Below are 144,179 nucleotides of genomic sequence, written 5' to 3'. Positions count from 1 at the left end.
AAGCAATCCCAAACATGGCCTTGATTTTTGGTGTTTATTTTGTTTCTATCTCTTTTGTATTTCTGGTAGATAAATTGAATGGGCCTTAATTTTTATCAAATGTTAAATGCTGGTGATGTTTGGTATTGGGAAAGTAATGAGGAAACAAAATAAATTCTAATTAGTGGGTCCAGATCAGTGAGAGCTGATAAGCATCTAGAATAACTACTTGATATTAAAAAAAAAAAAAAAACTTTATGGTTGAAGAATCCCAATCAGAGAGAGAGAGAGAGTGATGTGAAACGGGGCACATGGGAACACGAGGGCATGTGGAGAAGATTTAAAGCACTTTATTGAATTAAATTTTGAAGTAGAGGAACCAGGAATAACATGGATCCACCCTATTCCAAATGGGTATCCCTTAAACCTCCAACTAATAAAGCCATGTGAGGAGCTTGTTTTAGGCCAACCTAAAGTAGTGCAGTAAAGGACCCACTACCTTCTCCTACTCCAACCCCAAGTGTGGGAACCTTCCTTTTACATTTTCCAATTTAGAAATATGTCCCCATTTGGATTCATGGGGAACCTTCATTTCTGCAATTCTCAACCCATTCAAGCCTTGAACACAACCAATTTTGAGCCTAGAAACCAGTAATATATACCCTAAATTCAGGCTGGGGGAAAAAAGAAGAAGGTAACATTCAATCAAAGAGATATGGGGGGCTAGATTGATATTTGGTTTATGATCACTAGAGACCATGGCTTGAATTTGTCATGTCCATTGTTTTTACTCTAAGTTTCCTCATTGTGCATGGGACTTGACCTGTGGTCCTGGTCTTCTCTCTGAAACCCTTTCCTAACTTAAACTTAGTCATTTTCATTTTGTTGTTCCTATCTATATTAGTCTTGATACTGTTTCTTTTGTAATAAATTTGAACCATATGTTTAATAGCACATATGTTTTGTCCAAGAAAAAATTATAATTGGTCAGTATCAATTTTTTTGTAGAACATAAATAGAACCTATGATTCTCACAATAGAAAACATGGTAAAGAAACGAATCCACAATAGCATGAAACATAAAAATCAAACAAATGATCATCTATGAGTGTGTAACTGTCATAAAGAATAAAATTAACAATCCGGTTCACGAAAAAGAGGAGAAAATTGAGGGATAATAGACCTTGGATGTTGTTTGGTTTCTGAGAAGAAAAAGCAGAAGAACCCATTACACGAGTTGAGAATTTATGCCTTACGGGTTTTCTTAGAGCTCTAGAGAAAGACACAAATTGAGGTTTGGAGCCAAAAACAAATTGGGTTTTCAAAGAAATGTGTGTTGGGAAGCTCAAATTTCCTAGACTTCAAGAAGCCATTGCTGACACCAAAACTACCTCAAATACGTGTTTGCCTTTACGCCGCATGAGAATATAAGCTTATTTATTTATTTATTTTAATTGTTTTTGGTACTATTAAATTATTTTTTTAGATTCAAACAATCATGGAATTTCTAGCATGTTTCTAGATCCTGGTAAGCCAAGATTCTCCAACTAATGAACAAAAATCTAAATGATAAAGCAGTACTTATATGCAAAATACTCATAAAAATTGGCAAGTTAACATGTTTCTAGATCCTGGTAATATCCCATCTCCTCATGCTCCAATTAAATTGAGGAGTCCACTAGTCTCCAAAGTTTCAACCAAGCTCTAATTCTGCACACTAAGATTATTGATTCCAATAATTTCCTCAAGAGAATCCTTATTCTTGAACACACTCACAAGTTATTAATTGCACCAGAATATGTCAGCCATTTGAAACCTGAGTATTCCAGTTGGCTCTTGCAATATTCCTATTCCATAGGTCCAAAAGTGTATAAAAACAACACATCTTGTATGCTTGTTCTCAAATCACTGATATACTTGCAACCAGAAGTTCATCCATCTCCAACAAGTCATTCATTGATCTTAGGTAATAGAAATTCAGTAGTTAGATACCTTGGGTGCATGCCTTGAATGTAATTAAATAGAATAACTTTTCTTTCATCTTCTTTTTCATTTTTCTCCAATTTTTGAATTTGGGCTTACCCTTTCTTTGCTGAAAAAACTTGTAGCTGCTCCTACCAAGCCCCCTCTTTAAGGGAACCAGTACTAATTTATCCCTCTTTTCAGCAGCTTGATAGAACTTGGAAATCCAATCTCTCATTCACAAAATCTGCAAATTCCTTAGGTTTAAGACTTCCAAGAAACTCTGGAATTTCTACCATGATAGAAGACTCCTATCAAGAACATAATCGATCATCTGTTGATTTCCAAACCTAGCAGCATAGAATTTATTCATTTCATAGTAAGCGCTAGAAGAATCATCTGTATTAACTGAGACACATTCTACTGGCATCAATAGACTCTATGAAGATGTAGAAATGTTATTGTGTTGGTTTAACAACATCTCTAGTGTCCTGACCAAGTCATCCAACTGGGTATGAAATTGTGTATCAAGTGGCACAATCATAACTTGTCATCCTTCCTCCAACTAATGAACATATCTAAGTAAACCCAATCCCCTCTTCTCCCACTCAAACAAATCACAATCCCCACTTCCCATTTGAAAACACAACCATAATCACAACCTAGAGAGTCATAATGATCATAGCCTACCAGTTGATGCTTACTGTATAACTTAAGCTTTGTAACTACTCTCATAATGTAAGCAAATCAAGAAATACAGAGAGTCATTTGGGAATCCCTTGGAATGATATCAATTGAGGTGATTTTTGTGCCAAGTCATATGTGGAATTTGATTCATTTTTAGACAATTGAACCAATTTGGCTATTAAAGAGAAACAAATGAAGAGTAATTTGAAGAAATAAGTATGATGATGAAAGAGGGTCTGGTATGGCTGGTTAGCGATCAACTTACCGTTGCCAGAAGAGCCACCCCTCTTCTCTCGTCAAATATACATTCACATGTCATTGAAAAAACCAAGTAATATGGATCAAATGAAGCATTTCCCGTGTGAACACTATGTCAAATTCCCAATTATAGCATATATGCAATACACATATATGCAATAAACACAAACCCAATTACAACATATATGCAATAAACCTTCCAAAAATTGATGCCGCCAACAATGATACAAAACAATAACCAAGCACTCAAAGGCAGCAACAAGATACATATATGCAATACACAACTGTAGACCCATTCCCCCAACCAAATTATGAAAAAACCATCAGCCAGTAAACAATAGCAGAACATCAAGGGTAAAAATCAGATCAAATCCACAAAGCAACAAGCCAGGAAAGTTTAGAAAAATTCTTGTGAAATTTAAGAAACGGGAAAGGCGAAAGCAACCTAGAAACCCAAACAGAGAACCCAAGAGAGAATGATTACCTTGGGTTCCGGGTTTTCACAGGATGAGGTGGATTGGAGTTCAATTCATACCTGATCTGAAGACATGGATCCGAATACATTCACTAGATTTGAAGAATCCATTTCATCCATGGGAACTTGATTTGAAGAGCGCACTTCATCCATGGGAACTCGGGTGCTTGAAAAGGGTAGGTTTTTGATCTTGGAAGGTGGTCGGAGTGATTGTGGTAGCCATTGAAAGGGTCGACGACGGTGAGAAGCCATAGCCACCGATGAAGAGGAAGTGAGAGGTGAAGTCTCGGTGAACAAGAGCCTGATAAAATTTTCCCCTCCTTTGTCCTTCTCTCTTTCTCTTATTTTTCTCGTTATTTTTTAAGGAAAATAATAGGGAAAATATTACAATATTTTCTTTAATACTTTCCTTTATATTTTTTTTCTATCTTATTTTCCATGTCATCCAAACTAAAGAAAACCATTTTCCTCTACATTTTTTTTCCTTTCCTTAGCATTTTCTGGGAACCAAATAGAGCCGTAATGTCTTTGTAATATATCCTTTGTATTCAATAATAACTTAACATCCATTTGATGGTTTTGAGCCACAAGTGTAATTATCATATAGATGATGTCCAGTTCACTAATTAATGCAAAATTGATCGACTTTATCATTAGTCTTGCCTTAAATGGTTAATTTTACAATTAGGTTTATACTTCATCTAATATCCTATGTAACACCAATTGACTTTTTTATTTTTTATTTTTTCAATTGATAGAGTTAACTTCCTTGTATTATTTTTCTCTACTAATTGAATTTCTTTATTTAATACTTGAATCCACCTTTCATTGTTTGTTACTTTTTTTTTTTTGAGTTACAATATTTGCAGCTTTATGAAACTTATGAATGGTAAAAAATAAAAATAACAATACAAAAAGAGTTACATTGTAACGCCCAAGTTTCTTTTTAGGAAAATAATAATAATAATAATAATAATAATAATAATTAATTATTTTAATAAAATGGAAGATGAGTGAAAATGTAATTTTACGAATAAATACCCTAGGTATAAATTAGAATTTTGTTCTTCATGTTCTTTTCTGAATCGCGTTCCTATTCGCAGAGAGTTCTTGAGAACGTAAGATTGGAGTCAGATTTTAGGGTTTGAAGAACAAATCTCTATACGTAAGATTCTAACCCCTAAATTAATATTTTAAATTCATTAGTTAATTTTAAGCACATTAGATATTTTTTGGAAAACCCAAATCTAGATTAGGGTTAGTTTATTTTTTTTTTTAAATTCGTTTTAATATCAAAATAGTGAAAATTTAAGATTTTGATTTATTGTTGGAAATTGCGAAATCTTAAGTTTTTAGATGAAAAAAAAATGATTCTTTGGAAGATTTCGATTTAGACTAGGGTTAATTTATAAATAAATAAATAAATAAATAAATAAATAAATTTTTAATTGTGGCTTAAAGGATTAGAAAAATATTAAAACAATTTGATTTAACCAAAAAAAAAGAAAAAAAAAAGAACGCGTGTGCACTGGAAAATAGAAGAATGGTGAAGAAAAAAAAAAGCGAGAATGCGTGTGCACTGGAAGATAGAAGAATTGTGGAAAAAAAAATGGTTGTCTGAGTGTGGGAATTGGTTAGTTTTAGATTAATAAATAAGATATAGTAATAATGGTTTAATATAATAAATATAATGAGGTAGTTGCAGGGGGTGCAATCCATGTGTGCTGGAAGCATGACTCAAAAAGTACACCAGCCTAAGAAATAAAAAAAATAAAAAAATAAAGCTTGAAATAGCCAAGACAATGTTACTACTTAAATAACTAATGAACTCCAAAGAAACTTCTCTTACATGTAGAAACATCAACAATAATCCTTTATAGAATTTTATAATGAAATAAAATTGTAATTTAATTAAATTAGTAATGTGTTATTAGAAACAAATTGGGAATTTATTAATTTATTTAAATAAGGAATAAATTAGTTAAATTATAGGTAACTAGTAATAATTATTTCTCTTATGTTATATTAGGTGAAGAGTAGATTTTCCAGAATTATTTTTCTTCCAAGTTTTCAAGGACTTCTTTTGAGGTAAGGGAAATTAATGTGGTTATTATTATTATTTTTTTAGAAACAAATTTTTATATACATCATTTGGAAATATTTTGAATTAATATTCGTTTTATGCATGGATCAAATATGTTTTGTATGAAAAGTATGTTAGAACTTTATATTTTGTTTACAATAGAGAAATGTGGAGATATTATGTTTTGCAAATTCGAATAATTGAAATAAGTGTTTGACTTTGGTTTGTTTGACCCTTGTCAACTGGATATAATAGTTGACTTATGACTTTTTGGCCCTTGTCAACGGGATATAATAGTTGACCTTTACATTTCTTGGTGGGGAATATAATTGATTTGGACCCCAGCCTCTAGGGGTTTGGTTAGAGGTTACTAGTACTAGTAGTGTTTGGTTCCGTCCACCTTAAAGGAACAATTGGAGGCTAACCACCTATTTGAAAAGTCTCACCTAATTGGGCACCATTTGATGTTTGATGATCAAAGTAAATAAATAATTTGAATGCTTTGATCGAATTTGATATGAAAATGTTTGAATCAGAAATGAAAGTGTACAATTAAAAGTATAGTGTATTGGAAAAACTGACTCAAAGGTTTATGAAAATAATTAGTTATAATATCTCTTATTTTGCAAGTGAACTTGAAATATTTGATCCATAGATTGCATTAATGTTCCTTATTGGGCTTTGAGCTCATTCCTATTTGTTGATTACTTTTTAGGCACCCTTAGTTTAGGCGAGGAGTGATGGCTAGGTCGGGGAATGGTCATCATTTGTTTAGGATGTTATTTGGATATTGTTAGCTTATAAGTTTATGTTCATTTGGGTTATTTTGTTTTTGGAAGCTATTTAGATATTGAGCTTTTAATTTTTTTTTTTTTTTTTTTATAAGTTTGAAGTTGAAATTTGGAGATTATGAAAATTTGTTAGCACTTAATTTATTTGAGTTTGCAGTCTATCTGGATAATGGATTTTGGTTTATGGATTCTTAGTTTTAAGTTAAGTTTGAAGATTTTAGAATTTTGTTTCGCTACTCTGATTATGTTTTTGGTAATTGGTTACTTCTAGTTATGATATGATTGTTTGGGTCAGGTTACACTTTAAGCCTTCGGGTTTGAGGTGTGAAATGATCGTCACACCCTTGGAGTGGGTCTTGGGGCGTGACAGAGTGGTATCAGAGCACTAGGTTGTGATCTTGATGGGAATTTGTTTAGTTTACCTTTGGGAATAGATGAGTGACGCATTAGTTTAAGTTTCAACTTCATCTAGTTCGATTCCTTTTATTCCTTACAATTCTGATTTGCTTATTTGACTTCTTAGTGACTAATTTAGTTATACCTATTGCTTTATTTATAGGACACCATGCTACCAAGGAGACCTACATCTTCCCAAAACAGTAAGGCTAATGATGATATACCTCATCCACCTGAGGCTTTGCCCCCTATGAGTACTGAAGGGCTTTATAGATATTTAGGGACTTTGGATGGCTTGGTTGAGCATCAGGCTAGAGCTACTGGAAATAATGGTAAATGACAATCCTCATCTACTAGGGGTAGCTCATTTGACGACTTTAAGAAATTGGGTTCCTCTTACTTTTCTGGTACTTCAGATCCAACAGAGGTAGAGGCTTGGATTATGAAGATAGAGAAATTCTTTTATGTCATTGATTGTTTTGAGGAGCAAAAATCCTCTTATGCAACATTTATGCTAGACAAAGAGGCAGATCATTGGTGGCACATGACTAAGAGGCTTTTGGAGGATCATGGGCCTATTGTTTGAAGTCAGTTTAGGGAGGCTTTTTATAAGAAGTACTTTCCTGACAGTGTTTGAAGACAAAAGGTGGGAGAGTTTGTTCGTTTGGAACAGAGGAATTTGATTGTGGCCCAGTATGAGGCTAAGTTTACCGAACTATCACGTTTTGCCCCACTGTTGATTACTAAAGAGGAGGAAAAAATAGTAAAGTTTCAGGATGGACTGAAGCCTTATCTGAAGAATAAGATATCAATTCTGAAGCTTAGTGTTTATTCAGAGGTGGTAGACAGAGCCCTTATTGTAGAGAAGGATAATGAAGAGCTTCACCAGTATAGGGAACAACAAGGGAAGAGGAATAGAAATGATGGTGCTCATGGTAACCAAGTATAGAAAAAGTATGCTCCAAGTAAAAATCAGAATAAAGGAAAAACAACACAAAATTTATATAGGATTTGTCCTACTTGTGGCTAACGATTTCCCTGTTGCCTTATCAGGTGATAGTCGGAGTCTGCAACCTTATGTGGTAGCGCGCTCAGCTATTCTATTGGTTGGAAGCAATTGAGACCATGAGGACATACATTGCCCATAACATGGACGAGAGTGAGGATCTTCGCACCAGTTTAGAGATGATGAAGAGTGAGGTTGTTGCTGCTTGGAATCTTGTTGAGGAAGGAACCGATCTATTAAGGAAGGCCGATGAGGAGAATAAGGCAGTTCAAACTAACACTCGTCGGTTGGCTGAGGAGAAGGACGCTATGGCAACCAGCAAGGAGAAAACTGAAGAAGAGGCTGCCTAGTTGAAGCAAGAGCTACAAGATCTCCAGGAGGGGTTTACCATGCAGAAGGAAGCTTTGGAGGCAACCTACCAAAACCAAGTAGATGACATGTTCTTCTACGGCTATTGATGTTGTATAAAAAAACATGACATCACCCAAGATACTCCCAGCTTCTCCTCGGATGATGAGGATGAAGTTCTAGATGACCTTGCCCAAAGAGGAGGAGATGTTTCCGGAGCCAGTCTCTCTAGTGAGCAGGCTTGATCTTGTTTTTATTTACTCTGGTTAGATGTGGCCTAGAATGCTAAACTTGTAAAGACAATGGTTGTCTTATTTATTTGAATATATTTGCTTTATCCGTTTCTCATATATTATTTTCTGTACATAACTTTATTGAAAATATTGTTTTAAATTAGATACATTCCACGAGCGGAGTAGGAGTATGTCGTCCAGTGTTTGAAGATGGTATGTCCTTGAGTCTCCAACCTTAGTTACAACCAAGGATGAAAATATCGGTAATCACGGATATATAGGTATTTCGATTTTACGGATATATTGGATATATCAGAGATATATCGGCGGATATTTTGGAAAAAAATATCGGTAAACTTAAAATTGTTAAAAACTCATGAAAATGTAAGGAAAACCTCATAATAATATAATTAGAAGTATAATAGACATTTTAAAGTTATTTTATTGAAAATTTTGATATATGTATAACATGATTTATCATATTTGATAATAATATCGTATGCATCGATAAAAATATGAATTTTATAAGTGTACATTTATTATTAAATTACACCTAATATTATGATATTTGATTATAATATGTCTAATTTTAAAATATATATTAGTATTAAAATATGATCCATTTAATTCAATTGTATTAAACAATATAAAATAAATAATGATATATATATAATTTTTTAATATTTAATTAATTATTAATGATATTAAAAACATTATGAAGAAAATTATATAATTTTTATATTTTTGGTAATTAATTAAAAGACTTTGCATTTAATTATAAAATAATTATAATTAATTTGCTTTTTAAAATATTCTTATATTTTCTTTATATAATGAGTTTAAGTATATATATATTTGTTGCATATTATGTATCAAAGGGCAAGTTAGCCCAGGTGGTAAGCGGGTGAAGGTTTGGGGTTCAAATCCTCTCGGCAGCAAGCAAATGGAGAGGCACTGTAGTGCTTGACGAGCACTGTAGCGCGGTGACGGGCACTGTAGCGCGTTTGACTTTCGTTGACCCGCGTTGACCACGCGATATATTGGAAAAAAATCATCGATTTATCGCCAAATCACCGATATATCACTAGAAATCACCGATTTCTCGCGATAAATACCGAAATATCACCGGACCGATATTTCTCCATGAAATATCGCCAGACCGATATTTCTCCATGAAATATCGCCGGACCGATATTTCTCCATGAAATATCGTGTCAAAACCCTTCGATGCACGATATTTCGGCGATATATCGCCGAAATATCGCGACATTTTCTTCCTTGGTTACAACATACGACCATTTCCAGTTGGCTTGGAGCTTTCTGGCTCTTATTTCGACTGTGTTCTCTAAGACTCTTCTGAGGACTAAAGTTCCTGTCCAAAAAAACTGTGGTCACGCCTTTTTTGTAATGAGTGATCGTCCTCTAATGGTAAGAATCCATCCAGATAGTTGTGTCTCCTCATATTTCATTCGCCCAATCCAACTATCTTATGAGTTCTTCATCATTGCCCATTTGATCTTGTACGGTCTTTCTAGTAGTAGGCATGCCAATTTCAGTTGGAATAATAGCTTCCATCCCATAAGCTAAGGCAAAAGGAGTAGCCCCTGTTGGTCATTTGGATGTTGTTCGGTAAGCCCATAAGACTTCGGGCAGTTCGTCCAACCATTTTCCTTTGGCGTCTTTTAAGATTTTCTTTAGTACACTCAATAGGGTTTTGTTTGTTGCCTTCGCTTGTTTGTTGCTTTGAGGATAGCGAGGCGTTGAATAATAGTTCTTGATGTTTAATTTTGAGCAGAATGTTCGAAAGAGAATATTATCAAACTGTAGCCCATTGTCTACCACAATTGCTTGTGGAACTCCAAATTGACACACGATGTTTTTCCAGACAAACTTAAAGACATCCTTGCCTTTGATGTTGGCATAGGCTTTTGCTTCTACCCATTTTCTGAAATAGTCGGTTGCTAGGAGCAAAAGTTTCTTTTTCACCGCTGCAATGGGCAAGGGGCCGACTATGTCCATCCCCCACTATGCAAACGACCAAGGGTTGGTGATCGGGTTGAGCATTCCTAAAGGTACATGGGGAATGGGGGCTTGTCATTGACACCAATCATACTTTCTAACATAGCTTTTAACATCTTGTTTCATGGTTGGCCAATAGTACCCTTGCGTGTAAGCGGGATGTGCCAAGGTTTGTCCTCCTGGATGATTGTTGTATATGCCTTCATGAAGTTCGGCCATGACATAATTGGCCTTTGGCTCGATTAAACACCTTAGGTATGGACCTCCAAATGATAGTTTATAGAGTTGGTCACTGATCAATGTGAAGTGGGTTGCCTACACGTGGAGTTTGTGCGGCTGCTTCTCGTCTTCTGGTAAATCCCCCGTCTAGAGGTATTTCACGATGTCATGCATCCAGTCAAGGTTCGCTTCATTAGTACTTCACACTGGTTTGGGTGTGATTGAGGTTGCGACTTGGAGGTAGACGAGTAGCATCACTGCCTCTTTTATAGGGAGAGTGATAGTTATTCCGGCCAAGGCATCTGTCTTTACGTTCTCTTTTTAGGTTACTGGTTTAATAATCCACTCGTTTAGTTTTTTCAGATGATCTTCCACCATGGCGAGGTAACGAGTCATGTGGTCATCCTTTGCTTTGTACTCTCAATGAATTTACCCAACAAATAGTTAGGAGTTGCTCTTGATTTCTAATCTTGTTGCAGCCAATGTCAGGGCAAGGTCTGACCCGACTAGGACAACTTCATATTCTGTCTCATTGTTGGAGGTAGAAAAGTTGAGACGGATAGCTTGCTCTAGTTGCTTTCCGATTGGTGATCATAGGATCAAACCTATCTCGTAACCAGATGCTCAAGATGTTTTGTCTACATGTAGTGTCCACCACTGCTCTCCAGGGGGATGAGCTGGATGTGCTTGTTTTTTAAGGAGTTCAGCCATAAAGTCGACCATAAATTATCCATTTTATGATAACCTAGGTTGGTACTTGATTCTGTATTCACTTAACTCGATGACCCATTTCAACATACGTTCGGACAGATTTGACTTGTGTATGATAGCTCTGAGTGGCAGGTTTGTGAGTACGATCACTTGATGAGCCTAGAAGTACAAGCAAAGCTTCTGAGCGGCGTTCCTTAGGGCTAGGGCTGTTTGCTCCATTCTGGAGTACCGAGTCTCTGCGTCTACCATTGCTTTGCTCACATAGTCGACGAACCTTTGTTCTTTGTCTTGTACATGTTGAAACAGGATGACACTAGCTACACATTCAGATACAGTTAAATACATGTAGAGTTGTTCGTCGGACTTGGGGTTGCTCAGAATGGATGGTTCAATGAGATAGCGCTTGACTATTTCAAATGTCTGCCTACATTGGTCCGTCCAGTCGAATGTGCTTGTTCCCTTGAGCATAAGAAAGAGAGGTCTCAACTTGTCTATGAAAGGGGCTATAAAATTCCCCAAAGCTGCTAAACGGCTTGTGAGGTGTTTCAACTCCTTTTTGCTATTTGGGGCAGGTGTTTCAAGGACTGCCTTTATTTTCTGGATTAACTTCAATTCCCATTTGGGTCACCATAAACCCTAGAAACGTTCCTGCATTGACGTCGAAGGCGCACTAAGTTGGGTTGAGCTTCATATTGTATGCTCGCAACAAACAAAATGTTACTTCTAGGTGTTGGACGTGCTCAACTCGGGTTTCACTTTTTACAACAATGTCATTAATGTAGACCTGTATGGTCCGGCCGATCAAGGGCTTGAAGATTTTTGTTATTAGTCTTTGATAAGTAGCGCCAACATTTTTGAGCTCGAACGACATGACTTTGTAGCAATACAACCCATATGGTGTAACAAAGGTTGTCTTCTCCTCATTTGGATGGAACATGGGGATTTGGTGGTATATGGAAAAAGCGTCTAGAAAGAAAAGCATCTCATGCCTGGCGATGGCATCGACTATCTGACCTATTTGAGGTAGGGGAAAACTATTATTTGGACAAACGTCATTTAGGTTGGTGTAATCAACACAAACTAGCCATTTCCTATCCTTCTTTGTAATGACCACCACGTTTGCCAACTAGTCCGGATACTTGACTTCTCAAATAAATCCGGCTGCTAGCAGCTTGTCAATTTCTGTTTAGATGATTCTCTGTCTATTCAGATGGAAACGTCGAACCTGTTGCCAAACAGGACGCGAGGAGAGTGTTACATTAAGCTTGTGAGAGGCCACAAATGGATGGATGATTACTACTCAAAAAGTGCTCTTTTATAGCTTGAAATTAAATGTTTTAAACACTTTTGAGTAGTAGTTAACACTTTTTAACTCAATTGGCACATTAAGGAACCTAGCAAGGGTTACTAATTAGTTTTTGGCTAGTTTTGGTATTTTTAGTAGCTTTTTGATCATTGAAACAAGCAAAGAATGAGGGAGAATTTTGTGCAATCCATGGCAATGCAAGTTGAAGCTCAAATACATGAAGAATCCGAGTTTTGGAGCACTTCATAGCCCTTGCCAAGCTTGGCAATAGGTTGCCAAGCCAATCAGAGATGCAAGGAAGAAAACCAGAGGAAGAACTCCAACATGTAGCAATTTCGCATAGCATGCGAAATCAAAAGAAGGAGCAGCTGCAGGACTAAGTGAAGGACAATTTTGCACACCCTGCGAAACCACACCATGCGAAATTTTGCATGGTCTGTGAAATCTTCCTGTGCACCGACTCCGTTAGATTTTTATCTCCAGATTTTTGTGTAAATTACTATTTTCTCCTTGTAATCAACCAATGGTAGGATTTCTTAGTGAGGAATTATAAATGGGGGTTGAAAAGTCCTCTCTAGAGATAGATAATATATCATTTTGTATAATCTTTGAAAGGGGACGACACTTGTAATTCCGATATGAAGAAATATACAGAGCATTTGCTCTATTTTTCCTTCTCATTTTGTTTTCATTTTTCTTTCTAGCCAAATAACCTCTGAGGATGATTTCTCAGGGGATGAGTGACTAAGTTTTACATTTCTTGGAGTGATGAAAACTAGGTGAAGGACTCGGATGCAAAGGTGGGAGTTTTCCTTGCTTTAAATGAAGGTAGTTGTTAACCATTAATGGTTTTTATTTCAAGGTTTAGCTTTAAATCCCTTAGAATCACCTTGAATGACCAATACTTGGTAAGCTTTCCGGATTCTATGGATGCTTATTGCTAGATCTATGGATGTCCATTAATTATCAAGTAAGAGCCATTGGAAGGTGGTTCAAGGTGAGAATCACCTTGAATGGCCAATACTTGGTAAACTTTCCGGATTCTATGGATGCTTATTGCTAGAATGTTCATTAGTTATCAAGTACAAGCCATTGGAAGGTGGTTCAAGGTGAGGGTCTTTAGTGTTTGAAGCCATTAATGGGAAGCAACTACCATTTTTCATGAACCCTTTGGATCAAATCTTAATTGCTAAATACAAAACCAGTTCGGGAGATAACCATCCTTTATGTTATTATCCTCAATATGAGGCGAAGATATGGAATCTCCCATTTTGCCTAAGGGACCCGATCCTAGTGACCTAAAGCTCCAAGAGACATTCTCTTTGTAGTTTACTTCAATTGCTATTTTTGTTTAACTTAAAATCAACTTTTTCAACCATAATTCCATTTTCTTTAAAAGCTAATTTTCATAAGGAAAAGCACAATTTCATTACCTTCACTACAGTCACTTGTACGAAGAAAACCCATCCCTATGGATGATCCTAGAGCCACTATATTATAGTAGCCATGCTACCCTAGTGTAAAGTGATTTAGGTTTTATAAATTTTGTTGATAACACCCGTTTGGCGCAAAAATCAAATGGTGTCGTTGTTGGGGACGAATAAATGGATTCCCGGCATATCAGAGTGAGTCCAGGCGAAAGTGTCCTTGTTTCATTAAAGCATGCTTTCGAGTAGTTCCAATTCATCCTGCGTGAGCAGGGAGCTAGTGTAGGTAATTTGATCTATGTGATGTGAGAGGCATAGTGGTTGGAGTGGATCAGCTATAGGTGGATCTTTCTCCATCGGGTTCACTAATGCTATTGTTCCCTTGTATTTGATCATTTTGGACGTGCCTCTTCACTGGCTGGTGTTTGTGGAAAGCAGGGACATATGGTTCAGGATTGTCCAAAGAGTAGGAAGTTTGTATTTGGGAAGCCTAAGGAGGAGAATAAAGATGATAGATAGAATCCCAAGGCTCAAAGGCGGGTATTTGCTATGACTCATAGAGATGCTTAAGCTACTTCTGATGTAGTGATAGGTACTCTTCAAATTCACACCTTATTTGCTAGAGCCTTAATTGATCCTGGTTCAAAGCATTCTTTTGTTTTCGTATCTTTTGCTGGTTTGTTTGGTATGACAATTGATAACATGGACTTTGATTTATTTGTTGCTACTCCTTTGGGAGATTTTGTTATGGTTAATAAAATACTTAGAGATTGTTGTGTGATGATTGGGTATAAAGAGATGACAGTTGACTTAGTACTTCTTGACCTCCAAGATTTTGAATTGATTTTGGGGATGGATTGGTTAGCTTCATACCATGCATCTGTTGATTGTTTTGGTAAAAGAGTGACGTTTAGCATTCCTGGTCAGCCTGATTTTAGTTTTGAGGGGAAAAATGTGGACAAACCACTACGTATGATCTCAGCCTTGCGAGCTAGTTCTTTGCTCAAGAAAGGGTGTCAAGGCTTTTTAGCTTATGTTGTGAATGAGGAAAATGATTTAAAGTTGGAATACATACCCATTGTAAGGGACTATCCTGATGTCTTTCCAGAAGATCTACTTGGCTTGCCACTAGAGAATGAAGTGGAGTTCACTATTGATGTGACACCAGGGACAACTCCTATCTCTAAGGCCCCTTACAGGATGACACCTTTAGAGCTTAAGTAGTTGAAGATTCAACTTTAGGAGTTGTTAGATAAGGGCTTCATTAGGCCTAGTGTTTCACCTTGGGGAGCTTCTGTTTTATTTGTAAAGAAGAATGATGGATTTATGAGACTCTGCATTGATTATAGGGAGTTGAATAAGGTGACGGTGAGGAACAAGTATCCCCTTTCTCGGATTGATGATTTGCTTGATCAACTTCAAGGTGCATGTGTGTTCTCTAAAATTGATCTTCGGTCTGGTTATCATCAGTTAAGGGTTATGAGTGAAGATGTACCCAAAACTGCTTTTCGAACTAGATACGGGCATTATGAGTTTTTGGTTATGCCTTTTAGTTTGACTAATGCACCTGCTGTTTTTATGGACTTAATGAATAGGGTATTCAAGCCCTATCTAGATCATTTTGTGGTAGTTTTTATAAATGATATTTTGGTGTACTCAAAGAGTAGTGAGGAGCATGAGCGCCATTTGAGTATTGTATTGTAGACTCTCAGAGATAAACAATTGTATGCTAAACTAAAGAAATGTGAGTTCTAGTTAGACAAAGTCTCTTTCCTTGGGCATGTGGTGACCAAGGATGACGTCTTTGTTGACCTTGGAAATGTAGATGTTGTGTCAAGTTGGAGAAGACCTAATACTGTGACCGAAATTCAGAGTTTCTTAGGATTGATTGGTTATTATAGGCGATTTATTGAGGGGTTCTCTAAGATTGCCCTACCTATGACCAGGTTGACTCAGAAAGGGGTTAAGTTTGAGTGGTCTAATGATAGTGAACGTAGTTTCCAAGAGTTAAGGAACAGATTAGTGACAGTTCCTATTTTGACTATCCTTTTAGGCTCAGGAGGGTTTGGGGTGTATAGTGATGCCTCTCGTCAGGGTTTGGGTTGTGTTCTTATGCAACATGGGAAAGTTGTAGTTTATGCTTCTAGGCAGTTGAAACCTTATGAACGAAATTATCCTACTCATGATTTGGAGTTAACTACAGTGGTTTTTACACTTAAGATCTGGAGACATTTTCTTTTTGGTGAAACTGGTGAGATATTCATAGATCATAAGAGTTTGAAGTATTTATTTTCCCAAAAGGAATTGAACATGAGACAGAGGAGGTGGATTGAACTACTTAAAGACTATGATGCATTATTCAGTACCACCCAGGGAAAGCGAATACTGTGGTTGACGCCTTGAGTAGGAAATCTGTTGGTTCCTTAGCAGCTATCAGAGGTTGTCAGAGGCAATTATTGGAAGATTTGAAGAGTTCACAAGTTCATATGAGAGTTTTGGACTCGGGAGCTCTTGTGGCGAACTTTAGAGTACAACCAGACTTAGTTGGGAGAATTAAGGCCCTAAAAAAGAACGATTTGAATTTAGTGCAACTTATGGAAGAGGTTAAAAAGGGCAATAAGTTTGACTTTGTTTTATTAGATGATGGAATTTTGAGGTTTAGGGCTAGATTTTGTGTCCCAAATGATGGAGACTTAAGGAGGAAGCTTTTAGAGAAAGCTCATTGTTCTAGGCTTGCGATCCACCTAAGAGGGACAAAAATGTACAAAGATTTGAAATATAATTATTGGTGGTCAAGTATGAAACAAGATATTGCACAATTTGTGGCTCAATGTTTGGTGTGTCAACAAGTGAAAGCTGGGCATCAACGACCAGCAGGGTTTTTGCAACCACTTTCTATTCCCGAGTGGAAATGGGAACATATTACTATGGATTTTGTGACAAGGATACCAAAGACCTTAAGAGGCAATAATGCAATTTGGGTGATTGTTGATCGATTGACAAAGTCTGCTCATTTTCTGCCTATGAAAGTCAATTTTTCTATGGATCGTTTGGCTTCTCTTTATATTAAGGAGATTGTGAGAATGCATGGTGTACCTGTTTCTATAATATCTGATAGAGATCCTCGTTTCACTTCTAGATTTTGGCATAGTTTATAGAAAGCATTAGATACTAAGTTGAGTTTTAGTACTGTTTTTCATCCACAGACTAATGGTCAATCAAAGAGGGTAATTCAGGTCTTGGAAGATTTGTTGAGAGCTTGTGCTTTGGACCTAAAAGGTAATTGGGATGATTATTTTCCCCTAGTGGAGTTTGCCTAAAATAATCGCTTTCAAGCTAGCATTGGGATGACACCTTTTGAGGGGTTGTATGGTAGGAGATGTCGATATCCTGTTTGTTGGGATAATGTTGGAGAGAAGAAACTTTTGGGACCTGAACTTGTGCAGTTGACTGCTGAAAAGGTCTATTTAATTAAGAAAAGATTAAAAGCAGCACAAAGTAGACAGAAGAGTTATGTTGATAATCGCAGATGAGATTTGGAGTTTGAGGTGGGTGATCATGTTTTCTTGAAAGTTTATCCTATGAAGTCTATAATGAGATTTGGAAGAAAATGAAAACTCAGTCCTCGTTTTGTGGGACCATTTGAGGTATTAGAAAGAGTAGGCACTTTGGCTTATAAAGTGGCCTTGCCCCCAAGTCTATCTAAGATTCATAATGTATTCCATGTTTCGACTTTGAGGAAATATATTTATGATCCTTCTCATGTTGTGGAGTTGAAGCCTATTCAAATTTCTGAGGACTTGACCTATGAAGAGGTACCCATTTAAATTGTGGATGTGATGGATAAGGTACTACGACATGCTGTTGTCAAGTTGGTAAAGGTCTAGTGGAGCAATCATAGTATCCGAGAGGCCACTTGGGAGTTCGAAGAAGAGATGAGAGAAAAACATCCTCAATTATTTCAAGACTTAGGTATGTCAAGTTTAAAGAACTAAACTTTTGTTAAGGAAATGAGGATGTAACGCCCAAGTTTCTTTTTAGGAAAATATTATTAATAATAATATTAAATTAATTAATTAATTAATTAATTAATTTAATAAAATAGAAGATGGGTGAAAAAGTAATTTTACGAATAAATACCCTAGATATAAATTAGAATTTTGTTCATCATGTTCTTTTCTTAATCGCATTCTTGTTCGTAGAGAGTTCCTGAGAACGTAAGATTGAAGTCGGATTTCAAGGTTTGAAGAAAGATCTCTATAAGATTCTAACCCCTAGATTAATATTTTAGATTCATTAATTAATTTTAAGCACATTAGATATTTTTTGGAAAACCCAAATCTAGATTAGGGTTAATTTATTATTATTTTTTTTAAATTCGTTTTAATATTAAAATAGTGAAAATCTAAGATTTTGATTTATTGTTGGAAATTGGGAATTCTTAAGTTTTTAGATGAAAAAAAAATGATTCTTTAGAAGATTTCGATTTAGACTAGGGTTAATTTATAAAATAAATAAATAAATATATTGTTAATTGTGGCTTAAAGGATTAGAAAAATATTAAAACAATTTGATTTAACAAAAAAAAAAAAAAACGCATGTGCATTGGAAAATAGAAGAATGGTGAAGAAAAAAAAGCGAGTAAGCGTGTGCAGAAGATAGAAGAATTGTGGAAAAACAAATGGTTGCTTGCGTGTGGGAACTGGTTAGTTTTAGGTTAATAAATAAAATATAGTAATAATGGTTTAATATAATAAATAGAATGAGGTAGTTGCAGGGGGTGCAATCCATGTGTGCTGGAAGCATGACTCAAAAAGTACACCAGCCTAAGAAATAAAAAAATAAAGCTTGAAATAGCCAAGACATTGTTACTACTTAAATAACTAATGAACTCCAAAGAAACTTCTCTTACATGTAGAAACGTCAACAGTAAAAAAAATATTTTTATATATATATTATAGAATTTTATAATGAAATAAAATTGTAATTTAATTAAATTAGTAATGTGTTATTAGAAATAAATTGGGAATTTATTCATTTATTTAAATAAGGAATAGATTAGTTAAATTATAGATGAATAGTAATAGTTATTTCTCTTATATTATATTAGGTGAAGAGTAGATTTTCCAGGATTATTTTTCCCCCAAGTTTTCAAGGACTTCTTTTCAGGTAAAGGAAATTAATGCAGTTATTATTTTTTTTTTAAGAAACAAATTTTTATATACATCATTTGGAAATATTTTGAATTAATATTCGTTTTATGCATGAATCAAATATGTTTTGTATGAAAAGTATGTTAGAACTTTATATTTTGTTTACAATAGAGAAATGTAGAGATATTATGTTTTGCAAATTCGAATAATTAAAATAAGTGTTTGACTCTGGTTTGTTTGACCCTTGACAACGAGATATAATAGTTGACCTTTACATTTCTTGGTGGGAAATGTAATTGATTTGAACCCCAACCTCTAGGGGTTTGGTTAGAGGTTACTAGTATTAGTAGTATTTGGTTCCGTCCACCTGAAATGAACAATTGGAGGCTAGCCACCTATTTGAAAAGTCTCACCTAATTGGGCACCATTTGATGTTTGATGACCAAAGTAAATAAATAATTTGAATGTTTTGATCGAATTTCATATGAAAATGCTTGAATAAAAAATAAAAGTGTACAATTAAAAGTTTTGAATGTATTGGCAAAACTGACTCAATGGTTTATGAAAATAATTAGTTATAATATCTCCTATTTTGCAAGTGAACTTGAAATATTTAATCCATGGATTGCATTAATGTTCCTTATTAGGCTTTGAGCTCATTCTTATTTATTGATTACTTTTCAGGCACCCTTAGTTCGGGCGAGGAGTGATGGCTAGGTTGGGGAATGGTCATTATTAGGATTTTGCTTAGGATGTTATTTGGACATTGTTAGCTTATAAGTTTATGTTCATTTGGATTATTTGGTTTTTGGAAGCTATTTAGATATTGAGCTTTTAAGTTTTTTTTTTTTTGATAAGTTTGAAGTTGAGATTTGGAGATTATGAAAATTTGTTAGCACTTGATTTATTTGAGTTTGTAATCTATTTGGATAATGAATTTTGGTTGATGGATGCTTAGTTTTAAAGTTAAGTTTGAAGATTTTAGAATTTTGTTTCGCTACTCTGAATAGGTTTTTGGTAATTGGTTACTTCCAATTACAATATGATTGTTTGGGTCAGGTTACACTTTAAGCCTTTGGGTTTAAGGTGTGAAATGACCGTCACGCCCTTGGAGTGGGTCTTGGGGCGTGACATACACAATCATATTGCTTTTATAATTATAATTAACAATAAATTTGAAACCATTGAGTTGTAATTTTACTTCCTACCATTCAACTAGAGCTTAAATAGTTTGCTTAGTCTTATTCAAGTCCAATCCCAATTATTTTGTTGTTACTTTTTGTCATAATCTTTGTTCGTTGTCTTATTAAACTTCCATATAACACATTGTATCTCATTGCCTTCTTTCCGACACAATGTATCTTGAATCCCATATGACCTTAGTTGCCATATATTGAAGATGAATAGTGGCGGAGTTAGGATTGTGCTATAGGAGGGGCACAAATAAAAGAATTATTTGAGGGGGGCAAAAATATGGAGAGACAATGTATATAGTTCAATGGAAAACATGTTGTTTATGGGGGGTTCAAAATTTTTAGGGGGGGTTCATATCAAGGCTCCGTTAATAGCACACTTACCTAAAATCTCTACCAAAAAAGAAAAAAAAGATTTTATAAATAAATAAATTCAAATAGGTGCACAAAATTCAATGAATGTGAGTCAAATTAACCTTGACACACTTACTTAAAATCCCTACAAAAAAAAAAGATTTTATAAATAAATAAATTCAAATAGGTGCACAAAATTCAATGAATGTGAATCAATTAACCCTAAATTTGAGTTCAAAACCTATTATGATTTTCCTTTTTAAGGCATGTGCCTCTCTTAGGCCTTAGTGAAGATAAATATGAAATCAAATATAAGATAATTAAAATTGGAGACAATCAATAATACCTTTTAAGTATTTAATATGAAGTAATATTACAACATTATTTATAATATAATATAAAAAATATATGAAAGTACCTAATTTTATTGTTTAGATTTCTTGCCCGAGTCCTTCCTAAAATGTGAATATGATTATTGGTTGAATTGCTAATTAACAAATAAAAAACATTTTCTAAATTTAATATTTTGGTTATGATTTTATTACAATTATATATGATCATTACAAGTTGAATTATTAATTAATAAAACTCAAAATTACAAATGTCTCTTTTCAATGATTCAATCATAATTTTATTATAATTGTGTATTACTATTATTGGTTTAATTGGTATAAGTGACAAATCTAAAACATCTTCTAATTTACAATTTTTTTTTAATACTTAAGTCATGATATTTTGTTATGATTTATAATTGTTTTTAGATTTCAAGTCACCACCCCAAAAAACTTAGATGTGCAAATCCCCAATTTTTTTAATGTTCAACAATTATTATGCAGAAAAAATAATTGAATATATATATATATATATATATATATTTATTTATTTATTTTCTTATCTCAAATCATCACGCAAAAGTTAAATAATCATTTATGATAAAAAACAAGCAAGAGTGAAAAAAAAAAATTAAAAATAACTCACCAAAATATAACCATTAGAAGATAAAATGAAGAAATTTTATTTAATATTTATAAAGTAAATAAAACTCATAAAAAAAACAAAAGTTATAGTGGAAAAAAAAAGAGTTTTTTTCTTTTATGTTTTGTGTTTGTCTAATTTAAAGAGGAAAATGAATTCTTGTTTATTAATTGTTCTTAAAAATAGTATTCAATTAATAAAAAAATAGTTTGCCTTAAAAAATTCATTTAATAAAATTTTGATAGAGAACAATTTTTGAAATTATTTTCTAAAATCATAATTTTTATGAATAAATGTTATTTTCATTTGATTTTTTAGAGTATCTTGAACAACAACTAAAAAAATGAATATTTTGAAAATTTTGCCTTACATAAACACACAAAACCTTTATAGAAAATAAGTCAAAAAATTGTTTTTTTATGATCGAGTTTGTAAACAATATTTTGTTCTTAAAGACAACTAAAAACTATCTTTAAACACATTATCGGACAGACCACAAATCTCTCCATATAAAGATGAAATATAGTAAAAAGTTAATGAAAAAAAAAAAAGAGTAGAGGAAACTACTTTCATAAAACAAGTTAAAATGTGACAAAAAAAAAAAAGAAAAGAAAATCAACCCTCTCATTTTGAAAAAGCACGAGTTTTCATGCTTCTTCTAAACATTAATAAATCACTTTTAGAAAAGTGAGACTCACATTTAAGAGCTCTATCACTATCAAAAATTGTATTTGACTTTCAAATTCTACTTTTAGTATTTGAAAAGTTCTAAATAAGGCTTAAAATCTCTAAATGAGGTGAAATAAAAAACTTTTTCTTAAGTTCAAATTCTTTTTTTGCATAAAAAAATCATGCTCTTTTCTCTCCCAACAATCTTGCTAATAACATGCTGCAAAAGAAGATACTATAAAAGGGAGAATTCAAATAAAGAGATTAAAAAAATGATAAACTATGAAATTATCTTATTTCAATAGTAATTGTAATATTATTTATAAGGTTTTAACAATAATTATTATAATAAATATTTTTTACAATAATTGTAAAGGTTGTGTGGATATTTGAATGGTTTAACATGAAAAATGATGACTTCCATGAATTTTTGCACACACATTTATGACACTATTGTTATCTCCAATAGCATCTTGTCTTCATGCCTATATAAAATGTTCATTTGCATCATTTCTTACAATTTTAAGACCAATTTAACAAATGAAGACATCGACATCTTTATTTCATTCACTTTGATGAACCAATATCTAGTTTGTTTAGTTTGTTTTGATGGTAAGTTTTTATGTATTAACAACAAAAAATGTTATTCTTTCTTAAGAACATTGAAACTTACCTATATTTTGAGTAATAACTTATAATATTCACTAAAAGAATTAAATAGTGAATGCAATGAAGTTATGAATGAAAGAAGATGATTTAAATTTTTTTCAATGAACATTATTAAATTCTCTTTACAATAATGATTGAACTACAATATACGCAAAAAATGCTCATATAAGATTGGAGAACAAATACAATTTTTTTTTTATTATTATTATTATTAAAAATCATATTTATTTTTGAATGAAAAATATTGGAACATCAATACTTGCTCATTATATAAACTTCAATTTTTTGTTAATGATTATTTTATTAGTGGTACTAAGACAAAATGGAATTCTAAGTTATAACTATTAGATTCAAATTATCTTTTGTACATAATAACTATGAAAATAAATTAAAGTATTAATATATATATATATATATATATATATATATACTTCTAGAAAGTTCATTAAATTAACTCATATTGCATTTCACTTTGTCAATCAAGTAACTTTGTAAATGAACAAAGTTAAGTTAGCAAATGTAGGTGATTACTACTCAAAAAGTGTATGTTATTAGTATTGATTGATGTATATTTTCCATCTTTTTAGTAATTATGCCTAAAATATCAATGAACATGTTGTTGCTCTTGCAAATGTTACTAACAATTTTTATGATTTGTGGAGTGATCTTAAGAGTTAATTGATGATAAATTGAGTGGCAAGAGAGATGAATCTACTTGAAGAAGGTAAATGATGATGATGATCCAAATTTGTGATGTAAAAGTGGTGGTTGTATTTGTTAAAATTTAGAGACCATGAAAAATGAATGAAGTTGATACACGGACAATGAAAATTGAGGGTATTTGATTCATATTTCCAACAATGCAAATTCTTTTGGATCAAATTTTGGACTTGGTATTGAAGGAAGGAGTTTGAAGGAGTGTTGAAGAGAACCTGAAAATCAAGGATTATAAATTTTGTACAATCAAGCGAAATTTAGCATGACGTGCCAAATGAATCAAAGGATGTTAATTTGCTAGAAGTTGCAGGTGGATTGAAGAATTGATCTCGCATGAACATGAAAATTTTCACACATATATGCCAAATGGTCCATAGAGTGTATTCATTTGCTACCAATTAACTTCAATTTTCGCATGTTCATGTGAAAATGCTAATATCTGTGTGAAATTGTTGCTCTTTGTGCCAAATATCAGATTTTTTAAATTGGAAGATTTTGAAAGTCTAATGAGATGATGTTAAGTGTCCTTCATTTGTTTGAACTATAAATATAGATTGAAATATTGTAAAAAGAATTTTTGGAACTTGGAGAATTTTGGATATTTTTCTCTCTTTTTTAATAGAAATTTCCATTTTGTTACTAGCCAAACACGTCTTGTGAGATCAAATCTCCAAACATGAGTTATAATATCTTATTTTTCTTGGAAGAAAGAGGATTTAAATGCGAGATATATGGTGATTTATGTAAATGAAGATTTGACAAGGTATGTTGATACAATTGATTGACTAATTGAGTTTTATGAATTTTTTTTTTCAAATTGTCTTAAATAATTACTATAATATAAACTAGATGAATTCATTATAGTCCTAAAGCTAGATTTAATGAGCTTGAACAATTGCATAGTTTGAATCTTTGGAAGATGATGTAAGATGAATTGAATATATAGTTTAAATTAATAATTTGGATTAAATTACCTAATTTGAAGAAAAAATTAGATGTAGATTTAAAGCTAAATCAAAAATCGATTTTGATGAAAAATTATGTTTTCAATCTAACTTGATGAAGAGTAGATCTCAACACCTATTCACCATAAAGATTGTTTTCTAGAGAATCCTAACTCCGAGAGATTTTTCATATTAATCTTCCTTCAAAATTTAATTGTTTTGGATTGAATTGTTTTTCCCAATCCAAACTTATCACCAATTTCATTTTATCATGAATTGTTAATCTATTTTCATTTACCAAAAACTTGACACCCTGGTGGACAATACTTAAATTTGCTATATCATAGTAACTTTTGTTAAAAAAACTTTTTTAATTGAGCAAAAATTACTTTAGAATAATTGAATTAGATTATACATTTGATTTTGATGTGACAAGTAAAAACCCATCAATTAGTAGTATAGCTATAGACAAACAAGGAAAACAATATATGGTCAACATGGAGGAATTGAGGTGTCCCCACCACTTTGACTCCTAAATTAGATATGATAGCAAAAAAAAAGTGGATCAGTAGACAATAATTTAAATATATAAGAAGTTGTTCAATGTACATTCCGTTTCACACACTAAGAGCCACTCAAAGCGCATGATAATTATTTTATTAATCAAGCCTGAAGACCCAAAATACAAATAACTTAAATAAGTATCTTGTGACAAGAAAGTTATATATTACCAAATTCTTATTTGGAGCAAGTAAAAAATTACTGCTTTCCTTGAAAACTTTACTTCAAAAATATTATTAAAACTAAAAATATCAAATACTTTGCTATTACTAAAAGAAACTTCAAACTTAAATAATCCAAATAGTCACTATTTTCTAACATTTAAATAATATTTCAACATAAAAATTTAAAGAAAAATCCTAGAAGGGAACAAAAATATCATCTTAACCATCACTTCTAGCCTAAACTAGGAATACATGAAAAAAAAAAGTTAATAAAAGGAAATAATCTTAGAGCTCAATGAGAAAGAATAATTGATAGAATTTCATAGATCAATTTTTTTTTTAAATAGGAATATAAATAAAGAGATATACAATTTATCAATCATTTTTCATAAAACTCTTTGAAGTTAGAGCATGTTAAGTACTCAAAATTTTCAATCAAGATTATTTATGTTAATAAAAAATTCATATCAAATCAAATTATTTCATTTTTTTTTAATTTGACCATCAAATAACAAATGGTACCCAATCAAATAAAATTACAAATGGATGGCTAATCTCAACAATTGTCCATTTTTAAAGTAGACAAACCAAATTATACTAGTAGTAGTAACCTCTAGCCAAATCCTTAGAGGCTAGAGTTTAGTGCAATTACATTCACACTAAAATAGTATAAATGTAGATGGTAATTTCCTTACAGACTTCGGCCAAGCAAATTAGAGTCCAACAATTTGATTCATTCTATTTGATCATACATAAAAAATATAATATCTCCAATTTTTTGTGATATAAAATAAAAAATGATCTAAACATATTTTTCATGCAAAAGTCATTTGATTCATGTAGGGAAACAAAAATAACATATAATTTCAAAATAATATATGAAAATAAATTAATTTTTTGTTTTAAAAAAGTTGTATTAATTTTCCTTACCTCAAAGAATAACTTAAATTCTTGAAGAATTTAATCCTAAAAAACTTAATCCAAACTTGTAAAATTTGTGTTCATTTCAAACTTTAATCCAAATTTTTTTATCTGTTTAAATTAAATTAATTTTTTTATTATTAATATTATTATTCAATTATTGGTAATAATATTATTATTTTCACTTCCAAGCTTTGTTGTATGAGTATTGCTTTATAAGCATTGTATAAATATAATTGTGTTAATCATATTTATTAAACTATTATTATTATTATTATTATTATTATTATTATTATTATTATTATTATTATTATTATTATTATATATTCTATTTCAATTTCAATTTTTTTTTATCTACTCATCCAAAGATTTATAATTTTCCTATTTCCATGAATAAATCGACCTATGTTTATATATTTCTAATTTTTTTATATACATAAATCAAAGTATACCCTATATTTAGATTTTCAAAAGAATATTTAAATTATTTAAAATTAACCAAAGAGTTAGAATCTTATCTAGAAAGTTTTCTACAAACTCTATACTCCCAAATCTTCAACCTCGCATTCTTTAATCTCTCTAGGTCTACACAAAGAATTAAAAATATCGTGTTGTTTATACATAAAGTTTCTAATACCAAAAGATCTTTCTATCCCTTTTAATTATTCATTTGTTTCTAAACTACAATTTTGTCTCACATATTAAGTTTGGGGTGTTACTTTTCTTGTAAAAGTGTTTCCTATGGTATTTGCGGAGAGTGTTAATAAAGCTAATTTGAGGTAATATGTTGGTTAGATGATTGACCATTACACTTTATCATGGTTGCTTAATGTCCTTTAGGAAATAATTAATTTTTGGATATAACTCTTTGCATATTGTAATTATGTCTTGGATCACTTAACATTAAATATGAATCATTTTGCATTTGATGCTTTGAGACATTACAAGAACTCTCATCATGAGCTCATTTTGTTTGGGTCGACCTTTTTAATGATTGTTTTAAGTGGCTTCTTAGGTTGTTCTTTATCGTCTTCTCAATTTTATTTTATTTTGGGGTCAATCACTATATAGGCTTGCAACTTTAAATGATCCATGATTGACATATGTAAAGAGTTTCATTATCCCTTGCAACTCAATAGGAGGTTGAGTTAAGGACTAGAAGATTCTAGCTTCCAATTTTGTAAACAAAAAATTTGAGTAAGGAAAAAGAACAAAGGAATATACTTTGAAAAGATTAATTACAATTTTGTTAATCATCATGCCACATCATTTTTTTATATGAAAAAATATATATAAATGATTATATTTCAATTTTTTTAGGTTTAATCAAGCTAAATGTCATAATTAAAATAATTCATTTCTATTTATATGATTTAATCTTTAGGTTTACTCAATGTTATAATAAAATAGTTTCTTTTACAATATAATTGACTTCATGTTTGTGGCATAATTGGCTTAACACTTGAATTACCAAAATATTTTAAATGTGTCTCATTTAAGTTTAATCTCAAAGTGTAATTGTAATGGTATATCTGATATTGGAGTTTGAGCTAAATAAAAAGTAACTTGAGAACCATTTCACATGGTAAAACATACTTCATGATTGATATACTTCATGATCGATAAATCTGATACACTAAGATGTATATGATCTAGAGATGGTAATCTCTTAACCAGGAAAAAAAGATTTTCTAATTTTTATTAATGACTTCTTAAAACATGCAAGTATTTATTTATTATTTCAAAGATAACATATTTGATAAGTTCAAAATCTTTGATGCAAAAGTTGAGAAATAAAAAATAAGAAATCATTAGGATGATTATTTTATTATGATTTTCAAAATTAGATGAAATTCATGGATTTAGTTATGAAATTATCATTCTTTATTCTTCTTCACAAATTGGTCTTGCTAAAAGGAAGAATATATCTTTGAACAAAATAGTTCTTTCATTTTTTGTAAGTTATAGATTTTGAATAATTTTTAGAATACTGAAATGTTAACAAGACACTACAACTTTAGATTGACTTTTGAAATGTTAAAAACTCTTTCATAAGTTTTAGTTAACTAACTTAGGTATATACCTAAGAAGGAGATGAGGTTTTTAGAATTTCATCGAAAAAAAACAATGAAACAATTTTTTGGTTTTTGATATGTTGTTTATTTATTTTTAGTAAGTGATAAATTGACATTAATAATTAAAGCCTCTCATGTGGCCAATTTTTTTCAGGCGTATTTGGAATGCACCAATTATTAATTTTAAAATTCTTTTTTAATATTATATTATTTATTAAATTTAGTGCTTCTTTATTAGTGATAGGTGATTTTTAAAAAACATCTTGCTATTGTGTGATAAATGAGAATGGAACGACCCATACTGAGGTTTTGTTTCATTATGTTTCACTTGAGATATTTTGGAGCAAAGGAATTTATATACATCATTATTCACATCAAAATATATATTTGCATTCATTTGTTAAATGGTTCTACCTTTTATTATTAGATGAATATTAGTATTTCATTGCATATAATTTTTATATTTATTTGTAGATAATCTTCTTTCAAATGACAAAAAGTCAAAGGGTTACTCAAGGCAGTAGATTAGTGGACATGGAGTCATTGTATCTTATGGCATTGCATCGAGAGTAACGAATAACTATCTTATGGCTAAATTGTGTTGATATAGCATTATTTAGGTTTTCGAGGTGGGTGTTTCATTATGTTTCACTTGAGATATTTTGGAGCAAAGGAATTTACATACATCATTATTCACATCAAAATATATATTTGCATTCATTTGTTAAATGGTTCTACCTTTTATTATTAGATGAATATTAGTATTTCATTGCATATAATTTTTATATTTATTTGTAGATAATCTTCTTTCAAATGACAAAAAGTCAAAGGGTTACTCAAGGCAATAGATTAGTGGACATGGAGTCATTGTATCTTATGGCTAAATTGTGTTGATATAGCATTATTTAGGTTTTCGAGGTGGGTGTTTCACTTTAGGGGGTTTGAAAGAAGAAAATGAATTGCTTTTCTATCATGCACGTTCCCATCTGCATTAACTTTAATCATATTGTATGTTGGTAATGGTTAGAATTGATCCGAGTAAATCAAGTTCTCAGGCGACTTATAACATGTTTCAACACACTTATACACAATTTGTCTCATTGTGTGAATAACAACATATGCATGTGCACATGACAATCTAAACATTTGAAATGCTATACAAGTATAAAAATGTTGTTTCATGTCCATAACTAAATAAGTCTCCCCACTAAATACCTTAAATGTTCCTCCCAAATAGGGTGTAACATCAATCAAATCAAATCTTATAATATTTGACATTATATTCTCCTCTATTTCAGTCCAACTAAGCCTTTTCACTTTTTTATAGCCCTAATATGGTTCTTAAACATGATCATAAGTTTATAATGTGTAACAACAATAATGTACAAATTGTTTGGTGAAGCTCCTCTCTTAACATGGATTGCAGGACTCTACAATTTTGGTGGTCATTCTATCCCAAAGTTTTTTTTTATGGAACTTTGATTGTAAAGAAACTCGAATCTCTCTATTCCCCATATCTGGATCAAATTAGGAGCATGAAAACTTTCCTAGGCGTTTCTAAATCCTACACACAATGAAACAATTGCATTTTAAAATAATAACATGATTTAAAATGTGCAATGAAAAACATTACCTTGGATCTTTCACCTGATGGCTCTAAGTGGTAAAGTTGAAGTTTGAAATATTTGAAGGTCTAATATACCCAAGATCTTTCACCTGGTGGCTCTAACTCGATCTTTGTACTCCAAAGGTGGGTCTTTGGAAAAGAGGAGGTTATGACTCTTTTCTCTCTAGAGATGGAAGATGACTCTTTTAAAAAACCTAGACTAAAAATCTATAAGAATTAAACAATTGCATAAAGTGCCTTTAAAATAAAGTATATTCCACTATACTCCCAAGGTTAATTTCCTATAGCCTTTGGTACAATTAAGGCAATAACATGTGCGAGTCTCGTGGAGCACCATAGATGCACTCCTTTGCCTTCTCTTTAGAGCGCAATGCTTGGTTATATGTTAAAACTATTCCATGTTCATAGATAAAATCCTTGTATCTTTGATGAGAAAGATAATTTAGAGTTGTCCTAAATATTTCTTTAACAACAATGACACTTCTCTTTGAACGAAGCTCTAACTAGGATAAATACTCATTTTGAGTAGAGTGATTATGAATAACTTTGCATATACTAAAAAAATTTATTTTTTGTTACAATGTGAGTTATTATCTTCTAAGGACAACTCTTGATTGAACACTTTATCAACATATGTTTTTTCGAATTCTTAACATGCCTGTATTGAAACCTTTCACCTAATGACATCAAGTATATTGCATAATAAAACTACTCTGTATTTTTAAACGCATGGTCAATAATTAGTATTGTATCATATATTGATTCCATTTCAATGACATGTACTTGGATTTTACATGCCTTGATGCAAAACCTCTCGATTGCATCATAGCATCACATGATGTACTAAAAAAGCTAACCATGGTAGATGTATAGTTACATATTAAACAAATAGAAATAAAATTAATATTCACATAATTATTATATTGGCAATATTATAGGTGGATATTAATGTGTAAATGCCTTACTAAATCATCATCTGTGTATTTAGTATATTTCCTTGAATGTCTTCCACAAGGTGTGATTGCATTTTATATAATCATGTAAAAGACTTCTGTGGACCCCGCATTTTGGCTCAATGCGTTTCCCACTCGAATGGCGAGCTCGATTTTTATTCGAAAAAATGATTTTTATTGATTAAGAAAATGACTTGGAGTCGCCACTTATTTTTGTTTTATTTTTAAAAGGGTAAACAAAATAAGAAAGAAAAACCCTAAGTGTGACTCCTTGTTTTGGAAAAGGTTAGTCTAGGAAAAATCGGATCGGGCTCGGGGGTCAGGTTACTTATCGGGAAGGTATAGTATGAATCGTGACACCCCTCTAAGTCCCTGAAATCGGGTCTCTACTAATAGAATGAAGCTGACGCGGCAATCAATGAGAAAGTCAATGAATACTCACCTTAATCATGCACGACATGGGAAGCAGAGCATGTATAAAGAATGAACAAAATATGAGTGGATGCGTACCTGGTCCTCCAGTCACGAATGCGCTATCATGAAACAGGATTAGCGAATGACGAATAGATAAAATTATGCGCATGTCAAGAAACAAAATAAATCAAACAAGCATGGTAAATAAATCAATTAATCAATCAGTCAGTCATAAAATCACATATGTGGGGCCCCCCACCAAAGCCCGATTGATCTTGCCTGAATTAATCTCACGAATCCCATTATTTCGGAATTATGAAGATTCATCATTCTTGCTTGTGTAAAAATAAAAAGAAATAGAACATTATTTAAAAATCGGAGTGGAATTAAAGCTATTCGAGAGAAAACTGGGTTTTTGAGATTTATTTGGAAATTAGAGTCTCGAAAATTATTTGAAGATTGGAGTCTTGAAAAAATAAATTTAAGAATTGGAATTTTGGATATTCAATTTGAAAGAAATTAGAATTTTGGAAATCGGAAATTAAGTTCAGAAATTGGAATTTTGAAGAATTGTTTAAAATGGAATTTCAAAATAAATAACTAAAATAATAATAATTAAATAGATTAATGTGAATTTTGGAATTAGAAATTAAATCGGGAGTCGGAAATTTTAATGAATTGTTTAAAATGAAATTTTAGAATAAATAAATAAAATAATAATAATTAAATAGATTAATGTGAATGTTGGAATTTTGGAATTAGCAGAAGTGGAAATTTTAATGAATTGTTTAAAAATGGAATTTTAGAATAAATAAATAAAATAATAATAATAAAATAAATTAATGTGAATATTAGAATTTTCAGAAATAGAAATCAAATTTGGAATTCGGAAGTTTTTAAAGAATTGTTTAAAATGGAATTTTAGAATAAATAAATAAAATAAAATAATTAAATAGATTAATGTGAATATTGGAATTTTTGGAATTAGAAATTAAAATTGAAAGTGGAAATTTTAATGAATTGTTTAAAATGGAATTTTAGAATAAATAAATAAAATAATAATAATTAAATAAATTAAGGTGAATATTGGAATTTTCAGAAATAGAAATTTAATTCGAAAACCAAAAGTTTTAAATGAACTATTTAAAATAGAGTTTTAGAATAAATAAATAAAATAATAATAATTAAATAGACTAATGTGAATATTGAAACTTTTGGAATTAGAAATTAAAATCGGAAATCAGAAGTTTTAAATGAATTGTTTAAAATGGAATTATAGAATAAATAAATAAAATAATAAATTAATGGGAAGGTGGGAATTTAGTAAATTGTGTTATTATTATTATTATCATTATTGAGAAAGAAGTTTAAGTAAATTGAATTTTTGAGGATCAAAGTTTTATAGTATGGGTTTAAGATTAAATTTTAGGGGATTATTTCGAAAATGACATTTCTTAAAATTAAATATAGGGATGAAGCTTCGGAAAATTTAAAATTTCGAGACTTAGTAGTTTTGCAAATTAAACTTTGGAAATTTGGGGTTTCGAAAGAGTATTTGAAAATTGGAATACGAAATAATAATTAAATGAAAGAATTTTGAAAGGGTACTTGGGGGATAGAAATTTTATAAAGACCCATGAAATATAAAAGAACAAGGCATCAAATGGCTTGCAGTGGAGCCCATTCACATAAGGCCCAACTTGAATATAAACTAGTTAGGCCTAAACTCAAAAGATAGGGCTTAAGGCCCACATGGATTAACTTAGGCCCACAAACAAAAACCATTGCTCATGATATCCACTTTAAGGATCAAAGATGGTCTCAACCCGTTTTTATTTTTATTTCTGGGTTGAAGACTAGGGGTGGCAGGCTGGTGGTGCAGGACGTTGACGATGCGGCAGAGGTTCTACGCGATGATGCCCTCGAAGGTCAGAAACTGGTAGGTTTTGTTCTTGCGGACCAACGAGAATGGCGCGGCGTGAAGCATGCCTACCACTTCCAGTTAAATCACGAGGCGCACGGGTGGTGTTGCTTACCATGGCGTCACTTTGTTCTTCTTCCTTGAAGTTGCTGGTCTTTAGGGGTTGGGTATAAAGATATATATAAACAAAAAAAAAAAACAAAGGTTGGATGATGGGGGAAATAGGTATGGAACGGGTATGAGCACGGGAGGAAGATAGGTATGAAATAGAGGCCACCTTTGCATGGCTCCCATGTATGCGGGAGCTTCATGCATCAGTTAAAGATGCCCAGAACGTGGGAGGGGGTCAAAACAATTTTCAAAATGGGATTTAAAACAAAAATCAAAGCGTAAATGCTAATATCTCATACGAGATCTCAAAAACAGAGGATATAAAACAAGATAGGAATCGAACATGAGCCCAATGAAAGCAAACTCGAATCCCGCATGGATGAACGGGAGATCCCAATAAACACATCCAAACATCAGAAGTGGAATCAAATGATACCCAAAAAAACTCAAAGAAAAAAAAATAGCAACATATATATATATATATATAAAGATGGCTTCAAGAAATGAGAATACCTGTATCTGCTCCTTTCAAGGAGATTTTTCTGTGCTTCTTCCTCTCTCAGACAGTCAAGCCTCCCCCCGCTCCCGTTGCCGCCCCTCTCTGTTTCTTCTCCTCTTTTTCCTTTGTTTCTCTTTTCTTTCTTCCCGCCTTTCCCCCACAGCCCTCACCTACTCTCTGCCTTCTGTCCCATCTGGCCGCCCCATCCCATCCTATGGCCGCCCAAAGTAGCCCGTTCTTTTGCGGGTGGTCAGAAAATAAAACTATAAAAAGAACAATCAGCTCCTTGTCTCTAAGGGGGGGTCTACAACTTCATCTCACAATTGGAGAACATTGACCTCCTAGATGTTCAATGAAATTAGATTTACATCCTTTTCATTTGATATAGAAATGTTATAATTTTAATCAAATAAATACATTTTGAGTAGAGCTAAAAGTAATAAAGAATTAACTATACATGTAAAATAATTTTGAATTTATCTATGATCTTTTCGCTCTTCGGTTTTCATCTTTCTCACATTATTTATTATGCATTCAATAATTTTTGAAGTAGTATTAACCCTTTTTTTACTAATTTTTATTTTTATTCATTAGGGTTTTAATTTTTATTCAAAGGATGAAGCATTAAGTTTTTTTTTTTTTTTGGAGTGCACTAAATTATTTTTTAAATAAAATTTGAAATAAAAATGTTTATTTTTTTGAAAATTTTAATTAATTTTATCAAATAAACTTTAAAATTAAAAGTAATTTCTTGGTAAAAAATATAAAAAAAACTAATTTCTTATTTTTAAAATTGATTAAAATAAAATAATTTTCAAGATTTATTGGAACCATTTTTTTTAATCTTGATTCAATTTAATGTAAAATAATATCCATTTTTATACTCAAAGTTTTTATTTTTTTAATTATAAATGATAAATAATAATATAATTTGAAAAAAAAAATAATAATAAGAAGCAGGCAGCAAATCGGATAAAATAAAGCGGAAAAACTGCAAACCACCAAGTGGGTCAGACTAGGGGTGACTCGGTGAGTCTAAGAGTCGAAGCCTTGGCAGGCAAGCCTATATAAACCCTCGCTGTTTCTCTGTCATCATCTATATCGCATATTTTCTCTCTCTCATGCGCCATGTTGAGTTGAAACCAAGGATCGTTGTAGGTGGTTTCAGACCTCTAAATTCTTCCTAATTTCTATGGCAAAATCTGAAAATTCCAAGTCCAATTTCATTCACCCCTCTGCTAAGGTCCACCCGTCCAACGACCCTGATTCCGATCCCAACTCCTACTCCCTTGAGAAGTTCAGACTCTATGAAACCAGAGCGGTAAGCAAATTCTTTTCTTGGTTCTGTCAGAATGTAGGAGAAAAATTGAAAGAATATCCATAATCATCGTAAGGGTTCTTTTCGATTATGATCCAAATTCAAAACTTTATTGAGCTTGTATCAGATGAGTTCTTCGTATCTATTAGAAACCATCAATTTTTATGTCAAAGCCAAATTTTGGTTGGGGTCCGGAGGAAATGTAGAAAAAATTTTAAAAAATCCAAAATTATTATAAGGGTTCTTTTTATTTGTGATTTAGAAAGCAAAAATTTTATACGTTAGTAATGGGGGTGAGTTTTCCTGTGTAGTACAAACCTAAATTTTTCTGTCCTTCCTTTCGTTTTGATCAACTGGATCTAGGGATTAATGAAATGATAGGTGAAGTTTTTTTATATTTGGTTCCTGAGAAAGTATAGGAAAATGAAAGAGATTCAAAATTATGAGAAGGTGGCCTTTATTTTTGACCCTGTGGTAAATCCTATAAGGTTGGTATATGATGAATTTTTCAATTTTTTTAGAAACCTAATTTTTTCTGACATTTTTTCCCTTTCTTTGTTCTGTCAATCAAATGAATGGGCTAGTAAAATGTCAGATCAAGTTTGTTTTCTTTTTGTATTTTTAGAAATCAAATTGGTCCTTTTGTATTTGTTTAAGCAGAGGTTTTATCTTATTGGGAGTGATCGCAACAAGAGGTTCTTCCGGGTGTTGAAGATTGATCGCTCTGAACCATCTGATCTCAATATCAGTGAAGACCCTGTGGTTTATTCCCCACATGAAATCAAGAGCTTGCTTCAGAGGATTGCTGAAGGAAATCGTGCCACTGGAGGACTAACCTTTGTTGCTAAGGTTTTTGGAATTGCAGGTTAGTCTAATGCCCTAGTCAAAGCAGTGCTATTTTATTTTATTTATTCATTTATTTTTTAATTTTAATATTTTAATATTTATTTTATTCTTGTAGTGGCTTACAAGTTTCTAATGTTTTGGTTTTGTAGGTTGTATTAAGTTTCTGGAGTCATATTATCTAATTTTAGTCACAAGGCGTCGGCAAATTGGATGTATATGTGGTCATGCAATTTATGGTATAGATGAGAGTCAATTAATCCCGATTCCTCATGTCACAATTCAAAGTGACTTGGCGCATTCTAAAAATGAGCTAAGGTGATTCCTTCCCTTCATTGGCTTTATGATTTCATGGTGTTTGTTTGTTTCTATATAATTTCATTTTTGTTTTCAATTCGAAGTATTGAGGAAATTCTGGTCTTATTGTTTGCCAAAATAGTTAATGATTATTTGTACTGTAAGTATCTTCAACAAGGTAGTGTGGGATAAAACTGAAATTTGGTATTGAAAATCATTAATGTTAAATCTGTAGCACTAAAAGGTTCAAGCCGCTGACAAGGTAAATTTCTCAATGGCCTAATGGAATGAAGGCAAATTATGACTTCAATTTGATATTTTAGATCCTGCTTATAAGGGTATTCAGTGTTCAACAATAAGTTAGCACAATCCACTTGGGTTTTCATCCATATTTTTAGGGATAAACAAAAATATCAGTATTCAACACCTAATTATGTTCTCAACATGTCCAATGGCTTGCCCAATTGGTACTTCTATATGATCTGTGTGCCTGCTCAATGCCCATAAACTTTAGCTGAGTGTGTTATGTTAGAGTTCCTGGCCAGGCTAAGGGGATAACTGCCCCATTCTTTTACCTTTTAATTTTTTTTTTTGTCATATAGCAAGTAATAATGACTTTGCTGGGAACTTGAATTGGCATTTGTGCAAAATCAGTTTAACAAAAATATTACATTTTTCTAGTTATCAATTGCTTTTCTTCCCAAATACGGACCAAATTGTTTCTATTGATTTGCATGCTAACTATTTTGGTCCTTGCTATGGGACGTGAATAATGGTCCTCAAGAGTCTCAGACACATGGACCTTAGCTGTTCTCATAAGCAAAAGTCTCAATTTCAAAATACAATAAGAACATAAATTACAACATCAAATATATTTTGTTGTTTCATATGTAAAAAATCACAGGAGAAATATGGGAGGAGGATACCTCCTGTAGCACACAACTAATCATGACTGACTAAGGTAAGCAACTAACAATGGATAAGCAAAATAAAGAATGAGTTCTTAACTGGTTGCAAAAATAAGGAAATTAAGTACCCTATAGAAATTCTCCTAAGTGGCAGCACTCCTTTGGCTGAGAAATCAACATCATTGTTTGATGTGGGTTGGCATTCTAAGTATTTAGTCTAGTGGCACTCTTGTAAATGAGGGTGGTGAGTTATTTTAAAAACAAGAGGTGTGGATTTAAGAGAGGCAAACAAGAGCTTGAAGAAGAGATATGTGAGGTTAGATATATAAAAAACTTAAAAAATCAAATCTAACTAATATCTGAACATGGCACAAATTTCTCAAAAAAAAGGGGGTTTCTGTATATTCCAAATAGGTAGATTTACAACTAAGGACCTTTTTGATTTGGAGATGGAGAGGGTGGCAGATTTTTTTCAACTTTTAAAATTATGATGATAAGCTGGTGTGGAAGGCATCCAAGAAGGGTGTGTTTTCAGCAAAATCCTACTGGTATTTATATCCAGAAGGAGCCTCGTCTTTTCTGGCCCAAGATATGTGGGCCCCTTTGTTTTAGGTTTAGTATGAAGGTAACTTTTTTGCTTGGGAGACAATTTGGGGTAATTTTCACCCAATGAGAAGAGGCTAGAGGATAATTAGGTATTTTCTATGAAAACTACAGGAAGAGTTAGCTGCCCATATTCTCCTTCACACAGGGTGGGGATGAGGCTTTTTTCCTGTTCTTCTTTTGGCCTTGGTGTGCCTTGTATGTGTCATGTACTAGGGTTGTATAGATGCATTTTAATGAATCTCTCTTTTATTTGTCTGACAAGGAAAAAGAAGAAATAAAAAATGAAATCTATGTGAACAGGATTGAGCAACTGTAACTTGCTATAATGGTGTGAAGCAATATCAGATACCGTAACTTCTTGCTGTATAACTACGGTATCTTGCTAAGCACAATGAGCTAAAGCTTAACTTCTTGCAGTATAACTACAGTATCTTGCCAAGCACAATGTGCTAAAGCTTGCTGGAAACTTCTAATACTGGCTACCTAGTTTATTTATAATCAAACTAAGCAAACCCAGTGTAGAGGTAACTTAATCTCCAATGCTCTTTGGAGCCACTGCTAGCACAAGCAAGCACATTAACACAGTTCCCTCCTTCAACATATATGAGGCATCTGTTTATTTTTTGTAACTTTTAGGAAGAGGGAAACAGCTAGTGCCTTTCTTTCAAGACTCCTGATCTCCAACATCTAAATGGAGGGAATACAAGACTGTCCATATGATCTTTGGAAATGACTGCCAGGCCGATGTGGCCTGAATTTGCCTCGGGGCATCAATTGACATTCAATTTTAACTAAAAGAATGGGCTGCACAGCACCAACTCTAAGTATATGACAGGAAATGTGAACACCTCTAGGATGTTAGATTGATCAAATTTGTTTTACTTGATCAAATAGGCTCCCAAAGAGTAGAGATGTAAACAGAAGTAATTTGATTCTATCTCATATGGAGTTAAATGATCCATGCATCTTGGCAAAGATTCCTTGTTTCCTTTTCTTTCCCTTAGATAATCTAAATGCTTGCCATGATAGCAACATCCTTGGAAACCCTATCTCTAATGCATCTGAAACTTGAAAAGTCTAGAGAGCTCTAAGGGTATGAATATGATATGCCTGGTAAAACATAATTAATATAAAACTATCATGAGAAAGAATGACACTACTATTTGATGTCTCGTTATTGACTTTTCACATAAAGAATAGGTGTTTAGCCATGTTAGGGCTTTTACTTTTGGGTAACCATGGAACATCACACAAGTTTATGTGAGAAGGGAGTCATTTATGGGAGTCTTTTAAAATTTAACAAAAAATTATATACTAAAATGGGATTGATGGTAATAAATTAGGATTAGCACTGAGTTGCTTTCTTTCAAATTCGAAGGTGGTATGCATATATCGTTGATTGAAGGGGAAGGTTGGATAATTTCTTAACCTGACATTATGAATGCATTTGACATTGAAGTCCCAACATAAATTTGATGTGAATTGACCATGGACTTGAGAAAAAACAAAAAACATTTTTCTAAATGAACACAGAAGACAAAGAACACGGCTACACAAAGATCAAGGGGTTAATGAGTATCCTACAAAAAATTAAGAGACATAACTCCCTTTTTAGCCAACAAATCTACCTCCTGGTTTGCCAATCTAAATTTCCTAGAAAGAGGCCATGTTCTGGAAATGTGAATCTCCTCATCCAGTGGACAAAAAAGACCCCTTTCCCACAGAAATCCAATTAATGACCTCCAAGGAATCTCCCTCCATAATTAGGTTTTTGAGTCCCAAAGACAGCCTCATTAGTTCCTTCAAGTATGGCTGTAGTTCCTCTTTTCCTCATTCTTATCCCAGCCTTGTCAAATCCCATTGATAAACATATCAGGGAATATTGAACATGGAGAGGAGAGGTAGTGGTTGGGATTTTGGCTGGAGTTTATTCTATCAGCATCGGTCCTCCTCTTATGCAAACTTTGGATAATTATCATAGCAGAAAGTTGAATGAGAATGCTGAATTTGATTGCTCAAGGTTATATTAGCCTTGAACAAATGTATGGTGATGTACCTCAATGTACTTTGTATAAATATGCCTCATCCTTTAGATCTGCTAGGAGGTTTTTTGATTTACCATTTATAGCATTTTAATAGTGCTTTCTATATATGTGCTTTAATTGCTGGTCAAGAAGCTTTTGTCATGTGTAGATTTGACAATAGATGTTTTTTTAGTCATACATAACACTTATAGCATCCCTACATATTTGCTTCAATTGCAGGTACAAGAAGTTATTATCAAGTGTAGATTTGACAAAAGATTTTTTTTATAGTTACACATATCCTATAATGCAAAGTTTGCAAAAAAATGTGTTGTCAATGGGCGAGGAAGGGATGCCATATGAGAACATATTTGTGTGGAATGCATTTCTAACTCAGGCTATTCGATCGAGATGCAATAACACCATTTGGACAATTGCATTGGTTCATGGCCATTTTAAGCAAGTAAGTGATTCATTCTCTTGTTCTCTTTGTTATGTTTGTTTTTGTCTCATCTTATGTGGATTTGACAGATAATATGTGCAAATTATGCATTGTTTAGCCCCAATCATTTTCTTTTGATTGAGATGCTGATATTTGTACCTTTGCTTCTTGCAAGCTAGTATTTCCTTGCTCACTCCTTTATAGGTATAAATTGGTAGGAAACCAGTTGCTTGCTCCTTTACATCAATACTAAAAAGTAATATGTGCTACTATATTTGGTGGGTCCCATTAAAAAAGGGATTGAGGATGCTTACCCTTTAATGTTAAAAAGTTAACTTTATGGAACAAAATCCAGATATATGGAGTGGCTAAATGCAATACCAAATTAGGCCCAATTTGAACAAACTTTAGGATGGTTAAAATAATCTCAAAAGTGGAGGCTGTAAATTCCTTAATCACCAAATCAGGAATTTAACCAAAGCTGACTCTAAAGAACATGGTAAACTTTGAGGAGGATGTCCCCACTTTACAGTGTCAAAGAACCCATCATCAGACTAGTTAACTAAATGCTTATCATGAATTTTATTTGTCATGCTTCATCCAATCCATCTTATATTGGTTACAATGTAGTTTTGCCTTTGGTCCTAGCTTTGTTTTTTTTTGATAGATAAACACAGAAAAATTGTATTAAAAAGAGGGAAGCAAGAAGGCAACCCGAAGCATACAGGAAGTATACACGAGAGGCCCCAAATAACAAAAATCACAAGGAAGCATACACTCACCAACCCTCAATTAGAGCCCAACCAATCTACAAAATTAATTAAGGAGTGGGGCTCTCCATCTAAACACGACTTAGTCCAAGAGAAAAGATTACAAACGAAAGAGGTTTTCAATCTTTGGATCGACAAAGCCTCATTGTCAAAAGCTATCCTATTTCTAGCTTTCCACATCGTCCAAAATAAACAAAGGGGGGCTGCCCGCCAAATCTTCCCACGCTTCTTATCTACAAAGGAATCAGACCAACCAAGGAGAATGTCTTTAACTGAGAGTTGAAGAACTCAATTAACCCTAAACATCGTAAACATAAGATTCCACAACACCTTCGCCTTGGGGCAATGAATAAGGATGTGGTTAATAGTCTCCTCATCGTCACAACATAAAAAGCATTTGTTTGCTAGTGACCAGCCCCTCCTTTTGAGATGATCTTAGGTTAAGACCTTCCCCCAAGAAGCTTCCCAAGCAAAAAAACCCACCTTAGTGGGCACGCAAGGGCTCCATATGATTCTCCACGGAAACGGGACTGCACCACCAGAATCCAGAGTATTGTACAGGGATTTTACAGAGAAACTCCCATTCTTAGATGCATTCCACACCACTCTATCCTCCATCCCAACATTGAGCCTCTTTCCTTGAAGGACCGAAAGGAGACTCGCCACCGCCTCCAGCTCCCAGTCATTAAAAGACCTAGAGAAGCAAGGATTCCATCCCCCCGCATCCCCCATATAATCCCAACAATCCTCTACCCACGCATCTTGGGAAACAGCAAAGGCAAACAGAGAAGGAAAAGCCTCACAAAGGGGAGTGTTTCCACACCAAATGTCCTTCCAAAATTTCACCCTTCTACCATCCCCTACAGTGAAGGAAACGTTTTGAAACAACAGAACGCCTTCCTTTCTAATTTCCTTCCACAACCCCACCCCATAGCCTTCCCTAACCTCACAAGAGATCCACCCTCCTTCTTCTTCCCCATACTTCGAGCTGATAACAATTTTCCAAAAAGAATCTCTTTCAGCATCAAAGCGCCAGCTCCATTTACACAAAAGGGCCCTATTAAGGATAGAAAAATTTCTGATCCCCAATCCACCCTTCATTTTATGAGAGCGCACCACATCCCAATTTACAAGGTGAGGCCTCTTCTCCAACGCACCCCCTCCCCAAAGGAAATCCCTTTGGATCTTCTCAAGCCTCAATCTTACAACTCTTGGAATACGCATCAAGGACATAAGATAAATCGGCATGCTAGCCAAAGTGCTCCGAATGAGAGTGAGTCTCCCCCCCTTAGAAATAAACTGCCTCTTCCATAGAGCGAGTCTCTTCCTCATCCTTTCTTCCACACCATCCCACACAACCACCGATTTGTGAGGAGCACCTAGAGGCAACCCTAAGTAAGTGGAAGGAAGAGAACCCACTTTGCAGCCCAACTCAGATGCCAAGACTTCAGCATCCTCAACACTTCCCACCGGCAGAATTTCACTCTTTTCCAAGTTAATATTCAGACCAGAAATGGCTTCAAACCACATTAAAAGCCAGCTTAGAACAACCATTTGGTCTTGGGAGTCCTTGCAAAAGACCAGCGTATCATCCGCAAATAATAAATGAGATACTTGAATCCCATTTCCACCCCTTCCCCTTAGTTTGCTTCCGGAAAGGAAGCCCCCCCTAACCGCTTTGTTAATGAGGCAGCTTAAGGCCTCCATTCCTAAGACAAACAAGTAGGGGGAAATGGGGTCCCCTTGCCTTAACCCTCGAGTGCTCTGGAAGAAACCCGCTGGCGACCCGTTAATCATAACTGAGAAAGAGGCAGTGGAGATGCACCACCTGATCCAACCGGCCCACTTCTCCCCAAAGCCCATTTTTTGCATCACTAACATCAGAAAATCCCAGTTAATATGGTCATAAGCCTTCTCTAGGTCCAGCTTGCATAACACACCAACTTCATCCCCTTTCAGCATCGAGTCTATGGCCTTGTTAGCAATTAACGCTGCGTCAAGGATTTGCCTTCCTTCAACAAAGGCATTTTGGGCCGAAGACACCACCTTACCCACTACTTTCTTCAGCCTATTGGCTAGAACCTTGGCGAGAATCTTATACAGACCATCCACCAAGCTGATTGGTCTATAGTCACGTAAATCCTCAGCCCCACCTTTCTTGGGGACTAAAACCAGAAACGTGGAGTTGAGACTTCTAACGAATTTTCCCCTCTCAAAAAAATCCTTAAAGAAGCCCATAATTTCGTCTTTGACAAAATCCCAACAAAACTGCCAGAAGGCAATGGGAAATCCATCCGGTCCAGGAGCCTTGTCCCCATTTAGCTTCGAAAGGGCCAGATACACCTCTTCCAAAGAGAACATTTCCTCCAGCCTGGCAGCCTCCTCTCTTCCAATACTATCAAACTCCAAGCTGCTCATACTCGGGTGCCAGCCACCAAGATCCGATAACAGATCCTGATAGGCCCTCACCACTCCCCTTTGAATATCTTGCTCGTCTGACAGCCAAACACCTCTGACTTTAATCTTTTTCAAACAATTCCTTCTACTGTTAGAGTTCGCCATCTTATGAAAGAACCCCGTGTTCTTATCTCCTTCCTTCAGCCATATTTGTCTTGATTTCTGCCTCCACGAGATTTCCTCCATAATCGCCCACTTTTTAAACTCCTCCTTGGCCTCCTTTCTAGCCTCTAACTCCTGCTCGTTTAACGTTCTCTGCCTCTCCTGATCATCCCAGAAAAAAACTCTGCCCAAAGCCATCCTCAAATTTACTCCCACTTTACCAAAGACTTCCTTATTCCAATTCTTCAGCTTAACTTTTAAAGCCTTTAGTTTTTCTGAGAGGACAAAGCTATAAGAACCACTGCAATTAAAACCTTGCCACCAGCCCCTCAGAAGCTCCTTAAATCCCTCCTCCTTCAGCCACATATTCTCAAAACGGAAAGGGATAGGACCTCTCCTAACACCACCCCCATCTAAGAGGATTGGGTAATGGTCAGACACAGGCCTTGGGAGAGTGCACTGAGACACTCCACTAAAATGGTTTTCCCAATCCTCCGAAATCAGGAAGCGATCCAATCTCGACCAGGATTGGCCATTTAACCCCCCACTCCATGTATAAGGACCCCCCTGAAGAGGCATATCTCTTAAAGCCAACTCATCTAGCACCTCTGAAAACCTTCTCATAGGACCAGATAGTCTTCCAACTCTACTCCGTTCACTGGGAAATCTAATAACATTGAAGTCCCCACCGATGCACCAGGGATCAGTCCACAAACCTCGGATAGCACCTAACTCTTCCCAAAAAGGTTCTCTAAACCTTTTCATAGTAGGTCCGTATACCCCTGTGAAGAACCACATAAACCCATCCTCGCAATTCTTAAATCGACACGAGATTGAGAAGATACCCACTTCCAGGCCTACAAGCTCCAGAACTCTCTTATCCCAGAAAACCACCACCCCTCCAGCTGCCCCTCTTGCATCCACAGCTCCCCAACCTAAAAATCTTCCCACACCAAGACTGTGAATAACTCCTTGGGACATTTCTTGGATTTTGGTCTCCTGCAAGCACACCAAATCCACCTTTTGTGATCTAATTAGGGCCTTGATAACCTTCCTTTTACTTCTGTCATTGGCCCCTCTGACATTCCATGAAAGAATCTTTAGCTTCATCTAACTGTCGAGATTCTAACCCCTTCTTCTCTGACCACAGATTTCTCCTTTCTTGCCCCAGTATAATTGATAGACCACTCAAGTTTTTTCAATTCCCTATCAAACTTAGTGGTCCCTGACGTGCCCTTCTTCAGATTTTGCTCTCTTCTTCTCTTAGTCCTTAGGAGCAAGTTCAGAACTTCCCCTTCAAACCCGTCCGTGGAGAAGCCCAGGAATTTGCTGAACCTCGCCAAGTAACTGTCGTCCCACCGGCATCCATCCAGATCCTGAAACATCCCCTCAAACTCCCCCCCCCCCCCCCCCGGTCCTTCTCCAGCCACTTGCTTCTCACCCTCAGAGACTAGCACTCCCTTGCTACCATCAGCCAAAATAATACTCAACGGAGTCTGCTCCTCTTCGTTGCCCTCAGGGAACGAAACACCAGTGGTCCCCTCATTCGTCGTCACCCGACCGAAAGAAGAGGAAGAAGGAGAAGAGAGATCCCGACCCCCCAAAGGAATATGGCAGAGATCGACATACCTGGAAGCCTCTTCGCATAGAGCTTCGTCAGTCAGGAACCCCCGATCCATCATCTGAGAGGAAACACGCGCCGTCGAGTCTCGCGGCAGCCCGACGAGGGGATCGACTTCTCCTCTTGCGTCTTGGCTAACACCCCTGGAGATGGGAATCGACTGCATAAACTGAGCCCTAGGGAGAGAGGAAGGGGTCTCAAAACCATCAGAGACCTCATCTAACAGGGCCCTAGCTTGGATAGGCCCACCGGCCTCACCCGACATCCCCTCACTAAAGGAGCAGGGATTGGGCCTTGGACCCCGGCCCAAATCCATCCTATTAAATACTTGGGCTTCCCCACAGCTGAAAACTGAAGGGCCAGAGCTCTTGCTTGGGCCTGCCTGCCCCCTTCCGCAGTTGACCAAACTGATGGGAGAGGACTCCCTACCCCTTCCCACTAGGTTGGTTGGGCCACCAGCCCATCTCCTCTCAACAGTCCCATCTGCAGAGGCTTCAACAGAGGGAAAGAGTGTTTTTTCTCCATTACACGCCACGTCTCGTACCTCCACCTGCAGCCCCAACTGCTCCATCCCCTTCCTTTGACTCCCACAGCAAGCCACCCGGAGAGGCCCATCAACTTCTTCACCTGCCCTTAACCCGCCCTTCCCAGAGGAGCTTCCCGCCGGAACCACCTGCGAGAACCAAGGAGCAGACTCCCACCATAGATGAAGGGCAAAGCAACCCGTCCCCAAAGCTATATGAACTGAGCTCGGGACCTCCCAATCCACACGCTTCACCAAAATCCTCGCCCATTGTAGCTTAGACATGGATTTGGTACCTTCATCCACTGCTATAAATCCTCCGCACCCATCTCCAATACTTTTAAACACCTCAAAACACCAGAAATAGAGTGGGAGCCCGACCACCCTCACCCATGTCTCTACGGCATTGGGATTCTTTAAGGAACACCCCACCTCCGGATTCGATGGAGGAGAGAGAAAGAGAGAAGACTGTAGAGAGAGAGAGGGCGAGTTCGGAAGGAGATCCAGTGCAGCGGTGCGCGAGCGATGGCGTGAGAGACTTCAGTAGCTTGGATGCTCGCACCAGTCGGTGGAAGAGAAGCTTCGAGGTGGAGTCGAAGACATTCGAGATCGAGCTTGAGAGGAAAAAAGGCAAAACGCAAATTTTCATCGAGGAAAGGAAGCGAGGGGTTTCGTCGTGGATTAAGATGGGGCCGGTGAGTTTAGGGTTTGTCGTGGAAGGTCTGGCCTTGTGTATTGAGGACACACGGACAGGTAGATGGGTCAGAAATTGGAGGGAGAGAGGGAGGCTCTTTTCGTTGTTACGGGATGAGAATAAAGGAGGAAGCTTCATTCGGCTGGGTGTGGAGGATGGGGAGAAAAAGAGGTTTAACATCTTTATCCCTAAAGGAAAAGAAGGGAAAGGGGGCTGGAGTGTGATGTTGCAGATACTTCAGGCGCTGATCGGCACCACGAAGAGGAAGGAGTATCAGAAGGAGGAGAAGGTGATGGTGGCGCCATGTGAGGGGAGTAGCTACGCGCAAGTGGTGAAGGGAAAGAAGCGTATTGGTAGATCAGTGGCTAGGGTAGAAGTGAACCACAATGAACTGTACCAAAACCTAAAAAGGTTGGATCAGTGCATTGTTGGATCGTGGGAGCCGAGGTCGGCAAAGGGGGAGGACTTGAGGAGATGGGGAAACCAAATGGCTCGATCGTGGGGGCTGAGGGGAAATTTAGGTTTGGCCAAGCTGGAAAGGGGTAAGGTGTTGTTAGAATTTGAGAGGCGTGATGAAGCTGAAAAAGCCATTAAAATGGGAGAAATTTGGGTAGGGAAGACAATGTTATGGTTGGAGAAGTGGAACCCTAGGACGGGGTGTCTGTTAGAAGGAGAAGAGAGAAGCGAGGCTTGGGTGAGGATTGTGGGGCTCCCCATCTCGCTGTGGAATCGGGAAATCCTTAGAAAGATTGGGGAGAAATGCGGGGGATTCTTGGCAATGGATTCTCAAACGGAGAGATTAGAAGAATTGCAGTGGGCAAGAATCTTGGTGAAAATATCCGGCGAGGAGCTCCCTAGTAGGCTGGATATTGGGGACGAGGGGGTGTTTTACTCGCTTACATTATGGTGGGAAGTGAGGCCGGTAATGAGAAGGATGTCGGCAGAAAGGAAAGATTCAAACAGCGGTGATGCTGCAGGAGAGGTTGAGGGCGAAGCAGTAACACGCGTGGGCAAACGCGTGATGGAGTTGGTGGAAGGCGTGAGGCCCGAGACCCACCTGCAGTCGGCTGATGGGACAAGGGGGCAGATAGATGGGCCGGGGTCTGTTCGGGCCCTCTCCCGAGGACCAAATGGACTGGGTCTGGGGGATAAAGAAGGGCTGCATGGAAGACTCTGCCATGCTGGGCCTCATCGTGGTCTGGGATTGGATGTTGGGCCCGATGGGTTCGTGTCGCAGAAGGCTGGGCCAATTTCCAGTGGGCCTTTGTCTTCTGGAAGGCATTTGGACTTAAAGGGATTTGGGTTTATGGAGGCCGTTAAATCGGGTGGGCTATATGGGGGGGATGAGTGTCATGGCCCATCTGGAGTAGCTTTGCCTCTCGTGTGGGATGGCCTAAGTCAACTGAAGGAGGCAGACGCTGAAGGAGTTCTCTTTTGGGAATATGAAGGCAGGAGGAGACAAGCTGAGATGGAGGCCTGTCTCGTGGAGAAATCAAGAACCGACTGCGCCCTAATCGAAGAAGCATCGAGGTACGAGTGTGCTCCTATCCCTTGTGGATTAATGGCATCTGAATTAGCCTCTTCTCCTCTCTTCTTTTTTGGTCGGTCCCCGTTGGGGGATTTTTGCGACAATTCTGGGGTGGATAGGGTTGCACATCTGAGAGATACCCCCCTGTGTATACTTTTCCCCTTGGGGCCCTCGGAAGAGGAAAATGAGGGCCGGTTGTGGGAGGGCTCAAGTGTTTGTAAGGAGAGCAGTGGCAAGGTGCTAAGATTAGTCCATTCGGAGCCAAATGTTGGAAAGGGATGGGAGGAGGAAAATTGGGAGGAGAGTGAGTTGGCCAAATTCAGTAAGTTCTTGGGCTTCTCTATAGAAGGTATGGAGAAAGAAATCTTGGAGTTTATGATTAAGATTCGGAAGAGAAGGGAGAAGGTCCACAACAAAAACATGCTAGAGAAATCCAGATTTGAAAGGGAACTGAAAAGGCTGGAATGCTCTATTAATTACGAGAAGGGGAAGAAGCAGAAGGGTGGAATGATAGTAGGAGGGGGTCAGTTTATGGTGGACAAATGAAGCTTAGAATCTTAAGCTGGAATGTCCGGGGAGTTAACGACAGTGCAAAAAGAAAAGTGATTAAGGCCATGATCAGGAGTCAAAGAGTGGATATGTTCTGCCTCCAGGAGACTAAGATTCAATCAATGACAGAGGGGTTGGTGAGGAGCTTAGGCACTGGCAGGTTCCTTAATTGGGGTACTATGGATGCCCAGGGGACTGCGGGAGGGATTTTGATCTGCTGGGATAAGAGGACCTTGGAGTTAATGGAATTGGAAGTGGGGTGCTTTTCTATTTCCTGTAGAATGAGGAATGTGGAAGATGGAAGAGTCTGGATGTTTACTGGGGTTTACGGGCCATTTTCTAAAGAGGAGAGGGAGTGGATGTGGGAGGAATTAGGCGCAATTCGTGGCATTTGGGAGGATCCATGGTGTATAGGGGGTGACTTCAATGTCACTTTGTCACTGAGGGAAAGGAGTAATCAGGGGAGACTAACGAGTGCAATGAGAAGATTTGCTCAAGTTGTTGATGAACTAGAGCTTATTGATCTTCCATTACAAGGAGGGATGCTAACTTGGAGTGGGGGGAGGAACAATCAGGCGTGGGCCAGATTGGATAGGTTTCTGGTGACTCAGGGATGGCTTGATCATTTTAATGAGGTCGTGCAATGTAGGCTGCCAAGACCGACCTCAGATCATTTTCCTATTGTGCTGATGGGGGGAGGGATAAGGAGAGGTCCGTCCCCGTTTCGGTTTGAAAACATGTGGCTTAAAGTGGACGGATTCTCGGATCTTCTAAGGGGATGGTGGCAAGAAATTGAGGTTAGAGGGAGGGCCAGTGTCAGACTAGCTACTAAAATGAAGGTGTTGAAGCATAAGATCAAAGTGTGGAATAGGGAGGTTTTTGGTAGGCTGGAAGTTAATAAGAATTCAGCCCTGCAACAAGTGGAGTTTTGGGACGGGGTGGAAAGGGAAAGGAGCTTGTCTGAAGGTGAAACTGAACTGAAAAAGGAAGCCAAGGAGTCCTTTAAAAAATGGGTTTTATTGGAGGAGACCCACTGGAGACAATTGTCCAAGGAATTGTGGCTTAAGGAGGGAGATAGAAACACTGGATTCTTCCATAGAATGGCTAATGCGCATAGAAGGAATAATTCTCTGGAGAGAATGAAAATTAATGGGGTTTGGTTGACTGAGGAGAAGGAGATGAGGGAAGGAATAGTGAGCGCCTTTCAGCAGGTGCTCTCTGAAGAGCCAGGCTGGAGGGCAGATGTGGAGGGACTGCACTTTAAATGTCTAAGTCCCAGTGAAGCTGAAACATTGGAGGTGCAATTTTCTGAAGAGGAAATCTACGCAGCCTTAATGGGTATGAATGGGGATAAAGCGCCGGGTCCGGATGGGTTCACAATTGCGTTTTGGCAATCAAGTTGGGGGTTAGTGAAGGAGGAGATTATGGATCTGTTTAGGGAATTCTATAACCAACGTTCGTTTGCTAACAGCCTTAACTCCACCTTTTTAGTCCTCATTCCTAAGAAAGGAGGGGCTGAAGACTTGGGTGATTTCCGGCCAATCAGCCTGTTAGGAAGTTTGTACAAGCTATTGGCTAAGGTGTTGGCGAATAGGCTAAAGAAAGTGCTTGATAAGGTGGTGTCAGGGGATCAAAACGCCTTTGTGAGAGGCAAACAGATCCTGGACGCGTCTCTTATTGCCAATGAGGTGATTGATTTCTGGAACAAGAGAAAAGAGAATGGGCTGATTTGTAAATTGGACATTGAGAAAGCCTATGACAGCATTAATTGGAGATTTCTCATGAAAGTGCTGGTCAAAATGGGTTTTGGGTCGCGGTGGTTGGAGTGGATGTGGTGGTGCATCTCTACCGCCAAATTTTCAGTCATGATCAATGGGGTACCAGCTGGTTTTTTCTCGAATTCTAAGGGGCTAAGACAAGGAGATCCCATCTCCCCGTATCTCTTTGTGTTGGGGATGGAAGTTCTTAGTATTCTAATTAGAAGAGCGGTTGATGGGGGCTTCTTATCAGGCTGCAACATTAAGGGGAGAGGGGAAGAGGAGATGATAGTGTCCCACCTACTCTTTGCGGATGACACAATCATCTTTTGTGAAGCTAATAATGAGCAAGTGTCCGCTCTAAGCTGGGTGTTGGCTTGGTTTGAGGCGGCTTCCGGCCTTAGAATCAATCTTGATAAAAGTGTCCTCATTCCGGTGGGTGAGGTGGAGAATATTGAGGAGCTGGCTGTGGAACTTGGCTGTAAAATAGGAATGCTGCCCACTGTGTACTTGGGGCTGCCCCTTGGTGCTCACCACAAAGCTGTTTCCATTTGGGATGGGGTGGAAGAGAGAATGAGGAAGAGATTAGCCCAATGGAAAAGACAGTATATTTCAAAGGGAGGGCGTCTCACCTTAATCAAGTGTACAATGGCCAGCCTTTCCATATACATTATGTCCCTCTTTCGAATGCCGAAGAGTGTTGTAAAAAGACTTGAAAAAATACAAAGAGACTTTCTTTGGGGAGGGGGCAGCTTGGAGAGGAAGGTGCACTTAATTAAGTGGGAGGTGGTGTGTACTAGCAAGGAAAAGGGTGGCCTTGGCATGAGGAGGATTGAATCCTTAAACAAAGCGCTGTTGGGTAAATGGGTTTGGAGATTTGCTGTGGAAAAAGATAATCTTTGGAGGGTAATGATTGGGGTGAAGTATGGTCAGGAAGAGTTTGGGTGGAAAACTAAAGAAGGCCGGGGAGCATACGGAGTAGGGGCATGGAAGGAAATCATGAAGGAAGCTAATTGGTGTTGGGAGAATATCAAGTTCAAGGTAGGGAAAGGGACTAGAATAAAATTCTGGTTGGATCAATGGTGTGGGGATGAGAGGCTGTCCCTTGCTTTTCCCTTGCTTTATGAGATGGCGGTCAACAAGAATGCAACGGTTAATGAGATGTGGGACCATAGAAGTGGTCCAAGTGGCTGGAATCTCAGATTTCATAGAGACTTCAATGATTGGGAGCTGGATTTGATTAGAGGATTGCTTATTAGGCTCAGGGACGTCAAGCTCTCTTTAGAGGAGGACGGGGTGCTTTGGAAAGGAGGGGGCCAGGGGAAGTATGGGGTGAAGCAGGCCTATAATGGGCTGGTTGTTATCAATGCTTGCGACTTTCCGCATAGAGGAGTTTGGGTGAACAAGGTCCCTACCAAAGTGGTTTTTTTTGCTTGGGAAGCTGCGTGGGGGAAAATTCTTACCTTGGATAAGCTTCAAAAACGGGGCTGGCAGTTCCCGAACCGTTGTTTTTTGTGTGTTTGTGAAGAGGAGAGTGTAAATCACATTCTTCTTCATTGTACGGTTGTAAGGGCCTTATGGGATATCGTTTTTGCCCTTGTGGGGGTTCATTGGGTGTTCCCAGAGCTGGTGAAGGAGGCTTTATTCAGTTGGAGGGGCCCCTTTGTGGGGAAAAAAAGGAAAAAAATTTGGAATTCTATCCCGTTGTGTATTTTTTGGACGGTATGGAAGGAAAGAAATAGGTTAGCGTTCAAGGGAGGGGTGTTAAATATACAGAAACTCAAAAATTCTTTTGTTTGTACCTTGTGGAGTTGGGCTAGGGTGTATATTGGAGAGGAGTCCTCTTCACTCTTAGGTTTTTTTGAGTGGCTAGCGACCACTTAAGGGAGGGTAAGGGTCTTTGTTTTTGTGCTCTCGTTTTGAGGCAGATTTGTATACGTCCTGTATGCTTGATGGCCTTTGCCCTTTAATATATTTGCGATATTTATCAAAAAAAAAAAAAAACACCCCACCTCCGGATTCCATTTGTCCAGGGTAAGCCAATTATCCTTAAGGCTTCTTTTGCCTCTGGCCAAAACACGCTCAGCCTCTTGAGCCTGATCGAATTCGAACAACATACTACCCCTGCCCAACGCGGCAATCGACAACTTCCCCTTAACCTCCCAAAACTGACGGGTCCAACTCCTAACGGAATCCAACTCAGGTGGAGGAACTGAAACAGAATCCCACCTCCCTATTAGACAATGTTTCAGATGCTCTAGTCTACCACGCACCTCATTTTCCCCTACCTCTAACCACACTGACTCACCCGCCCTTCTCGGTGACGATTTAACAGCTTCTGCAAAAGACTTCATTTCCACCCCTTTTTCCTTCCACTGAACCTTCAGGACTCCCTTCGGCTTCACCGGAAACTCTGGCACATTGGATATCTTTAATCCTTCTGTCGGAGTCACTCCAAGACCTCTCAACCTCACAGCCAAAGAGTTCCATCCACTGGCCTGACCCTTCCCTTCAGGGAAGATAATGCTGTATCTTTTTGCTTCCATATCTCGGACAGAGCAAAGGATGAACCTCCCTGCCTTGTTCAACCGACGCTCCATTCTAAACTTTCTGTTACCCTCCAACCATTCAATAGCCCATCTTTGATCATCCACCTCTCTACAACAGGTTTCAACGCCTTCCAAAAGACAACGAAGACTAGCCTCCCCAAATCTAATCCAAGACTCAAAACCCCTACTTCTCTCCCATATGCAGCCTTTCAACCTCCCACCCAACTCCTCAATCACAATCTCAAACCACTTAGACTCCACCACAAACCGACTTCTTCCTCCCCTTAGCACCATTTGTAGCAAAGAAATGAAAACAGTAACAGCTACAGCATGGCTTACCTCGGACAGAACTTCTATCAAGGTAAAACCTCCACCTTAATGGCCAAGAAAAAGATTTGGTCCTAGCTTTGTTATTGCATCTTTAGATGCCATATTGGTGCAACTATGTGGATAAAGACCAGTATGCCTAATTAGGTGTCACCTTGAACTCTAGTTTGGGAAAGTGTATGCCTCTTAAATTCATGAACATAGAAATGTCTGTCTGCCTGTGGCTAGTTTTTAAGGAGTTGGCAAATCTAACAGCTCATGACTGTGTCAGAGTGGAACATTTATGTCCATGTCAATCTGATATCTCCACATATAATATGATTTTTTGATTGTATTTTAAACCTCTTTTGTTTGTTTGTATTTTCGTGGTTCATTTTAAGTGAACCTGATTTTGTAAGTTCTTTTACTGCATAATGTCTGTGAAAGACCTGAAGGAAGTATGATCTCTGTTTTAGTTTTGAATTTTTTTTTGTGCCTTAGAGTTGGAGGAAGAATGGTATGGAAGGAGTAGTGGAGAGGAGGATATAATGGTATGGAAGGGTAGTAAGAGTTGGGCATTTTTGTTTATGTTTGGACGGAGTAGTGTCTTTCCCCTCAAGATAGTGTGGGGCTCTTGGGCTCCCACCAAGGTAGGTTTGTTTGCATTGGAAGAGACTTGGGGAAGGATTCTAACCATGAACCAACTTAAAAGAAGAGGTTGATTTTTGGCGAGTTACTGTTCTATGTGTAACAATGCAGAAGAATCAATAGACCATCTACTAATCCATTGTGGGCAAGCTAGGAGGTTATGATGCTTCTTGTTCTCCTTATTTGGCATTTCGTGGGTTCTCCCTTTTTTAGTGAAAGACTTATAAATGTGTTGGAATGAGAGTTTTGTGGGCAAGAAGAAAAGAAAGGCTTTATGCTAAAAAAAAGATAAAAAAGAAAAACGAAAAGAAAGGCATGGAGAATAGCTCCTCTTTGCCTATTTTGGATGATTTGGAAGGAATGTAATGGAAGAACTTTTGAAGGGGTGCTACACACAAACTAATCTCTTAAGGATTCACTTATTTCTAATCTATTTATGTGGTCTCATGGGTCTCTTCAAGATGGTTCCTCATCCTTGATAGATTTCATTGACTGGTTGTGCACTAAGTCATAGATTGGGATTGTAATCATTGGTTGTTTCTTTTTTCTTTTTAGATATATACTTCCTGTGTACCATAGGTGTACTTTTTTTTTTTTTTTTGTTTGACACCTTCAATATATTATGATTTGCTTATGGTAGGTGATTCCTTCAATCTCCTAGAAAATACAGTAGTTGTAGTTATGCCATGTTATATGTCAACTAGGGTTCAAAATCTCGGTCGAGATTGGTATGACTTGGCCGAGGTGGGTACCGGACTGATATCCGAGTCAAAATCAGTGGAGAAAATAAAAAATAAGGAAAGTTCAAAGCCGATATGCATCTTCATCCTTCAAACCTAAGCTTTTGCATCCTCGTATGGGTATTTTTCATTGATGTAATGGCTTCAAACCTCAAAATGATGTGAGAAGTTGTCATTGAGTTGAGAGGTGAAATGAGTAGTTTTAGAGTAATGGATATGCGAACAAAGAAATGGGTATTGTGAAGAAATGTTGTGATAAGTTGTCTGAGAGTTGAATGGGTATTATGGATAGAAGATGAAAGGGGTACTTCGTAAAAATGGGTTCGTTGGCTGTTGCAGAGAAATGAGAGATGAAAGAGGTATTTTGGATGTGTTGTAGAGAAACAAGAGAGTGTGTGTGTGTGTGTGTGAGAGAGAGAGAGAGAGAGAGAGAGGACGTCTTTGATTGAAAATTTGGGATTATCTAAAATCATTATAAATATGTAGATTTATTTGAAATAAATAGAATATAAATATTAACACAAAAATTCTAAATTAATACTTATTTATTTAAATGAATATAAAATTAATAAAAAATCTTTTTTTTTTAATAGTAGTTTTATTTAGAATATATTTGATAGGAAAATTGATATTTATATTTTTAAAAGTGATTCATGATTATTTTTTAACATTTTCAAAATTATGAATTTAAACAAATATATTATAAAAATAATTGTTTTTTATTAGTTTTATCTAATATTTAGCATGAGGTGATAAATAAAAAGTTTTAAATCTATTTCAGTATACTTATATCATTGTATGAATAATGTTCTCTCTATATATTTATTAATTTTTTTGGTCTGTGTGATTATATTTATTTTTGTGATAATTTTAACAATTCTCTTAAAATTTTTGGAGTTCTTAATGTAACATATTTTGCGTATTGGCTGATATCGATCCAATATACCGAGACCGATATGCCTTGGGACCCTCTGAGTCAATGACCGATACTGTGACTTTGAACCATGATGTCAACCCTAAGTATAAGCTGAGATGCAGTGTAAGAACCTACTGGGAACTAAATAGTGTCTGATGGAAATATTTAGAATGGACGTAAAAATAAGGAACTAATGTAATCAAACTCTTCAAATCTAACATTGCCCCTGATCTGCTTAGGCCTGATAGACATGTTGCCTCTGAGCATCATCGTGAAGAAGTCTGCAGATTGAGCTTCAGACTAACAGAACTTGAGTAGAATCTCCTTTTCCTTCGTGAGATCACTGATTTAGTGATTTGATGCTGCTGTGCTTGCTTCTCTTGTGAAACACCAACTTCTTTATTGAATCACCAAGTTGCTGTTACAAATTCTTTGTAGGAGTATTTTCTTTGTGCAGCAAGATGTAATATCCCTGCCTATCTTCTTTCAAACATCTTCTGCCCCATATATGTAACTATCTTATACATAGATCAATATATGTTTTGCTGCTTGAAATGGGATTTGATGTTAGAGGGTCATCCCCAGTGTGACTAGTAGTGGCCTCCATGAATTTTGTTTTCAAATTTTGAGTCATGAACAACAAATCATCCACATGTAAACAATAAGACTTACTGTACAACTCTGCAGGTGCCTGTCATTAAGGAGCTCATTGCTATACCCTTCAGACTTATCTTTCTGCACTTGAAATCTGTCAATTGCCCTCATTGGAGGGGTGGATATCAGAGGAGAGTAGGGTTTTGCAGCCAGATGGAAGCTTTAAGCTCAAATTTAATGGGGACCATTGGGTAAGTTAATTCAGATTGGATGGGTGGCTTCTTTAGAGAATATAAGGGTGTTATAGTCAAGTCTTTCTTGGAACCAGTTAGTTTTGGGTGGGCCATTGAGGCAAATATATCACCACTGGAGGGCTTAAAAGAGGTGAAGTCACTCAATATCTTTAACATATGGCAGAGGGGGACCTAATAATGGTTACTTGAATGAGTCAGGGTAGGAGAGGGCCATGGAAATATGACCTTGATAGTGGATGTTAGTGGAGCTTTAGAGATGCAAGATGCCTTTTCATTGGGAAGTCTAGATTGGCATACATGAAGCTAATAGGCTATAGCCAAAAGTGGAACCATATCCTCTTTTGGCTTTGTGGGAGATCATTCACCTCTCACAAAAAATCTGTTCCTGTCCTGCACCATCATCACCTTGTGTTGGGTTATAGCTCTAAAACAGGGTATCTCAATTTGGGGTTACATCTTGGGGTTTTTGCTGCCTCCTATGCTGTTCACTCATTTAGCTTTCTTCTTGTAATTTCTTTTAGTTGGAAGGATTTCTTGTGCCTTGTGACTGGAAACAACATGTGCTTGGGGTTCTCCCCTTCCATTCTGTCCACTCCTTTAGTTTTCTTCTTGTAATTTCTATGAGTTGGAAAGATTTCTTGTCTCTTTTGACAGGAAGCAACAACATCTTATTAAAATTAAAATATATATATATATATATAATATGAGGATGGATTATCTTCCAAGCAACACAAAGAAATAATAAAAAGGCTACAAACCAATGCAACTACCAAAGAAATAATAAAAAGGCTACTAATCAATACAACAGCCACACCCCAAGCCACTGATGCCTAATAAACATCAATTGGAGACCTATCTAGAGCTAGGCCCTCCATTAGGGATGGAGTCCCTAACAAGCACCTGTAACAAAGTAGTTTGTCATTTAGCCAATTGATCTGCTATTTGGTTGGCCATCCTAAGCTTCCAATCAAAGACCATTTCAAACATTATGATTGCTGCTATAAAATTTGGAGGTTGCTCACACGGTGTTTTGTATTTTGGGGCTCCACCTCAATAGCTAAACTCACTCTAGCTTGCTTAGAAAAGGCTCTGACCATACTGCTCCTACGGTCTTCTCAACACTCCACCCAATCCCTATATGGTCTGGATTTCCCCAGGATCTTGAATCAAAATTGAGTTTTAAGTCTCTCTTGGAAGGGGCAGCCTGACCTTAATCACTTAACACATTCCATAAAAGCCACAAGCCTCCCTTTATTTAGGCAAAGTCTTACTGATGGGGGACCTGTTATTATCCAATGACCAAAGTGATGTGAGTTCACATACAAAATCCATAAAAAGTCAACAATGTCCTTGGAACATTGTTCCAAGCACTCCTTTCTAGTTAGATAACTTAGGATTGGCTAGCATAATCCATCATCCTTCATTTTGAATTCTTCTCTCTTGATTCTATTATTTGTTTTCTGTCAAGAGGGAGAATGCAAAAAGAATATAATCATGCTAGTTAACATGTGGTGTCTTATCTCCATTTGGTCATGACTGCGAGAGCTTGGTCCCTGTCTTCTTCTGGTTTATTCATAGTAAAGTCGCTCTTTTCAGTCTTGTCCAACCATATCAATCCAACTCCATCATTCCCTATTGATTTTGTTCGGAAATCCCAAGCCCCATTTAAGGTCAAATCCTTTGCTTGGTTAGTGGCACTCAAGAAGGTAAACACCAATGACATGTTACAATTGAGAAGATCCTACAAAGCCCTCAGTCTTGATGTTCGTTTGTTGTGTATGGAGAGTGGTGAAACGGTAGATCATATCTTCTTACATTACCCATTGAGTTTGGGGCTTTGGTACAGACTATTCAGTTTGGCTCATATGGATTAGGTTCCTCCTAGGAGTATATGTGACATGATGATTATTTCATATAAAGGATTGGGAAATTCTAGTAGAGGCAAGGTGTTGTGGTAGTTTGGTTGTCTTGCTCGAATGTGGGTTGTGTGGTAGGATTTTTGAGGACAAGGTGAGAACTTTAGAGGGTCTCTGGGACATAATTCATTTCTTAGCTTCCTTTTGGGCATCATGCACCACAACTTTTAAGGGTGTTCCCCTTAATTTGATCTAACTTGATTGGATGTTGGTGTTTATTTCCAAGGGTGTGGGCTAGCAAGAGGATAGATTACCTTTGTATATTCCCACTTGGGACATAGCTTGTGGAACCTCATAGTTGTATAAATTCTTGAACTTGGAGGTTCTTTCTTTCTTTTGTGTACTTTTTGGAGGATTTCTCATCCTTATACTTATTTTTACTTACTTCATTATACTATACTGTTGTTTCTCATTAAAAAAAAAAATGGCATCTTCCTATATGGACATCTTGGAATCTATGGTCCAGGAAGTATGAACCAGTTTGTATGTAACACATCCTAAATGTTTGCCTTAACCCATACTAGGATTTTCTTTTTCTTTTTCTTTTTTTTTTCTTTTTTTCTCTTTTTAATTTTTATTTATTTTATAGACTGTATTCTTGCCCTTCCATGGCATTGGGTTGCTTAAGATAGACTCTTCATGCACACAATTCAAGAGGACGGGTTTTAGATTCATTTGAAAATATTTCTTTGATGTCGTGCAGCAAGAGAGTTTAGCATTTGAACATTATCAACTGTAGCAAGGAAAATTTTTTCATTCATGTTGTGCAGCAAGAGAGTTCATTGTTTGAACAGCATCAACTATAGCAAGGAAATTTTTTTCATTCATGTTGTGTGGCAAGAGAGCTTATCATGTGAACAGTATCAATGCTAACGATTGGTGCCACTACAAAATTATCAATAGTGGCCTTTTCTTGTAACCTTTGGCTACAACCCTTGTTCTAAAATGATATATCAGTCACTTGATCTGTAATTAATCTTATACACCCATTTGACATGAATTGATTGCCTACTACTTGGAAGAGTAGTAAGCTCTCAAGTGCTATTTCCTTCTGCTCAGAGCCAGCAACTGTTCACTGTGATATTGCTTTTCATATGCAACTGATTACACTAGATCTTTTAACTGTAAGGAGACATCTTTGAATCCCAGAAATGGAGTAGGATCCAAGCATATTTATAGCCATGGATATACCATGTTCTGCTACAATATTTTTTTTTTGATCAGAAACGAAGAAGATTATATTAATATAAAAACAAAACAGGAGAGATAAAAGAGACAAGAGAAAGAGAAAAAAACCAAGGGAAGGATGAGAGGTCCTTCCTACACAAATTGAACAAAGGATAAAACTCCCAACAATAGAACTCTAAAAACAAAGAGAAACCCCATCAATCTTCAAACTTTTGAAACGCAAACCCCAATCCAATTGAGTTGTAGAATGTTTAGAGGAACTCCTCTAAAAGCTTCAGTACAAGAAACCCATAGAGAAGAATAAAACCGGATCAAATCCCATACCATCTCTTCCGTTCTCCCTTTATCCTCAAAGATCCTATTGTTTCTCTCTTGCCACACCATCCAAATCAAAGTAAGGCAAGCAATTTGCCAAAGTGTCTTGCCTCTTAATGAGTTCCCCAAGCCTTTAAAAGTAATGACCAACATGTCCTCAAGGCTCCTTGGAGGGACCCAAACCAACCCTACTAGATTGAACAACCTATGCCAAAGTCCAATGGTAATGGGACAATGAAGAAAAATGTGGTCAATCGACTCTCCATTTCCTTTGCAAAGAATGCACCATTGAGGACAGAGGGCTTTGTAGGGTCTTCTCAATTGCAACTTGTCATTAGTGTTTACCTTCCCATGTGCTACTAACCAAGCGAGGGCCTTAACCTTTGAAGGGACTTTTGAGTTCCATAAAAACTTGGTCGGAAGGAACATTAAAGGATTTGAGACTTTTGACAAGGCCAAGAAAAAAGATTTCATTGAAAACAAACCCGATGAAGACAAAGACCACGCTCTTGAATCTAATGAAGAAGGAGAGAAAAGTATAGAACTAAGGGAGGACATTAATCTCTGAAGGAGATCAATTTCTGAATCCGTTAGATTGTGGCGAAAGTTAAAATTCCAAGACATTGGTAAGGAATTGCCAAGGACATTTGAGACAATGAGGTTTTTCACAGAAATAACTTTGTAAAGATCAGCAAATTGAGAGCACAAAGTTTGGTTACCCCACCAAAGATCTTCCTAGAACTGAATTCTCTCCCCATTGCCCATCACTAGGTGGACAAAATGGGAAAACTCTTGGAAAACTTGAGCAATAGCCTTCCAAGGACATCTATGTGACCATTTAACCACCGTGTTGGCGTCCCATCCATTAGGATGTGTCCCATATATACTCGCAATAACCTTATGCCAAAGACCACTCCTTTCTCTAGGGAACCTCCAAAGCCATTTCCCTAAGAGAGCAATATTTCTCATAGAAGTCTTCCCAAAGCTCAAACCTCCCAACTCCTTTGGTCTACTAACAACCTTCCATCTGATAAGGTGATCTTTCTTCCCTTTCCCCACCCCAGACCAAAGAAAATCCCTTTGCATCTTCTCAATCTTTGAAGCTATTGATACTGGGATTTTAAAGAGGGAGAGGAAGTAGCTAGGGATGTGAGACAGACAAGATTGAATTAAAGTAATCCTCCCTCCCAAAGACAAATAGGCCTTTTTTCACCCATCTAGCCTCGAAATTCTCTCAACCACCGGATCTCAAAAGCCTATTGTCTTTGGGTTCCCTCCCAAAGGAAGGCCTAAATAAGACAAAGGCCACTCTGACACTCTGCAATCCAAAACCGAAGCCAAACTAGACAACAACTCCTGCCTAGTGTTAATACCTGAAATGGTGCTTTTTTCTAAGTTGATTTTTAAACCAGATACTTGCCCAAAAACCAAAAGGATAATCTTGAGGTTTTGAAGATGTTCCGTAGAGGCTTTAAAGAAAAAGATGGTATCATCAGCAAACTGAAACAAAGACACTCTAGTCCTATCCCTCCCCACAAAGAAACCCTCCGTTATCCCAGTTTCCTCTGCTCTGATCATCAACCTACTTAGAACATTTGCTACTAGAGTAAAAAGGAAAGGAGAAAGAGGGTCTCCTTGTCTCAAACCTCTAGAGGCCTTAACCCAACCCTTTGCATTCCCATTAACTAGGATTGCAAAACTAGATGAAGACAAACAACCCCTCATCCAAGATCTCTATTTCTGGCTGAACCCCTTCCTTTGTAGCACATGATCTAAAAAGCCCCAATCCACATGATCATAGGCCTTCTCAAAATCAATTTTGAAGACTACCCCTTCCTCCCCTGACCTTCTTTTCTCATCCACCATTTCATTGGCTATCAATACAGCATCCAAAATGTGTCTCCCTTCCACAAAGGCTCCTTGAGAGCCAAAGATTGTTTAATGAAGAACTTTGCGTAGACGCCCTGATAAGACCTTAGCAATTATCTTATATAAATTTGTAACCAAGCTAATAGGTCTATAATCTGAGATTTTAAAAGTTTGGCTTTTCTTAGGCACCATAGCAATGAATGTCGCATTTGTACTTTGATTTATTACCCCCTTAGTGTGGAACTCAAGAAACACCCTCATAAGATCCTCTTTTATCACATCCCAACACTCTTGATAAACTGCTATAGTAAAGCCATCAGGGCCAGGGGCCTTTTCCTTATTCAATTGGAAAACTGCCATTCGAACCTCCTCTTCAAAAAACGGTCTATCCAACCAAACTGCACTCTCTCCAGAAATAGGGGCCCAATCAATCCCTTCAATCCTCCAAGAGTCACCTTCAGGTTTGGAATAGAGTTTCCCAAAGAAATTTACAATCTCCTCAGAAATAACCTCAATATTACTTAAAGTCTCCCCCCTCTCAGAAATCAGAGACTTAATGAACTTCCTGCTTCTTCTTCCAGTGGCCACTCTGTGAAAGAACTTAGAGTTGCAGTCCCCTTCTTTAATCCTCTTAACCCTAGATTTTTGTTTCCATTGAACCTCTTCCTTTAATAACAAATCCTCTAGCTCCTTCCTTCTTAAGGTCCTTTCCGATACCAGATCAAGATTTAAATTCCTTTCTTGTTCAATTAGATCAATTAGATCAATTCTGCCTAAGTCCGAAAGAATGTGCTTTTTCCTCTCTCTTAAATCTCCATAGGCCACTATATTCCACTCTTTCAACTTTGATTTAATAAACTTTTGTTTCCTCATGAACTTGTGACCTTCCCAACCTTCAATCGTACACTCTTGCCACCAATCTCTAAACTTCTCTTTAAACTCAGGATGGAGCAACCACATATTCTCAAACCTAAAAGGAGTCGGTCCCCATTTTAAAGGATTAGTTTCCAAACAAATTGGGCTATGATCAGAGGTCCATCTAGGAAGGGCCTCTTGAAAACTTTGAGAGAAAAAAGAATCCCACTCAGAAGAGAACAAAAACCTATCCAATCTCTTGCAAATAGGATCCAGTTGCATGTTTGACCTAGTAAAAGCCGCATTCCTTAGAGGGGGATCCAACAAACCACTCTCCCTTATAAACTCGTCAAAACACCTCATGTTGACTGTTAACCTAGAGTCACCCATCTTCTCAGATATCCTCCTGATAACATTAAAATCCCCTCCTACACACCACCTTGGGAAAGTTAGACCATACAGGTCTTGAAGCTCCAACCAAAAGTCCTTCCTCCATAAAGGCTTATTTGGGCCATACACTGATGTTAACCAAAAAGACCTTTCCTCATCAGAGTTCAACTTTACAGTTACAGAGAAGGATCCTAACACCTTCTCTGTACACTTGAACTTAATTGAATCCCACAAAATCACAATCCCCCCTGAAGCCCCACAAGCAGGAAGAGCAGCCCACTCCAAACTTCTGCCTTTCCAAACACTGCTCACAAACCTCCTGTCCTAAATTACTCTCTTTGTTTCCTGAAGCATCACAACATCTGGGTTTTGAGTACTTAAAAACCTTCTCACAGTCCTCATTTTCTTCCTGGAACCTAATCCTCTTGTATTCCAACTTAAGATCTTCATGTAAACCAAAAACAACCCGACACAACCAGCACCCAGAACTAATCCTCTCCTTGGGTTCCAGAGTCATTTTTCCTCTTTCTTTTGGAATAAACCTTATCCGCAGAGAGAGTACTCTTGTTCTCTCCTTCCACGCCTTTTCCATTATCCCTGACAATTCTAATCCTCAAACTCTACAAAACCGACTGAACCTTGACCATCTTCCTAGGCGTGAGTCCCTCAACCTGAAAACCTTCCAACGGGAGGGTGGAAGGTTCTAGCTCTGGGGACGAGGCCTCGCCTGAGACACTACGCTCCTCTGGGTTACTGAGTGTTTCCCTAAGGAAAGGCCGGCCTTTAAATTTTCGGTTACAGGTTTCTAGGGGAAACGCCATACCTTTAGAACAGGACGCACCACCATGACGGCTGAGATCCACAACAGGAGAGATAAAAAAGAAACCACGTTGAACGGAAAAGCTTGACTCTAACGGAAACGAAGAAAAAGGCTGGCAACGAGAAGGATGAACCAAAGAAACAGAGGATTCGAGAAGAAATTTTGGCTCAAAAGCCCCAACCAAAGGAAGATCTTGCTCGGATAAAGCTAAGAAAGGAGGACGCACCTTATTGACCAATTTGCATTGCGAAATCCCCTCGTCTCCCTCTGTCTCGCCGGTAAAAACTTTGGATGTTTCCACCTCTTTCTAGGTTACGCTTCGAGGTAGAAGACGCCTCCTCTAATCTCAGTGGCCAGCTTCTTGCTTTGCGCCTTGCGGAGACTGAGGGGCCTTTTAGCTTTGACGACTCTTGAGGATGAACTTTCGGCATTATCTTCTTTGCAGAGGACCCTGGGCCTAAGAGCTTTGAAGACGAAGGTGCTGCTGGGCCACCATTAGAAGAACCTTCGTGGGCTGGACCCGCTAGGGGCCCAAAATCTTTTGCCCCAAATTGGGCCCAATCAGAACGGGCTTTAAAGGCATCTAGTTTTGTTGGCCCGATGTTGCTTCCCGTCGTTGGGCCCAACATACACCTTCCTTTTCCTTTCTCCCCCTTGGACGATTTTGAATATGGAGAACGAGAATGGGAACGATGACGAGGCCTCCAGCTATGGCACTCATTGTCCCTAGCAGTAGCTCGTAGCCCCTCAGCGATCTGTGGCTTTTGGAAGACGCAACCCCCCACTGACCTCAGCTCGTCCTTGCTGCGATTTGACTCAGGCCTGATAAAGTCTTCTCCGTCATCTTCTCCAGTGACTGTAACTGCAACCGTGTATGTCCAATCTCCATCTTCTACCTCTAGTAGCGCTGGAAGCACGGCATTTGGAAGCATCTCTACCCACAATTTTACCTTCGTCAAATCAACAAGCTTCAGCGATTCCCTCGCCACCTTCGTTACCTTCCCCCACTTCTGCAAAATGTATCTCAGTTGCGCCTCATCCCACAGATGGAAGGGAAGGCCTCTTAGTTCCAACCACCCCCGTCTAAATTTTCCATTAACGACTGAGTTCTCTTTTGGCAACCATCTCCTCAGAGCAATAACCTCTCCTCTCGTTGTTAAGCTCCCTTGATCTTGAATCCACTGAGATCTCCTTGCAGAATCCACAAAAAAACACCCCTTGTAAGCAGAAATGGGGGTTATAGACACCATTCCTTTCATACCCACCCTTCTCGCTATAGCTTTTCCAACATCACACCAGTCTCGTATTTTCCTTTGCTTTCACAAACTACAACTCTTGCCCATTTTCCAACTGGCATCACTGCACCATTCCTAGGTCCTTTCTCTGCAACCACATCAGCATAGGACCACTCACCTCTGTACATTCGTTTGCTCACTTGAGGCTTTTTTAGCTTCTCCTTCGAGGCTCTTTTAGCTTGAACAGACAAGTCTTGGACTGAAACAATCGCCTTCCTAAGATTTTCCCACCCATAGCCTATAACACCTTCAGGAACAACTAAAACTAAAGGTTTTCTCTTTGCAACGAATTCTGTGATTTTCATATATCTCCCTCTGCTATTAAAACATATCTCCATCAGATGAGTCCTAGTCTTGCCCCTCATCTTTCGAATGAAACCCCTGGAAGCCTCCAAATCCACATCTTTCTTCAAATACTCCAACAACCAACCCGACTCCTCCTCTCCAAAACCTAAGGAAACCACAAAACCTCGACTTCTCTCTGTTATTGAAATCCACGTTCCCCCATTGAAGCCTTCAAACTTTACCTGGAAAGCCTTTCGCTCCACTTCAAACGACTGATGTCGAATCATCTTTGAGTTAACCTAGCTATCCTGTCATGTACATCAGCGAGATCATCAAGGACTAGAAAAACCCTGATCAACCAACACCATCTTATGCTAAAGCAGTTCCCATTCCTAGTATGGTCCAGGAAATCAAAATCAACATGCTACAATATGTCTTTCCTCAATCTATAACTCTATGTTATCATATGATTGCAGATAATAAATGTATGATTTATTCCAATTGAGCATGTTATATTGAATGCTTAGTACTCAAGCAGATTCTGTTGTACTTGATGATGGCAGATTAGGCTCTCAATCTTTGGAAGGGACTTTGGTGTTTCTTTGATTTCTAGACGTTCTCGGCATTTTGCAGGGACTCGGTATGCACTTGTTTGAACTTCTTTATTAATATGTGAAAGTTACTTGAGTTGATCTTGTAGCTTCTCTGGAAAATTTCTCTACTTGCCTTGTATTGATTCTCTTGAAATATCATGTTATATGAGCTTCTTTTCTTTTTTTGGTTTCTTTTGTTGGTGTGTGATTATGAAATATGAAATTTATTTTTCCTATAAAAAATGTAACATTAAATTTATTTATTTATTGTGATAAAAAACAACAATTTTATTGCATTAAAATGTAACTTCAATGAAGAATGAGAAATCCTTTCAAGAAATACAAAATCTTCTGTACAATGTTTGATAAAAAGGCAAATAAGTGTATACCAATCTGAAAAGAGAAATCTATCTACACATGAAAATGATTGGGACAATGCTAGCTACAATTCATGGAGATATAAAATCTTCTATAAAAGAAACCACATGTCTAGCTCCAAGCTTTGTTAATGCATTTTCCATTGCCTAAGCGAGGAGCCCAAGAGAAAGAACTTCCCAACTTGGAGGATATATTAATAATTTGGAGTAATAATTCATCAAACTTCTAGGGTCCTCTTTTTTTCTTAGTCACCCATGATATGATAATGGTAGAATCTCCTTTTACTAGGAGATTGGAGAGGCCTAGAGTTTTCATTTATAAAAACCTTTCCAAAAAGGCTAGAAGGGAAATATATGATCAATAGTGATGTATTGATGCATCAAGAAGCATTATTATAATTTTTTATTTTAGAATTATGTAGGTGTGGAGAACCATAAGGCTTTTTTTTTTTTTTTTTTTTTTGGTGTAGCATGATCTGTGGGCTCAATAACCCTAGACTAAGGTTGACTTTGTCACCTAAGATGGTATTTACAAGGCAAATTTAATGTCCAGAAATTTGCTCATGAGATATCAAGGCGTCATACACAGACTATAATCATGAGGGATTTTAGTAATATATATCTAATTCTGATCTTATTGATTCTTCTCTGAGATGTTCTGTTCACTTTGTCCAAGCTCTAGGAGTTAATATGTAGATTTCTATTTTCCAATAATTAGAAAGATTCTTTCTCTAGTGTTTCATTCAAGGGACCTACCTAGGCTTGTTTTGGATCATTGTCCTTTATTTCAGGGATAAACATTTGGTGGAGACTGGTTTACTAATGTGTGAGAATGTAGTTAACACATCATTACCTCAAGGGAAATTTTTTGTTAAGGGTTGGGTAAACCTCGTTCGTGGGAGTGCTAAGCCTTTTATTAGAATAAATCCAGGATTTCATTGAGGCAAAAACTGATATTCTAAAGGAGATTTAGGGAGAGATTTTTTTTTTTTTGATAGGAAACAATAAATAGATATATTGATAGAAAAAAGAAGTACAAAAGAAGGATGAAGAATCCTTCCACCAAAGAAAAAACTAACAACAACAATAAAAGAACAAGACGCTACAAAGTGAAAACTACGAACAAGCTCTCTTGGCAAAGTACACACTGTTAGCCAATCTAGTTGTAACACGTTAAGGGGAATGCCCTTAAAAACCACATAACAAAAAGCCCAAAGAGAAGCAAGGAAGTGAATGGAATCCCATAGATTATTTGAATTCCTAGCTTTATCCTCAAATATCCTAGCATTTTTTTTTGCCACACAACCCAAATTAAAGCAACGCATGCATTTTGCCACAAAACTATCCCTCTCTTGGAAATGCCAAAACCTTTATAATTGATGAACATCATGTTGGAAATGCTTCTCGGGGGAACCTAATCTATCTTGGCTAGCTGAAATAATCTGTCACAACCCCATCGTCAAAGAACAATGTAGGAAAAGATGATTTGTTGATTCTCCTTACTTCATACACAACTTACAAATGTCAGGACTAAGAGCTTTATAGGGTCTTCTCAATTGTAGCAAGTCATTAGTATTTACCTTCTTGTGTGCCATTAACTAGACAAAAGACTTGACTTTAAAAGGGACTTGAGAATTCCATACAAACTTAGAAGGGAAAAATGGAGATAAATCGGTTAGTTGGAACAAGGCTATAAAGAAAGACTTGACTGTAAACAATCCTGAAAAAGATAAAGACCAAGATCTTGCATTTGAAGCCGAAGAGGATAAATGTATACAATCAAGAGAACACATGAGGCATTCTAGATCTTCTATCTCAAAATCGGAAAGATTACAACGAAAATTAAAGTTCCAAGAGAAGGGATGAGCAGGGGAATATTTTTATCCGTGACTATTCTAAATAGTCTTGGATATTGGGATCTCAAAGGTTGGTCCCCCCACCACAAATCTTCTCAAAAGCGAATTCTTTCCCCATCTCCTACCACAAACCGAGTATACTTGGAAAAATCCTAAAAGACTTGTGCAATAGCCTTCCAAGGACAACGAAGTGACCATCTGACTAAAGTGTTGACATCCCCAACCATTGGAATGTGTCCCATAAATGCTAAGAATGACCTGATGCCACAGAGCTGTACTCTCCCTAGGAAACCTCCACAACCACTTCCCTAAAAGAGCGAAATTCCTTAAATAAATCTTCCCAAACCCCAATCCCCCTTTTACCCTCGGTTTACACACTACATCCCAACTAACAAGATGATCTCTTTTACCTTTCCCAACCCTTGACCAAAGGAAATCCCTTTGCAATCTCTCAATTTTTGCAGCCATTGAAGCGGGAATCTTAAACAGGGATAGAAAGTAGCTAAGAATGTGGGAAAGGTATGAATGGATAAGAGTTATCCTACCATCGAAAGATAAGTAAGCCTTTTACCACCCGTCTAATCTCCACAAGATTCTCTTAATCACTGGATCCCAGAATCCATAAGCAATTGAATTCCCTCCCAAAGGAAGACCCAAGTAGAGTAGAGGCCAATCACAAGCCTTGCAATCAAGCATCAAGGCCAACCTAGAGAGATGATTCTGATCAAGGTTGATGCCAAAAAGGTTACTCTTGTCAAGATTGACCTTAAGCCTAGAAATTTGTCCAAACACTAACAGTAAGCTCTTGAGAGTTTGTAGTTCTTATGCACAAGAGTTAGAAAAGAAGATGGTATCATCTGCGAATTGCAAATGGGACACCCTTGTTTTATTCCTACCTACCTTGAAACCCTCCAACATACTTCTTTCCTCAGCTCTCAACAACATCCTACTCAATAAATCTGCGACAATAGTAAACAGAAAAGGGGATAGAGGGTCACCTTGCCTTAATCCTCTAGAGACCTTGACCCACCCTTTAGCATTTCTATTCACTAGAATTGCATAAGAGACTGAAGACAGACATCCTCTCATCCAGGTCCTCCATTTAGGACTAAACTCCTTCTCCAGCACATGGTCTAAAAAATCCCAATTCACATGATCATAAGCCTTTTCAAAGTCAAGTTTGAAGACAAGTTCTTCCTCCCCTGATTGTCTTTTCTCATCTGCTATCTCATTGGCTATAGGAACTGCGTTCAAAATTTGTCTCCCTTGAACAAAAGCGCCTTGAGTAGAATGGATAGTTTCATGTAGTACTCCTCTTAATCGCCCTGATAGAACTTTGGCTATTATCTTATAGAGACAAGTGATCAAGCTAATAAGTTTAAAATCTAAGATTTTCTTTGTCTGACATTTTTTGGGCAAAAGAACTATGAAGGAGGCATTGGTGCTTTGATTAATAATCTCGCTTTTGTGAAACTCTGCGAACACCCTCACTAAGTCCTTCCTGATCACATCTCAACAATCCTGAAACACTGCAATGGAAAAACCATTAGGCCCTGACGCCTTATCCCTATCTAACTAAAAAATGGTTTTAAAGATCTCTTCTTCGACAAAAGGGGAATCCAACCTAGAAGCACTCTCTTCTGAGATAGGGGACCAATCTAAGCCCTCTACTCTCCAAGAGGACTCGAGTAGAGCTTTTCAAAATACAATAAGATCTCCTCTGTGATGCTCTCAGAATTATCTAACACTAAACCTCTTTCATTCTCCAAAAACTTGATGAATTTCTTATTTCGTCTGTCGTTAGCCACTTTGTGAAAAAAGTTTGAATTGCAATCCCCTTCTTTAACCCATTTCAGCTTAGCTTTTTGTCTCCAATGAATTTCTTCTCTCAAAATTAATTACTCTAGCTCCCCTTTTCTTAAAACTCTTTGAGCTAAATGATTAGAAGAAAGAACCCCTTCTTGCTCAATGACATCAATGTTAGCTATTTCATCTAGGATGCCTTTTTTCCTTTCCTTTAGCATTCCAAAAGAATTCTTATTCCAATCTTTCAATTTTGCCTTAACAAATTGTAACTTCCTCATAAATTTGTGACCTTCCCAACCATTTCCTTCAAAACCTCTCCACCAACTACTAAAGCACTCTTTGAAACTTGGAAGTTGCAGCCATATATTCTCAAACCTAAAAGGTGTTAGGCCCCACTTGAAAGGATTGGTATCCAAAACGATCGGCCAATGATCCGATGTCTATCTAGGAAGAACTTCTTGAAGGCTTTGAGGGAAGAAATGCTCCCACTCATTTGAGTAAAGAAATCGATCCAATCTCTTACACATGGGTGACTCTTGCATGTTTGACCAAGTGAATGGGGTGTTTCGTAAAGGGGGGTCAAGTAACTCACAATCACTTATAAAACCATCAAAGTAAGTCCCTCATGCTAGAAGTTAAACTAGAGCCACCCAATTTTTTTGAACTTCTCCTTATAACATTAAAATCACCACCCACATACCATAAAGGAAAAGAAAGGCCAGAAATGTCTAGCAGCTCCACCCAAAAATCCTTTTTAAGTAAGGAACTGTTTGGGCCATAAATTGCGGACAGCCACAGGGGTCTGCATCCATCCAACAAAAACTTGATTGAGACAGAAAATGAGTCTATTACCACCTTCTCACTACACAGTTTCTTTGAGTCCTAAATAATCAAAATCCCTCCTGAAGCCCAGCATGCCGAAAGAGCAGCCCACTTCTTATTCCTAACCGACCAAACACTACCTACAAACCTTCTGTCACACACCTCCCTTTTTGTTTCCTGAAACGTCACAACGTCCAGATTCTTAAACTGCAAAAAATCCTTAACCACCCTTCGTTTTTTCCTAGATCCCAAACCCCTAGTATTTCAACTGATGATTTTCATGAACACACCTCATTGACCCTAAACCTCCAAACCAAAACCAACAGGTCTCAATTATCTGTGGAAAATCTATTCTTCCGCCTAGAATACACCTTAATATTTAGGGAACTTAAGACCTCACAAATTTTAGTCATTTTGCTGGGGGGAAAGACCTTTTATTTGGAACTCGCCCATCGGGGAGAACTCCGCTTCACCCTGGCTACTTGTAACCAGATTGGGAGCCTCAAAAGGCGTGCTGAGCTTGGTCTTAAAAGAGTTAAAACCGTCGGACATTTGGTTCAGATTAGCTCACTGGGACTCCACAACTTCTTGGTTAGGATTGCCAACAAACTCAAGACATAAAGCCCCATCGTCATTTTTTTTGGAAAATATTTCAGGTATAACTCGAGGATTCGTAGGATACTAAGACTGAATGACTGAACTGGGAAGAACGGGAACAAAAGGACTCAGAGGTGGAAGTGCCAAGCCAGAAGAAGGGGGAAAAGATGACAAAGATGACAAAAATGACTGAGAATGTGGAGTAGAAGATACCTCAAAGTTTTCCACTACCCTCATTTCACAAGTCCCCACAAAGTTGAACCCTTTTTCTCTGATTACTGGACTAGTAGGAAAAACCGTGACTGATGAGCCACGATGAACAAAACCCTTGAAACCCTTAGAATCTACTCTGTCTTCATCTTTAGAGAATTTGCGCAATTTCTCCTTTCCCTTTGATAGAATAGAAGCGTTAAGATGAAACCTTTGATGATTATCCGCGTCTTCTCTTGTTGACGAAGTTCCTTCCCCGAAACACCTTTTTCGGAACCCTGACGAGCGACTAAAATTGATTGGATTCGCACTGAAACTTCGTTCCAACTATGTTCCCTCTTCGAAAGCAACTTCCTTTGGAAGAGCATTGCAATCTAACGATGGATTCTCAAGCAATAGAGGCTCGCTTCGACTTTGAACCCCTTGTCGGCATCTAGAACTTGGAGGGAATAGAGCATTTCACAACTTCTTTGAACCAAACTTCAACGCGGAGCCCCTCATCTGAGTTTTAGAAACCTCTGAACCTAACTTCCCCTTTCCCTTTGCAGACAAGTCTTCTTTGCATGAAGAGCCCTTCTCAGAAATGGGTTGCTTACCTCCCATTTGTTGGCCCAACTTCGAAAGCGGACCTTTTAAAATATCACCCCTCTTCCAGCCCAAGTCCGCTTCAACCAGTGGATTGGGCTTAAGAGGAGATTGGGCCCTTCTCACTTGCTTAGAGGCTCGATGCCCTTCCTTAACAGTTGAGTGGGCTTTGTCCCCTCCATCCTAAACTTCTCCATCCTGCTTTGGCCCATTAGACCTTGTTCTTTGAAATTTGAATTCAAATTGAAAGATGATAAGGTTGGAACCAGCTGTTCCCCACTTTCGGTCTTCTCTTGCCAAGTGTACCCACGGAAACAACTTCAACCTTTTGACTATCTCCTCCCTCCTTCAATCTGCCAACTGCCCCAATAGAAGACATTCCTTCAACCGTTGATCTAGCATCCTCAACCCTCCTTCTGCCACCTATCCACGAGTGAGGCTCATACTCCTCCCGAGTTGACTCACCCATTTCTCTGCCTCGTCTAATGTCTTCCACTCCAACCACTGCAACTGAAATTGTGAACTCCCATCCCCCATCTAACACCTCGATCAAAGCTGGGAGAACTCACCGTTCCTTCATTAAAATTCTCACCCTTGCCTTGCAAAGATCATACAATTTCAATGTTTGCCAATCGATCTTTGTCACCGTCTCCCATTGCTCCACTATTTTCTTCAGATGTTCCTCATACCATAAATGAAAGGGCAATCCCCATAATTCTATCCAACTTCTTCTGAATTTCCCCACGACTTCTGAATTTTCCTTTGGCGACCACATTCTCAATAGGATTGTAAGCCCACCCTTAATCCTGATAAACCTTAAATCGTGGAGTGAGAAAGCTTCCTTTATGGTTTCTACAAAAAATAATCCTTTTCCGCCGGAGAAGGGGACGATAGTCACCACACCCTTATGCCCTAATCTTTTCGCCAGAGCACAGCCAACCTCAGCCCAGTTAACAAAATTAGCATGACATTTGCACACCACAGCTCTCGCCCATCTCCCAACTGGAACAAGACCTTCTCTCCTTGGTCCTTCTCTAACTACATTCGCGAAGGATTGGTATGAAGGACCCACATGTTTGTGAAAAGTCCTTTCTTCCCTGCACTGCCTTCCCTTTTCAACTATACTCGAGGAGGGGACCACCAACATTGAAGACATCACATACTTTATTTGCTCCCATCCCCTGCCCTTCTCTCCCTCAGGTATTACCAGGAAAGTTGACTTTCTGTTGGGAGCGAACTCTGAAAGCCTTATAAACCTGCCATGGTTGTTGAAGCAAACCTCCATTAAATGGACTCTGGATTTTCCTCTGTATTTTCTGTTGAAACCCATGTTACTCTTCAACTTGATGGCCTTCCTCAAATGTTCAATCAACTAACCAACCTCTTCCTTCTCAAAGCCTAAGGCAAAAACAGAGCCTCTACAGTGCTCTGTAAGCGAGCACCATTTTCCACTGATTTCACCTCTGAACCTAACCGAGAAGGTCTTCCTCTCCACAGAAACCTTCAACGTCCTTACCATTCTCTCTCTATTGTTAAGGGAAAACAAAATATTTTTATTGCAAGTGTTTCATTTTCAATATCTGCCATTTAGGGAGAGATTTTGAGGAAGCCAATCAGCTTTCTGTAGCTTTGGGTATTCATGTCATGGTCCATCCTTAAGAAGTGTCATGGATTCTGGCTTGTTCTGTTAAGGAGTTTGTTCACTTGAATGCAATTTTATTGGGAAGAGGAGAAGGAAAGTTTGGAAGGCCTCATTTCTGAGTCTATTTGGTGCATTTTTTTTTTTTTTTGATAGGTTTGGTGCATTTGAAAGCATGAAAGTGGAAAATCACTAAAGGGTTTGAGCTGTTATTAAATTTGAAAGACATTCTTCCTAATTCTTCATTTTCATGGTCTAGAGATCCTCTTGGGGAATGGAGTTTGTTTCTAGAAATCATTAGTAGAATGGGATTGGCCTTCTATTGTGGCCTTCATTTTGGGAATTTTTTCTTCTTGTCTTTCGTACTTCCTGCGTACTGGGGGTTGCACCCTTCGTGGCACCTTTAATCTATGTATATTGATTTTGCTTATAAGAAAATAGACCGGATGGGATCTTTCTCTATTACACTGCATTTGTTCTCTAAAGTTTTCATGTTTTCTGTAGAAAAAGTTTCCACTAATTTCACTTTTGAGTACTGTCTGAACACCATGAATTCTCTAGTCAATAGTAAAATACAGGGTGTTTATATGTACAAATAATTTAATAATTGCTCGGTAATGGTTTCAATATTTTGTTTGTTTTCAATTTATTTCAGGTACTTGAAAAGGGGAGTGAATGATCGGGGAAGAGTGGCTAATGATGTTGAGACAGAGCAAATTGTTCTTGATGAAGAAGCTGGGTCACGCAAAGGAAAAATGAGTTCTGTTGTGCAGATGCGGGGTTCAATTCCCCTTTTCTGGTCGCAAGAAGCTTCAAGATTTAGTCCTAAACCTGATATAATTTGTAAGAATATCAAACCATTCTAATTTGTTTTTTTTTTCTTAATAAATAAATAAATTCTCGAGCCTCCATTCAATCCCAGGTACACTATTATATCTGGTTTCACATAACATGACTTGTGATGCTTTTTTTTTCTTTATTTTATTTTTCATTCTTGGCTTCAGTACAGAGGTATGATCCAACATATGAGGCAACAAAGTTGCATTTTGAAGACTTGGCAAAGAGATATGGAAATCCAATTATTGTGCTTAATCTAATCAAGGTATTGTTTCAAATTCACTAGCTTTGGTTTTCTGATAATAATATAATTTCTATTTTGAGGCTGTTCAATTATTTTATTTTTGTGGGAATTTTTTTATGCTGGAATTGTTTATTTTTCATGTTGGATCCAACAAAGCTAGAGATATTTAGGATCTTTATTTTGGGTGTATTTCTTGCAAACTATTCTTAGAGATTTTGGTTGACATTAAATGTATTTTCTATTGGAGTTTGTTGCTTTAATTGTTGTTCAAGAATTTTTTGCCTTTATACTCTTAAGCATTGTTGATGGGAAATCTAACAGTTGGGGCTTTCCTACCAGGGTACCACATTGTTACTTACTTGCTTTGTTGCACATATTGATGTTCTTGATTTGTGCTAAGAAAGATGTCTTTTGGTGACTTATTTTTGCATTTTACAGAATAGTTTAACATATGTGAAGCTTGCTTGAGGCTTACAATTGTCTAAAATGGTGTAAAAATGTGGGTTTAAGAAACCAATACAACATTCAGATTTCTCATTTCAATAACAACAAACTACAATATAATTCCATGTTTATATATTTTAATTGACTGCACAAAGCTTATTAATATTGATTGTCAAATTACAATATGTTAAGGCCAAATTAAAAGAGTGGAATAAGGTTTCTTTTGGAGAGCTAAACGAAAGGAAAAAAAGCATCCTGAATGAAATAGCTAACTTTGATGCCATTGAGCAAGTAGGGGGTCTCACTTCTGAACTTTTAGTTCAAAGAGCTTTAAGAAAAGGGGAGTTAGAGGAATTAATTTTGAGGGAAAAAATTCATTGGAGACAAAAAGTTAGGGTGAAATGGGTTAAGGAAGGGGATTGTAACTCAAAAGTTTTTTCATAAAGTTGCTAATGACAGGTGAAATAGGAAATTTATCAAGGCATTGGAGAATGAAAGAGGCTTCGTGTTGAATAATTCCGAGAGCATCACAGAGGAGATTTTACTTTACTTTGAAAAGCTCTACGCGAGTCCTACTGGAGAGTCTTGGAGTGTTGAAGGCTTAGATTGATCCCCTATATTTGAAGAGAGTGCGTCTAGGTTGGACTCCCCTTTCACTGTAGAAGAGATTTCTAAGGCCATTTTAAAGTTGGATAGGGATAAGGCGCTGGGGCCTGATGGCTTTACCATTGCAGTGTTTCAAGATTGTTGAGATGTGATCAAGGAGGATTTAGTGAGAGTGTTTGCAGAGTTTCACAGAAGCGGGATTATCAATCAAAGCACTAATGCCTTCTTCATAGTTCTATTGCCCAAAAAAAGCATGACAAAGAAAATCTCATACTTTAGACCTATTAGCTTGATCACTAGTCTTTACAAGATAATAGTCAAAGTGCTATCAGGGCGTCTAAGAGGGGTATTACATGAAACTATCCATTCTACTTAAGGTGATAAGGGAATACAAATATTGGATGCAGTTCTCATAGCCAATGAGATAGTGGATGAGAAAAGACGATCAGGGGAGGAAGGAGTCGTTTTCAAAATTGACTTTGAAAAGGCTTACGACCATGTGAGTTGGGATTTTTTGGATCATGTGTTGGAGAAGAAGGGGTTTAGTCCTAGATGGAGGAAATGGATGAGAGGTTGTTTGTCCATGGTATCTTATACAGTCTTAGTGAATGGAAACGCTAAAGGGTGGGTTAAGGCATCTAGAGGCTTAAGACAAGGCGACTCTTTATCCCCTTTTTTGTTTATTTTAGTCGCTGATGTATTGAGTAGGATGTTATTGAGAGCAGAGGAAAGAAATTCGTTGGAGGGTTTTAGGGTGGGTAGGAACAGAATAAGGGTCTCCCATTTGCAATTTGCAGATGATATCATTTTTCTTTTCTAACACTAGGGAGGAAGAATTGCAGACTCTCAAGAGTTTATTGCTAGTGTTTGGGCATATTTCTGGGCTTAAAGTTAACCTTGACAAGAGTAATATTTATGACATCAATCTTTTTTTTTTTGACAAGTAAATCATAATTGTATTAAAATAGAGGTGAAAAGCCACAAAGCATACATGGGGTATACAAAGCAACTAACACCTCTCAAACAAAAAAGAAAGCCAACAGAGCCTCACCACCCCTTAATTGGAAGCGAACCACTCCAAGAAACCTATAAGGGATAGAGACTCCTTTCCAATATACAATCTAGCCCAACTCCATAATTCACAAACAAAAAAATTCTTAAGTTTCTGAATAACTAACACCCCCACCCCCCCCCCTAAAAGCTAATCTATTCCTCTCATTCCAAACCGTCCAAAAAATACACAACGGTATGGATTTCCATATCTTTTTCCTTTTCTTCCCCATAAAAGGGCCCCTCCAGCTAGTTAAGACCTCCTTTACAGTTTCTGGAAAGACCCACTACACACTTGATAACCTAAGGACGATATTCCACAAGACTCTAACCACTATACAGTGTATAAGAATATGATTTGCAGTTTCTTCTTCACACCCACACAAAAAACAACAATTAGGGAGCTGCCATCCTCTTTTCTGAAGCCTGTCAAGAGTAAGCACCCTCCCCCATGTAGCCTCCCAAGCAAAGAATGCAACCTTGGTTGGAACATTATCCACCTAAATACAACTTGATGGAAAAGCAATGTCATTGGGATTGGCCAACAAGCTGTAAGCATCTTTGACCCTAAACTATCCGTTTCTTCCTCCCTTCCAAAAAACTGAGTCTTCCTCCAAAGAGGGCCTGTGACCTCTCAAAATATAGAGCAAGTCCCCTACCATATCCAACTCCCGATCATTAAAATCCCTCAAAAATCTTAGATTCCAACCCCTTTGACCAAAATTCTGATCCCACATCTTCTCCACTGTAGCATTCCTATGGGAAGCCAGAGCAAATAGATGAGGGAAGTTTTGGAACAGCGTTGTACCAGTGCACCAAACATCAGTCCAGAATCTGATTTTGGTACCCTTCCTAGCTATGAGCACCATGTTATCCCAACACCAATTAGTTTCCTTCAAAATTTCCTTCTAAACCCCTACTCCGAATGCCCCATTAGCCTTCTTTGTCCTCCAATCATGACCTTCTTGCCCATATTTTGCCATTATCACTTGTTTCCAAAGATTGTCTTTATCAAAAGCAAACCTCCAAATCCATTTACCAAGCAAGGCTTTGTTCAAGAGTGCTAGCTTCCTTAAGCCTAGCCCACCCTTATTCTTGTCCGTACAAACCACCTCCCAATTAACTAGATGAGCTTTCCTTTCCAAGTTTCCACCTCCCCAAGGAAAATCTCTTTGTACTTTTTCTAACCTTCTAGCAACAGTCTTAGGCATCCGGAAGAGACACATATGATAAATTGGCATGCTAACCAAAGTACTCTTTATGAGAGTGATTCTTCCACCTTTGGAAATATATTGCCGTTTCTGCAGCGCAAGTCTCCTCCTCATTCTCTCTTCCACCCCATCCCACACAGAATGAGCCTTGTTAGGAGCCCCTAAAGGCAGACCCAGATACTGAGAAGGCAAAGAACCCACCCTACACCCTAACTCCGCTGCTAGCTCATCAATCTCCTCCATTACACCAACTGGGATGATTTCACTTTTGGCTAAATTAATCCTTATACCTGAAGCAGCTTCAAACCATAATAAAATCCAGCTTAAGTGAGTTAGGTGCTCTTTATTAGCCTCATAGAACACAACTGTGTCATCAACAAAAAATAAATGGGAAATGTTCAGGGTGGGCCTTCTACCACCCTGAATACTACACCCTGTAAGGAAACCCCCAACAACAGTCCTCCTAATAAGAGCATCTAGTACTTCCATTCCCAAAACAAAGAGGTAAGGAGATAGAGAATCTCCTTGGCATAGCCCCTTAGTACTCGGGAAAAAGCCAGTTGACACCCCATTAACCAGGACTGAGAACTTGGCTGAAGATAAACAACTCCACATCCAACCCAACCACTTTGATCCAAATCCTATTTTTTGTAAGGCCTTCAACAAAAACTGCCATTAGAATCATCTTTCTAGGTTGGCCAAGTTGCTTGATTTGCAAGGCTTCTGGTTGGCTTATACTCTACCTGGGTCTTCTTTTGGGAGGGAATCCCAAGGCTTGTGGTTTTTGGGATCCAGTGATTGAGAGGATCTCGAGAAGATTAGATTGGTGGCAAAAGACTTATTTATCTTTTGGAGGTAGGATAACTTTTATCCAATCTTGCCTCACCCACATGCCCTACTACTTCCCTGCTACTTCCTTTCCTTGTTTAAGATACCTGCTTTAGTGGCTGCAAAAATTGAGAGATTGAAAATAAATTTTTTATGGTCAGGGGTTGGGACTCTTAACACTTTAGTCAAATGGTCACATCGTTGTCCTTGGAAGGCTATTGCACAAGTCTTTTAGGAGTTTTCCAAGTTTACTCAGTTTGTGGTAGGAGATGGACAAAGAATTCGGTTATGTGAAGACTTTTGGTGAGGGGACCAACCTTTGAGATCCCAATATCCAAGACTATTTAGAGTAGTCTCGGATACAAATATTCCTATTTCTTGAATTCTCGGTTCTACTCGTCCTTTCTCTTGGAACTTTAATTCCAGTAACCTTTCCGATTTTGAGATAGAAGATTTAGAAGGCCTTATGCGGTCACTTGATGGTTTGCATCTTTCACCTTCGGTTTCATATGCGAGATCCTGGTCTTTATCTTCTTCAGGGCTTTTTACAGTCAAATCTTTATTTCTTACCTTATCCCAATTTTCTGGTTCTCCTCCAGTTTTCCCTACTAAGTTTATTTGGAATTCTCAAGTCCCTTTCAAAGTCAAGTCCTTTGTCTGGTTAGTGGTATACAAGAAGGTAAATACTAATGACTTGCTACAATTGAGAAGACCCTACAAAGCTCTTAGTCCTGATATTTGTAAACTGTGCATGAAGCATGAAGAATCATCTGATCATCTTTTCATACATTGCTCTTTGACGATGAGGTTGTGACATTTATTATTTCAGTTAGCTAAGACGGATTAGGTTCCCCCGAGGAGCATTTCCAACATGCTGTCCATCAATTATAATGGTTTTGGATTATCTAAGAGAGGGATAGTTTTGTGGCAAGTTGCGAGCATCGCTTTAATTTGGGTTGTGTGGTGGGAAAGAAATGCGAGGATTTTTGAGGATAACGCAAGGAATTCAGAGTATCTTTGGGATTCTATTCATTTCTTTGCTTCTCTTTGGGCTTTCTGTTCCAAGGTTTTTAAGGGGACTCCCCTTAATGTGTTACAACTTGATTGGATAGCGGTGTGCAATTCCAATGGGTTGGTCTAATCTAGAGAGTTTGTATGTTTTTACTATGTATCTTCTTGTTTTTGTATTCTTGTAGTTTAGTTTTCTTTGGTGGGAGGATTCCTCATCCTTCTCTTGTACTTATTTTTTCTATCAATATATCCCTTTGTCGTTTCCTATCAAAAAAATATTGATTGCTGGTATTTTGCTTAAGCATTTGAGCAGGAGGTAATGAACAAAGTTGGCTTGTATATTCTCGTTCCTTTTCCTTTTCTATAGGAAAGTTTCTTGCAGATTTTGAGATAAACTATCTTTCTATAATATTCCTTTTCCCCACCATTCCTAGCTTTTAAGAATGATGTTGTGTGTACTTATGAATGAGTGGGAGTTTGTGCCTTTTTTTTTTTTTTTTTTTTTTTTTTTGAGTTTCATCATGTTGTTGAACTGCAGAATATTACTGAAATATCCTTTGTAAAGTGTTTCATCTCCAGGTTCTAACTGATGGAATTCTAAAGATTACTGCAGCACAACTTATTGAGTTTAATTTTTTATTTCTGTTTTTGCCATGAAGCTCATTTTAACGTTAAAAGTGCAGACTGTTGAGAAACGACCTCGAGAAATGATGCTAAGGCGTGAGTTTGCGAATGCAGTTGGTTATCTAAACCAGATTCTCTCAGAAGAAAATCATCTCAAATTTATTCACTGGGACTTTCACAAGTTTGCAAAGAGGTAAAGATGTAAAAACTTTCATGCAATGTCCCCTCACCTATCTCTTTTGTTTGAACTTACTGTTTTGTTTCTTTGCTGTTTCCAAAGCAAATCTGCCAATGTTTTGGCAGTTTTAGGTGCCGTAGCAAGTGAAGCACTTGATTTGACTGGTTTTTACTATAGTGGTAAGCCTATTACTGTTAAAAGGAGAGCCACTCAACTCAGTCGAACAAGCACTGGAAGGTATGACATTTCTCTTCTCATTACATCGTATTTCAGCAATTATGCAGTATATTTACAAAATGGAACTCTTCATTGTACCACCTGATATAATTTTAAAACATAGACCTTGTCAAGAATTCATCCTCACCATCTAATTCCTTATTTAGTCCAACCAAGAATTCAAGCGCATGTTCCTTCTCCATCATCTTCTTGAAATAGGCATGCTCTACAACACAAGCCCACTCCAATTGATAAAACAAGTCTAATTCATGCAACAGGCCTTTCAGATGTTGTGATACTTAATTACACTATGATTACCTTGCTTTGATTCTCAGATTTTTGTCTTTAATTCATAGACTTGAGCAGAATTACCTGGATCAGAGTAAGTTTCAATGACTGCATCCCTTAGTTCTTTGGTTGTTGAAAGAAACATGTGAATCTGTCCAATCTCTGGCTCCTTTGAATTCACGAGCCATGCCATGATCAGAAACCTGGATCATCTTTCTTTGGAACCTTGATTGTGTTTGTCAAATACCCTAGTTTTCCTTTTCCACGGATGAGGAGCTTTATGAATTGGCCTATCAGAAAAAAAAAAAAAAAGCTTTATAGACTCCAACCATTTGAGAAAATTCAATCCGTTTAGCTTATTCATAGTGATCTGCAATGAAGGATTGTCTGCAATGCCATGAGGCGAGGCATTTAGTGGTGGCAGGTGTGTTGGTTTTTGATGGGACGAGCCACCAAACGATTCCTCAATAACTCCTAATATCAAATCCTACCAACAATGGTGCCTAGGACTAAAGAAATAATCTTTAGCAATTAAGGAGTATGGATAGAATTTTTACCGATTCAAATGGAAAACCTTGTGCATGCACAAGTTTTTTATTTTTTATTTTTTTTATTTTTTATTTTTTAAATAAGAAAATTGTGGAAAAAAATAGTAATTTTGAGTAATACTAGAAATTGGGAACAATCTCAATATTGTCTTTTGATTCTTGTTACAAAATATAGAAAGTTCTAAATAAACACTAGATTTCTTTGATTGAAGTCATCAAATCTTCATTAGAAATCTTCAGAATTGTTCAAGTTTTCTTGGAATCTCTTCAAGTCTTCTTTAGTATTACAAGTGTGTCTTTTGAATATGGAGCCCTTTTTATAGGGTTGAAAATTTTATATTAATATGTTCTTGACACTAAATATGGGATGTAAAAAAATAAGTTCTATTTTTTAGATTGACTATACACAGTTTATATAGGAGATTACAAGAGAAAAAATAGGAAACAAGAGACATGATAGGAAACTAACTTATTCCTAAATCATAAAACTATCTATTTACAGAAATAGGGAACTAACACAATAGGAAAATAATTCTCTTATTCTATTTATAACTCAATTATAGCCTACTTACGGCTCAACACTCCTCCTCAAGCTGAGAAATGTCTTCCATTCCTAGCTTGAATACAAGATCGTGAAACATTGAACTGTTCTGCCCTTTTGTTAGGATATCAGCTAATTGATGTTCTGATGGAACATAGGACATACACACTACTCCTTCCTCCAATTTTTCTTTGATGAAATGCCTATCAATCTCATTGTGTTTTGTCCTATCGTGTTGTATAGGGTTATGAGTAATATTGATAGTTGACTTGTTGTCACAATAGAGCTTCATAGGACCATTCCACTTGATTCTCAAATCATCTAGAATAATCTTCAGCCAAAGTAGTTCACACAACCTTTGAGCAATGATCCTAAACTCTGATTCTGCAGACAACCTTGCTACCACATTTTGCTTTTTACTTCTCCATGTTACCAGAGTACCTCCAAGAAAAGTACAATACCTTGTAGTTGATCTTTGATCCATTAGGGTACCTACATAGTCAGCGTCGGTGTATACTTTTAGAGTAAGAGTATTGTTCTTCTTGAACAAAATTCCTTTCCCGGGGTTGCCTTTCAAGTAATGCAGCACCCTATAAGCAATTTGAAGATGAGGTTCTCTTGGATCATGCATGAATTGACTGATCACGCTCATCGAGTAGGCGATGTCTGACCAAGTGTGAGCAAGGTATATGAGCCTACCAACCAGCCTCTGGTACATTCTTTTATCCACCACTGGTTCTTCTTTAGCTTCTCCCAACTTGTGGTTTGGATCCATTAGGGTAGAGACTGGTTTACACCCAATCTTCCCTATTTCTGCCAATAAATCAGTCACATACTTTTGTTGAGAGATGAAGATCCCTTGTGCGGAATATGCCACCTCAATACTGAGGAAGTACTTCAGTTTCCCTAGTTCCTTTATCTTAAACCCTATTGCTAATCTCTGCTTCACTTCATGCTTTTCTCTCTCATCATTTCCAGTCACCATGATGTCGTCAACATAGACTAGAAGAGCAGTTACTCCTCTTGCAGCCGAGTGCTTAATGAAGAGAGTGGTCACCTTGGCTTTGTTTGTACCCAGACTCTTTCATGAATTTCGCAAATCTCCCAAACCAAGCCCTAGAAGATTGTTTTAGCCCATAAAGGGCCTTTTTCAGCTTGCATACCTTGTTACCCGTGTTTCCCTCAAATCCCGGTGGGATGTTCATGTAAATCTCTTCATCTAAATCACCATGAAGAAATGCATTCTTAACATCATACTGTAAGAGTTGCCAATTGTAGTTGGCAGCCAGTGACAACAGGATTCTTACGGTATTCATTTTTGCAACTGGAGCAAAAGTCTCTTGATAATAAACTCCATAAGTTTGAGTGTACCTTTTGGCTACCAATCTTACTTTATGTCTCTCAAGAGATCCATTAGCCTTATATTTCAGTGTGAAAATTCACTTGCAATTAACAATGTTTTTCTCTTTCGGTCTTTCAACAATCTCCCATGTTTTATTCTTTTCTAATACACTCATCTCCTTTCTCATAGCATCCTTCCATTCCCTTTTTGTCGATGCCTCAGAAACAGTGTTAGGGATGATAGTGGTGTTTAGACTCATAATGAAATTCTTGTGGGCTGGTGATAGGTGCTTAAGAAACACATAGTGTGATAGTGGATAGAGTGGTCAGTTAGTGCATTCTCTGGTGCCTTTTTTGACAACAATGGGAAGGTTTAGGTCTAGGTTGTCTGTTGAGTTAGTGGAAGTTTCACCAGGTTGTGTATGTAAAGGTGGGTCTGATCTTATCGTGATTTCATTCCCAGGGTCTGAGTTGGATTCTTGGACTTGCTTTTGTTCTGGAATGGCCTTTTCCCTTGAATACACCTTAAGAACCTGTGGAAAATTGCGAGTGACACCGGTTGGAATAGGGGATGACTCAGATTCTTTATCACCATGGGTTGAGACATGAGGAAGGTCAAGAGGTTCAAAGGACTATCTTCCATCATTGAAATCTCCCCCTGAAGAGAGGACTTGGGGAAAAAAGGTTTATTTTCTGTGAAGGTGACATCTGCAGAGATGTAAAATTTTATGGTTGAGAGATTGTAACAATTGTATCCTTTTTGAGTGGATGAGTAACCAAGGAAGACACATTTTATGGCTCGGGGGTCTAGCTTGTCTCTATCTTGGTTGTGGACATGAACAAATGTAGTGCACCCAAATACCCTAGGAGTGAGCCCATTTGAGGTTTTGAAGTGTGGATAGAAACTCTTAAGTATCTCTACGGGGCTTTTGTTGTCTAACACACGTGAAGGAATTTTATTTATCATGTATGTGGCAGTAAGAACAGCTTCCCCCCAATAGGACTTAGGAACATTCCCTTGAAAGAGTAAGGCTCGGGTTGTGTTGAGTAAATGCCCATTTTTCCTCTTGGCTACCCCATTTTGTTGGGGTGTGTTAACACATGATGAGTCATGGAGAATGCCCCATGATTGAAAATAGGGTGGCAAAATCTGGTTGAAGTAATGTCTAGCATTGTCTGTCCTAAAGCTTTTTATTTTAACCCCAAATTGGTTTTGAACCATTGAGTGGAAATTAGGTATAACAATGCTAACATCAGATTTTTGTTTAAGAAGAAAGATTCATGTAACCCGAGTGTAGTCATCAATTAAGGATACAAACCAACGAGCCCTATAAACATTAAGTATAGTCGAAGGACCCCATATGTCACTATGAATCAAATGAAAAGGATGAGAACTTCTTTTATCGCTAATAGGAAAAGATACACGAGTATGTTTTGCCAATTTACAAGTCTCATAATGAAACTCAGAAATATCTAATCTTTGGAACAAATGAGGAAACATGACCTTTAAAACCCTAAAAGATGGATGACCTAGACGTAGGTGATACAACCAAATGGTATCTTTATTTGAGGAACTGAGAAAAGATGATGACAAATTATTACTAGTTTGCTTAGATGATTCAAGGTGGTAAAGACCGCTCCTTTCCTTAGCAAGTCCAATCCTCCTCCCCGAGCCTTGTTCCTGAAAAACACAATAAGAAGGGAAAAAAAATAGCATAACATTTAAGATCATGGGTAAGCTTTTGAATGGAAACAAGGTTGACCAACAATTTTGGTACATGGAGGACATTTTTAAGAATAAGGGTAGAGGTGATGTATATGTCTCCGAAACCTGCAACGGTAGCTAAAGAGCCATTGGCCACTGCAATTTTCTTGTTACTTGGGCTTGGGGTATAGGTATGGAAAAGTTGAGATTTGGAGGTCATATGGTCTGTGGCACCGGAGTCTATTATCCAAGAGTTAGCATAAACCCTGTGTGAGGCATTTATGCAAAAAGAGAGTGGAGGTGTACTTGAAAGAGCCAAAAAACAAGTTCTAGTAGGTTTGTTAAGGGATCCCAACAAGCTTCTCAACTTCTCCATTTCTTCACCTATTGAACCCGCCTGTTGCTGAATTTTCCTTAGTTTTTGGTTGCTTTGCCATGTGTGCTTGAGGACTTTGTTGCCCTCCACGGTTTCCCCATTCACGACTTGGTGGTTTACCATTCGGCTTCCAACACTTCTCTTTTGTGTGCCTTGGTTTCTTGCAAAAGGTGCACTAGAGATTGTCATTGTTCTCCTTCCACTGATTGTCTCTACCTAAGTGTTTAGGCAGATTATTCTTTCCTTGCTTTGAATCTTCTGTTTTTGCAACTAGGGCTGATCCATCCAAGGTTTGTGGTTCAAGCATAACACTCCTTCGGCTTTCCTCGCCTCGAATTAGTGCCACCACCTCATTAAAGCATGGAACCTCCTGCTTGCCAAGAATATAGATTCTCACTTGATCAAATTCTGGGTTAAGCCCAACAAGAAAATCATAGACTCTATCTTGTTCAATGAAATCCTTTAGAACAACGACATCCTCAAGACATTTGGTTTTTATCACCCTATAATGATCAAGTTCTTGCCACAAAGCTTTCAATTGATTGGCATATTTAGTAACTGTTACTTCCCTGTTTTGCATCTCGAGCTTTTGAATACGTTTGTTGGATTGCGTCCCAAATATCCTTAGCTGTAGCCAAGAACATACATGTGTTGCTAATCTCAGAAGTCATAGAATTCCACAACCACGCCATAATCATAGAATCTTCTTCATCCCATGCTTCAAAATGGGGATCTCCTAGTTTCGGCCCTATACCCATAAGATGGCCGATCTTCCCTTTCCCTTTCAGCACAGTGCGAACAAGTTGAGACCATTTAAGGTAATTTTTTCCATCCAACCTATACGCAGCTTGAATGTTTTGCAATTCCCCGGGTTGTTGAGATCGAACAATCTCCTTCGATTGTGCTGTAGTAGTCGTCTCTGCAACCTCCAACATCTTCCACGAAAAAAACTTGTTCTCTTTGGAATTAAGGTAGATCGTGAAAAAAAAAAAAAAAAAACCCAGCAGCAATGAAGGCTAGTAAAAGAACACGTGAAAAAAAAATCCAACTATGAAGGCTAGAAAAAATGGTGATGAAGGCCAAAATGATGCCTAGGTTTTAAAAACTTACTGCTCTGATACCATGACACGAAATATGGGATGTAAAAAAATAAGTTCTATTTTTTAGATTTACTATACACACAGTTTGTACAGGAGATTACAAGAGAAGAAATATGAAATAAGAGACATAATAAGAAACCAACTTATTCTTAAATCATAAAACTATCTATTTACAAAAATAAAAAACTAACTTATTCCTAAATTATAAAACTATCTATTTACGGAAATAGGAAACTAACATAATAGGAAAATAATTCTCCTATTCTATTTACAGTTCAATTATAGCCTATTTACAACTCAACAGTTTTCTTAATTTTTTAGAGATGATAATTTTTATGGTGATGGTTATCTTTGTTTTAATTATCACAAATTAATTAATTATGATAATCATATTATTTATTATTTATTATTTTTAATTATCAAAATTGATTTATTTATTATTATCATTTTTAATTTATCATAAGATTAGTTCCTGTGGGACCATGTAACGTGTGTCACCATTAAGGACATATATGACATGTATCAGAATTTGATATTTCTTATTATCATATTGATAATATGTGATATGATCTTACTTAAAACCATTAATGCCACATGGATTTGTTTTATTTATCATATGATTAATTCACATTTAGATGTTTGAGACGTGTCTCTATCAAATTTTGACACATGACATTATTTTGTTTGAAGCAATTCATGTCACATGGTTTCTTTTTATTTATCATATAATAAATCCTCATTTGACTATTTTAAGATACTTGTCAATTTATGATTAGCTATCCATTGAGACATGACAATTAATAATTGGATAAAATTTGCTTCTCTACAAATGCCCCTTTCAAAAATTTGTTCATTTATATAATTTAAAAACTATTAATGAGTGAACAATTTTTAGAACATCTTAAACAAAAGAATTTTTTTATATTTTTTTTTATTTAGTTTCTTTTGAGTTTTGATTTTTTTTCTTCTATTAACAATTACAAATCCTAATGCCAAAAGGATTTGAATGGAAAAAAATTTTATTGGCAAAAAAAATTGAAGCCAATAAATTTAATTGGATACTTAAAAATTTAAATGTCACAAACTAGTCTTTTTAAAACAATCAATTTGATTGGTGTTTTGAAAACTATAGAATTTTAATTTTGCACTTATAATTTTTTTAAAGGTCTTTGCCAATTTGAATCAGCAGTCATAATTTAATTTGAACTTAAAAATTTGTATAGAGCAAACTAACAGTTTTAATTGACTCTTTTAAATTCTAAGTATTATAAAAGTTTTCTTCTATTGGTCTAAGTTTCAAATTTTAAAATCCAAAATACGATTTGAGAGAGTTCAATTAGAGGACAATTAGACACTTATATTTGTTGACAATTTCTCAAATGGTTTGAGTCCCTGAGCAAAGTGCTCCATGATGTGATTTTTTTCTTTTTATAGATTTGAAAATCTATGTTTGATTTTGAAATTAGTTAAACACCAAGAATTGTAATGGTGTTTCTAAATTTCTAATTGATATATCAAATTTACCCTTCACTAAAGACTTGCTGCATCAAGCATCAAATTTATACCAGGCCATATTTGCTATTATCCAATGCCTACTACACCAGGAAAACATATGGTAGGTGGTAGTTAAGGGAGATCCATAGTTGTGACAAGAAACAAATCAATACTTTCTTAACTTCTATTTTTTTACTAGTGAAAAGTAACAAATCAATACTTTCTTAACTTTTATTTATTTATTTTACTAGTGAGAAGTTCAATGTAGGGTTTGGTATCAACAATCACACATGCTTATATATATATATATATATATATATATATATATATATATATATATATATATATGTAGTAGACTTTTGGTGGGATGGAGAATTTGCATAACTTGATTGACCACATTCTCAAAATACATTAAATCAATGAGTTGTTTGGCCTTTTAGCCTTGAAGATTTTAAAGTGCTTTTCCAAGAGGTTATGTTACAATTGTTCTCAATAGTTTATGGCATACAACAATGTCAAGATTAAATTTTATTTTTTATTTTTTCTTTTTCTTTTTGTTTTGATAAGGTGGCAGAATCAAAGTTAATGACTTCCAAAGAAAAACCCATCCAATTCCAACAACATGAATTTCCTTTTTGAAGTTAATTTGGTGAGAATGGATATGTTGATATCATTATTATTATTTTTTTTTTTGATAGGAAACGCCACAAAGATATATTAATATAATAAGAAGTACAAGAAGAAGGATGAGAAATCCTCCCACCAAAGACAACTAAAATACAAGAAAATACACTTAAAACAAACGACCTCCCACTAAGGACCAATCCCTATGGAGTACACACCGCTTTCCAATCCAGTTGAATCACATTAAGGGGAATCCCCTTAAATGCCTTGGAACAAAAAGCCCAAAGGGAAGCAAGGAAAACAATAGAGTCCCAAAGGAACCCTGAATTCCTTGCTTTATCCTCAAAAATCCTTGCGTTTCTTTCCCACAACACAACCCGAATTAGAGCTATGCTCGCAGCTTGCCACAAAACTATCCCTCTCTTAGAATTACCGAAGCCTTTAAATTTGATGAACATCATGTCATATATGCTCCTTGGGGGAACCCAAACCATCTCAGCTAACTGAAATAACCTGTGCCACAACCCAATCGTCAAGGAGCAATGAAGAAAAAGATGATCTGCTGATTCCCCGTGCTTCATGCATAGGATACAAATATCAGGACTAAGGGCTTTGTAGGGTCTTCTCACTTGTAACATATCATTAGTATTCACCTTCTTGTGTGCCACTAACCATACAAAGGACTTCACTTTGAAAGGAACTTGAGAATTCCACACGAACTTTGAAGGAAAGTTCTGAGGAGATCCAGAAGATTGAGATAATGCTAGAAAAAAGGATTTGACTGAGAAGAGCCCTGAAGAGGATAATGGCCATAATCTGGCATCTGGGACCGAAGGAGAGAGATACAAATCATCGATAGACCGCATGAGGCCTTCTAAGTCCTCAATCTCAGAATCTGACAGGTTACGTCGGAAATTCAAATTCCACAAGAAAGGCCGAGAAGGACCAAGAACTGAAGAAATAGAAATGTTTTTATCCACTACTACTCTAAATAGTCTTGGATATTGGATTCCCAAAGGTTGGTCCCCCCACCACAGATCTTCCCAGAACCGAATTCTTTCCCCGTTTCCTACCACATACCGAGTAATCAAATAAAACCCCTGAAAGACTTGAGCAATAGCCTTCCAAGGACAGCGATGAGACCATCTTACTAAAGTGTTAGCATCCCAACCATTAGAGTGTGAACCATAAATGCTTAAAATGACCTGATGCCAAAGAGCTGATCCCTCTCTAGGATACCTCCATAACCATTTCCCTAGAAGAGCGAGATTTCTCCAAGAAATATTCCCCAAACCCAAACCCCCTATTGTCTTCGGTTTGCACACAACATCCCACCTCACTAAATGGTCCCTTTTGCCTTCCCCAACCCCTGACCATAAAAAATCCCTTTGCAACCTCTCTATTTTTGCAGCCACTGAAGCGGGAATTTTAAATAAGGATAGGAAGTAACTTGGCAGATGGGTAAGACAAGTTTGGATAAGAGTTATCCTCCCCCCGAAGGATAAGTAGGCCTTTTGCCACCCATCTAATCTACTTGAGATTCTCTCAACCACTGGGTCCCAAAATCCACACGCCTTAGGATTCCCGCCCAAAGGGAGACCCAAATAGAGAATAGGCCATCCAGACGCCTTACAATCAAGCATCTCAGCCAATCTTGAAAGAAGAGCCTGATCAAGATTGATGCCATAAATACTACTCTTGTTAAGATTGACCTTGAGCCCAGAAATGTGCCCAAACACTAGCAAAAGACTCTTCAGAGTCTGCAACTCTTCCTCCCTTGAGTTAGAAAAGAATATGGTGTCATCCGCAAATTGCAAATGGGACACCCTAGTTCTATTTCTACCCACCCTGAAACCCTCCATCATATTTCTTTCCTCAGCTCTCATAATCATCCTGCTCAGTACGTCTGCGATTATCACACCATATTGAACCATGTTGGATTTGATAATTATTATTATGATACTATGTTGGATTTGGTAACTTAGATTTGGATTTATGATTTACGAAACAGGAATTATAGATTGGTTGATTTTTGTTGAGGGAGTATTTTTTTGTTTCCTTTTGTTTTTTTTTAAAGCCTTTTGGTGCTCTTTATATATGTCCAAAATTCCAATATATCCTTCATGACACCATGTTGGATTTGATAACTTGGGTTTGGATTTATAATTTATGAAAGAGGAATTATAGATTGGTTGATTTTTGTTGGAGGGGGCTTTTTTTTGTTCCCCCCTTTTTTTAGCCTTTTGGTGTTCATTGTATATGTCCTATATACTCTTGTGCACTCTTTAATACATTCTCTTATATATAAAAAAAAAAAAATTACGAAAAAGGAATTATAAAGAATATATATATAAAAGATTTAATATCTTTTTATAGTCCTTCAAGAATTAAAAAAAATAATAACAATTCATTTTTCAATAATGATGCTTACAGGGGAATCATATTCTTCTTGTTCGAGATCATTGAAGAGGAAGAATATATATATATATATATATATATATATATATATATCTTTATTTGTATTCCTTATTTATTCATGATGCTTAAAAGGAATTATATTCCTTCTTGTTCAAGATCATTGAAGAGGAAGAAAATTTTATTTCTATTTGTCTTCCTTTTTCATTAGTGTTGCTTGAAGGGAAATCATATTCATTCTTGTTCGAGATAGTATAAAGAAAGAGAATATATATGCATATATATATTTCTCTCTAAAGTGGAATTATACTTTAAAAATGATTGTCTTATTTGACCTTTCATTTTTTTTTTATATTTGTTTAATTTTAGCTTCAAGATGGTCTTATTCAAGGACTTCTAATAATTGTAAAGGAAGATGTCTCACTATAGTGAAAGAAACAAATGATAATTTTTCAGAACAAATTTCAGTATTATTATACTCATCTTTAATTGTGTAATTTGTTGTGAATCCTTGATGGTATTTAAAGATACTTTCTTCTTTGTTGGTGGAGTTAAAATTTCCTAAACAAATATTTTGTATAAAATCTATGAGCATTACTATTGCAAAAACATTTTGTTACGTTCTTCTTGACACCGAGGAAGCCTTCCTAGATCGTTTTCTTTTGATCCTTCATCAGGTTTGCAATTAGAAAGTTTGTTAGGGACCTTCTCTTGTGGGTTGGGTATTTACAATGAATTGAATGAAATTTTGTTTTCTTCTTCCTTGAGCAAATGTTATGTGACTTTCCCAGTCCATTGTATTTTTTGTATGACTTGCAGAATATTTCGATATACATTTTCATCATTTGAGTATGCTCAAGTCGACTAATGTTCGAATGAGTCAATTTAGAGGGGAAAAAAGGGTGAATTACTTTAATGAGTCCAATGCTTTTGACTTATTTCAAAAAGCTAGACCACATTCTTTAGACATTTTGGTTAAGATGGATGACGATCCAAGTGTTTTGGTTGACCACAAAAAACTCAATTTCTTAAGCGGAGTACTTTATTAGTAATTGTTCTGCTCTGCTTACTTGTTCTTGTGCTATAATAGGCAATGTATCATAGAGCCCTGTACATAAAAATTTTTCTTAAATAAGAAAGTTGTGGACAAAATAGTAGTATGGAACAATCTCAATATTGTCCTCTATTTCTTCTTACAAAAGACAACACTCTCCTAACATTTTTAATGCTTAATTTTGGATAAAAAAGGGTCTTCTAAATAAACACTATATATCTTCTATTGAAGTTTTCAAATCTTCAACTTGTCATTGATCTTCAAGAAATCTCTCCAAGTTTTCTTTAGTATTTTCAAGTGTGTCATTTGAAAAGGGAGAAACCCTTATTTATAAGGTTGAAAATTTTATTTTGATATTATTTCTTAATTATATAGTTATAATTATCTTTATTTTATTTATTGCAAATTTAATTAACTATGATAATTATATTATTTTTTAATTATCAAAATTAATTATTATTATCATATTAGTAACATGTGTCACGGTCTTATCTCAAGTCATTAGTACCACATGACTTTTTATTTGTCATATTAGAGACACATTTTGTCCAATTACTAGTGGTAACCACTAGTTAATGGATAACTAATCATAACTTGACATGTATCTTAAAATAGCCAAATGAGGATTTATTATATGACAAATAAAAGGAAGCCATGTGTCAAAATTTGATAGAGACACATGCCTTAAATATTTAAATGAGAATTAATCATGTGATGAATGAAAGGAAGTCATGTGATGTTAATGGCTTCAATAAGACGATGTGACATGTTATCAACATGATAATAAGACATATCATATGATTATTATAATTAATTAATTTGTGATAAGAAAAATAAAGATAATTATAACCATAAAAATAATTACCTCTAAAAAATTAAGAGATAATATCAAAATAAATTTTCCAACCCCATAATTAGGGGTTCCTCCCTTCTCAAATGACACCACTTGGAAGACTAAATAAGGCTTGGAGAGATTTCTTGAAGAGTTGAAGATTTTTTAGAGATTAATTGAAGACTTAAAGATTTCTTATGAAGATTTGAAGACTTAAATAAAGAGATCATTTGTTTATTTAGATGACCCTTTTGATCTAAAGTTAAGCATTAAAAATGCTAAGAGGGTGTTTCTATCATTTATAAGAAGTAGAGGATAATATTAAGATTGTTCCTAATTTCTTAAATTAATTAATATTACTATTTTGTCCACAATCTTCTTATTAAAGATACAAAGTTGTACGATACATAACCCATTACAACTTGAGGGCAAGTAAGCAAAGCAATTACTAATGAAGTGTTCTACCCAAAAAAGAGAGCTTTTTGTTGTCAACCAAAAAAAGTGTCTTAGCTTCTAGCTGAGCCAACATGTCTAATGAATATGGTCTAGCTTTTTTAAACAAGTCACAACATCGAACTCATTCTAGTACTTGGCTATTTTTCCCCCCCAAATTGAATCATTTGAGCATTTGTCAACTTAAGCATATTCAAATGATGAATGCTAAAATACTCTGCAAGCCATACATAAACATAATGGATTGGGAAACTTGCATCACATTTAATCAAGGAAGAAGAAAACAAAACTTCCTTCAATCCATTGTAAATATTGGCTAATATTGGGACAACCAAAGAAAAAGAACTACCACTAGCCATCATACTAACAACTTGAAAAACGCTAGGCCGAATAAGATCCTCTTTGGCTAATAAGACAAACTTACATAGCCAGCAAGATAAAAATGCAGAAAAATAAACCTTTTCCACAAGAAGATCTTCAATCCCTAGCTCAACAAATGGTGCAATCTCCTTTTAAGTTCTTTGTCGAGGCTTATTAATCAATCCAGTAGGATTATAAGTCATTATTGGAGCCCCTATTCTGTTCTTATTAATTATGAATGTGGTTTTGCATACTTACTAAGCCCTTTAAACTGAAACTTTATCCAATTTGCTATTTTCAGTTGGTAGTGGCCTTCAACCTTACTATGTTCTCAATGAAATGCATGGAAGAGAAACTAATGACTCTGAGGGAGAATTGGATTATTATCTTCTCTAACTGCATTCAATTCCTTAGCAAAAGGAATAATCTTGTCATCAAAGAGTCCATATATTTGGAGACCACCTATTTGCTTCAAGTCCCAAAGAGAAATAGAAAGCTTCCCTTGAATAGTGTGGAGTGTAGTGGTGGTAGAATATCACAAACTCATAGAAAGCTCGAATGATGTACTTATTATGGTGACATGTAAAAAGTGAAGCAAAGTTGCATCATAGGTTTGGGTATACTTTGGGGCCGACTTAGCTTAGAATATTTTCTAGTCCCAATAGCCTTCTACAAAAGAAAATTCACCCCAACTCACAAGATATGGTCCCCAATGAACTTTATTGTATATTCAATGAAGCATGAAAGGAAAAAAATTTAGGGAGTCTTCCTTAGTGTGAAGAGAAGAATGTAATAAAAATATTGTTGTAGTAGTAATGCTTATAGATTTTGCACAATATTTTTTGAGGAAGTTTCTAACTCCAACATAGGAGAGAAGTTTAAAATATACATGAAGGATTCACAACAAATGATCCAATTAGAGATGGGTAATACTAATAATGAAGTTTCTTTTGAAAGATTGTTACTTGTTTCTTTCACAATAGTGAGACATCTTCTTTTACCATTATTAGAAGAATCCTTGAATAAAACCATCTTGAAACCAAAATTGAAGAAATGCAAAGAAATGATAAGTCAAATAAGACAATTATTTTTTAAAGTATGATAGGGAGGATATATATATGCATATATTCTCTTTTTCTTCAATGATCTCGAACTAGAATGAATATAATTTCTTTTTTAAGCATCATTAATAAAGAAATAATACAAATGGAGATAAAAATTCTCTATGTTTTCGATGATCTTAAACAAGAAGTAATATAGTTTCCCTTAAAGCATCATTAATAAAGAAGGAATACAACTAGAGATAGAAATTCTCTTCCTCTTTAATGGTCTCGAACAAGAAGGAATATCATTTCTATTTAATCATCATTAATAGAGAAGGAATAAAAGAAATAATATTTTTTTAATTCATGAAGGAATATAAAAAAAATATTAAAAAATATATATATACTTTATTATTCCTCTTTCGTAAATTATAAATATGAATCCAAGTTGCCAAATTCAACGTGGTGGCATGTAGGATATGTTGGAGTTTTGGATGAACAACAATTCAATATATATATATATTAATAATATATTAGCCATCACACGACATATCCATTCTTGTCAAATTAACATCAAAAGGGTAAGTTGTGTAGTTTGAATTGGATGAATTTTTCTTTGGAAAATAAAGCAATTTGCCACTAACTTGGATTCTGCCCTATAATCAAGGGAAAAAAGAGAGGAATATTTGGAGATTAAAGGCCAACCACCTCATTGATTTAATGTATTTCTTGAATTGGTTCAATCAAGTTATGAAAATTCTCAATCCCACCAAAAGTCTATTGCATATCAACATTTTCAGAATCGGACTAATCATTAAACCTGAAAAGTTATTGGGGCATAGTTAATAGGTTGGACTGGTGGTTCAACCATGGTTGGACCATGATTTAAAAAACTTAGCAGTATATATTATTTAAAGGTTTTTAATTTTTTAAATAAGTGGAATTTTAAAAAATGAACAATATATTAGATATTAATTTGTAGCATCAGTTTACAAATGAAAGAACAACCAGTGGTCATTTTCTAATGTTTGAGCCCTTATTGTCAGGGCTTGAGTCTTCCAATAGCAATAGCCTTTTTCATTATATTCTTCCATCATTGCTAAGGTTTATGTTGGGCACAAAGCTGCACCAACTCATCTATATTTTGGGCTAACTAAAAATTGTCTGATTCAATAAGAACTAACTAGTTCATCCAATTTGGCACTTTTACTGCCAATTTGGTTAGTCTGATGCCATTTTAATAGCAAAGTGAGTCAATGAGCTGACTTGAATTGGATAGTTGGCTGGTCAGCGACTGATGCCGTTCATCTAAATTTCTTGAAGACTTGGAGAGATTTCTTGAAGAGTTGAAGTTTTCTTGAAGACTTGAAGATTTCTTATAAAGATTTGAAGATTTCAAACAAAGAGATCTAGTGTTTATTTAGAAGACCGTTTTGATCCAAAGTTAAGCATTAAAAATGCTTGGAGGTGCTTTTGTCTTTTGTAAGAAGAATCATAGGACAATATGTCGTATTGTTCCCAATTTCTTAATTAATCAAAATTCCTTTTTTTGTTCACAATTTTCTTATTAAAGGAAAATTTGTGCATATGAATTTCTCACCTTGCTTTGACACCATGATTGCAGGTTGAGACAAAAATTGTATTTCTCATTCATAATCAGAATTAGGTTTACAAGGCTATATATAGGATTACAGCTATTGTACAGAAGAAAAAGAGAAAAACTATACAGAGAAACAATAGCCTAAAAATTAGAAACAAAATCAGGTCGGACATAATCTCTAGAATCCTAATATTTTCCACAGGGGCTTTAGAATTTCTGAATTTAACAAATACTTGTGGGATCTATTTGCAATGATTAGAGTATTCATGGATTATTAATAGTTCTTCTAAATTGTTGATTTATGTGTGATAACATTTTGTTACATCTATATGTACAGTTACTGAATATTTTTTAATTCATGGAGTTACTGAAATTTGGAGAGGTTGTCATGACAAAGAGATTGCACTTCCTTGTTCTTGCTTTTTGTTTCTAAGTGATAAAACAAATAGTTCAACTTAAACTTGTTATTATGCTATTTAAATGTAATTCCACTCATCAGTCAACTAATTGTTTGGCTCTCATATAGCTCATTTTGGATGTTACAGGGATGCTTCTATTCGAGATCTGAGAGCTGGTTCAGGAGATGTTGCAAGGATTGGAAGTAGCAATGAAACCCTAAATTCTCTGATTAATCGGGATAGAGAGTCTGATTCTAGTCAACAAATTAGAAATAGCAATTATAACGGGGCAGCACCATGCTTCCAAAGTGGAGTTCTGCGCACCAACTGTATCGACTGTTTGGATCGTACTAATGTTGCCCAATATGCTTATGGTCTAGCAGCTTTAGGCCGCCAACTCCATGCAATGGGTTTGACAGACGTGCCCAAAGTGGATCCTGATAGCACCATTGCTGCTGCTTTAATGGATATGTACATAAGCATGGGAGATGCTCTCGCTCAGCAATATGGAGGCTCGGCAGCACACAACACTGTATGTTAATTATATACAATAATGTTTGTCTATTACTTATGATTAATGATCAGTGAATTTGCTTTTGTATTAAATTCATTAATAGTTGATTTTGTAAGTACTGGGATATTGCTTTACCAATGCTTTGGCATGAGTTTCAGGTGTTTCCGGAGAGGCAGGGAAAGTGGAAAGCTACAACCCAATCTAGAGAGTTTCTGAAGTCCATCAAGAGATATTACAGCAATGCTTACACTGATGGTGAAAAGCAAGATGCAATAAACTTGTACTCCTCTCTTCTAATATTGTTTATTTGCTTCTATAGAGTTAGACTACCACTTGTCACAAAATCCTATCTATTGGGTAACATATCGACAATATATATCAAGCCAACAAAGGTCAAAGCTTTAATACCTTGCTTCATGTGTTGCCTAATATCATTTGCGCATGGGTTCAATAAATGGGGAAATAGAAAAGTAGTGAGGTTTGGATTTATAACTCCCAAAAATCAAGGCTTTGGTATAATTTTAAATTACTGGTTTAATCCAAAAGCTTAAGCTATTAGGTAACATGTTAACAATGTATACAAAGTACACTTATGCTAAAGCTTTAACAAAACTATTACTCAAAATTCTAGAACAGAATTTTCTTGCATTTGAATCTTCCATCTGTAGCTTGGCAGTGAATAGATATCCTTTTCGAAAGCTAGATGCTTTAGCTATCCTTATGTTAGCATAGATACTTCTTGGTTAAAATATTTTATTTCTCTCTCTCTCTCTCAAATTATCTTCATTTGATGATTTTAACAGATTTCTAGGTTACTTCCAACCACAGGAAGGGAAGCCTGCTTTGTGGGAGTTGGATTCTGATTATTATCTTCATGTGTCTGGAATTGGAGATGAGCTCTTCCCTTATAAGAGGTAAAATTTCCATTTGTGTTTTGCAAACTATGAAGAACTACTTAATGCACTGATGCCAGTCCATAAAGCACATGTATACCTTCATGCTTTTATATGTGTGATCTGTTTTGGATATTTTTGCTAATTTAGTAATTCATTCTTGTAGTCATGTTTTCAGGTTCCATGTTTTAGTGTTTGGTTCATTTATCTATGTTTTCTTTCATTATTTTATTATTTTTTTACTTTGCAGTTCACTAGCTGATGCTAAACCTGGAGGAGCATCAGGCATCCCTCTCGCTCCTATTCCAGCTTGGAAAGAAGACTTCTTGCGGATAAAGATGACATCATTTGATAAATTGATAGAAAGGACATGTAGTTCAATAAAGAATGTAAGACTTTGCAGCGAGCCAGATCAAAAACAAGGTGGCAGTACAGGAACCTCTGGAGTGGCACCTGATGCAGCGTAATCTCTCCCTTAGCCTCTGCAGTTTGCTTTTGTGCTTTTGCATTCCATCTTTGCTTCTCAGCTTATTTAAATTTCGTCTCATTCACAAACACATGCAAATGCACTTATGCATTGCATTGGTGCTTTGCATATAGTGTAGTTGTGCTACTTTTTACCTCTGAAGTCATGTAGTTTCTGTACTCTAAACAAACACTGGTAATTGCTTATTGTTTCTATTTCCTTATTCATGTATCATGTTATCTTGGCCGCACTTCACTTCTCATACTGCACTAAGGGTTAACATGTTAGATACAGGGAATGTTTGCTGAGAAGTTTTTTATGATGTCAAAACTTTTAGGAAAAACAATTGAAACAATAAAAATTGGAGCCATGTTCAAACAAGATATACATAAAAGAAAAGTTTCTTGTAAAGACATAATTCTGAACTGATTTTAGCAACAATGGACATGGTCATAATGGCAATGACTACAACAATGTAGCTTAAATGAGGGTGATTGGATGAGGATCATATTCTGGAAGGATACTAGCTCACTGTGTGATGCCTGAAGGATATTTCTTGATCAGTTTTCTCATGTTGGAAGAAAGGAAGGCGGTGGATTATTGAGGAAGGTTGGTGCTTGGAGATCAACCCTTGCCAATCAATTCATCTTTGAATCTTTTCAGGATTGGGAGCTTAATGCTGCTGATGCCTTTCTTGGCAATATCGGACATATATGGGGTGGGGTGGGGTGGGGATGGGTGGTGTTCAGATGACATTGGTTAGGGCTAAGGGTGGTAAGTTCCCTGTTAAGTCCCATGCAACACATTGGTAGGGGTTCATGAGGGTGATTTCCATCAGAAGGATGCTTGGTGTAGAGGGCCACTTTCTATTGCTTGTTATTGGTTTGAAATGTAGTTTGTGGCAGGATTTTGAGCATTGTCAATCTTGTAAGGACTGGTATGAGGCTCCTTAATTTGGTGTTAGATGTGCAAGAAGGATGAAGAAACAGTTGGCCCCTTGCTTCTTTATTTCATGGTTTTTAAGGGTTTTTGATTGATACCAGGAAAAGAAATTGATGTTTTTAAGGGGGTTATCTTGGTAGATTTATTAGGAAGAGTGTAAGAGGTCTCTTACTTATCATCTTTCTAGCATATTCGTTTCCATTTGTAGGATTTAATTTCTTTCCTTGCAGCCATGATGTATTTTTCATCCATCAAATGCCTAGGAATCATGGTTTTTTTGGCATGTCTCTCTAGGGTACTGTATTTTAGAACACTTCTAGTGTAATAACATTTCCCTTCTTTGCTTCTTGTAGTTTCCACTTTTGATCTCCAAACCAATTGAGATTCATTGCTTCAAAAAATTATTTCTTATCGTAAAAAAGTGTGACTTCAACATTCATTTTGCAAGAACTGAAATGGGTTTGTTAGTGGTTACTCTCTAAGAAATTCTTGTAAATTAGGAAGACATATGCATAACAATCATTAAACTTGTACTACTTCTTTGCAGTGAAATACAGCTCAAAAGCCCAAACTGGCTATTTGGCCAGAGAAAATTTGAAGATAGTGGCTCTGCCCTCAAAGTGGGATCCCGTGAAATTGCAAATGAAGGATCTCATAATGAGACAAAGCTCGATGGTTTCTGTGATGTGAACTGGCTTTCTTTTGTTGAAAATATGGATGAAGAGGATATCTTCCAGAGGTATTTCCCTAGTAAAAACATCCACATTTTAACATGAGGGGGAGGCCTCCTTTCTCTCTAACCTGTTATTAAATTTGTCAATATATTGATGTCTCCAGTATCTAGGACTATTGACAAATAGTTTGGATTGATATTTCCATCTTAAGATGCTTAAGATATGTCAGACTACATTTTGGATTGATATTTACATATATATCTCAACCAAGTCTCCTTTTTTTTTAACCTTATATTTTTGTCAACTTTGGCATTCTATTTCTTTCTGTCAACTGGGTTTGTCAAGTAGCTGAGCCAACTCAGTGTCTCACAAGTTCTGTTGGCCTGCAAACAGGCTATTTACAAGAGAAGCTTGAGCAACTGGCTTGTAAGTCGAGCCAGAGCCTCAGGTTGAGCATGTTTCTCTTGACATTAAGTTTCTTCAATGTCATATTTATTTATAATATGCATTTAATCTGTGATTAGTATATAAACATGTTAACTGCCTTTTTCAACAAGTAACAAATAGTTTGATATTTCTTGTTGATATATCAGGGAGTATTCTAGTGTCTAGAATAAACCAAAGGTGTTTTTCTTTTTCTACCATTAAGATGCACATATTATATTAGTTTTATCAATTTCTGTGGATTCTTGGTGATCTAAGGCAAATGTTAAGCCTAGTGAAATAATCCACCCAAATCCATCAAACACAAATTCCAAATATTCACTAAAACAAGACCAGCAATAGCACTTCTCCAACTCAAGTCCTAGTGATTATGATAGAATGCACTTCAAAATGAAAAGCACTTCCAACACTTTCCTTTTTCTACTATTTTTGTTTCCTGTGGACAGGACAAAAGAGTGCTTATATTATCCTCTTGCTATAGTAAAACTTTCTTACCTGCAATTTTCTTAGAAAATCTATGGTGTTGTCCACTAAGAGGGTGCATTAATGCATTGATAATTGTCTCCAATTTCAAGGTACCTTGCAATGACCTCAGTAGATGAAGCTAATGGTTGGTATGGTGGAACTTTGCTTGGTGATCAGGATGAAAGCAGTGAGATTTACAAGTTCTATGCTGAACTATGCCAGGTAAAGTGTACCTTTCCACTCTCTAATAACATTCAAGCAGGTTGTTTTTTAACAAATAACCATCTCTGTTTCTCTCTGAAAGTCATTTGTTAGTGGACAATCAGTTTTCTAGTTGTGCTTTTCTACTGAAACTAGTGTCCTTTTTGGATCAACTTCTATAAAGTCAAAGGCTTCTTTTCGAGCTCAATAAGAGCTTTAATACCTATCTGGTTAATTTTGTTGAAAGATCTTATGACTTAAAAAATAGCTTAGGTTATGTTTAGTTCATGAAAAGTACTACGAAAAAAAAAATGATTTTTTTTATGTTTGATTATACTATGAAAAATATAAAAGAAAATCAAATATAATTAAAATTAGTTAGAAATTTATGCATTTTCTTTTTATACTGAATAATTAAATAAATAAAATGAGTTTGAAGTTGCATATAAAAATAATTTATTAACTTTAAATCTATTTTTTATTTTTCTTCACTTTTTCTTTCCCTTTACTTCTCATCTCTATTTTTTTTTCTTGTATTTTCTCTCAAATTTTTATGGAACCAAACATAGCCTTAATATGCACACTATGAGAATATTGCTTCTTATAGAAGCTCTATTTTGACTTGCACAAAAAGATTTTCATATTTAGTAATACTTTTACAATACCAATGTTGCCCTGTAAAAATTGTGACTTTGGTTTCAGTTTTATTCTAGTTAAAATTAAAAACAGAAACTATGCCAAACGAGGCCTGAGTATTCTTCATAAGTTTTTTTGATGGAAACTTTTTCCTAGAACCTCCTTGTGAAAGAAAAAGGATGGGAAAAAGATTGGAAGAATAATTTCACATTTTCTGTTGGGCATGATGAGCACATAGGTGATGGATACTATGCTTGAATCTTTCTAACTGTTGGAAGCAGCAGGGCCCTGCCATGGAACCCTTCCAACACGATCCAGAGAGGGAGAAGCACTATGCTGAAGCTCTTGGTATGGGAACCATTGATGGTGTGGATGATGCAAGCATTGAAGCAGAGATGGCTGCGGCTCTTGATGAGTATAATCAAATCGGTTCTGATCTTGGGATTGTCCCTACCACCTGCAAGTCTTTGGCTGAAGATCCCACCCACTTGACAAGATGGATCATTGGAGAAGGGAAGATCCACAGAACCTAAATCAATAATCATCTTCATTCTTCATTACCCAAATTCTCTTTTCTTCTCTGCTTTGACTCCATTACTAGAAATAGTTTTCAGTTGTACATGAATTTTATGGCACCGCAAATTCTGTATAGCAATTAGATTTGTAATGATGTTTAATTACTAATATGCCTCTCATATTCTATATTAAACACGTGATATTACAATTATATCTTAAAATCAGTAAGATGAGGCCTCTTTTTTATTTTTTGTTTTTTTAATTCCCATTTTTATTATCTTAATTGAACAATTTGTTTAAATTTTATTTATTTTTTATATGAAAAGTTATCTACAACTTGGTTTGTTGTTGTTTTTTTTTTTCCAAAGTATAAAAGTTGTTTCATAAAATTAATTTAAAATTTATTTTAAATTATTAAATTGACATATTTATCTTCATAATCTTCATAAATTATAACTAGGACGAAGGAGACTGAGTAACACTAAAAATCATAAAGTAGCAAAGGAGATTAAGGAGGTAGGTAAAAAGATAAAATAAAAATGTAAATTTAAAAATAAATTAATTATTTTTGTTTATTATTAAAATTGTTTTTTATTTAAGTCAAGTCCTTTTACCAAACATTCTTAATTTACTTAACAATTTATATTAAGTTATTAAGAATAATTTTGAAATTGGTTAAAGTTTGTTTTTCTTTTGAAAAAACCAATGTTTTTAGAATTAGACCGGTCATTGAATCGGAAAAGTTATCGGTTCACAGTTCACTGGTTGGACTGGTGGTTGAACCGGTGACGTCATAAATATGTAATTTATATATTATTAAAATTAAAAATAATTATAAAAAATTTAAAATATATATGAATAAATTAAAAATCAATAATATTATTTTATATCTTGGATATTATCAAATTAAATCATATTAATATTTTAAATTTTATTAAATGAAATATGTATAATATTTAAATGTGAATATATTAAAAATGAAAATTTAAACTAATTTTATAATTTTTAAAACTATTATATTATTTTTATTTAATATTATAAAAAATGTTAAAATATAATATATATTGTTTTGTTTGGCATATTATATAACAAAATGCATGCAACCGAGTGGTGTCTTAGGCTGATAACATCGGAAAGAGGAAACAAGATGCAAAGGATGCCTATAAAAGCCATCCTCACTTAAGGCAAAGGCATCACCTGGGCTCAAGACTCGGCCCATAAAATTGTGGGGGTGGGTGTGGGCTTTGTCATAATAAGATAAGGCCCAGCATGGGCCTTAGCCCAAAACATTTAAACCCAATGAAACCCTTCCATGTTTGCAAAATAAGAGGGTTAATTTGAACTGTTAGGTTCCTTTAGAACAATTCGGTTCCACCAGATCACTGGTTTAGGCGGTTTGATACCGGTCCAATACCCAAACATTTTAATAAAGCAAATCGGACCGGAAATGCGACCGGTCGATGGTTGAACCGGTTGGATCGATCGGTCTGGTCTGATTTTTAAAACATTGGAAAAAACATACCAATATCAAACTCATCATTTGGGGTTCACACTTTTTGAAAAATGTGAAGATAACAATAAAAAAAAATTGAGGGAGGATTAGGTGCGCATAGTAACTGTTTTTTAAAAATTTAAAAATAGGTTTTTTTGAAGATATTTATTAAAAAAAAAAAATTAATGGTTTCAAGAATAGTAATCAAAACATGTTCTTAGTTGTTTGTTTCCATAGAATAGTTATCAAGGAGGTTCCTAGTTGTTTGTTTTAAGACTTAGAAAAGATCATTTTAGAGCCATTTGTTTATGAAGTTATCACTTTTTAAAAAATAATAATAATAATTTTACTTTTAATAGAAAGGGTGAAAATTTTTAACTTTTATCTTAATGAAAAAAGTTACTTTTTTCTTCTCTTTATTATGAGATTTAAGCCCAACTTTTCATATAAAATAAAATCAATTCCTCTTTTGCAAATTGTAGATAACTCTTGTTTCAAAAATACCCCAATTTCATGCCACTCGTTTTCTATATGTGGGCAAAGTTATTCTTAACAAAAAATCTAATGATTTGTTTTTGTTCATTTTCCCTCTTGTTTCTCAAAAAAAAAATAAAAATAAATAAATAAATATAAAATTTTCTTATATGTTGCTCTTTATGCCTCATAATTCATTAAATTCTTAACAAAAATAAATTCTAGAAATTTATATAGATTCATCCTTCAAAAATGAAAATGTCAGCATTAAAACCATAAAATTTGGATAAGAAATAAATTTACTACAAATTTTCAAAATGCTACCTCTTTATGTACAATAAAACTTAAATAAAAATATCATCAATTTTAATGAAATGTTTTTATCGAAACTCAAAAATATAATTCACGTTATCTAACTTGAATCAACAATTCCAACCAATTTTTAAAAATAAAAAGTTGAGAGTAGATACTCTCTCCTAAGAAACAAATGTTATCTTAAAAACCTTTCCAACATTTTCTTAACAATCAAACATAAACACTAGCTTATTCAATTATCAATTTCCTAACAATTACATAATTAATTATTATAAAATATTTATTATGTTAATAAAATATAACATTTAGGGATATTTGGAATTATATTAAATTACTAATTTTATTAATTAAAATAAAAAGGAAAATTGTCTAAACAATTAGATATTCAATTTTTTTTCAAATTTAAGTTAAACTTAGGTCTATTTAGATTTAATACAAAAAAGAAAAAAAGAAAAAGAAAAGAAAAGGAAAACAACAACAAACAAACGATACATAGTGACTATTTTTCCTGAATTTTTTCTATTTTAGGAGTTTAAAAAAACCATATAGAAATATTATTTTATATAATATTAAAAAATTTATTATTTCTTTTATATATGGTGTTAATTATTTTATTTTAGAAAATTAAAGGTCTATATTATTAAAATAATATTCTAATACAATGTAATATCAATGTTGTATGTTGACAAAGTAAATATTGTATTAAACTTAGAGCTTTAAATCCAGTTAATTTTTTATTTTTTTATTTCAATTTATATAGTTAGGTATGTTATAAAATTAGAAAAAAGGAGAGAAATAATTAAAAATAAAATGAAGTATATAAAAGAGAATTGAGAGAAAAAAAAAAGGAACTTTAGAGAACTTTTTCTTCCTTATATATGTGTTCTCTTTTTATTCCCAAAGCCTTTTATAGGCTTACAAAGGTTGGAACTAAATACCTTTGCTTATTCATCATAATGGTGAGTATTAATGAAGGATGAAATGTTAGACTTGCATTTACAAGACTTAATATCAGAGGACTTAATGCGGTGACATCCATCTTTTACATTTACAACACACCTTTTTGGATATTTGTCATAGTAAAAGAATATACCTCGTTAACATCTAACTAAAAAAATTATACAATATTCTTGGAATTCTTTACAATAATCTTAAATTGTTTGGATTGCTTTGTTAAAAACCTTACTAATAAAACCAAATTAGATAAAACCTGGCAAAAAGGAAAAAGAGTACAATCTAATAACATCCTTTAATAAACATGTTCCTCCTCATACTGATATGAACATGAGTTTCCCACTAATTTGTCATGAAAGATCCTTGAGCTAGCGCATTCCAATTTTGCGTATTAGCTTCTTGAAGGTTCAAGTTGACAATGTCTTTGTAGCTAAATATGTTAGATTATCACTTAAACGTATTTGTTGGGCATCAATTTCATTACACTCTCTAGAGTTTGTGTATAAAAAAAAAGGGGGGAAATATGTTTAATTTTGTCTCTTTAGTATAATTGACCCTAGTTCTTTGTTACACCAAAATACTACTAAATATGTAGCAACTCTAGTCAAGACTGACATGTAGAAATTTGTCCAACTGAATTAAAGTGATTGACTTCTACCTAATTTCCTAAAATGAGAATGTTAAGAATTGACTTGAATGAATATGAGAATACTATCATAAACTCAATTATTTGCAAAAAAGTTATTGATTTCTAATTCAAATATTTCAAGATTAGGGTTCCACAATTCAACTTTATGTATAAAGCTTTGGACAAAACAAAGGTATTCAATTTGGGAAGATCTTAGGTTTTTTAAAGTCTTAGGTCAATTGAGATCAATCGGATGTCCATAACTCAAAGTTGCTTGATCTTTAATTTTCTTATTTTATTTAACATCTGATGAATGAATTTTAATTAAGGTTTAGTTCTAGGCTTTAGGTCTTTATTACTCTTTATGGATTTGTCTAAGGATAGATAACAATAGCAAGAACCAAGATAATTAGTGATTAAGATTTACTAAGAATCACTAGTATTAGGTAATGTGCTACTATATCATCTCATAATTTGAACTAACCTTGGAAAGTATCTTGATATAAAATCTTTATGCCTTAGCCCTATCATTAAATCCATTTTAAGTCTTGTCTTTACCCATTACTTTTCCTAATCTCTAACTTTATATTTTCATGCTTCACACCCCAAGATGGCTTTTTAGTATCATAAAAGAAGATGAAAGAACCATTCTTGAATAAAAATAAATTGGAAACACTTGATTAATTTAGTAACATAGGGAAAATAGATGAAAAAATCTTCAATGTTGTATTCTTTCTTTAGAATCTTTGCAAAAAGAACTCCCTAACCCTAAAAACATTGAGTTTTTATGGTAAAATAAATCCCTAACACATGACATACTTCTATTGATCACTTATTCCTAAAAATTACATAAAAATATTTAAAAGAATAAAAAAATATGATTTTCAAATGATAAAGGCCCATATTAGAGTGAAAGGATGCTGAAATTGCAAAATTCGAAGTGGAGAAGCTTGATTTTGAAATGATAGTGGTCCATTTCGAAACAAATTTGCAATGATAAGATATGTTTCCAAATGTCTAGTAGCCTATTTCAAATTTAGGCACATTTTCACAATGGGATTTTGAAATCGAAAAGTGGTTCCCAAAAGGTGCAGTAGACCATTTTGAAATTTTGCATATTTTTGAAATGACTGTTATTAAACTTCCTACATAACTTATCTTATTTGGGTATATCTTGTTTGTTTCAACTCCAATTCATAAACCATTTGAAGCATTGCATTCCTGACTTGTCGAGCTTCAAAACCAATATAATTTACCTCATAATTCCCATGAGCAAGTTAGAACTAAGTTTTTTCAGCTTCATCCATCTTGCATCTTCAATTGATTTTTGCTTCAACTCATTTGCCACATGATTTCATTCTCTCCCAACATGTCCATAAACTTTGTCTCTCAACTCTTATGTCCATGCCTTGTCCTTTTTGGCTTTACTCAACTTTGAACCATTGTTTGCTTGATAGATCGCCATGAAATAATAGTACCATTATAGGTAAACATATACCCCATTTGTGATCGAGTTTTACAAGGTTAAAAAAGGTGTCTTGTATTCAAATACCCAAGCAATTGTTGCTTTGATTTTTTTTCTTTAATAAAATAAATATATATGTAAGTTGTTTTGGGAAAATAACATAAAATATGTTTAATATTGTTCCAAATCTTTAGGTGTACAGAACTACATCTTGCTAATAGATTGATAGAAAAAACAATATTTGAGCATGTACAATTGATAAAATACACAAGTGAGTCTATAACACTAAGATATGGTACATTGGGACCAAGTAATTCTTCATCATTTTTGCAAAGACGAAATGAACCCTTTTTCAATTCAAGAGATCTAACAACCATTAGATAGATTAAATGATTCCTATGAAAAAACTTCAATATTTTCTTAATATCTATTGATTGATGTACTAAAACTCTATTCAGAACATGCTCAATTTACAAACCAAGATAAAATTTTGTTTTTCTTTGATCTTTCATCTCAAGTTTGTTTTTCAAATAATTTGTTCTTCTTTTTATCTCTTTCAAGAGTCCTAACAAGATGTAAGTCATTAACATATAATGTAATAATTGTAAATCCTAATTTTGAATTCTTAATAAAAACACATGGATATGTTATGCGAGCTTTCAACCTGGAGAGATTATTAAGCTAGTGCTAAAGTTTTCAATGCCTTTACCCTATGGGTAAGACCCTAAGGTGGTCATATATTCATGACATATTGAGTTACTATTGATTAAAATAGGTAACAATAGGTATTTTCAAGATAGACACCATGATATTGTTATGATAAAGCCCTTAAAAACATGACATGATATAATAAACATGTGGATTTTGATTATTTATTTAATAAAGTTCCAGTCAATGATGAAAATATTGGTAAACACAGATATATCGGTATTTTGATTTTACGCATATATCAGATATATTGGAGATGTATTGGTGGATATTTTGACACAAAATATCAGTAGACTTAAAATGATCAAAACTTATAAAAATATAAAATAAAAATCTTAGAAATGAAATTAGAAGTATAATAGACATTTTAAAGTTGTTTTGTTGAATAAATTGATATATACATATATACAATATTGTAAGTGTCAATAAAAAATATAAATTTGATAAGTGTACAGTGATTATTAAATTATATCAAGTATTATTTTACGATAATATTGTGATATTTGATTATAATATATTTAATTTTAAAATATATTTAATAGTAAAATTATGATACAATATAAAATAAATGATGATAAAAGTACAATTTTTAAATATTTAATTAATATATTAATAATATTAAAAGCACTATGAAGAAAATTATCATGATCATTTTTATATTTTTGCTAATCAATTAAATGAAAATTTTTCATTTAATTATAAAATAGTTATAATTAATTTGTTCTCTAAAGTATTTTTTTTTTAAATATTTTGTTTATATCTTAACTTTATATATATATAGATATGTTTGGTGCATATTATTTAATAAAGGGGCAAACTTGCCCTAGTGGTGCCTATGATATAGGATGAACCTTTTGTTGGGGGTTTGAATCCCCCCAACGGTAGCAGGATAATAGCTCAATTTTGAGCTTTGACCGTGTTGACCACCCATGTTGACCAACCGTTGACCGCCGATATATCCATGGGATATATCGTTTTGAGGCTCGTCAATACACGATATTTTAATCATTGGTTCTAGTTCACTTTTATCTATCCTATTTCCATGCATTATATCTTATAAGCACTCTAACCTACATTTTTTGCATTGTACGTGACTTGGGTGCATTAAGAGTTACACGGAAGATCCAAGTCACAGGTTCCTTGTAAATAGATGACTTGTTTACAATTGGTTCATGGACTTAGACAATCCATTAGAGGTTATAGTGCATTACCTCATAATTAGAGGGAATATTGGTCTTGGCTATCGGGATCAGTTTCCTATGGTGAGTGCACTAGTGTGTATGGTTACACATTGAATAGAACCTATAGTGAATCATGACTTAAAGCTATCAAGTAGTCATTATTTCATCAAGCTGCTTCATTGTGTTATCTCTCAACATTGAGAAAGTATTGAACTTGTGCTAAAGATAGCAGTGATTTTGACTTATAGGTGAGATCATAAGCAGATCATATATTCCGTGTGGATTGAGTCACTATTGATGAAAACGGGTAGTAATAGGTATTTTCAATAGAGACACTGCGATATCTCATGGAATTGAGACAGAGTGTCCCCTTGGATGATCCTAAGGAGGTGTGTTCATAAAAACTATGATCATAGTAGTTCCTTAAGTGGAACTTGACAAAGAGAGTTAAGACATATCAGTTGAGAATATAATAAGAGGATTTGTGACTCAAGGATAGTAAAGGTAGTCTTAAAAGGTCAATAGCTTTCACCTTGTTAGACTATGGACACTAGTTCATGGGGAGACTCAATGCAATGGATAGCAAGTTAAGAACCCAAACACATAGTGTCTTGTTGTTATTTACATAGGATACTATAGTTTTGTTGATTCTCTGTAGTGAAATATTGAATCAACTTCATAATTGGATTATGAGGGAACTAATACTCCTACGCGTTCTAGTAGTCCCTGCTCTAAGTTGATATACCTTGTTTGCATGGGTTATGATTTGTGCATGAGAGCATTTTGGTAACTACACAAGGTTGCATAAGGGTAAGTGAAAGGTATTTGGATTGAGCTAATTTATTAATTAGTAGGTTTTATTGGGTTAATTAATCAATTAGGACCCATTTTGGGATAGATTATGTGACTAAAGCCCTTAATGGACTCAAATCACTTAAGCCCATGAGAACCTTATAAACACCCATTTAGGGATTAAGATTTCCATAACTTTTTCTAAAGAGCCATATTCCACCTTTAGAGAAAGAGAAAGTCATAGCACTACCATTTCTTTCATTATCACCAAAAGTGTGTTAAGATTACGGTTCGAGTTAATAGACAGAAGACTCTGGATTTACGAGACTTCTATGACTTTATTTTCCATCTTCACTGTGTGGATTTAATTTAGGAATGTCTAAATCTAAGGTATGTTTTTATTTAGCACTTTCTGAATCCATTTTAAGTTTAAAAATGCAATTTTTTTTTCGTTGTGCACAAGATTTAGAAAAAGCCTAAGATAATCAAGCATGTTCTTAACCTGATCTGGGCTTAGGAAACAAAAAGATCCAAGTTTTTCCCATAAGATATCTTATGGGATTGAGAAATGAGTCCTTTTAGGTGATCCTAAGGACTTGTGATAATATAATTTGTGTTGTAGTAGTTCCTTGAGTGAAATTTGATATATATCCTTTGTGGATTATAGTATGTTAGTTGATCACAAAATAGGAGGATTTAAGGCTCAAAGGTTGTAGATGTAATCTTGAGAAGTTGATAACATTTACCTCATTATAGATACTAGTTCATAAGGAGTTTGCATGGAGCAAATAGTAGGTCATGGACCCGAGAAATTGATTAAATTAGATTCAATCAATTTTCATCATTATTTAATTTCATAAGATATTATAGTGTAGTTGACTCACTTTAGTGGAGAGTTAAGTCAACTTCAAAATTTGATTATAAGGGAGCCACTATTTTCCTATGAGTCTCAGTAGTCCTTGTTCAAGCTCATATTCTTTGTTAACATAAAGTCTTGAGGTTTTTTTAGAGAATAAATCATTTATGTGCATAAGAGAGTTTTTGTAAAAGCGCAAAGTTTTTTTTGGATTGAGCTAATTAATTAATTAAGACTTAGTAGACTAAATTACGTGGCCCAAGCCAAAATTGATTCAAAATCACTTGAGCCCATAAGAATTCTATATAAACCCTCTTAAGGGTTCAAGGTTAGATTCACTTTATAATTATCTTCTAGAGAGCCTCTATTTCTCTCTCTCTCTCTCTCTCTCTTAAGAAAGTTGAATAACCACTCTACGTTAGTGCTAAGGTTCAAAAATTGAGTAATCAAATGAAATAATGTGAGGTGGTTGAGATATTCTTCATCAAGTAGATTTTGATCTAAGAACATCTAGATTAAAGGTAAAATTTTAAGCACCTAGATAAATTATTTATTTCTTGTCTTTTTCTACACTTGGATCTAGTATCCTTAGGTTGCTAGAAAGCATGCACCTATTATACAAGGGTATCCCAATAGTAATGAACACATGAATATCCATTAGGCAAAAAAATCTTTTAGTTCTTTAATGGATACTTGTATAAGTGTTCTATTATTAGAGGTATCATTAAAGACCTTGAGTGACCAAGCATGTTATGTCAAGCATAAAAATATTTGGGTCAATAAACTTCTAGTTCATAGCAACATATGATTCAATGGGCTTATGATTCGTCCCCAATTGGTGTACCTTTGATTTAGTCCTCAGACGGGGGTTATCAACAAAATTTATAAACCTAATTCACTATATACTAAGGTAGCATAGCTAACATAGCATAGTGGTTCTAGGATTGTCCATAGGGATGGGTTTTCATTTCACACATGATATTAGTTTAAAGAATGGAATTGGTGTTTTTTCTTTTATAAGTAAGGTTTAAAAGAAAACATAATGATGGCTGAAAAAGGTTTGGTTTAAGCTAACCAAAAATAATAACTGATTTTAATTATAAAGAAAAGGTTTCTTGGAGTTTCAAGTCACTAGGCTCAGATTCCTTATACAAAAAGGGAGATTCCGAATCTTTTCCTCGCATTGGGGATTTAACCTATAGTTATCCTCCCAACCGGTGTGTTACAGTTGCTTCTCATTAATGGTTTCAACACTAAATCCCTCTCACTGATGCATCTTGCAATGGCTCGTACCTCTCACCTAGCATTTTCCATTCAAGGTGATCCTTAACCTTGGATTACCCTTCAAAAGCTCGCAGGAGATAACTAATGGATGTCTCTAGGGAGTCCAAAAGCTTACCAAGTGTTGGCTATCCTAGGTAATCCTACCTTTAAACCACTTCCCAGAGGCTCGCAAGAGATAACTAATGGATCTCTATGGATTGAGTTTGAAAAGCTTACCAAGTGTTGGTCTAGGTTATTATAAGGGATTTTAAGTTAACTAAAAATATACAAACCATTACCGGGTCACAACTTCCTCTTCATTAAAAACTGAAACAAGGAAAACTCCCACTTTTGTATCTAGGTCCCTTACCTAGCTTCCTTCAGTCCAAAAAACCAAAAGTCTAGCCACTCATCCTCTGAGAAAACATCCTCAGAGATTGGTTGGCTAGAAAGAAAAATACAATCAAAGTGAGTAGGTAACGCAGGGCAAAGCTCTATATATTTCTTACTAAAAATGTAGAAGTGATCACCAAGAATTTCTTTTGAGATATGTCAAGACATATACAGAGAGATATTTTTAACCCCTTAATTAGATATCCTAAATATCTAAAAAGATCTTTAAATGATTACAAGGAAAGAATAGATAATTACATAAAATATGTTGAGGTAAAAATCTAACGGAGTCAGTGCAAAAATATCTTAAGATTAAAGGAAGATTTCGCAAGTCAGATATGGGGTTGCGAAAATTTCGCAAGGCTGAAAAGGAGTTGTGAAAATTTCTTCTGGCTTGCGAAAATTTCGCAAGAGGTTGCGAAATTCTTCAGTGTTGATTCATTCTCTGATTCTCTTCCTTGCATACTTGATTGATTTGGCAAAGGCTTCAAAGCTCTCCAAAACTTGGATTCTTCATGTAATTTAGCTTCAATCTTGCTTTGCCATGGATTATACCAAGTTCTCCCTCATTCTTGGCTTGTTTTAATGATAAAAAAGCTATCAAAAACATCAAAACTTGCCAAAAACTTATTAGTAACACTTGCAAGGGTCCTTAATGTGCCAATTGAGTTAAAAAGTAATAAATACTACTCAAAAGTGTTTAAAAGAGTTTATAAGAAGCTACAAAAGAGTACTTTTTGAGTAGTAATCAGCCTAATGGTTGTATGATATAACACAAATGATAAATCTAGGAGTTTTTCTAGTATATGCTTATAGCTATAAATTATAGAACTAATTGTTAGGATAAAGCCCATAAAATAGTGATATGATGTAACAGTCGATTTCATTATGTATATGATATAATTTTTCTTTCTTCTATCCTATTTTCGTTACAGTATATTTGTTTATTCATGCAAGATCGTTTATATTGTACATGACTTGAATGTATTAAGAATTTCATGGAAGATTCAAGTCATAAATTCCTTACAAGTTGATAAGTTTCTTCATGATTGGTTTATGGACTTAACCAATCCATTAGAAGTAGTAGTGCACTACCTTCTAATTGGTAGGATGACTCATCTTGGTCATCGGGGTAGTTTTCCTGAGGTGAGTATACTAGTATGCATGTTATACATTAAATAAGATTTGAAAACCATGACTGAATGGTTACTAGGTTGTAATGATTACTCAAAGTTGCTATGTTGCATGAATTCTCAACCTTAAGAAAAAATTATGTTAGTATTGAGGTCATCAATGACTTTGACGAATGGGTGATCCTAGAATGATCATATATTCCTTATGGATTGGGTCACTACTAGTTTAGGCATGTGACGATAAATATTTTCAATAAAGGCACCATGATATTTCATGACAATATGCCCTCTTGGGAGATCCTAAGCATTTGTGATTAGGAATCTATGGTCATAGTAATTGCTTATGTGGGGTTTGACATACATTCTTTGTGGAAAAAGTACATCAGTTGATCATGATATAGGTAGATTGAACACTTAATGATTTGAGAGGTCGATAGTTACTACATTGTAGAATTATAAACATTAATTTACTTTTTTTTAATGAAAAGTTAAGTCAATTTTGGAATTGAGTTTGAGGAAGCTAGTATTTACTTATGGATTCTAATGGTCTTCAATCAAGTTCACATTATTTGTTTGCATATGGTTTGAGGAAAATTTCTATTTGATTATAATACATAATGATGTATAAAGATAAGCACATGAGGGCTTTTACATAAGCACAAAGTTGTAGAAGAGCTTATACTAAACATTTATGGTTTTTATTTATGCTATTTAGTTATTAGATCCTATTGGGCTAGTTAATTAAATAAGACTCGTTAGGGTTAGATTCAGTGACCTAATCCTTTGAGATGGACTTAACTCTAGTTAACAGTCCATGTAAACCCTTTTAGGGTTAAACCCTCTTATGGTTTAGGCTAGAAAATTCCATGATCTTCCATTTTTTGGTAAGAAATCCTAGGTGCCTTTGTCCTTCAAGGAAGAAAAAACCATGGTTTTAAAAACTGGACCGGATTGGCCAGTCCAACCAGTCTGACTACCAACCGGTTAGGTGAATTGGGTTAGAAAGTGATTGAACTGGAATCGAAACGGTTGAACCGATGGTCCAACTGGCGAACCGGATGAACTGATCAACGAACTGGACAAACCGTCAAGTTCATCAAAATGATGTCGTTTTGATGAGTATAAAGGATCTCTCTCTCTCTCTCTCTCTCTCTCTCTCTCCCCCCCCCCCCCCCCTTTCTCCCAAGCAACCCCCCGTGTGGCTACCCTAACTACTACCTCCCTATCGTTGACACTGAGCCACTATCACTAGCCATTGGTCCATCAGTCGTCACTTCCTCGTCGACGCTAGCAAAGCCAACCCCATTTTTCCACAACGTCTCCACCGGTGGCAGCAGGAGCTCTAGAAGGTATGGTTCTATTTTTTAGGTTTTTAATTTAATTTCTATGTTTTACATTTTTTGTTGATTACTTGATTCTTTAATTTTATGATTAAAATTGTTATTTTTGTTTTCAATTTGATAGAGAAATAAAAAATGGAATCAAACTTGACCCCATCATCTGGTTAAGATTCAACTGCCAATTCAAAAACAACTAAAATCAATATCGATCCTGTATGGGAGCATGAGAAAACAAAGGTTATGCTTAGTTAAGAAAAACACCCAAAAAAGGAGGGGGGGGGAGGGGGAGGGGGAGGGGGGGGTTGAATTGGGTTTTTAAAATCTTTTCAATCACAACAAATTTAAACAAAATATAAGCAAAGTAAAGAGATAGAATTTAGAGAATTCAAACTCGGGTTTATAGTGGTTCGGCACTTCCTTGCCTACGTCCACTCTCCTTAACCTCCTAATTGAGTGAGGGTTCCACTAACTTCAACCAAGCTTCCAATCTTCTTACACTTGGATTCCGACTCCAATGGGCTCTTACACAACCCCTTCAGGATTCAACCCTCTTGAAGGCTTTAACACTCAGATTGTTACAAGATATAATCACTCAACCTAGCTTAAGGATGGCTCAAATACAAGACAAAGCTAGGACGACAAACAAGAGTGCACTAAAGGATATGCAAGTGGTGATTTAATGCACTATGAAAGAAATGAGAGCTTTTTGATCAAGAACAGGTAGGTAGGCTTTGAATGTAAGTGTTCTCTTATTAATAAATGAACTGGAGCTCTCAATTTATAGGTTTCTATGCTCGGGAGTCAAAAATAACAAAAGGTAACCTCGTTCGATCGAGCTAGGGGTTAACCAATTCACTAGCCGTTAGAGCATTTAATGCATGACAGGTTACCGTTGCCTCAATCGGACCTCGACCGGTAAGGGAATCACCTCGACTAGGAAGAGAAGACTACTGGGAGAGAGAGAAGGTTTTTAACCTTCCTCAATCGGTCCTCGACCGGACGACCACAACAGGTCGACCGGTTGGCCATAGCCTCGATCGGTTGAGCATTTTTTGCCTTGAAAACCTATTTTTTTTATTCATTTCTTTTCTAACACTTAGGCAAAGTCTTTAGGTAAATTATTAAGCCAATTTTGAAACATTTTGCCTAAGGTACATTAGTTAAAAACTCGGGTTTTAATGAAATCAACGTTTTAGAGAATAAATCGAGTTTTCAAAGATGCATGAAACATGTGAAAATCCTAAGTGCACTCATGCATTCATCTTACATTAGTTTCCTATGATCACAAGTCTTCCAAGTGTCTCGATCTTGTATCCATTTGGTCCTTTGATGAATTTTCGCGTTTATACCTGAGATTCTTAAATATTTAAACCAATTAGTCACTTAACCATGGTTTATTATCATCAAAACCCAATTAGGAGAACCCTTGGGCTAACAATCTCCCCATTTTTTATGATGACAAACCTTGGTTATCTAGGAGAGAAAAAAATCTCCCCCTCAAACCAATCATGGATCAATCAAACAATTTTTAATAGGAAGCAATGTAAAACATGAAAAATGAACAATGGATCATAAAAATATCATATCATATATATATGGAAACCTCACATGTACAACAAAATAGATATGACAATGATAACAATGACATGCATGAGGGTCTCCTAGATCCTATAAATTTCTCCCCTTTTGGAAACATAAAAAAGAAACGAAAGGGGATATCTAGATAATCTCAAGGTTGAGGGGGTGGAGTAGGAAACACAGAGCGGAGGTAAGCCATCATTTTCTCATGCTGACTCGCTTGACGACTCTCAATACGATCAATGCGCTGTTGGAGATGCTCGAATGTAGTCTGCTGCTGATCCATACGCTCCTCTATGCGCTCAAATCGCTACTGGAAGTGATCAAATCGAGAAGTGACTCCAGTCTGATACTGATCCAGGTGCTCCTCCATAGAGTAGAAGCAAGAGTCATGGGTTAAGGCAAGCTCCTCCATACGAGTCCCAAGAAAGCTGATCTGAGAGGAGACATCTATCTAAGGTGCATGATCAGGAGCGTGAGGTGCATGATCAGGAGCGTGAGGTGCCTGAGATGGTATCTCGATAAATGATGGCTGAGCTGATGGTCCTGCTGTGAAAGACAACTCAGTCATCATAGGCTCTGAGACAGTAGCCTCAACATGAGTGCCCTCTGACTAACGTGGAGGCGGAATGTCAAGCTCGGGCCCTCTCTACTCAAAGTCCCTCTGAGGGTCCAACCCTTCTCCATCTCTCTGATCTCGGCTTCTTCCTCGACTCCGGGATGTATCTGATCCTATCCACGGGCCTGTCACTCGGCTTTCCTAACCCAGGAGCCATCGAGTGCCTTCTCGAACTTCATGCGCCCCAAAGACTGCTCATCATACGTGTCATAGCTGGTGGGGGCCTCAAAATCCGTCTCTCTACTCAAGTCAACCCTGGCATCCTTGAAATCTCGGGTAAGGAAGTGGCCGAAGGGGAGTACTCGTGTCGTGCTCTCAACGTAGGAGATCATATGCATCATCATCAGGTATCCCACGTGAATCCGTCTCCTGGTGAGGATTGAGTCCACAATAAAAGCCTCGAGGTAGGAGACCTCGTCTCGATGTCCTCTACGTGGCAAGAGAATAGAGTAGATCATGTGGTGAAGGACTCGGCTACTCACGATTAAGTTGTGAGCCAATGGTTTGCCCATCCCCTAGGGATCGGCGAGTCTGCACAATCTCTGAACAGCCTCTCTAGGCTCGAATCCTGGCATAGAGGGCCACGCCTTGGCCTTATATACTCGGAGTCCAACCAAAGGGATGTCGAGAATGCGGCAGATACTCTTGGGATTCAATCTGATCTCAACTCCTGTCACAGTTGATAATACGGTTCCTCCAAGCCCGTAGGTCACTCGGGAATAAAAAGCCCACACCAAAGTCGGGAAGATTGGCTTAGAGATCGTCACAACTGGCAGCCATCCCATCCAACTGAATAGCTCCTCAAACCCGAAGTGCTGAAGTTGGGAGAAATTGACACTTCTCTCTGGGATGACTTTCTTCTAGGCAAATTTTTGCTTGTAATGCTGATAGTCTTCATTCGAACTGAAGAGTGTCGTGTCATACCTCGCCTTTCGGCGAGCCTTCGTCTGCTCGGGCTGAGATGGCTCAGCAGGGCACTTGCCCTAAGCCTTGGAAGTGCTCGTCTCTCGCCTTGGTGCCATCCAATGGAACAGAAAGGAGAAGGAGAAGGCCAAAACGAGAATGAAAGCAAATAGGATGAAGAAACCACCAACCCAAAGCCCTAGACGCATGGAGATAGAGTTGAACAAACCTTGAGGCGCGCAGTGCAGAGAAGAGGCGCTCCCAAAAGCTGAAACCCTGGGTTTCAAATCAAAGCCCTAGCTCAAATCCGTCCCAAAAACAAGTCCAAGCCTTTAATCAATCCAAAATCCAACCCAAAATGGCCTCTGGAAGCAGGTATGTGAAGGAGCGGTAATCTATGGAGGAGAAAATGTGAGAAATGAAGCACGGAGGGGGGAGGGGAAGGCGTTTTAAATTCCCAGCCCCGACGAACGGCCTGGTCAACGGTCAATTTTTCCAAATTTTGTTGTATTTTCTTGTCTCGTGATCTTCCCCTTGCCCTTTTTAGTTGAAATCCCCAATTTTTTATGTCCAATGCCACGGGAATTTTGATTTTTGGTCAAAATTTGACCTATTTCCTATGATTATTTCTATATGATGCATATGATATGAATTTCATGCAATCATAGGGTATATTCAAGAGTAATATCAACAAGAATTCATCAAGCAATCATTTGATCATAAGGAAATCACCCCTAGTTGTCTTCTGATATCAACAAATTGCTCTTCACTTAGGGGTTTTGTAAAAATATCGGCAAGTTGATCTTTTGTGCTTACAAATTCAAGTGTAATGTCACCCTTTTGTGCATGGTCTCTAAGAAAATGATGTCTTGTCTCTATATGCTTAGTCTTAGAGTGTTGTACCGGATTTTTTGAAATGTTTATGGCACTAGTGTTATCACATTTTATAGGAACATGCTCAAAAATCACATTGAAATTACTAAGTGTTTGTTTCATCCAAAGGATTTGTACACAACATAAACCAGCTGCTATGTATTCGGCTTCCGTCGTAGACAAAGCTACCGAATTTTGCTTCTTACTATGCCATGAAACAAGTGAGTGTCCTAGGAAATGACAAGTGATTCATTCCCAATTGGTGTCTCAGCTGATTTGTGTTTAGCTGGTGTTTTTTGATTGAGGGTGTAATCAACAAAATTTATAACCTATATCACCATGCATTAGGATAGTTTTAGCTAATATAGCATAGTGGCTCTAGGATCATTCTCTGGGAAGGGTTTTCAACTCACAACTGATATCAATTCAAAGTTAAATTGGTGCTTTTTCATTTCAAGGTTAGCTTAAGAAATAAAACACAAACTTTGGTTGATCGAGGTTTTGTTTCAAGCTAACTAAAAAGAAAGTAATGGAAATTACTTATGAAGAAAAACATTCCTTGGAGGTTTAGGTTCACAGGGGAGATTCCTCATGCAAAAACAGAGTTCCGGTCACTTGGTTCATTTTCTCGCATTAGAGAATTAACATATAGTCAATTCTCTAACCGGTGTTGTACAGATGTATCCCTTAAATGGATTTCAGCTCTAATTCCCTCTCACTGATGCAACTTGCAATGGCTCGTGCCTCTCACCTAGCATTTGCCATTCAAAGTGATCATTAACTTTGGACTTCCCTTCTCAAGCTCGCAAGAGATAACTAATGAATGTCTCCTTGGAGTCCAAAAGCTTACCAAGTGTTGGCAATTCTAGAAAATCCTACCTTCAAGTCACTTCCCAAAAGCTCGCAAGAGGTAAACTAGTGCATCTCCATGGACGGAGATCACTTGCCTTACCAAGTGTTGGCTCAAGTGAATTGAAGGTGTTTTAAGTTAACTAAAAACATAGAAATCATTAAAGGATCACACTTTCTCTTCATTAATGGCTGAAACCACAAAGCTACTAATTCTTGCATTTGGAACCTTTCCCGGCAACCTTAGCTCCAAGGAACTAAAAGCCTAGCCACTCATTCTCTGAGGAAACTTCCTCAGAGCTTGTTTAGCTAGTAAATGAAAAATACAATCAAATTGAGTAGGTAAGGTAGAGCAAAGCTCTGTATTTTACTTCCTTCAAAATTATACAAAGCGTCTGTGTACAAGCCTTTCTTCCGTCCGTCCGTCTCTGAGGAAACTTACAACCATTAAATATGGCTTAATTTACCCTTTGTTCTTGCTTAAAGACTAAGGAATCCTATGATAGGTAGGTTACAAGGAGAGTTTGGGGATTTAGACATCAAATATCTAAAGCAAAAAAATCTCAAAATGTCGGTCGCAAATATCGGGAAGCTTCAGGAGAACACCCGTGCACTGTGCAAAATGGCTGCGAAAATTTCACAGCAAAAGGACAAGATTTTCGCAGCAAAAGGCTAATTTCGCAGCCGTGCAAAAATCTTCCTTTAGCTTGGAGTGATTTGCTTGCAATGTCTGTAACTCCTTTGTTTCAACTCCAAATCGTGTATTGTTTAAAACATTGGATTATTGACTTCCTGAGCTTCGAAACGACATATAGCATGCATAAATTGAACTCCATTAAGTGCTCCAAAAGAGGCTGAAATGACTGTCATCAAGAATGCTTCATGGCTGGTTCTTGTTTGCTTCCCCTCCTTACATTCCTAATTTGCTTATGGCAAAGGACTTTAAAGCTTCGATTCTTCATGTTTCGAACTTTCCATTGATTTGCCATGGATTCTAGAGAACTCTCCTTAATCTCGGATTGCTTTGGTGATCAAATTACTAACAAAAACACCAAAACTTACACACTTTGATTAGAAATGCTTGCAAAGGTCCTTAATATGTTAATTGGGTTAAAAGGTGATAACTACTACTCAAAAGTGTTTAAAAGAGTTAATTACAAGCTATGAAATAACACCTTTTGAGTAGTAATCACTCCCCCCAACCGACATATTGCTAGTCCCTTAGCAATGAAGGAGAGAAAAAGAAAAATAAAAAGTACTAAAAAGTAATAAACTTTACAAGATCATGCTTATCACTTCCAAAAAATTTTAAGTGGCATGATGATCATACTCCCACATGGAACATTAAAGAAATATAAACTCAAATTTCAACAAGAGTTATCAAAAACTTTGCTAAACACCTTTGATAAAGAGAAGGCATTATGCAAATTGAAGCTTTAAAATCATTTCCACTTCCAAAGGACCAAACCTTACTCTTCCACCAAAGTCTAAATGTGAGATGATAGTTTCCAAATATAGAATGCTAAACTAATCTCTCCCCCCAACCTAGCTCTTTTCAACACTTAGCAAACTGACCAAATTCAATAGGCTAAGAACGCACCCTCTTGTTTCACCATTTTTATTTTATTTTTTATTGTAGGGGTGCAAGGCTTAAAGGTATTCTTTTCTAACTTGTCCATATAACGGGGGTCCATCGATGACTCCCAACCAATTAAGGTTTAGGGCATCAAGCTTTAAGGATCTTTCAACCACTAACTCCTCGGATTTTATCCCGGACTTTTGAGAATGAATTTTAATACCCAAGCACCTACAGTAAGTTAAACTCCACCTATTCACCCTTTTAACGAGCATTGAGGTCGGTGACTCCCAACCAATTAAGGCTTAGGGCACCAGGTTTTAAATATTTTCACCATATACCCCTCAGACCTTACTTGGGTTTCAAGGCAAGCAAACATTTTTTCTTTCTTTTTCAATGGCTCATTACCCTTTTATAAGGTGTCCCAACACTATTAAATGAGGTCAAAGGTACCAAGTCTAAACTTTTCTAAGTCAAGAGGGAAATAGTTTTTCATCTTATATTCGAAACCTAGTGTGCACAGTGTGTGAATAGCTTAAAGTGGAAGAACTAAGCTTGACTTCAATAGAAGCTTCAACAATTGAACAACTTTAGTAAGCATAATCCAAACTCTAAGTAAGTGAAAAGCAAAAGTTTAGTTTCTCCCATTTTAATTTGAAAATTTTTCCTTAGAAACCATGGAGATTAGAGTAAAAACTTTTAAAATTTTTTATAATTAAGCAAAAATCATCTAAATTACCAAAATAACTTAGCATAAGTAACAAAAAAACTTCCTTCCTCAACTCTCTCTCTCTCTCTCTCTCCCCCCCCCCCCCCCCTCCCAACCGAGCTGAGCATTGTCCTCAATGTGACATGAGTGATTGAGATTATAAGGAGGAAGTGGTACCTCCTGAGGGATATCAATTTCGAATATTGATTGGAGAAACCACATGTTTCAAAAAGAATAAAAGATGTGAGTAAAGGAAATAAGAATAAAGGAATGCTAAGAGTGATAAAAAAATGATAGATTTGTATTACTTTAATTCATGTCAGTACAGTTGGAAATTAAGCAATACAAGTAATCCCAATATATAATATCAAAATGATGGGATTTCATAAAAGATTAACATAAACGAAATACATAGGAGAAATATAAAGGAAATGTGTAAATGATCAGATGGTGGGTGGATGATGCTGTGGAAATGATGGCTCAGCTGCCTCTCCTGTAGGAGGCTCCTGATGAGGCATAGGCTGATCAACAAAAGGAGGGGCCTGTGATGGCTCTGATGAGCTGGGAATGGCATGCTCAGGAGCTGATATAATGCCGAGATGATGCTGGATCTGCCTCAGGATGGCAGTGTGCTGGGCCTGAGTGGCAAGAATCTACTCCTGCTGAGAGTGAAGGGTTGTGATCTGCTGAGTGATGATGCTCTGAGAAGTGGCCAATACCTGGTAAGTGTGGGAAAGGCCTCTATACTCGAGGATGGGAATAGCTACTCTTAGCTCAGCTGAAGGAGATGGTGCTGATGGAGGTGGAATGACAGGGGGAGGCTGTGGTGTGGCCTGAGGGGCAGAGGATGGAATCTCTGGTGGAGGCTCACTAAGGGCCACTGCAGGGGCAGGTGGATGAGTGTCAGCAGGTGGCTCGACTGGCTCCTTTGGCTGCTCTGCTCCAGCTGGTGCTCCCTGGTCTGCACCACCATAAGCTGTCATACTAGTCCATTTGTTGAGAGTGAAAATCTCTCGACAAAAAAGTTTACGCTCATGCTGAGGCTCTGCTGGGTATCCCAGGTGCTCCAATATCTAGCATAATAGCTTGGGGAAGAGGAGTGGGATGGGATCTGCTCGGAGTAGCTTCTTTCGATGCACCTTCTCTTCAAAGTATAGAAGAGCAGCCAAGATGAGATGAGGAGGGCCAAAGAAGTATCCCTCAGAGATCCTAAACAAGGCCTCCAGCAACACTCCTCTCCTCTGCACCCAATGCTGAAGTGGAAAAATGTTATGGCGCAGGAGTGCATCAATGAAGAACATGTTGGGGGGAAGCTGCTTCCTCAGGATGTAATGGCATGAGGATGCCCCTCTAGACAGAGTATGAACAATATCACTCTATGAAGGGCTAGTCCAGGCTCGAAAATCCTTTGGACATGCTGGCTCATAAGGGATATGGAGTGCCTCTGCTATATGCCGAGCTCCCAAAATCCCATGTCGTCCATCTATGGTAAAATGGATGGCTATAGGATCGCGGACCTGGTTTGTGGTCATGGACTGATAGAAGTCCAATGCCACTCGAGGATAGAAAAATTCCTTAGGAGTCAGCAAATGCTCCACATGATACCTCTGTAGCAGACGAAAGGACACCCTGAGCTCGGTTGAATTCTGAAGGTGGCTATGTCGAAAAAGAGCTTAGAATGAAATGGCCTTGCTCTGCAATCCAGATTTCTTGCAATTGGCGGCTGTGTCACCATGGGGCGTTTGATGGCTTCCTCAAGAGTCATATCCAAGGGAATTTAAGATTCTCTTGCTAGCGCCTGAGATGGCTGAGGCTTCTTGACAGGGGGTGGAGACTTTTTAGCAAGCAATGGAGACTTTTTAGCAGGCGGAGGAGATGGTGTAGGCTCTGATTCAGGCTTCGAAGAGGACTCGGTCAGATCAATCGGCTCTGAGACCTTTGCTTTCTTCTTTAGGGGTCCAGAAGAGCTCACACCGGCAATGGTAAGTGATCTCCTTGTATTATAGCGCCTGGCCGGAGGACTGGTAGGTGCGCTCTTGACTGGTGGTGGAGCGAGGCGAGGGCGCGGCGGCTCAGAGGTGGAGTCTTGGACAGGCGCGCCTCTTGGGATTCTCAGGCGAGTCGATGGAGACGAAGACTTTGCTCCTCGTGTTCTGGCCATGGCGATGTCAGTGGAAACCGCCGAAAATGGGCGCGACTTGCTCAGGTGAAGGAGGCAAACGAGAGGATGCTCTGGCTTGGCTCCTCTTAGCACCTTTTTAAAGTTCAAGTAACGGTATAAAAATAGGAAAAATAGAATTTATACCTTTTAAAAAGAACACAAAGGGTCACTGTTCCTTTTCGCAGCAGATGGGTTTTTTCGCAACGAGGAGGCGCGAATTTCGCAGCAGCTAGGCGTTTTCGCAGTGAGGGAAAAATCGGTATCGATTTTGCAACCCATTTTGCAGCTGCGAAACGAGCGTATGGCTCTGCGAACTAGCGCTCGTGTGCCAAAGGGGGGTTTCGCAGCTGCGAAGCATCCTTCCAAATGGTGCTTTGGCTGCGAAAAGGCGGGTCTCCAGGCGTGGGAAAAATCACAGCCAATTCGCAGCTACGAAACGGTGGTACCCAGCTGCGAAATGGCACTCGTGTGTCAAGAAGGGCTTTCGCAGTTGCGAAAATTTTCGCAGCGGGTGTAAGGCGGCTGCGAAATGGTTTCACAGCGGAGATCGATTTTCGAAGCGGGAAGTGGGATTTTCACAGCAGCACCTGAGGGCTGCGAAATTTTTTCGCAGCGGAATGCAATTTTCACAGCGACCCTCTTTTGCTTGTGAAATTTTCGTAGCCAAAGCTTTCTCCTTGCTTTTGAGCTTATTTTGATTCCTAGCTTCCTTTTTGCAATTTCTCTTGATTTTAATCATTGAAAAAGATTAAGTTAGTTACAATTAACATAATTTAAGACCAAAATTACAATCAAATAATTTACAAAACTAAAAAAAATAACATATTTAACAAAATTATGGACTTTGGTGAAACCAAGTCCATCTAACCCTTCTCTGATTAGGCTTTTTGTGGCTCAAGGAGGTTGATTTCCTCCTTTTCTGGCTTGAACGGCTCAATGAATGGATTGAGGCGATGACCATTGACTCTAAAGGTGTCTATGCCATTGGAATTCAGTAATTCCACCACTCCATTGAGATGTACTTGGTGAATGGTGAAAGGACCTATCCACCTTGACTTGAGTTTCCCAGGAAATATATGAAGCCTTGAGTCATAGAGTAGGACTCTTTGTCCTTTCTGAAATTCTTTGTTGGAGATTAGTTGATCATGCCACATCTTCATCCTCTGTTTTGCAACTTTGGAATTGATGTAAGCATCATTTCTTAATTCCTCCATCTCATTAAGGTCTAAGCACCTCTTTGCCCCAGCTCTGATCAAGTCCATGTTCAACCTCTTGATTGCCCACCAAGCCTTATATTCAACTTCCACAGGGAGATGGCACGCTTTGCCATAGACAAGACGATAGGGAGACATGCCAAGAATAGTCTTATAAACTGTTCTATATGCCCATAATGAATCATGAAGCTTAATAGACCAATCTTTTCTGCTTGTAATCACCACTTTCATTAGTATGTTCTTGATTTCCCTGTTTGCTAGCTCCACTTGCCCGGAAGTTTGAGGATGATAAGGTGTAGCTACCTTATGCTTTACTCCATACTTGGCTAATAGGGCTTTAAAAGGTTTGTTGCAAAAATGAGTACCTCCATCACTGATTATGGCCTTGGGCACCCCAAATCTTGAGAAGATGTTCTCCTTAAGAAATTTGAGAACCACCCTGTGATCATTATGTTTACAGGGGATTGCCTCCACCCATTTGGAAACATAGTCCAATCCCACCAATATATAAGAGTTACCAAAAGACATTGGGAAAGGTCCCATGAAGTCAATACCCCAAACATCAAAAAGATCAACTATAAGGATGAGGTTCATGGGCATTTGGTTTCTTTTTGTAAGCTTCCCAAGTCTTTGGCATCTATCACAAATCCTACACATGATGTGGGAATCTTTGAAAAGCGATGGCCAAGTAAACCCTGATTGCAAGACCTTCATGGCTATTTTATGAGAGACAAAGTGGCCTCCACATGCATTCTCATGGCAATGGTTGAGGATCCCTTGTTGCTCTTCTTCAGGGACACACTTCCTTATGATCTGATCTGCACAATACTTGAAAAGGAAGAGCTCTTCCCAATAATAAGCATGAATCTTTGCAAAGAAGTGCTTCCTGTCTTGTGCTTTCCACTCACTTGGAACTTCACCAGTAACCAAATAGTTAGCAATATGAGCATACCAAGGAGCCTTCTCTAGCAACATAAGTGATTCCTCAGGAAAGTCATCATTAATAGGTACATGGGAATTGTGTGCTATAGCCAACCTTGAAAGGTGGTTAGCTACCACATTCTCCACCTCTTTCTTGTCTCTGATTTGGAGATCAAACTCTTGTAACAAAAGAATCCATCTAATCAACCTTGCTTTTGCATCTTGCTTTGTCAATAAATACTTCAAGGCCGAATGGTCAGTGAAAACAATGATGAAAGACCCTACCAAATAAGCACAAAACTTGTCTAAAGCAAACACCATAGCTAACAATTCTTTCTCTGTAGTTATGTAGTTTCTTTGAGCTTCGTTCAATGTTTTGCTTGCATAGTAGATCACATAGGGCTTCCTATCTTCTCTTTGGCCAAGTACAGCTCCTATAGCAAAGTCATTGGCATCACACATTACTTCAAAGGGTAGTTGCCAGTTAGGAGCCCTCACTATTGGAGCGGTTGTCAAAAATTGCTTCAATTGATCAAAACTCTTTTAACATCTTTCATCCCAGACAAACTTAGCATCTTTAGTTAAAAGTTCACAAAGAGGCCTTGAAAGCTTAGAGAAGTCTTGTATAAATCTCTTGTAGAACCCTACATGGCCAAGAAATTGCCTTACTCCTTTTACAGTGGTTGGGGATGGCAATTTGGCAATAAGCTCCACCTTTGCTTTATCAACTTCAATGCCTTTCTTGGAGATGATATGGCCAAGGAAAATTCCTTGATGTACCATAAAATGGCATTTCTCCCAGTTAAGCACCAAGTCTTTTTCAATGCATCTTTTAAGAACCGCTTCCAAATTTACTAAGCATTCTTCAAATGTACCTCCATATATGGTGATATCATCCATGAAAACCTCCATAATTTGCTCCACCATATCACTGAAGATACTAAGCATACATATTTGGAATGTTGCAGGTGCATTGCATAAACCAAAAGGCATTCTTCTGTAGGCGTATGTTCCAAACGGACATGTGAAAGTGGTCTTCTCCTGATCTTCAACATCAATTTCAATTTGTAAATACCCTGAGTACCCGTCCAAGAAACAATAGAAAGGATGGCTAGAGACTCTCTCCAGCACCTGATCAATAAACGGGAGTGGAAAATGATATTTCCTTGTCACAGCATTCAATTTCCTATAGTCAATACACACCCTCCAACCTAAAGTGAGACGTGTAGCAATTTCTTCTCCTTTTTCATTCTGAACCACAGTAATCCCTGACTTCTTTGGTACCACTTGAGTAGGACTCACCCAAGGGCTGTCAGATATGGAATAAATAATACCCGCTTGGAGTAGCTTCAATACCTCAGTTCGCACTACTTCTTGTAAATGAGGATTCAATCTTCTTTGAGGTTGACGAATTGGTTTAGCTTTCTCCTCCATATATATGTGATGTGTACAAACCAAAGGACTGATTCCTTTCAAGTCAGATATTTGCCATCCTATTGCTTTCTTACACCTCTTAAGAACTTCAAGTAGAGAAATCTCCTGATGACTGGTAAGAGATGAAGATATAACAACATGACATTTGTTATTTTCTTCCATGTACGTATATTTTAACTCCATGGGCAGAGGTTTCAAATTGAGCTTTGGGAATTCTTCTTTTACATCATCTTGTCCCTCATCTTTATTGATTAAAGGCAGGATCTCTTCTTTCTTCCTCCAACCTTGTAGAGTAGCAAACACATCAGCGGGTTCAGTCACCCTTTCTTCAAGACCCTCAAGACTTTCATTCAACCTGTCTTGCATATTCTGATTACAATGCTCCTCCATTAGAGTGTCAATAATGCATACCTCTTCTGGACCTTCTTCTTCCGGAGGAATTAACTTCTTAGACATATGAAAGATATTAAGCTCAAGTGTCATGTTGCCAAAAGTGAGTTGCATAAGTCCATTCCTACAATTTATGATTGCATTTGAAGTAGCAAGAAATGGCCTTCCAAGGATGATAGGAACATAATTAGCTTCCTTAACAAGAGGATCAGTATCAAGAACAACAAAGTCTACTGGATAGTAGAAATTATCAACTTGAACTAAAACATCCTCAATTATCCCTCTTGGAATTTTCACTGACCTATCAGCTAAAGATAGAGTGATTGATGTTGGCTTTAATTCACCAAGTCCCAATTGCTTATAAACAGAGTATGGTAACAAATTCACACTAGCTCCCAAATCTAACAAAGCTTTTTCCACTACCTTTCCTCCAATCATGACTGAAATGGTAGGACATCCCGGATCTTTGTACTTCAAAGGAGATTTGCATTGTATAATGACACTTACTTGCTCAGTCAAGAAGGCTTTCTTATTCACATTCAACCCTCTTTTGATAGTACACAGGTCCTTTAGGAACTTTGCATGTGTTGGAACTTGCTTAATCATGTCCAGCAATGGAATATTGACCTTCACTTGCCTCAATATTTCAAGGATTTCTGATGCATTTTTTATCCCCTTTTTCCCATGCAAAGCTTGAGGAAAAGGTGGAGATGTGCGTTTCTTCATCAATTCATCCTTAATAAGCTCTTTCTCCGGATTTGCATTCACTGTTGAATCATGGTCCTCATTTTCTTCACGGATATCTTTCTTCTTTCCTTTCATTTCCTCCCTCTTCTTTGTCTCTTCTTCTACTTTCTCTTCAAGATACAGCTTGGGTGTTGGTGACTCAACCTTTTTACCACTCCTTAGAGTGATCAAGGCTTTAACATCTCTCACTTGTGAAGATTCTCCCTCATGAGTTTCCACTTCATGGATACCCTTGGGGTTTTGGTGAGGTTGAGAAGGAAATCTGCCCTTCTCTTGCACTATGTTCAAATTAGTGAGCCTTGAGATTGAGTATTGAAGATTATCTATCTTCTGAGATAAGTCATTTTGCATCCCATCCATCATTTTATTCAAAGTATTCTCTACACTGTCAATTCTTTGACTGAGTTGAGAATTGATGGATTTTTGGTCTCCAACGAAATCTCCCACAACCTTGCTGAGATTCACTATTGCTTGTTCAAGACTTGAAGCTTGTTGAGATGGTTGAGATGGTTGAGCCGGCTGTTGGTACTGAGGTGCTCTTGGCTTCCATGAAAAATTTGGATGATTCCTCCAACTTGAGTTGTAAGTATTGTCATACGAAACATTGCTATTGGGCTTGAATTGTCCAATGACATTTGCTTGTTCTCCAAACATTTCTCTAGCAACTGGAATTGTAAGGCACTCCTCCACCAAGTGTTCATAAGATTAACAAATAGAACATGGCTTTACTTGCACTGGTGTTTTAGCAACAGCTTGCACTTCATGCATCTTTTTCGGTTCTAGCTCCTCCACTCTTCTTGTCATAGCTGCAAATTTTGCTTTCATATCAACATCTTCGTTCAAGGTGTACATCCCAGCCTTAGCATGAAAAGCATTTGGTTGAGACTTCATCTTTCCCACTTCTCCTCTGTGCGGTTCATCCCATCCCCTTGAGACTTCAGCTACATAACTCAAGAAATCCATAGCTTCTTCAGGATTCTTACTCATGAAATCCCCTCCACACATTGTTTCGAGGAGCTGCTTCATTGAAGAAGACATCCCATCATAGAAATAACTCACCAATAGCCATGTATCAAAGCCATGGTGAGGACAAGCATTAATGGCTTCCATGTATCTTTCCCAACACTCATAGAATTTCTCATTCTCTTTAGCTGAAAAGTTTGAAATTTGCCTTTTCAAGCCATTCGTTCTATGAGTAGGAAAGAACTTCTTGAGGAATTCAACTTGTAAATCAGTCCAAGTACGGATACTCCTTGGCCTTAAAGAATTAAGCCAAATCTTGGCCTTATCCTTTAAAGTAAAAGGAAATAATTTAAGCTTCATCAGGTCGATTGAAGCTCCTCCCTCTCGGAATGTATTACAAACATCTTCAAATTCCTTGATATGGGCATAGGGATTCTCACTCTCCATTCCATGGAAAGTTGGTAGAAGTGGCACAATATGGGGTTTGGTCACTAGCTGCTCTGTAGGGGGCACTATACATGATGGTGCACTCATACTAGGTGGATGCATGCGGTCCCTCATTGATCTGAATTCATTGGGATTGTCCTGATGACCATGGTGACTTTGTTGATCCTCAGGTGTAGTTTCCATGATGTTCAAGCTCAATTCCAACTCCTTGTTATGAGGTGTTTCAAGTTTAACAAGTCTTCCTCCAATATCTCATATCCACTTTGGCATACATAACTAGTATCAATTGTAACAAAAAAAAAAAAAAAACAAAAACAAAGGAAAACAAAAAAAACAAAACTACCAAAAAGAGTTCGGTTAACTAAAACTAAATTAAAAGCTATGCTAGAATATAAACGAGTAAAAGAAACACTAAAAGAGTGAGTAAAATGATAGAAAATTCACCCAACTTGTGATGAAAACCACAAGTACACTGAAACAATATCACTATGAAGTTGGCACCTTCCCCGGCAACGGCGCCATTTGATTCATTCCCAATTGGTGTCTCAGCTGATTCGTGTTCATCTGGTGCTTTTTGATTGAGGGTGTAATCAACAAAATTTATAACCTATATCACCATGCATTAGGATAGCTTTAGCTAATATAGCATAGTGGCTCTAGGATCGTTCTCTAGGAAGGGTTTTCAACTCACAACTGATATCAATTCAAAGTTAAATTGGTGCTTTTTCATTTCAAGGTTAGCTTAAGAAATAAAACACAAACTTTGGTTGATCAAGGTTTTGTTTCAAGCTAACTAAAAAGAAAGTAATGGAAATTACTTATGAAGAAAAACATTCCTTGGAGGTTTAGGTTCACAGGGGAGATTCCTCATGTAAAAACAGAGCTCCGATCACTTGGTTCATTTCCTCGCATTAGAGAATTAACATATAGTCAATTCTCTAACCGGTGTTGTATAGATGTATCCCTTAAATGGATTTTAGCTCTAATTCTCTCTCACTGATGCAACTTGCAATGGCTCGTGCCTCTCACCTAGCATTTTCCATTCAAAGTGATCATTAACTTTGGACTTCCCTTCTCAAGCTCGCAAGAGATAACTAATGGATGTCTCCTTGGAGTCCAAAAGCTTACCAAGTGTTGGCAATTCTAGAAAATCCTACCTTCAAGTCACTTCCCAAAAGCTCGCAAGAGGTAAACTAGTGCATCTCCATGGACGGAGATCACTTGCCTTACCAAGTGTTGGCTCAAGTGAATTAAAGGTGTTTTAAGTTAACTAAAAACATAGAAATCATTAAAGGATCACACTTTCTCTTCATTAATGGCTGAAACCACAAAGCTACTAATTCTTGCATTTGGAACCTTTCCGGGCAACCTTAGCTCCAAGGAACTAAAAGCCTAGTCACTCATTCTCTGAGGAAACTTCCTCAGAGCTTGTTTAGCTAGTAAATGAAAAATACAATCAAATTGAGTAGGTAAGGCAGAGCAAAGCTCTGTATTTTACTTCCTTCAAAATTATACAAAGCGTCTATGTACAAGCCTTTCTTCCATCCGTCCGTCCGTCTGTCTCTGAGGAAACTTACAACCATTAAATATGGCTTAATTTACCCTTTGTTCTTGCTTAAAAACTAAGGAGTCCTATGATAGGTGGGTTACAAGGAGAGTTTGGGGATTCAGACATCAAATATCTAAAGCAAAAAAATCTCAAAATGTCGATCACAAATATCGGGAAGCTTCAGGAGAACACCCGTGCACTGTGCAAAATGGCTGCGAAAATTTCGCAGCAAAAGGACAAGATTTTCGCAGCAAAAGGCTGATTTCGCAGCCGTGCAAAAATCTTCCTTCAGCTTGGAGTGATCTGCTTGAAATGGCTGTAACTCCTTCGTTTCAACTCCGAATCGTGCATTATGTGAAGCATTGGATTGTTGACTTCCTGAGCTTCGAAACAACATATAGCATGCATAAATTGAACTCCAGGAAGTGCTCCAAAAGTGGCTGAAATGACTATCATCAAGAATGCTTCATGGCTGGTTCTTGTTTGCTTCCCCTCCTTGCATTCCGGATTTGCTTATGGAAAAGGACTTTAAAGCTTCGGTTCTTCACGTTTCGAACTTTCCATTGATTTGCCATGGATTCCAGAGAACTCTCCTCAATCTTGGATTGCTTTGGTGATCAAATTACTAACAAAAACACCAAAACTTACACACTTTGATTAGAAATGCTTGCAAAGGTCCTTAATATGTTAATTGGGTTAAAAGGTGATAACTACTACTCAAAAGTGTTTGAGAGAGTTAATTACAAGCTATGAAATAGCACCTTTTGAGTAGTAATCAACAAGTGACACTAATGTTTTTCCTCTCAACTTTACAACTGGCAAAGTCGGCATCCGAGTATCCAATTAATTCAAAGTTATCACCCTTAGGATACCATAGGCCTATGTCCATAGTCCCTTTTAAATATCTAAGAATTCATTTTACAACACTTAAATGAGATTCCTTAGGACAAGATTGAAATCTAGCACACAAACATAGACTATACATGATGTCGGGTCTACTAGTGGTCAAATATAGCAAAGAGCCTATCATGCATCTATACATGGTTGAGTTGACGGGTTTACCTTTCTCATCCATGTCAAACTTGATGGATGAACTCATTGGAGTCTTCATTGTTTTAGCTTCCTCCATATTGAACCTTTTGAGGAGATCTCTTATATACTTTGCTTGATTGATGAAGGTTCCTTCCTTTAGTTGTTTGATTTGAAGTCCAAGGAAGAAGTTAAGTTCTCTCATCATGCTCATTTTGAACTCACTATGCATGCATTTAGAGAATTCTTCACAAAGAGAGACATTAGTAGCTCCAAAAATGATATCATCAACGTATATTTATACTAAAAGCATGTCATTTTCTTTGTTTTTTATGAAAAGAGTTGTATCAATTTTTCCCATTTTAAAATCCTTTTTCAAAAGAAATTTACTCAATCTTTCATACCATGCTCTAGGTGCTTGTTTCAAACCATAAAGTGCCTTTTTAAGTCTAAAAACATGATTAGGAAAGTTAAAACTTTGAAAACCGGGTGGTTGTTCAACATATACCTCTTCATTTATAAAGTCATTTAAGAAGACACTTTTCACATCCATTTGATAGAAAACAAAGTCTTTAAAACATGCAAAGGCAAGTAGCATCCTAATGGCTTCCAATCTAGCTACGGGAGCAAAGGTTTCTTCATAATCTATCCCTTCTTCTTGATTAAAACCTTGGGCTACCATTCTTGCTTTGTTCCTTATAATTATGTCATTTTCATCCATTTTGTTTCTAAAGACCCATCTAGTTCCAATAACACTTTGATTTTTAAGGTATTGGCACTAATTCCCATACTTCACTTCTTTCAAATTGGTTTAACTCTTCTTGCATGGCAATCATCCAATTTTCATCAACTAAAACATCTTTTATATTTTTAGGTTCAATTTGAGAGATAAAAGCAAGATTATTGCAAATATTTCTAAGGGATGATCTAGTTCTTACCCCACTAGATGGATTACCTATAATTTGATCTTGTGGGTGGTTAATGACAAACTTCCAATCTTTAGGGAGGTCTTCACTTGATTCACCTTGCACTTGTGCCAAAGGTGATTCTTCTTTCTTGGGATCCTCTACAACTTCTTCTTGTTGCCTTCTATCTTCAATTTGTAATTTTTCCATGGAGGTCTCCAAGCCTAAATCATCATCAAAGCTCTCTCTTTCTTGGAGAGAATTGTTAGATTCATAAAAAATAACATGGATGGAATCCTCAACTACCATGGTTCTTTTGTTAAAAACTCTACAGGCTTTACTTGAAGTTGAGTAACCAAGAAAAATTCCAACATCCGATTTTGCATCAAATTTTCCAAGATTGTCTTTGGTGTTTAATATAAAGCATTTGCACCTAAAGATTTTGAAATAGCTAATGTTGGGTTTCTTGTTTTTCCAAAGCTCATAGGGAGTTTTCTTAAGAATAGGCCTTAATAAAATTCTATTTAAAACATAACAAGAAGTGTTAACCGCTTCGGCCCAGAAGTATTTTGGTAAATTGTTTTCATTTAGCATGGTTCTAGCCATTTCTGAAGAGTTCTATTTTTCCTTTAACCTACCCTATTTTGTTGAGGAGTTCTAGGAGCCGAAAAGTTGTGGTTAATACCATGTTCATTGCAATAGTCTTCAAAATCAATATTTTCAAATTCTCTCCCATGATCACTTCTTATACAAGTGATTGTAAAACCTTTTTCATTTTGAACCTTGTTGCAAAACTTTGAAAACTCATAAAATGCTTCATTTTTTTTTACTTAAAAATAAGACCCAAGTGTATCTCGAGAAGTCATCCACAATAACAAAAGCATAAGATTTTCCTCCAAGGCTTGGTGTCCTAGAGGAACCAAATAAATCCATATGCAACAATTCAAGAGGCCTAGTTGTTGAAATGAAATTTTTGTTTTTAAAAGAGTTTTTTATTTGCTTTCCCATTTGACAAGCTTCACAAACTTTGTTTTTTGAAAATTTATTTTGGGAAGGCCTCTAACAAGTTTATCTTTGTTGAGTTGGGAAATGAGGTCCATGTTAGCATGTCCCAACCTCCTATGCCACAACCAACTTTGATCATGCATGCTTGAAAAGCATCTATCATGGCCATCATATTTTGAAATATTTATTGCATAAACATTATCACATCTATGACCCATGAAGATGGTTTTATCATTTTGAATATCTTTGATGATGCAATGAGATGCTTCAAAAATCACTTTATAACCTTTGTCACAAAGTTGACTTATGCTCAAAAGATTATGTTTTAAACCATCAACTAATAAAACACTTTCAATAAGAGAGGATGTGCCATTACCAATGTTGCCTTGACCAATGATCCTTCCTTTTGAATTGTCTCCAAAGGTAACGTATCCTCCCTTTCTCTTTGTAAGGAAAGCAAATTTGGATTCATCCCCGGTCATGTGTCTTGAGCATCCACTATCCAAGAACCACTTATCCTTCTTTGATCCCTACGAAATAAAATTTAAGTTGATTTAAGTACCCATATCTTTTTGGGTCCTTGAGGGTTAGTGACCTTGGATTTCTCAACCCAAACCTTTTTAGCTTTAGCATTTGAATTCTTTTGAGAACCATTTCTTAAGGGACATGTACTACTAATGTGTCATCCTCTTCCACAAAAATTGCAAGTGGTAGAAGGACTTGCACTTGCAGATTCTTTTACAAAGTAGTTTTTAAAATGCTTTTGATTTTTTGAAGATTTGAATCCTAACCCTTGTTTGTCAAAAACACATTTTTAGCTAGCCAAGATCATTTCAAAAGATTTTTGTCTACAAGAGAAAATTGAAAGAGAGGAGGTTAACAATTCATTTTTCTTTTTTAAAATCTCATTTTCACTCCTTAAAATCTCATTTTCTTTTTCAAGATGAGTTTTAGATATTTCAACAATTCAAAATTTTTCTTTCACTTCTTCAAGTTCCTTTTCAAGTTCTTGAATTTTCTTTTTAAGAGAATTATTTTTCAATCTAAGTTTTTCAAAATCCTCATATAATTCTTCAAAAACATCATGCATATCTTCATCACTAAAGTTAGAGTTTACCTCATCAAGATCATCTATTGTCATGAAGCACATGTTTGCCACTTCCTTCTCATTTTCTTCTTCGGAGGATTCTTCACTTTCACTCCAAGTGGCCACCATTGCCTTCTTCATTCTTCTCTTGGCTTCACTCTTGTAGAGAGGACAATCATATTTGATGTGTCCCGATTTTTTTCACTTGAAGCATGTCAAATCTCTTTTCTCTTCCCATTTCTCCTTGTCACCATGGGATGAAGATTCCTTTTTAGAAGGATCCCTTCTAGAGGTGAATTTCCTTCCTCTAAACCTTTCACCTCTCATATATTTGTTGAGCTTTCTTGTTATAAGGGCTAGATCATCATCTTCATCACTTGGCTTTTCTTTTTCAACATCTTCTTCTTCCTTGGTTGTAGCTTTGAGGGCTATGCTCTTCTTCATTTTGTCTTCACCCTATTGTAGCTTCTTTGTCAAATTGATCTCATATCTCATTAATGACCCTATGAGCTCTTCCATAGGTAGCTTAGTCAAGTCTTTTGCTTCTTGAATTGCTGTGACTTTGGTATGCCACTTTGATGGGAGAGACATCAATATCTTCATCACCTTCTTGGATTCTTTGTAGGTTTTTCCCAAAGCTTCAAGACCGTTGACAATGTCGGTGAACCAAGTAATCATCTCAACAATAGTCTCGGTTTCTTTCATTGAAAACAATTCATAGTTATGAACAAGTTAATTGATTTTTTACTCTTTCACTTTATTAGTTCCTTCATGAGTTATTTCAAGCAACCTCCAAATTTCTTTAGCCGATTTGCATTGACATATTCTATTATATTCATTTCTATCCATAACACATTGCAAAGTAAAAACGACTTTAACATTTAATTGAAAGTTTCTTCTATCAAGCTCATTCCATTCTTGCTTAGGTTTTGGAACCAAAACTCCATCAACTAGTTTAGTGGGAAAATTTGGGCCATCTTCAATGACATCCCATACATGTAAATCAGTAGATTGCAAATACCAATTCATTCTAGTTTCCAATAGGGATAGTCGGTTCCCGTAAAGAATGGAGTTCTATGTTTTGAAAAAATTTCAACTTGGGATGAGCTTGATGGAATAGTCATTTCCTCTTACACGATTAAGTCTTAAAAAAAAAAGAGGTCGAGCTTTGATACCAATTGAGAAAACAAAGGTTATGCTTAGTTAAGAAAAACACCTAAAAGGGGGGGGGGGGGGGGGTGAATTGGGTTTTTTAAATCTTTTCAATCACAACAAATTTAAACAAAATATAAGCAAAGTAAAGAGATAGAGTTTAGAGAATTCAAACTTGGGTTTATAGTGGTTCGGAACTTCCTTGCCTACATCCACTCTCCTCAACCTCCTAACCGAGTGAGGGTTCCACTAACTTGAAGCTTCAACCAAGCTTCCAATCTTCTTACACTTGGATTCCGGCTCCAATGGGCTCTTATACAACCTCTTCAAGATTTAACCCTCTTGAAGGCTTTAACACTCAAATTGTTACAAGATATAATCACTCAACCTAGCTTAAGGATGACTCAAATACAAGACAAAGCTAGGATGACAAACAAGAGTGCACTAAAGGATATGCAAGTGGTGATCTAATGCACTATGAAAGAAATGAGAGTTTTTTTATCAAGAACAGGTAGATAGGCTTTGAATGCAAGTGTTCTCTTATTAATAAATGAAGTGGAGCTCTCAATTTATAGATTTCTAAGCTCGGGAGTCAAAAACAGCAAAAGGTAACCTCATCTGGTTGAGCTAGGGGTCGACCGGTTCACTAGCCGTTGGAGCATTTAATGCATGACAGGTTACCGTTGCCTCAACCGGACCTCGACTGGTAAGGGAATCACTTCGACCAGGAAGAGAAGGCTATTGGGAGAGAGAAAAGGTTTTTGACCTTCCTCGACCGGACGACCACAACCGGTTGACCGGTTCCTCAACCGGTTGGCCATAGCCTAGACCGGTTGAGCCTTTTTAGCCCTGAAAACCTATTTTTTTATTCATTTCTTTTCTAACACTTAGGCAAGGTCTTTAGGTAAATTATTAAGCCAATTTTGAAACATTTTGCCTAAGGTACATTAGTTAAAAACTCGGGTTTTAATGAAATTAACGTTTTAGAGAATAAACCGAGTTTTCAAATATGCATGAAACATGTGAAAATCCTAAGTGCACTCATGCATTCATCTTACATTAGTTTCCTATGATCACGAGTCTTCCAAGCGTCTTGATCTTGTATCCATTTGGTCATTTGATGAATTTTCGCGTTTATACCTGAGATTCTTAAACATTTAAACCAATTAGTCACTTAACCATGGTTTTTTATCATCAAAACCCGATTAGGAGAACCCTTGGGCTAACAGAGCATGTTTATGAAAAAAGATATACAAATGGAAGGAAAACTCTTTTTTATTTGTATTGTAAAAATGTTGCAAAAGGTGGGGGTATTCATAGAATAAAGCAACACCTTGTTGGAGTGAAAAAAGATATTGGTTCATGTAAATTAGTTCCTCCTGTTGTTAGATTTCAAATGGAAAATTCTTTGCAGGAGTTTGTGAATTCCAAGAAAGCAGCCCAAGAAGCATATGAATATAGAAATCCTTATGGTTCTAATGTGTCACAATTTGAAAGGGATATAGTAGAAGGTGAAGATGAGGTTCAAGAAATGCAAAATCCTATGGCAACTAGTAGTGGAAAAAGAAAAAAAATCAACAGTGGATAAGTATTTTGCACCAAGAAATTCTCAAGGAGCTCAACCTTCAAAGAGGAGTCTATTAATTGGGAAAGAAGTTGTTTGGAGAGTAGATATGGCAGTTGGAAGATTCTTTTATGATGCATGCAGTCCTACTAATGTTGTGAATTCCTTCTACTTCAAGCCAATGTTGGATATTATATCTGCAATTGGTCCTAGAAATAAGGGTCCAAATTACCATCAATTGCAAGTTAATCTTTTAAAGGGTGGCAAGAAGGAAGTTCAGTTACTTGTGGACTCTTATCATACAATTTGGGCAAAAGTTGGTTGTACAATGATGGGTGATGGTTGGATAGATAATAGACAAAGAACACTCATGTTGACTCAAATTTCTCACTTGCATCCCCACTTGTCGGCGAGACTCACTTTTTGTTGGTGAAAAATTATTTTTGGAAAAGTCGGAGACGCCTTTTATTTTATTTTATTTTAAAAGGAAAAATAAAACAAGAAAGAAAACCCTGAAGAAGTGACTCCATAGTTTTGGAAAAGCGTGTCTTTGAAAAACCTGAGTTTATACTTATTGGGAAGGTACCTCAAAGAGGTAGCACCCTTTTAAGCCCCAAAGTGGTCTCTACTGGCTAAGTTGAGGGAAATGTGGCAATTAATCAATTAATTGAAGATACCTAGATGACTAAGGTGATTTCGAGATTCTATTAATACTAGCATGCCAAATTAGAAATCAAATCACAATTGTAAAGGATAGTTAAGGTGTGTACCTAGGCTGTATCTTAAGTGCTATCACAAGACATCAAAGTTAGTTCAAAAATATGGCACGCAATATGCATTTATATCAATGATAATCAAACAATCAAATGTAAAGGCATCAAGCATGACATCAAACAAGAGCATAACTCAAAATACTCTACATATTCATGGATTTTGGAAAGTGAGTGATAGAGAGCGCACCTGAGTAGCAAACATCAACACTTCCTTAGAAACAAGGTTAGCTTAATAACAAGTGTAAAACAATTCTCATGTATCACAAAGAGGATCAATATCAATCAAATATCAAACAAACACCTCATTTGAATCAAAATCAAAGAAGAAATCAAGGATGTTGGGTTCCCACCAAGGCCCAAATTAATTTTGCATGAGTTGACTCTATGAATTCCATTGTTTGGAGCCATGAAGTTTATTCATGCTTATTTAAAAAAGCAAGAAAATCAAGAAAATTATTTGAAAATGATGAAAATGCACACCAAAAGGAAAATGGTAGCAGATAGTATGTTGAAAATAAGGATTTTAATGCCTAACAAGTCTAATAATGAAGTTTTTTTTAATAATAAAAAAAAACTGAGGATTATTTCAGTGAAAAAGATTTTGAAGACTTGATTTAAGACATGTAATATCAAAAAGAAAAGAAAAAGACAACAGGAGGAGGGTAGTGTGCACCAAGGTGGCCATATCGGAAGTAGAGTCTAGGAGTGCAAAGGTGTTGATGATTGCAGTTGTTGGTGCTTGCATGAGATGACCCCTGTAGATTGTTGGCATCACCGGGAAAGAACTGACCATATTCATTTTAGAGCCCATATTAACTGTGTTATTACTCATTCTCCAACTTCTGGCATTTAAAACTATAACTAAATCATCCATTTTCTCATAACTCATCTCTGGATTCCTGCATCCCAGCTCTTGTACTCCCATATCTATGGTGAGTTCCATACTAAACTCATTGTCTATTGTTGTATCATTATGAGAATCAGCTTCTCATTTTCTAGAGCTTGTGGGAATTCCTCTCTTTCTAGATCTACTACTCCCATTAGCGTCCTCGCAGATGAGGACGTGCATTCATCTTAGGCATACTATCCACATATGTGCTCATAGAAGTCATAGCCATGCGAATCTCAGAGTATTTCTCTGCCCATATCAACCATTAAATTGCCCTACTGGAGAAACCAAGCTATAAGAGTTTTTCGTTAGGCCGAGAGTTGCTAACATATGATGCAACTTAGATGACAAGGCCCGATACATCATCTGTGAACTGAAAGCACGACCATTCTGCTGTTGCTACTACTGCTAAAGGACCTAAACTCTGTGTTTCAACAATGCCATGGACTGCACCAGATCGCCCACAATTGCAACTGATTCTATCTCACATTCAACATGTTTCTTAAGTTGAACTTATTCCATTTTGATGCACGATGATATCCATCCATTATTTCTTTCTGATATTTACTCTACCTTGAAAAGCTCTTTTCTAGACTTGAAAGCATCCATGCGTATACTTTAGAGCTAATTAGAGTAACTTCGTAAATACCCAGACCATGTGTGGAGACTCGCCCCTTGTAGATATACCAGATCTTTAGATTGATGATTATCAAAAATTGATTGCATGTTATACTTTGGCTAGAACTAGATCTAGTAATCCCATCAATCCGCAAGATGTATCATAAACTAAGTGCCTAGAAGTAGTGGGCGAATTTCATAAATCAACCAAGATTTCTTTAGAAAGTCCTACAAAACATTGTAAACTAATTGAAACAACAACTTAATCTTGTACACTTGTTGAACCAGTCTTAGATACAAAAATCGAATGGTGAGAAGCTAAAGCTTAGCCACTTTCATAGAAAATCATCAGGTATGTCACTGACTTGCCATCACGTGAATGGAACAGCTCGAATTACAGTCATGGCATGCTCTTCAAGCTGAAATCCTCTACACGACCAAGGGAAATGAGAGTCAAGATTGTGAACAATGTTGTGATCATTGAGGCCTTCTTCCCCTTAATAAACCAAAGAAATGACCCATGTATGCAATTAAAGTTCAGGTTGCATATGCTCTATTGGTGTTCTAGTGGGCAATTAGAGTGAGATCCAATTCAGAATTAACTTGGACGATAAGTAAATGGGTGACCAAACGAGATTGCAATAACGTCTTCCTTTGAAAATCGGGTATTAATCTCAAGTTGTCATGCATGTCATCGACGTAAGTAATGGGGCAATTTTACATCATGGCTTTCCATTTTCTCCACACCAATAGAATTCTTACCTAGAGAGGGTCCTCTTTCGGTATCTAATCAGAATAAATGTGGTATCGGAATGATTTTCTTCATTTAATTGTGTTATTCCCATCATCATCATCATGTGCGGACCAAGCCAGATTGCCTATAAGGAAACCTTCAGATCAATTTATATGAAAATCATGAAGATTAGAATCTAGGTTATTGATTTCCATAGATGCAGGGACCTTCCTATCTATATCATCAACTTCTCTTTCTTGTATCCAAAACTAAGGCAGGTGTTGACTCTAGTTTTGATGCGGATCTAATCTCCTTCCTTTAAGAAACATGGTTGGTCTCCTCCATTGATACGCTCATGACTTCCTTTTCTAATGGATTGCTTGCTGCTCTTTTGTAAGAGTTGCCGGTACCAACCAATACACCTTTCCACGCAGCATGCAGAGTAGCTCAATAGTTGTTAATGCCAACTCAAATAATAACCAAATCGTAGTCGAATGCATTCTTGGGAAAACAAGAGGATTGCATATCCCCTCAAAATGATCCAGTCCTGAATTTCACAAAATTTGTCTTCCCTGAACTGCTCATTCTCATCAATAACATCATAACCCTTGATCCACCTAATTCTAGACAATGATAGTAGGTGATTCGAAAGTCTCGAAACTCTACTGATAATGAAGAAAAGCAGCTCAAGATTCAATTTAAAGTTGGATGAAGAAGGCCCCAATGCATCTTGTCGTGACTCATCAGAATCAAACAATGCATGAGTTGATTATGACATTTCAAGTATGTGTGAGCAGCAATGAAACCAATATACAGAACAGTCAGAAAGTTGTGCTAACTCTTTATCAAAGCAGCAGCCTGCGAGCTTATTATGACCATAAGAAAGTGCTTCAGATTTCCTCCATAAGATGAGGGTCTTGTTCATAGTTAATACGGTTTATGAGTCCCAAATTAGCAAAACCCTTGTTAATAAGATGCCGGGAAAGATACTCAACTTTATCAAATTAGGAAATTCATTCTAGTTCAGTAAATATCAAAGGAATTTTGCTGCAAGATGTTAGATCAGGATCCATGAGAACATGGAACAGCCTCAACCGTGTCTAGGTGAGGTACATCAAAGATGGGTCTATCTTTATCAGTATGTAGCTTCAAATCCAACCGTGACAAAAGTGTTTTTTTTAATCCAAAACCTAGATAAATGCAAACATTTCTGTGATCTAAGCTTGTACATGGCTAGTATTGGATTTGCAGCAGGTAAGAGCTCCACTTGATGCATAATATAAATCACTATATTTGAACCCAAGAGACTCAGCAAGCATTCCTTAATGAGATGGGTTCCTGTCTGAGCATTCACAAACTTCAAAGCATGGGACATTACTGAGGTATAAAGCCCCATGACTAGCTATATAACAAAATATTATATTGTCTTTCCTGTATTCTCGTTCCTTTTGTTTCCATTCCTAGGATTAAATCATTAGGATGAAAAGTTAGGGTACATAGTCGTCAGATCCTTGAGCATCTGCCATAACTCAAACCTTGATATCAATCTTTCTAAACTGCAGGCTCGCCACTACTCATCATCCTATTGGACCCAATCATGCATCTTCTTTAAGCCTTTCCCCACAAGTATCTCAGAGATCT

At 36.3% G+C, this 144,179-nt stretch overlaps 3 protein-coding genes across 3 annotated transcripts; 1 reads left to right on the top strand and 2 right to left on the bottom strand.

Moving 5' to 3' along the window:
* The first annotated feature begins 34,831 nt into the window (after positions 1–34,831).
* Positions 34,832–103,102, top strand: LOC100265019 (phosphatidylinositol-3-phosphatase SAC1). The gene is made up of 16 exons (XM_002269479.4): positions 34,832–35,141; positions 35,799–36,003; positions 36,134–36,299; positions 40,057–40,279; positions 65,763–65,839; positions 74,340–74,527; positions 74,689–74,786; positions 80,599–80,732; positions 80,820–80,954; positions 97,253–97,637; positions 97,778–97,899; positions 98,423–98,533; positions 98,763–98,975; positions 100,468–100,659; positions 101,614–101,725; positions 102,625–103,102. The coding sequence occupies exons 1-16, from the start codon at positions 35,013–35,015 to the stop codon at positions 102,871–102,873; spliced, it is 2,739 nt and encodes a 912-aa protein (XP_002269515.1). The 5' UTR covers positions 34,832–35,012; the 3' UTR covers positions 102,874–103,102.
* Positions 103,103–123,400: 20,298 nt separating this feature from the next.
* On the bottom strand, positions 123,401–123,940 carry LOC132255057 (proline-rich receptor-like protein kinase PERK9). The gene is made up of 2 exons (XM_059742686.1): positions 123,677–123,940; positions 123,401–123,595 (listed from the first exon to the last, which is right to left on the bottom strand). The coding sequence occupies exons 1-2, from the start codon at positions 123,938–123,940 to the stop codon at positions 123,401–123,403; spliced, it is 459 nt and encodes a 152-aa protein (XP_059598669.1).
* A 794-nt stretch (positions 123,941–124,734) lies between these two features.
* On the bottom strand, positions 124,735–125,118 carry LOC132255056 (pistil-specific extensin-like protein). Its single transcript, XM_059742685.1, has one exon. It carries the CDS (start codon positions 125,116–125,118, stop codon positions 124,735–124,737), a length of 384 nt encoding a protein of 127 aa, XP_059598668.1.
* Between the last annotated feature and the right edge of the window lie 19,061 nt (positions 125,119–144,179).

This window comes from Vitis vinifera, chromosome 14, assembly GCF_030704535.1.
Source record: "Vitis vinifera cultivar Pinot Noir 40024 chromosome 14, ASM3070453v1".
In the NCBI taxonomy this organism is placed as follows: Eukaryota; Viridiplantae; Streptophyta; class Magnoliopsida; order Vitales; family Vitaceae; genus Vitis; species Vitis vinifera.
This window is presented reverse-complemented; position numbering and strand designations above follow the sequence as displayed.

Excerpts from the sequence above, each read along its gene's own strand:
- LOC100265019 (XM_002269479.4), top strand. The coding sequence starts at position 35,013 with ATGGCAAAATCTGAAAATTCCAAGTCCAATTTCATTCACCCCTCTGCT. Across the intron at positions 36,300-40,056 it reads CATTCTAAAAATGAGCTAAG|GTACAAGAAGTTATTATCAA; the intron begins GTGATTCCTTCC and ends CTTCAATTGCAG. Across the intron at positions 80,733-80,819 it reads TTTCACAAGTTTGCAAAGAG|CAAATCTGCCAATGTTTTGG; the intron begins GTAAAGATGTAA and ends CTGTTTCCAAAG.
- LOC132255056 (XM_059742685.1), bottom strand. The coding sequence starts at position 125,118 with ATGGCCAGAACACGAGGAGCAAAGTCTTCGTCTCCATCGACTCGCCTG.
- LOC132255057 (XM_059742686.1), bottom strand. The coding sequence starts at position 123,940 with ATGACAGCTTATGGTGGTGCAGACCAGGGAGCACCAGCTGGAGCAGAG. Across the intron at positions 123,596-123,676 it reads GCCTTTCCCACACTTACCAG|GCCCAGCACACTGCCATCCT; the intron begins GTATTGGCCACT and ends CTTGCCACTCAG.